General features: G+C 43.3%; 2 protein-coding genes and 1 pseudogene across 2 annotated transcripts; 1 reads left to right on the plus strand and 2 right to left on the minus strand.

Annotated features, from left to right (window-relative positions):
* Positions 1-30,843: 30,843 nt before the first annotated feature.
* On the minus strand, positions 30,844-75,034 carry LOC138080758 (putative serine protease 47). The gene is made up of 7 exons (XM_068973620.1): positions 74,918-75,034; positions 57,574-57,751; positions 46,200-46,484; positions 45,019-45,202; positions 43,300-43,577; positions 40,846-41,006; positions 30,844-31,253 (listed from the first exon to the last, which is right to left on the minus strand). Exons 1-7 carry the CDS (start codon positions 75,032-75,034, stop codon positions 30,906-30,908), a joined length of 1,551 nt encoding a protein of 516 aa, XP_068829721.1. The 3' UTR covers positions 30,844-30,905.
* An 11,778-nt stretch (positions 75,035-86,812) lies between these two features.
* LOC138080759 (serine protease 40-like) lies at positions 86,813-106,844 on the plus strand (annotated as a pseudogene).
* Positions 106,845-106,934: 90 nt separating this feature from the next.
* Positions 106,935-115,251, minus strand: LOC138080760 (putative spermatogenesis-associated protein 31C2). The gene is made up of 5 exons (XM_068973622.1): positions 115,235-115,251; positions 114,696-114,703; positions 113,974-114,031; positions 108,461-112,767; positions 106,935-106,999 (listed from the first exon to the last, which is right to left on the minus strand). Exons 1-5 carry the CDS (start codon positions 115,249-115,251, stop codon positions 106,935-106,937), a joined length of 4,455 nt encoding a protein of 1,484 aa, XP_068829723.1.
* Positions 115,252-144,179: the final 28,928 nt, after the last annotated feature.

A 144,179-nucleotide genomic window follows, 5' to 3' on the forward strand; every position in this document is an offset into this window, starting at 1 on the left:
CTGTATTGTTCTGCCTTGAGTGAGCCTTTCATGCATGCTGTGATCAGTGCATTTAAAAGAGCAGAGATCTGAACTTTATTGAGATTTACCTTATGCTTTATTATTGTGGGCTTCCCAGGTGGCCCTAGTGGTAAAGAACCCACCTGCCAATGCAGGAGACATAAGAAATACTGATTGGATTCCTGGGTCAGGAAGATCGAGGAGGGCATAGCAACCCACTGCAGTATTCTTGCCTGGAGAATCCTATAAACAGAGGAACCTGGTGGGCTACAGTTCATAGAGTCACAAAGAGTCAGACACAACTGAAGCAACTTAGCACACATGCATGTTTTATTAATAATGAATTTCTGTTTAGTAAATGTTTCATAATTATGTGCCAGACTTGCTTTTCTTATAATCTGGTGGCAAGTTTCAGTTCAGTTCAGTTCATTTCAGTAGCTCAGTCGTGTCCAGCTCTTTGTGACCCCATGAATTGCAGCATGCCAGGCCTCCCTGTCCATCACCATCTCCCGGAGTTCACTCAGAGTCGTGTCCATTGAGTCGGTGATGCCATCCAGCCATCTCATCTTCTGTCGTCCCCTTTTCCTCCCGCCCCCAATCCCTCCCAACATCAGAGTCTTTTCCAATGAGTCAGCTCTTCGCATGAGGTGGCCAAAGTACTGGAGTTTCAGCTTCAGCATCACTGCTTCCAAAGAACACCCAGGGCTGATCTTTAGAATGGACTGGTTGGATCTCCTTGCAGGCCAAGGGACTCTCAAGAGTCTTCTCCAACACCACAGTTCCAAAGCATCAATTCTTCAGTGCTCAGCTTTCTTCACAGTCCAACTCTCACATCCATATATGACATAGCCTTGATTAGACGGACCTTTGTTGGCAAAGTAATGTCTCTGCTTTTCAATATGCTATCTAGGTTAAGGAGGCATAGTTAGTCTTCATCCACTCTAACTAATAAATGCTACATGAATCTACCAAAAAGAACCTTATAACTGTGCTTTAAAAATTGGCTTAGGGCAGCTCTTAATAAGGTGTTTGGGGGAACACTAAACCCCAAGATGCTCATTTGAAGAAAGGCTTGCATGATTAAATAAACATAGGAAATGCTGCATAGTTCAATATTTTATTTTTTCATTTAGTCCACCATTTACCAAAATTATTGATTAAGCATTTTAAAATTTCATGAGAATAATGTTTTGTGGAATACATATTTAGAAAAGAATTCTCCAGTGCTCTGGTGAAAATCTTAGCTGTGAAAGGGAGCACAGGGATAGAGAAGGAAATTAATATGGCATTCCTGACTTCAAACTTACTTTAACCACATATATTTGTACTATTAAATATAAAGCATTTGAATGGATTTACCAACAGTCATCAAGGATAGTCAGAAGGTAACTTTCCTGGTGGTCTGGTGCAGCCAAAAATTTTTACAAAAGGATAGTCAGAAAGTACTCAAGTTCCTTCTTGAAACTGTATCTGCACTTGACAGCTCAGTGAACAATTCTTTACCTAGACTTCTCTTACATAACGCAAACAAAACCTACATTCAAAAGGCTGCATTTTCAAGTAAGCATCAGTTCTCTGGGACATACTGTACTAATGGTGAGACGAAGCTCTGGAGCTAAGCTCTGTAGGTGAGAATCCTGGTCCACCACTTTTTAGCATTATGGGCAGCTTAACCTTTCCAGGTCCTTGGTGTCTCACATGTCAGTAAGGACTGTTGGAAAGACCAAATTTTTGAGACAAATAAAGACAGGGAGCATTATTTTTTTTTTAACTCTTTAAACTTTTTATTTTGTATTGAGATATAGCCGATGAAAAAGCAATGCTGTGACAATTCCAGGTGAACAGTGAAGGTACTCAGCCATACATATCCATTCTCCCAAACTCCTCTCCCATCCAGGCTGCCACATAATATTGAGCAGAGTTCCCTGTACTATACAGTAGGTTCTTATTGGCTATCCAGGTGTGCATGTCCATTGAAAGGGTGTATTAATTTTAAATGTTAATTCATATTATTGCTACTTCTTTCATTTTACCATTTATGGTAAAATAGTAATATTACCATTGCACTTCCACATAACTTCTGACAAATTTACTTTTTATCCAATGAACAGACCTATTGTTTTCACACAGAGTACAATTTATTATAAAAGATTCACATTTTAATATTAGCCATTGGGATACATATAGAATATATTTAAAATAATCTTAAATTTTCTATACAGCAATTGCAAAATAATTTGATTTTGCTATTGCTCATCTGTTTGTTTCAAAACACTTAAATGCTTTTCAAAACCTTACCTCCCAAATAATTGATTTCTCTGTGGAGTTTCCATAGTTCTCACGAGTTTGAATATTTCATCAATTTTATCTTCATCTAATTTTTAAAACCATTTTAGAGATACAGTTTCTTTTTCCATCTTAGAGGTCACTTCATCTGCAGGACAGAAAGATATTTTAAAAGAGCAGAAGAAAATTATTTGAGTTCCTATTATTTTGATTCTGTGAAGTAATAAATGGGAACCTTAAGAGAAAAAGCTTTCCATAAATATCATTGTACTATATTTCAGTGGATTCATGAGATGAGCAACAACTGTGCTGATGTTTTGAAAGGAAACTATGATGCAGAGTTCTTTGGAGGGAAAAATGCAGGTAATTTGTGCCATTACCTTGATAACTTTACTAAGGTGCCTGCAGGGTCTGATTCATCCCCCCTGAATGCTTAAAGGTTAGCTTAGGCAGGCTTAGAGTAAGCTTTCACTAACCACGCTCAAAGGAGCTAATGCCCAAAGACTGAGTGTCAATGTTTGGATTTCTAAAAAAGAAAAACAAAAAAATAGACCTGCTGCAGAGCCCAGAACACTCAAGGCAATAAACCCAGCACAGTCTTATCCAGTTATGGATAAGACTTATCCTGTTATGCCTTATCTTATAGGCATTTTTCCATGGGAAGAAAGAAAAACTATGACCACAAGGCTGAATAGGGGACATGGAGATAAAATAAAAGGAATACATTAACTTGAGCGATTACTGGTAAGTCACTTTCAAAATTAAATCAGATTTTCTCTAGGAAAGTGATTTCCAAAATTTTCCAAGTAAGTTTCTTCCCCTGAGCAGTGTTAAATGAGCAGAACAAATTTTTCTTTAGGAAGTTTCCTTTTCTTTTGTTTAAAAGGCCCATCAATTCCTCTTCTGATTGACACATTCTTTAGCTATAAAATAAATTCAGTTTAGCTTCAGTCTTCCAATCCAGAAGCCTGTCTTTCTTTATAAGTGACACATCCCTAACTCAAAACTCATAGATATTGTGATTGTACTTTAAGTCTAAAAAATGAAACTTTATTTCCTTTATTGATAATTTCTATTTGGGCCTCTTCATCACCACCACCTCCCCCACACATATAAATCTACCCTTTTGATATGATCATCATCATTAATTATACAATTGTACAAAACCAGAATTAGGAATTTAAAAGTCTCCTTTTGAATACTCAAGAAAAAGAAATTAATTTTATTGTGAGACACACGATATGCTTAGAAATGTTGAGACCTTGTAAAAATATCATCTTTTAATTTTGCTATCATTAAATCTAAATTCTAATTTTGATCCTGTTTTCAGTGTGGAACTCAGATAATAGAAAACACAAAGGCTGTTACTTGTCTTTACAGAGTACAGGAAAGGAAAAAGAAAATCTTCAAATAAAATATAAATTTTTAGGTTAAAAAATAGATAAATATATTCATATACTCACAAATTATGCATATTTCAATTTAGAATCAGAAAAATATTTCAAATAAAAAATTTTCCTTTTCTGTACCACTTAGTCTTTTTTTATGAAATATGGTTATAGGGACTAATAATCACAAAATAAGAAAGCTAGCTTGTCTTTAATATCAACCAAAACAAAACAAAATGCAGAAGCCTACAAATAAGAAAAGTTTTTGGCTCAATAGGGAAGGGATATAAATACACAGTTATGCCTGATTCCAGTTGTTGTAAAGCAGAAACCAACACAACATTGTAAAGCAATTATCCTCCAATTAAAAAAAAAAAGGAGAGAGTTTACTTGGGGTCTTAAGAAATGCAGTTTGGAAGACAAAGATTCAGGTAAAATCAAGAATGTTTTAGGGCAGAGAAAGAGTCAGAGGCTTATGTAAGCAAAAGGCATGAGGCTGGACTCTGACACAAGAAAGGATATATTTGTCCTTAGGAGGTGGCTGTCACTAGTCACCAGTCTTCCCACCAGTCATTTTAGGGTAAAGGTCCAGTAAGTAGATAGGCTGTCACAAGTTATTCTAGGGTGAAGTCACCATAAGTGTGCTGAGATTCTGACAGATGTTCTGGATGCCTTTGTTAGGACAGTAAGTAGTCAAAAGGTCATATTCCATCCAGGTTGAAACTTGCATAAGTTACATTATCTCAATGGCTTCCTGATTCCATTTTAGCAAGGTCTCTTAGCAATACCAACTTCATTTAAATTTTTCTCCCACATTAGCAAATGGTTTTATGATCTTTCCTATTTGTACAGCAGTCAGTTTCTTCATAAAGCAGTAAATCAGATGTTTGGAGTTAGAAAAGATCTGGGAGTGTTGTTACTTTACCCTAACACAGCAGCTCTTCTTCAGTTCTTCCTTAATTCACCTGTGCTGTACTTAGTCACTCAGTTGTGTCTGACTGTGTGATCCCATCGACTGTAGCCCACCAGGTTCCTCTGTCCATGGGGATTCTCCAGGCAAGAATACTGGAGTGTGTTGCCATGCCCTCCTCCAAGGGATCTTCCCAACCCAGGGATTGAACCCAGGTCTCCCGCATTGCAGGTGGGTTCTTTACTGTCTGAGCCACCAGGGAAGCCCTTATAAAGCACCTAAGCATCTAAAACTTTGAAAAATTATCAGGAAGTTTAGGAACAGCAAAGGGAACACGTGCCACAGTCACAAGATCATCTCTTGAGGCTTATTCTTTCCATTTGTACATAAGAGTGAAGTACTAGATTCTAAAACTATACATGTGTACACTATGATATAATGTATGGTAAGGACATTAACTATACTTCTCTATATAAGCTATACCTGGAGAAGGCAGTATGTAGTGAGTGAGCCCAGTGCTGCTGGCAGGCTACCAGATAAAATTCGCTGCACCATCATTTGAAAGTTGTACAACTTTGAGCAAGCTGTTTTACGTTTAAGTCCTTTAGTTTCCTCATCCATAAAATGTGGATTATATTAGTACCTATTTTATTACACCATTGTGAGGACAAAATGGGTATATATAGACAGAAAGAGAAAGAAGGAGAATTGGACATAGTCCCTATTGTAAAAGAGGCAGAACCTGACACATCTTAGTTTTCACCTGGGACTCTTAACAAAAAGACAGATTAACAAGATAAAACCAGTTTACTAACACCTACAAGCAGACATCACACATCATGTGTTAGAAATCTAAACAAAAAATAACTCAAAATGACAGCTTACAATTCCTGCTTACAGAGCATCATCAGCAAGGAACAATAAATTTGTGGAGAGATGACAGGATAAAGGAGAGCAGCATAGGCTCCCAAGGTCAGCCAACTGTGGGGAAATATTGTGTACACAGGAGGAAACTAATGGAGCAAGATCTGAGGCTTCCTCTGGGCTGATAGAATGGCTTCTTTCCTCCTGGTACAGGGAGGGACCCTTTCACGCGGGAGTTTGTCTCCTACTTGCACAAAGTAAAAGGAGGGTCAGAGCATCCTACTTGCATCTGCCGTTTCTTCAGTGCCTTTAGTCAACATGACAAAGGAGTGTATTTTGGGGTGACGTATTCCAGTTTCCTTCACTGTTATGTAACATGACAATGCCAAATGGTAGCAGGAAGTAGAGTAACAGAAATTCTCATATTTTGCTGGGAGCTCTATAAAATGGTATACTCACTTTTGAAAACCATTCTTCGTTTTTTAAAAATTGAGCTTAATGTATACTTACTGTGTGATGAAGTAATTTCACTTCTAGGTATTTCCAATTCTAGGTATTTATGCTAGAGAAATGAAAACTTACATTCATGAGAAATTTTGCTCAGGAATGCTCATCACAGCTTTATTCAAAACTGGAAATAACCCAAATGTCCATCAACAAAAGATCAAATAAACAAATTGTGATATGTTCATACTCAGCAATAAAAAGGAACAGGTGAAACACACAATAACATGGATAAATCTCACACATTATTTTGATCAAAAGAAGCTACATACTACAGAGTACATATTGTATATTTCAATTTTTATGAATTTCAACAATGGACAAAACTAATTCATAAACTAGTTTTTAAAGATTGAGTAGTGGCTACCTCTTACAGGGCTAGAAGGAGTGACCTGAAAGATACACAAGGGAACTTCTGAGGTGACAGAAAAGATCTATACTTTGATAGGGATGTGAGTTGCACAGAGATGCACATTTGTCAAAGCTCATCAGACTTTATTCTTAAGATGTGTCCATGTCACTGTGTTAATAGCTAAGAATTCTATCTTTATGGAACAAGCAGCTAATTCACTCTTTTATTTAAAAAATATTTATTTACTTAACATTTATTGATCATTTACTGTATGCTAAACAGTTCTTTGTTATACTATACACTGTATATATACTATACACTATATATATATACATATATACACACACACTATGCTGTCTTGTGCTGTGCTTAGTTGCTCAATTGTGTCCAACTCTTTGTGACCCCATGGGCTGTAGCATGCCAGGCTCCTCTGTCCTTGGGGATTCTCCAGGTAAGAATACTGGAGAGGTTGCCATGCCCTCCTCCAGGGGATTTTCCCAACCCAGGGATCGAACCCAGGTCTCCTGCATTGCAGGCAGATTCTTTACTGACTGAGCCACCAGGGAAGCCCATATATATATATATATATATATATATATATATATATATATATATATGCACCATACACTTTGTATATACATCTCAGATATGCAGATGACACTACCCTTATGGCAGAAAGTGAAGAACTAAAGAGCCTCTTGATGAAAGTAAAAGAGGAGAGTGAAAAAGTTGGCTTAAAACTCAACATTCAGAAAACTAAGATCATGGCAAATAGATAGGGGAACAATGGAAATAGTGACAGACTTTTTTTTGAGGGGGCTCCAAAATCACTGCAGATGGTGACTGCAGCCATGAAATTAAAAGACCCTTGCTCTTTGGAAGGAAAGTTATGACCAACTCAGACAGCATATTAAAAAAAGCAGATACATTACTTTGCCAACAAAGGTCCATATAGTCAAAGCTTTGGTTTTTCCAGTAGTCATGTATGGATGTGAGCATTGGACTATAAACAAAGCTGAGCGCTAAAGAACTGATGCTTTTGAACTGTGGTGTTGGTGAAGACTCTTGAGAGTCCCCTGGACAGCAAGGAGATCCAACCAGTCTATCCTAAAGGAAATTAGTCCTGAATATTCATTGGAAGGACTGATGCTGAAGCTGAAACTCCAACACTTTGGCCACCTGATGCAAAGAACTGACTCATTTGAAAAGACCCTGCTGCTGGGAAAGATTGAGGGCAGGAGGAGAAGGGGATGGCAGAGGACGAGATGGTTGGATGGCATCACCGACTCAATGGACATGGGTTTGAGTAAGCTCTGGGTGTTGGTGATGATGGACAGGGAAGCCTGGCATGCTGCAGCCCATGAGACTGCAAAGAGTCAGACACGACTGGACTGAACTGAACTGATACATTTTGTTATAAGCACTCTCATATAGTTTATAATTAGTCAATGGTTTAGGTGGTCTTATTATCATTATTATATAGCCATGAATAATAATATAAATTAATAAAAATGAATTATTATAATAATATATTGGTTTATAACAAGTTAAATAACCAAGTACACACTACTAGTGAGAGATATTACTGGGGTTAGAACTCTTATTGCTTACAATGCTATCCTGTCTGCCTTACTTCAAACTGAGTTTCTGATGTAATCTTATAACTAGACCAAATCATGTTAACTGTAGTTCAGTTACATGTATTTTTAAAAATTAGAGACACATGAACCGCAATGTTCATCGCAGCACTGTTTACAATAGCTAGGGCATGGAAGCAACCTAGATGTCCATCGGCCGATGAATTGATAAGAAAGTTGTGGTACGTATACACAATGGAATATTACTCAGCTATTAGTAAGAATGCGTTTGAATCAGTGCTAACGAGGTGGATGAAACTGGAGCCTATTATACAGAGTGAAGTAAGTCAGAAAGGAAAATACCAATACAGTATATTAACGCATATATATGGAATTTAGAAAGATGGTAACGATGACCCTATATGTGAGATAGCAAAAGAGACACAGATGTAACTTTTGGACTCTGTGGGAGAAGGCGAGGGTGGGATGATTTGAGAGAATAGCATTGAAACATATATATTACCATATGTGAAATAGATCGCCAGTCTAGGTTCGATGCATGAGACAGGGTGCTCAGGGCCGTTGCACTGGGATGACCCTGAGGGATGGGATGGGGAGGGAGGTGGGAGGAGGGTTCAGGATGGGGGACACATGTACACCCATGGCTGATTCATGTCAATGTATGGCAAAACCCACTACAATATTGTAAGGTAATTAGCTTCCAATTAAAATAAACTAATTTACAAGAAAATTATTGTTTGAACAATAGGTGAGACATGGAAAAAACCTAAGTGTCCACTGACGGATGAATGGATAAAGAAGTTATGGCATATATATTAAACAAAATATTATTCAGCCATAACAAAATGAGGAAAGCCTACTATTTGTGACAGCATGGATAGAACTTGAAGACATTATGCTAAGTGAAATAAATCAGATAGAGAAGGCAAATACTATACAATCTTACCTTTTTGTGACATCTAAAAGAAATATGAACAAAAACACCCAAACTCATAGAAATAGAGATCTGACTTATGGCTAGCAGAGGTGGAGTTTCGAGGGGCAAGGAGCTATAGAAAGGTAGTGAAAAGGTACAAGCTTTCAGTTATAAGGTAAACAAGTACTAGAGATGTAACATACAACATGATGACTATGGCTCACACTGCTATATGATACATAAGAAACTTCTTAAGATGGTAGATCCTAAGAATTCGCACCACAAGGAGAAGCTCTTTTTCCCATTTCTTTTCTTTTATTGTATGTGAGAAAGAAGTCAGTTGAACCAATCGTGGTAATCATTTCACAAGATATGTAAATCAAATCATCATTCTGTATGCTTTAAACATATACAGTGATGTCTGTTAATTATTTTTCAATAAAACAGGAAATTTTAAAAAATTGACATAATTGCAGACTTCTGATTCATAGAACCAAGATTACAAGCGGATATTTTTATAAGCCACTATGCTGAGAAACACTGGACTGGAAGAAACACAAACTGGAATTAAGATTGCCGGGAGAAATATCAATAACCTCAGATATGCAGATGACATCACCCTTATGGGAGAAAGTGAAGAGGAACTAAAAAGCCTCTTGATGAAAGAGAAAGCAGAGAGTGAAAAAGTTGGCTTAAAGCTCAACATTCAGAAAACGAAGATCATGGCATCTGATCCCATCACTTCATGGGAAATAGATGGGGAAACAGTGGAAACAGTGTCAGACTTTATTTTTTTGGGCTCCAAGATCACTGCAGATGGTGATTGCAGCCATGAAATTAAAAGACGCTTACTCTTTGGAGAAAAGTTATGAGCAATCTAGATAGCATATTCAAAAGCAGAGACATTACTTTGCCGACTAAGGTCCGTCAAGGATATGGTTTTCATGTTGTCATGTATGGATGTGAGAGTTGGACTGTAAAGAAGGCTGAGTGCCGAAGAATTGATGCTTTTGAACTGTGGTGTTGGAGAAGACTCTTGCGACTCCCTTGGACTGCAAGGAGATCCAACCAGTCCATTCTGAAGGAGATCAGCCCTGGGTGTTCTTTGGAAGCAGTGATGCGGAAGCTGAAACTCCAGTACTTTGGCCACCTCATGAAAAGAGTTGACTCATTGGAAAAAACTCTGATGCTGGGAGGGATTGGGGGCAGGTGGAAAAGGGGATAACAGAGGATGAGATGGCTGGATGGCATCACTGACTCGATGGATATGAGTCTGAGTGAACTCCGGGAGATGGTGATGGACAGGGAGGCCTGGCGTGCTGCAATTCATGGGGTCGCAAAGAGTCGGACACAACTGAGCAATTGAACTGAACTGAACTGATGCTGTTCTCAAGAAGGCAATGGCAACCACCTCCAGTACTCTTGCCTCGAAAATCCCATGGACAGAGGAGCCTGGTAGGCTGCAGTCCATGGGGTTGTGAAGAGTCAGACACAACTGAGAGACTTCATTTTCACTTTCATGCATTGGAGAAGGAAATGGCAACCCACTCCAGTGTTCTTGGCTGGAGAATCCCAGGGACGGGGGAGCCTGATGCGCTGCTGTCTATAGGGTCACACAGAGTCAGACACAACTGAAGCAACTTAGCAGCAGCAGCAGCAGCATGCTGTTCTCAGTTGCTAAGTTGTGTCAGACTCTTTGCAATCCTATGGACTGTAGCCTACCAGGCTCCTCCATCCATGGGATTTTCCAGGCAAGAATACTGGAGTGGGTTGCCATTTCCTCCTCCAGGGGATCTTCCCAACTCAGGGATCAAACCCACATCTCCTGCACTGGCAGGCAGATTCTTTACCACTGAGCTATCTGGGAAGCCATAAGCCCCTATACATTTGTAATTCGTTTCAACAGCAATAGAAAACTAATACAGAGGTCTTGCTCTTCTTTAGACTGGGCACCAGCCACCGCCAAAGAACTTTCCAAGCAAGATGATATGATAACACTCAGTTTAATACCATGTGATACCCACGTTAGATGTTAAGTATACTTTCAAAAAATAAAAAAAAAAAACAATTTACTGACGGATCTTTTGATGACCATGAGAAGGAAGCTAGTCAAACTACTCAAATGAAAGGGAGTTTGTTGCAACAATATGAGAGGAAATTCCAGACCACCAGCACAGCTAATGAACCTAGTCTTTACACAAAAGAAAAAGAATCCAATAAGTACTCCTGGAGAAGGTTTCCTTCACATCTTCAAGCCAGAGCACAGTCAGAATAAATACAAAAATAGATCATTGTCAACAAATTAGTTAAAATTAAGTGCTTCATTTCCAGGCCCAAGGGGCAACCCAAGACAGGTGGGTCATGGTGGAGAGGTCTGACAGAATGTGGTCCACTGGAGAAGGGAATGGCAAGCCACTTCAGTATCCTTGCCTTGAGAACCCCATGAACAGTGTGAAAAGGCAAAATGATAGGATACTGAAAGAGGTACTCCCCAGGTCAGTAGGTGCCCAATAAGCCACTGGAGGTCAGTGGAGAAATAACTCCAGAAACAATGAAGGGATGGAGCCAAAGCAAAAACAATACCCACCTGTGGATGTGACTGGTGATAGAAGCAAGGTCAGATGCTGCAAAGAGCAATATTGCATAGGAACCTGGAATGTCAGGTCCATGAACCAAGGCAAATTGGAAGTGGTCAAACAGGAGATGGCAAGGGTGAACATTGACATTTTAGGAATTAGCGAAATAAAACGGACTGGAATGGGTGAATTTAACTCAGATGACCATTATATCTACTACTGAGAGAAGGAATCCCTCAGAAGAAATGGAGTAGCCATCATGGTCAACAAAAGAGTCCAAAATGCAGTACTTGGATGCAATCTCAAAAATGACAGAATGATCTCTGTTCGTCTCCAAGGCAAACCATTCAATATCACGGTAATACAAGTCTATGTCCCAACCAGTAACACTGAAGAAGCTGAAGTTGAATGGTTTTTTGAAGACCTACAAGACCTTTTAGAAGTAACACCCAAAAAAGATGTCCTTTTCATTATAGGGGACTGCAATGCAGAAGTAGGAAGTCAAGAAACACCTGGAGTAACAGGCAAATTTGGCCTTGGAATGCAGAATGAAGCAGGGCAAAGACTAATAGAGTGTTGCTAAGAAAATGCACTGGTCATAGCAAACACCCTCTTCCAACAACACAAGAGAAGACTACACATGGACATCACCAAATCGTCAATACCGAAATCAGATTGATTATATTCTCTGCAGCCAAAGATGGAGAAGCTCTATACAGTCAACAAAAACAAGACCAGGAGCTGACTGTGGCTCAGATCATGAACTCCTTATTACCAAATTCAGACTGAAATTGAAGAAAGCAGGGAAAACCACTAGACCATTCAGGTATGACCTAAATCAAATCCCTTATGACTATACAGTAGAAGTGAGAAATAGATTTAAGGGGCTAGATCTGATAGACAGAATGCCTGATGAACTATGGACTGAGGTTCGTGACATTGTACAGGAGACAGGGATCAAGACCATCCCCATGGAAAAGAAATGCAAAAAAGCAAAATGGCTGTCTGAGGAGGCCTTATAAATAGCTGTGAAAAGAAGAGAAGTGAAAAGCCAAAGAGAAAAGGAAAGCTATAAGCATCTGAATGCAGAGTTCCAAAGAATAGCAAGAAGAGATAAGAAAGCCTTCTTCAGCGATCAATGCAAAGAAATAGAGGAAAACAACAGAATGGGAAAGACTAGAGATCTCTTCAAGAAAATTAGAGATACCAAGGGAACATTTCATGCAAAGATGGGCTCGATAAAGGACAGAAATGGTATGGCCCTAACAGAAGCAGAAGATATTAAGAAGAGATGGCAAGAATACACAGAAGAACTGTAGAAAAAGATCTTCATGACCTGGGTAATCACAATGGTGTGATCACTCATCTAGAGCCAGACATCTTGGAATGTGAAGTCAAGTGGGCCTTAGAAAGCATCACTATGAACAAAGCTAGTGGAGGTGACAGAATTCCAGTAGAGCTGTTTCAAATCCTGAGAGATGATGCTGTGAAAGTGCAGCACTCAATATGACAGCAAATTTGGAAAACTCAGCAGTGGCCACAGGACTAGAAAAGGTCAGTTTTCATTCCAATCTCAAAGAAAGGCAATGCCAAAGAATGCTCAGACTACCACACAATTGCATTCATGTCACACGCTAGTAAAGTAATGCTCAAAATTCTCCAAGGCAGGCTTCAGCAATACATGAACCGTGAACTTCCAGATGTTCAAGCTGGATTTAGAAAAGGCAGAGGAACCAGAGATCAAATTGCCAACATCCACTGGATCATCAAAAAAGCAAGAGAGTTCCAGAAAAACATCTATTTCTGCTTTATTGACTATGCCAAAGCCTTTGACTGTGTGGATCACAATAAACTGTGGAAAATTCTGAAAGAGATGGGCATACCAGACCACTTGACCTGCCTCTTGAGAAATCTGTATGCAGGCCAGGAAGCAACGGTTAGAACTAGACATGGGTCAACAGACTGGTTCCAAATAGGAAAAGGAGTACATCAAGGCTGTTTATTGTCACCCTGCTTATTTAACTTATATGCAGAGTACATCATGAGAAACGCTGGACTGGAAGAAACACAAGCTGGAATCAAGATTGGCGGGAGAAATATCAATAACCTCAGATATGCAGATGACACCACCCTTATGGCAGACAGTGAAGAGGAACTAAAAAGCCTCTTGATGAAAGTGAAAGTGGAGAGTGAAAAAGTTGGCTTAAAGCTCAACATTCAGAAAATGAAGATCATTGCATCCGATCCCATCACTCCATGGGAAACAGATGGAGAAACAGTGGAAACAGTGTCAGAATTTATTTTTTGGGCCTCCAAAATCACTGCAGATGGTGACTGCAGCCATGAAAGTAAAAGACGCTTAGTCCTTGGAAGAAAAGTTATGACCAACCTAGATAGCATATTCAAAAGCAGAGACATTACTTGCTGACTAAGGTCCATCTAGTCAAGGCTATGGTTTTTCCAGTAGTCATGTATGGATGTGAGAGTTGGACTGTGAAGAAGGCTGAGTGCCAAAGAATTGATGCTTTTGTACTGTGGTGTTGGAGAAGACTCTTGAGAGTCCCTTGGACTGCAAGGAGATCCAGCCAGTCCATTCTAAAGGAGATCAGCCCTGGGTGTTCTTTGGAAGGAGTGATGCTAAAGCTGAAACTCCAGTACTTTGGCCACCTCATGCGAAGAGTTGACTCATTGGAAAAGACTTTGATGCTGGGAGGGATTGGGGGCAGGAGGAGAAGGGGACGACCAAGGATGAGATGGCTGGATGGCATCACTGACTCGATGGACGTGAGTCTGAGTGAACTCTGGGAGTTGGTGATGGACAGGGAGGCCTGGTGTGCTGCAATTCATAGGGTCGCAAAGAGTCATACACGACTGAGCGACTGAACTGAACTGATAAAGCCCTCTAGGTGTTGTGCTGTGCTAAGATGCTTCAATTGTTTAGCCCACCAGGTTCCTCTGTCCATGGGATTTTCCTGGCAAGAATACTAGAGTGGGTTACTAGGCCCTCCTCCAGGGGGGTCTTCCTAGCCCAGGGATTGAACCCATCTCTCTTATATCTCCTGCATTTACCGGTGAGTTCTTTAGCACTAGGGCCAGCTGGGAGGCCTAAAGCCCTCTATGTACCTGAGTGTATAGGAGCTGTGTAACTTAGGATTTAAACAAGTATCTACAGCAGTGGCAATGGTGGGACACAGAGGAGGTGGGGTGCAGAGAGTTCATGAGTAGCAGAATTCATGGGTCTCCATGATGGATTGGGTATAGAGGGACAGAGAAGGAAGAACTTCATGATTCTCAGGATTTTAGCTGCTCTGTAAACTCCAGGAGGACTGCCAAAGTCCAATTTCCTTTCCTTCCTCAGCCTACAACCAGCCTACATTTCCCAGCCTCTGCTGGGTTTGGTATGGCCATGTGAGGATGTTCTACTCTATCATGTGATTCCACTTATATGAGGTACCTAGAGCAGTCAAATCCATAGAGACAGAAAATAGAGTGGTGGTTGCTGGGGGTAGGGGGTTGTGTGGAGAGAAGGGAGTGAGGAGTTATTTCAGGGGTATAGAGTTTCAGTTTTGCAAGACGAAAATCATTCTGGAGATTGATTACACAACAATGTAAATGTATTTAGCACTACTGAACTGTACACTTTAAAATGATTAAGATGCTTTGCATATTTTACCAAATTTAAAAAATTAATTGAAAATAAACACAAATGCAGGAGTTTGTTAAAGGAGAGCGAGCAGAGGAGAAAATGACTCACAGCTGACATTTCAGGAAATTTTCCTGACCAAGCCAGCTCAGCTGTGATTGTTCCTTTCTGTACCTTATCTATTTATTTTGTATTGAATCACTTTGATCTTTTGGATAAATAACTGATTTTTGTCATGCTTTTGCATGAATTTAGATTATGTGCTATGTGTTCAGGCAGTCCTGTCCAACTCTTTGTGGCCCTGTGGAATGTAGCCTGCCAGGCTACTCTGCCCATGGAATTTTCCAGGCAAGAATGCTGGGGTGGGGTGCCATCTCCTCCTTCAGGGGACTCTTCCCAACCCAGTGATCGAACTCTCGTCTCTTGCATTTCGTGCATTAGCAGATGCTTTACCACTAGCACCACCTGGAAAGCCCCATTAGTTAATAGATTATAAGCCCTTTCAGAATAGACATTCTTTTCCACTTCTCTGTAAACAGTAAATGTTTACCTTAGAACTACACAGATTTAGGAAATTCAACGTTTTCATTGTGAATTACTAGAAAGAAAGATTAAAAACAAAACTAGTGGACGCACCAACTGCAAGTTCTGCATTTTTACAACATCTAGTCCAAGACGTCCTATCAAGGTCTTCTCAGCTGTTATTCAGGATCACGATAAACAGCACAAAAGATATAATCCACACACACAAAATTTTAGCTCTCCCTCACACAATCAACTAGTGTGATTAATAAAATTACTTTAAGATGGTCTTGGAGAACAGGTTTATTTTCTCTGGCTGCAGCACACAGTATGTGGGATCTTAGTTCTCTGACCAGGGATCAAACCTGCACCCCCTGCTTTGAAAGTGCAGAGTCTTAACCACTGGACTGCCAGGGATATCCCAGGAGAGTGGGCTTAAATTCCCCGACTTTTGCCTGCAACTTGCCTGAGGCTTGGTTGAAACAAGTGCCTGCCCTCTATAGTTCACTTCCCCTCCTTTCTCAGACGTCAAATTGTGTTCCCTTCAACTTGGGTCATCGAGGAGTGTTCAAAGACTGGGTAATACTCATATGGGTGCTCAATGCTGGCTGAAATTTTACTTCCTTAAATAAACAAAAAAAATACTATATTTAATAAGAAAAATTCGACACAATATAGAAAAGAAGGGAGGAAGGAAATTGACATTTGCTGAATGTGTACTTTGTGCCAAATTTCATGTAAGAGTCTACTTCAATATCAAGTTATTGTTCTATCACTTTTAACCTTAAGATTAGAATGCCTGTTTTTTTTTTTGTTTGATGTAGGAAATTTTATCTGCTCATTCTATATGTATGAAGGGAAATTAAATTTATTCATAAAATTTGTATGATTAAACTAGCTACTATGACTTCACAGATCCTGGTTTTAATTAACACAATCAATATAAGATGATTTAGACTATCTTTCATTGAGGAAAAAGGCACTTACATTTCTTTTAGAATCAGTTATGGTTCACATAAAAATAAATGATGATTACAAGAGAAATATTTTTAAAACACGTTTTAGAATTAGACTTCTGTGACTGTTTGCTGAACCCCAACCCTCCCTAAGGCAATAAACTTATCTATTAACCCTTATTTGAAATTTGTTTAATTATTTCATCACAGAATTCTTGTAGCAAGTATTTTAATGAAGTAGGAATATTGCCTTTCACTGAAATGTATGTGCCAATTAGGTGTTATGGGGTATGCTAATGCAAATGCAACTTATTTTTTGTTACAATTAAATATTCACCATAAGGGAAATTTAAAATGTAACTTGGAAAAAAAACTCCTAAATGGAAACTATTTGTGCAACAATTTTCTAGAACTTCCCTCCTCAGACTAATAATCAACACAGTAGTACACATCTAGAACAGCAGCATCCCAGGTTCTTTCTGGTGCCTTTTGGGAATCACACAGCTGCATTTTTCACTTAGAAATCCCATTAACCCAACTATACTGAAGGATTTTTACATTGTCCCATTTCAAGTCCCTTGCACATTGTACAAACATTCACACAATGAACAGAGTATATCTGTCTTAAATCTCACACATTTGGTCTTCACAAAGCAATCATGTGGTATATTTACTAATGCCTGATAAGGCATTAAAATTTTTTGTTTTAAATATTTATTGATTTGGCTGCACCAGGTCTTAGTTGCAGCACGCAGAGTCTTTAGTTGGAGCATGTGGGATCTTTTAGTTGTGACATGTGGGCATTTAGTTGTGGCACGTGGCATCTAGTTCCCCATCCAGGGATCGAACTCAGGTACTCTGCACTGGGAGGATGGAGTCTCAGCCACTGGACCACCAGGGAAGTCCCTAAAAAGTATTTTTTTATTATTAGATATTATAGAGAATCACTCATGGAACATATTTATAGACCAGGCTTGCATGAAGTGTACATTAATTCTGAACACCTATGAGTAAATACAAATTTAAAATATTTAAACATTGATTTAATTAAAATTCCCCTTGTGCCTAAAGGGAAAAAGAAATTTTCCCATTTTCCTTCATTTTAGCATTTTGTTTTAGAAAACTTGAAGCTGTAATTGCTTTCTCTGTCTCCTGGAGATGTATGTAAATCTTTTTTAGAACTAAGTGAGCTTCTTGCCAGTTCAGCATCTCAAGAATCTCTTTTTTGGAGCCACCTTTTGGAAACTGAACCTCCAGAAGCACAGTTTCCTAGCTACTTGGACTGACCGGGGATGCTTGGCTACAAGATGGGACTTCTCGCTGTTGAAAAGATATGAGAAAAGAAAAGGAAATTTTCCCCTTCCGTAAAGATAGTTAACGTATGTTTGTAAAAAGGTGAGATTTCTTTTTTATTTTACATCTTTTTAGTCATTAAGTGTGATAGGCATGATGTAATGCTTACTCAATAATAAAACTTTTTTCTTTTTTGAGTACCTTTGTGGAAATGTTTCCTTGGTTGTCAGTGAATATATTTAAAATTATTTCCTCAACACTCATGTTCCATTGACTGGTGTTCAGACAGGGCCACAGCTACAGAGGGAATAGAGAGAAAATAGTTAAACTGTGTTGTCCATGTAAATAAGGGAAGGAAAACTTCATGACTGAGGTCAACTGATCACTGGATGTGGGGCGTGGGCAGGGGGCAGGGGGTGGATAGGTGGGTGGGGAAGCTGCAAATTAATTAACAATAGACAGATTAACAAAGAATAACTTATTATGCTCAAAAGAGTACTCAGTAGTTAGTAATTCCCCGAATCAGTTCAGTTCAGTCGCTCAGTCCTGTCCGACTCTTTGCGACCCCATGAATTGCAGTTCGCCAGGCCTCCCTGTCCATCACCATCTCCCGGAGTTCACTCACACTCATGTCCATTGAGTTGGTGATGCCATCCAGCCGTCTCATCCTCGGTCGTCCCTTTCTCCTCCTGCCCCCTATCCCTCCCAGCATCAGAGTCTTTTCCAATGAGTCAACTCTTTGCATGAGGTGGCCAAAGTATTGGAGTTTCAGCTTTAGCATCATTCCTTCCAAAGAAATCCCAGGGCTGATCTCCTTTAGAATGGACTGGTTGGATCTCCTTGCAGTCCACGGGACTCTCAAGAGTCTTCTCCAACACCACAGTTCAAAAGAATCAATTCTTTGGTGCTCAGCCTTCTTCACAGTCCAACTCTCACATCCATATATGACTACTGGAAAAACCATAGCCTTGACTAGACGGACCTTTGTTGGCAAAGTAATGTCTCTGCTTTTGAATATGCTGTCTAGGTTGGTCATAACTTTCCTTCCAAGGAGCAAGCATCTTTTAATTTCATGGCTGCAATCACCATCTGCAGTGATTTTGGAGCCCAGAAAAATAAAGTCTAACACTGTTTCCCCATCTATTTCCCAAGAAGTGATGGGATCAGATGCCATGATCTTCGTTTTCTGAATTTTGAGCTTTAAGCCAACTTTTTCACTCTCCTCTTTCACTTTTATCAAGAGGCTTTTTAGTTCCTCTTCACGTCCTGCCATAAGGGTGGTGTCATCTGCAATCTGAGGTTATTGATATTTCTCCCAGCAAACTTGATTCCAGCTTGTGCTTCTTCCAGCCCAGCATTTCTCATGATGTACTCTGCATAGAAGTTAAATAAGCAGGGTGACAATATACAGTCTTGACGTACACTTTTTCCTATTTGGAAACAGTCTGTTATTCCATGTCCAGTTCTAACTGTTGCTTCCTGACCTGCATACTGGTTTCTCAAGAGGTAGGTTAGGTGGTCTGGTATTCCCATCTCTTTCTGAATTTTCCCCAGTTTATTGTGATCCACACAGTCAAAGACTTTGGCATAGTCAATAAAGCAGAAATAGATGTTTTTCTGGAACTCTCTTCCTTTTTTGATGATCCAACGGATGTTGGCAATATGATCTCTGGTTCCTCTGCCTTTTCTAAAACCAGTTTGAACATCTGAAAGTTCATGGTTCATGTATTGTTGAAGCCTTGCTTGGAGAATTTTGAGCTTTACTTTACTAGCATATGAGATGAGTGTAATTGTGTGGTAGTTTGAGCATTCTTTGGCAAAATTCCCTGAATAGTCAGAGATAAATGTTTATATACCAGATTAAAAAAAGGAGGACATTTAGGGCTTCAAAGGGAAAGTATGTTTCCCACTGAAAGGAAGATTCTATTGAGTTTTTTTATACTAATGTCAGCTGAGTTTGGACTTCCCTGGTAGCTCAGACTGTAAAGAATCTGCCTGCAATGCAGGAGACCTGGGTTTGATCCCTGGGTCAGTAATATCTGCTGGAGATGGAAATGGCAACCCACCCCAGTATTCTTGCCTGGAGAATCCCATGGACAGAGGAACCTGGTGGGCTACGATCCATGGGGTTGCAAAGAATTGGACGTGACTGAGCAACTAACACACATAAACGCAGCCGAGTTTATACTTTCTCATGCTGAGGGTCAGTCTTCTTTCAAGAAGGAAACTTTCTTGGAGGAGGGTAAATAGCAGATGTATTTCTAGAGGTTCTGCTAAAGTTCAGCTAACAAGTTTTTTTTCTGTGGCTGCTGATTGCTGAGATGTTTCCAGTTTAAAATAATTTCCAGACAGCTTTCATACCACTTTGGTGAGCTGTTAATGCCTTCAGTTTGATAACAACTAGCTAGCTTTTGCTTCTGCAGTAGATCAGATTCATATGTCTTCCCCAACACAGAACACTTTCAACACTTACCCAATGAAGAAATCCTAATGTTCCATGCTGTCAATGCATTCAGGAGAGTGACTTAGTGCATAGCTCCTGTTGAAGATCTTGTCTCCCCTCAGTGACAGAGAAACCAGCGCAGGTGTTGGATTTTTATTTACCCTTCAGTTCAGTTCAGTCACTCAGTCGTGTATGACTCTTTGCGACCCCAGCAATCGCAGCACGCCAGGCCTCCCTGTCCGTCACCATCTCCTGGAGTTCATTCAAACTCATGTCCATTGAGTTGGTGATGCCATCCAGCCATCTCATCCTCCGTTGTCCCCTTTTCCTCCTGCCCCCAATCCCTCCCAGCATCAGAGTCTTTTCCAATGAGTCAACTCTTCGCATGAGGTGGCCAAAGTACTGAAGTTTCAGCTTTAGCATCATTCCTTCCAAAGAACACCCAGGGCTGATCTCCTTTAGAATGGACTGGCTGGATCTCCTTATAGTCCAAGGGACTGTCAAGAGTCTTCTCCAACACCACAGTTCAAAAACATCAATTCTTAGGTGCTCAGCTTTCTTCACAGTCCAACTCTCACATCCATACATGACCATTGGAAAAACCATAGCCTTGACTAAATGGACCTTTGTTGGCAAAGTAATGTCTCTGCTTTTAAATATGCTATCTAGGTTGGTCATAACTTTTCTTCCAAGGAATAAGCATCTTTTATTTTCATGGCTTCAATCACCATCTGCAGTGATTTTGGAGCCCAAAAAGATAAAGTCTGACACTGTTTCCACTGTTTCCCCATCTATTTGGTAAAGTAATGTATGCCTCCTTCAGGCCTGGCCCATAAAAATGTTCCAAGAGTGATTCTCTATATGCTTTCTCCATCTCATATTTTGAGATAGAGAAACTAGATGCTACATTTATATGGCTTTTCCAGTTGTTCATTGCTAACATATAGAACATATCCTGGTTCAAATAGGTTAATATGCAAGTGGACACAATTTTTCCCACACGCGGATATCTCGGATGGAAGTAGTCATTTGAAAAGGGCCATCTGCTGGTCTTGGAGAGCCTCCCATAGATGAGGAAGGCAACTGGGACTCCACTGGGGAGATAGACGCTGGAAGCAGCCATTCTGGTGGGCTCGTTCCACCATGAGGATGCCGATGCTGTCAAAAGCCATTTTGGAATCCTCACTCTAGTTTATTAGTGCTGATGTGGCCCTGCCCATCAGGCAGTTAGCACCAGTGCTGGGATACCCCAGACCAAGCAGCTAGCCAGGCAGGGCTGTAGCATCACCTATCAGCAGACCAGTTGCCACAGGAACCCCTGAGTCCCTAACCAGTTGGGGACAAAACCCACCCACCAGTGGGCCAAAGCCAACTCCAGGAACCCTAGAACTCTGCAGCCAGAGATCCCAGCACACAGCTCCACCCACCCCTGGGGAAATGCCAGCCCTAAGGCTATCACAACCCCTTTAGCCAGCCAAGACCGGACCCACCTGCTAACAAGTCAACACCAGCCTCAGGACACCTTCAGCCCCTCACCTAAATGCCTCAGGGTCTAGCCTCTCCTACCAGTGGACTGACACCAGCTTTTCCCTGGTGGCTCAGATGGTAAAGAATCTCCCTGCAATGCAGGAGACCCTGGTTCCATCCCTGGGTTGGGAAGATCCCTGGAGAAGGGAATAGCTACCCTCTCCAGTATTCTTGCCTGGAGAACTCTATGCACAGAGGAGCCTGGTGGGCTACAACCATGGGACTGCAAAGAGTCCTACACGATGGAGTGATTAACACACACACACTTGGAACACCTCAGAGTCCACAGCCAGCTGTGTCAGGAACCAACCTCACCTACTGGCAAGCCAACACCAGCCCCAGGGACGCCATGGGCCAGGCCTTGCCCACCAGCGGGCTGACACTGGCTCTGAGACACCCTACCTTGCAGCCAGCCATCTGGCTTCACCCACCAGTGGACCAGCAATAGCCCAGAGACCCACCCAAGGGAGGGCTCTGCAGTTGGCTGCTTTGTGACCCAACCACCTCAACCACAGGCTAATATTTTATTAGTCTCAGGTGCCTAACATAGTGCTGGGTGGGGTTGATACTGGTACATAGGTCAATGCAGCAGAATAGAGAGCCCCAAAGTGAACCCACACATACATGGGCAATTAATCTATGACAAAAGAGGCAAGACTATATACAATGGGGAAAAGATAGCCTTTCAATAAATGGTACTGGGGGAACTTCACTTGTGGTCCGGTGGCTAAGACTCCTTGCTACCAATGCAGAGGGCCTGCATTTGATCCCTTCTCAGGGAAGTAGATCCCTCATGCACACTACAATAAAAAGTTTACTGCTGCAACTAAAGATTCCACAGGATGCAATGAAGAGTGAAGATCCCACATGCTGCAGCTAAGACCTGTGCAGCCAAATAAATAAACATTTCAAAAAATAAAAATAAAAATAGATTTTGGGAAAACTGGACAGATACATGCAAAAGAAACAAACTGGACTACTTTCTCACACCATAGACAAAAACAAACTCAACAGGGATTAAAGACCTAAATGTTAAGAACTGACATCATAAAACTCCTAGAAGAAAACATAGGTAGTACACTCTTTGACATGTCTTAGCAACATTATTTTAGATCTGTCTCCTCAGGGAAGGAGAAATAAAGCAAAACAAGCAAATGAAACTACATCAAACTAAAAAGATCTTGTACAGCAAAGAAAACAATCAACAAAATGAAAAGGCTGCTACTCAATGGGAGAGGATATTTGCAAATAATATATCTGGTAAGAGGTTAATATCCAAAATATACAAAGAACTCATACAACTCAACATCAAAAAAATAAAAAAACAATCCAATCAAAAAATGAGTGGAGAAACTGAATAGACATGTTTCCAAAGACATACAAATGGCCAATGGGCACATGAAAAGATGCTCAACATTACTAATCATCAGGGAAATGCAAATCAAAACCACAATGAAATATCACCTCAAGAATACTGGAGTGGGTAGCCATTCCCTTCTCCAGGGGATCTCCCTGACCCAGGGAATGAGCCTGGGTCTCCTGCATTGCAGGCAGACTCTCTTTACTCTCTGAGCCATCAGGGAAGCCCTTTTTAAAAAGAGTAAGCCCTAAATCACAAGGAAAAAATATTTTCTCCTTTTTATTTTGTGTCTGTATGAGATAATGGATGTTCACTAAAATTATTGTGGTAATCATTAAAAAAGAAGAACAAGCAAAGGAAACTAGAACTCAGGAAAAAAAATCTAAGCAAAAGTACAAGACCTATATTGACAAAAGCTGTCAAAGCTGACCAATGGACATAATTTTTTTTCCTTCTAACTAAATGGAAAATCATTGTACATGGACTGGTTTGGAAGACCCAAATATAGTGGTGTTTCTTTTGCCCAAATTAAATCTATAAATTTCAAGGCAAGCCCCACTTAAAATCCCAGTTGGATTAAAAAAAAAGAACTTGACAAGATGATTCTAAAGTTCCTTTGATTCACGGTAGCATTCTTTGTTATAGCAAGGGATTGGGAACTACTTAATGTGCATTGGAAGGGAACAATAGGATGCTAAATTGCTATTAAAAAGAATGAAGCTGAACTATAAATATTGACATTGAAAGCTTTCCAAGATCTATTGTTAATGAAAAAGCAAAGTACAGAACAGAGTGCATTCTACCCTACAACCAGGGCCAAAAAGGAAGGAGCGTATGTATGTGTACATATGCACACATGCTTGTGTATATCTAGAATACTTCTGGAACAACACAGAAAAACCTAATAATGATAGTTTCCTTGGAGAAGGGAATTTCTGGAAGTGGGGGTTACAGATGGGAGGGGAAACTTGCTTTTCACATAGCCTTTCATCATCATGTATGTGCATTAATTAAAAAGAAAAAAAATTTATCAAACAAGTTCACTTGGAAGCATATGCATAAGAATAGGCAGATTCTGACAAAGAAGACCATGTAGGGGATTTATTCAACTGAATTTCCAAATGTACACAAAGTTGTAGTAATTAAAATTCTGTGATAGCAGACCTAGAATAGACAAATAGATTGATGAAGCAAGGAGACCCAGGTATACTGTGTTAATCTAGATCCTCTGAGAACCAAATTGCGAGATACTGCTGCATTGTTGGTGGGAATGTAAATTGGTACAGTCACTGTGAAGAACGGTATGGAAGTTCCTCAAAAAACTAAAAGTAAAACTACCATAGGACCCAGCAATCCCACTACTGGGCATATACCCTGAGAAAACCATAATTCAAAAGGACACATGTACCCCAATGTTCATAGCAGCACTATTTACAATAGCTAGGACATGGAAGCAGCCTAAATGTCCAATAGATGAATGGATAAAGAATACACACATATACAATGGAATGTTACTCAGCCACTAAAAAGAATGAAACAGGGCCATTTTGTAGAGATATGGATGGACCTGGAGTTTGAAGTAAGTCAGAAAGAGAAAAGCAAATACAGTATATTAACCCTTGTATGTGAAATCTAGAAAAACGATACAGGTGAACCTATTTCTAAGGCAGGAATAGAGACACAAGTATAGAGAATGGACGTGCGGATGCAGAGGGGAAGGGGAAGGTAGGGCGGGTGAGGTGTTAGGACTGATGTGTGTACACTGCTGTGTGAAATTGATTGGTAGTGGGAACCTGCTTTGAAGCACAGAAAGCTCAGCTTGGTGCTCTGTGATGACCTAGATGGGTGGGATGTGGGGGAGAAGGGTAGAGGGAGGCTGAAAAGGGAGTAGATATATATGTACACATATAACTGATTCATTTCATTGTACAGCAGAAACTAACACAACATTGTAAAGCACTTATATTCCAACTTAAAACAAAAAAAAAGAGCTCATATGCCACCGCTGAAGATCTTGTATGCCCCAACGAAGATCACAGATCCCAAGCGCTGCTGCAACTAACACCCAGAGCAGCCACATAAATAAAAACAAATATTAAAAAAGGAGAATATGAAAGGAACATCAGAGGATGTAAGTGACTGTGAGTAGATACAATGTATTCCATATAGAGTAAATGGTTGTACTTATGTACAATATATTATGTTTTATGGAATATAGTGAATCCATTAAAAAGAAAAGAATACTATAGCTTTACATAAAACTAGTATGTAGAGATCTCCAAGATCTCTTTCACTATTAAGTGAAAAATCAATGTGTGGAACAATGTTATAGTGATTTCTTTTGTGTTAACTTTTAAAACAAAAGAAAAATCAGTATGGATAGTATATGTTAATAAATGTAATTCTTTCTAGGAAGAATCACATGCTATCATGTTTTTCTTTTCTGAACGGTTTCTATTCTCTAGCCATGAATGATTATTGCTTTTATTATTTAAAAACATCCATAGATGGAGAGTGAGATTATGGTCTCCTCTGTATTTTTTTCTGAATTTGAAAAAATATAGCAAGCATTATTTTAAAAATTTAGGCTGCACTGTAAGGATGTAAAATCTTAGTTCCCTGATCAGGGATCAAACCTACGCCTGCTGCAGTGGAAGCAGGGAGACTTTCCCAGACTGCCAGGGATGTTCCAGGAATATTATTTTTAAATAACATTAAAAAAAAAAAGAAAAACTTTACAATAAAGAAGTTGAATCTGATGCCTATGGTTTATTGTGGCATGAAAAGAGAAAGTTGTACAGCAAATGTATTACAAGAGCCTCTTTATTAATGAAAAGCAAACATATGGAACTATATAATATACTTGGATAAATATGGATAAATAGTATAATAGACATTGATACACGAGGGATATAGGTGCACACCCACACACTAAGCAGTTAATAGGGCTGGTGGGTGGCGAGGGAAGTGATATTGAGGGTATAGATGGAGGAGGACTTCAACTGCACACACGTCTTACTTCTGTATTGTAGCCTTTAAAGTTTTTCTTATTCCTTATACTTTTACAGAGTCACCAGACTGTATCCAAGACTTTCTTCCTGAGAAGTTAGATTTCTTTTAAGTTCTCGGCAATTATCAGTTGCTGTCTCTTCACTAACGTTTCACTAGCATCCTTTCTATTCCCTTCTGGAACTCCTATGTATCTAGATCTAGATCCATCTTTGAATTTATTTTTAGGCACCTTTACCGAGATATAATTCACATAGCACATAATCATTCACCCACTACTAAATATATATTTGAAATGTCTTAAAGTGTCTTCCATGTTTCTCAACTGTTCACATTTTGGAAACAGCCCATTTGACTGTGGGTACTCTGGAAGAACTTATCCATACTATTTCCTAAGTCCATGGGAACATTGCTTCTTTCCTCATCCCTTGTCCTAATCATGTCTACCACCTAGCTGTTTCTAAGTTACATCCTTTTGCAGTAGACCAGTAATATAGTCAGTTCAGTTCAGTTCAGTCACTCAGTCATGTTCGCCTCTTTGTGACCCCATGAACCGCAGCACGCCAGGCCTCCCTGTCCAACACCAACTCCAAGAGTCCACCCAAACTCATATCCATTGAGTCGGTGATTGCCATCCAACCATCTCATCCTCTGTCATCCTCTTCTCCTGCCCTCAATCTTTCCCAGCATCAGGGTCTTTCAAATGACTCAGTTCTTCGCATCAGGTGGCCAAAGTATTGGAGTTTCAGCTTCAACATCAGTCTTTCCAATGAACACCCAGGACTAATCTCCTTTAGGATGGACTGGTTGGATCTCCTTGCAGTCCAAGGGACTCTCAAGAGTCTTCTCCAACACCACAGTTCAAAAGCATCAATTCTTCAGAGCTCAGCATTCATTATAGTCCAACTCTCACATTCATATATGACCACTGGAAAAACCATAGCCTTGACTAGACGGACCTCTGTTGACAAAGTGACGTCTCTGCTTTTTAAAATGCTGTCTAGGTTGGTCATAACTTTTCTTCCAAGGAGTAAGTGTCTTTTAATTTCATGGCTGCAGTCACCATCTGCAGTGATTTTGGAGCCCAGAAAAATAAAGTCAGCCACTGTTTCCATTGTTTCCCCTTCTATTGGCCATGAAGTAATGGACTGGATGGAGAAGGCAATGGCACCCCACTCCAGTACTCTTGCCTGGAGAATGCCTCGGATGGAGGAGCCTGGTTGGCTGCGGTCCACGGGGTTGCAAAGAGTCAGACACGACTGAGTGACTTCACTTTCACTTTTCACTTTCATGCATTGGAGAAGGAAATGGCAACCCACTCCAGTGTTCTTGCCTGGAGAATTCCAGGGGTGGGGGAGCCTGGTGGGCTGACGTCTACGGGGTCGCACAGAACCAGACACGACTGAAGCGACTTAGCAGCAGCAGCAATGGGACCGGATGCCATGCATAAGAAGCAGTAAAACAAAACAAATGTCACTACAGAAGTATCAATGAATGAAATAAATTTTTATCATATATGTCAGGATGAAAAAACTGAAATAATCAGTGAAAGAGAAAATAACTTAGGGAAAAAGAGTCAGTGTAAAACAGGAAAAAAGGGAACTCAAAATTAAAATCTCTATAAAAGAAAGTGGGAGAGAAAGATTTATGGACTCTAAAAACATTGCTTAGTGCCCTGAGTGTCATGTCATTTCCAAACATGTGGACCCTGATCTATACCACCTCAGTCTTCCCTGACAGCTCAGCAGGTAAAGAGTCTGCCTGCAATGCAGGCGACTCAGGAGACTCAGGTTCAATCCCTGGGTTGGAAAGATCCCCTGAAGGAGGAAATGGCAACCCACTCCAGTATTCTTGCCTGGGAAATCCCATGCACAGAGGAGCCTGGTGGGCCACGGTTCATGGGGTCGCAGTCAGACATGACTGGATGCACTAGCACCTACACCATCTCATCGTGCAAACACCTCCTTGCTGGATACTGCCTTCAGCAGGAAGCCTCTGTCCTTGCTACTTTAGCAAGGCTATATATATGGTACCTGGGCTTCCCTGGTGGTGCAGAGGTTAAAGCATCTGCCTGCATTGGGTTGGGAAGATCCTCTGGAGGAGGAAATAGCAATCCACTCCAGTATTCTTGCCTGGAGAATCCCATGGACAGAGGAGCTTGGTGGGCTACAGTCCACGGGTCACAAAGAGTCGGACACAACTGAGCGACTTCACTTTCTTTCACTTTCACTATATGGTACCTAACCTTTAACCAGGCACTCAAGCCTGAGCACACCTTTCAGATCTTTTAATCACGCAATCCCTTGCCTAACTTGTCAGTTCTTTCAGTATGGCAAAGAAGTAAGAAACTAAGACTGAATAATTAACAGGTGACCAGATTTCTTTCCTAGACTCCCCTTTAGTAATCCCGTAAACAAACTGTGTGAACAAGATAAGGACTAGAGGAAGATCACAGGGAGTCCTGCATGCAATGACTCTGACTCAATCTCAAGGATTAACTGAAATTACTTCTCTCCTTTCCCTAGTAGTTCAGCTTGTAGAGAATCTGCCTGCAACGAAGCAGACCCCGGTTCGATTCCTGGGTAGGGAAGATCTGCTGGAGAAGGGAATGGCTACACCCTCCAGTACTCTGGCCTCGAGAATTCCATGGACTGTATAGTCCACGGGGTCACAAAGAGTCGGACACAACTGAGTGACTTTCACTTTTCCTTTAAAATTTTCACTATTGAGTAGAATCTCCAGAAGTAGTTTTCTGAGGGACACGGAGTTTGTCATCTTCCCAGATTGCTGGCACTCTGATAAAAGACAACTTTCCTTTCTATCAGCGTTTGTAAATTTGATTCTGTAAGTGGTAAGCAGTGGGCCTTGATTCAACTATTCTGTAATCCCCCTTCTCTATCTCTCATCCTCACCCTGACATCCACCCCCAACCCAAGATTTTACTCTTTTGTTGTAACTCAGTTCAGTTCATTATGTCCCTTCTGAACCTAAAAGTGAGAACAGGGAATGCAGCTCTTGCATGTTGGGGGCCTGCATATGGTAGACATGAATGCATATTTCTTTTTAAAAAATATTTATTTATTTGTTTGACTGCATTGAATCTTAGTTGCAGCATAGTGAAAGTGAAAGTGAAGTCGCTCAGTCGTGCCTGACTCTTTGCGATTCCATGGACTGTAGTCTACTAGGCTTCTCTGTCCATGGGATTTTCCAGGCAAGAGTACCATTTCTTTTTCCAGGGGATCTTCCTTACCCAGGGATCAAACCCAGGTCTCCTGCATTGCAGGCAGATGCTTTACCCTCTGAGCCATGCAGGATCTTTAATTGCAGCATGGTAACTCTTAGTTGTGGCACATGGGATCTAGTTCCCTGCCCAGGCATCAAACCCAGGAAGCTGGGGCAGTGAGTTTAGGACCAGGGGGTGGGTGAGGGGACATGGGGGTGGGTGAGGGGATGTGAGGGTGGGTGAGGGGACGTGGGTGTGGGTGAGGGGACGTGGGGGTGGATAAGAGGACATGGGGGAGGGGGAGGGGCCATGGAAGTGGTTGAGGGAGCATGGGGATGGCTGAGGGAGATTCTGGGAGTCTACTCTAGGATCAGAGATGTGAGGACTGCCAGACTGGACCTCAGCTCGCGGCCTGACAAGGGCCTCCTCGTCCTGTCTCCAGCTCAGTCTCCTAGATCCCCCACATTCAAGAGCCTTCTGTGCTGCAGGCTGGAACTCCCTTCTTTATGGCCTGGGTCATTATACTCCAGTTCAACTCAATTGTCCTGGACTCTGGGAACTTCCCTCTACCTCCACCAGGAGGAGCTCCTCCCTCCTCCAAACCCGGGGAGTGATGCTTCACTACCTCACTCCCCTGCACTACAGACACCTGACGATATGTCTTACTTCCTATTACGGGCTGAATTGTGTACCCCAAATTCTTATGTTGAGTCCTAACCTCCAGCACCTCAGAATGTGACTTTCTTTTGGCTGTGCAGTCCAGCAAATGGGATCTTGGCTCTCCACCCAGGGACTGAACCCACATCCCACGCAGTGGCAGCCTGGATTAAACCTCTGGACAACCAGAGGTCCCCAGAATGTGACTTTATTTGGAGTAGAGCTTTTAAAGAGATAACTCAGTTAAAATAGGACCCACTAGGTTGGGTCCTAATCTAATATGACTGGTGCCCTTTTAAGAAGGGGAAACGTGGACACAGACACACAGAGGGAAGGCAGTGTGAGGACAGGGAGAAGATGGTGTCTACAAGCCAAGGCGAGAGGCCTCAGGCTGCTGGGCTCCGGAACCGTGAGATGATAAATGCGTGTTGTCTAGAACACATTGCCTGTGATATTTGTTACGGCAACTGGAGCTGACTGATGTTCTTCCTCTGAGGCCTGTGCATTTCCATGGTAGGAAGACACCCTTCTCTCTCCCCAGCTGGACTCCTTCAGAGTCCCCACCCCTGCCTCCTCCTGCTGTAATGTTCCTGCCGGTTCCTGTTTGCTTGTCCAGGGAATCAGACGACAGACCTCAAGAGAAGGGCTGAGTGCTGAGGATCAGGAGGAGCAATAGGGCCCCAAGACAGAATCAGGATGACTCTTTCATTTGTTTTTATTTGGCTTTTCAAGCTTGGATTGTGGGGGTCACAGCTGGTAGACAGGGAAGCCAAGAAGGGACCACTGAGAGTGACGGGGCTGGGGGAGGGGAGAGGGGAAGGTTCCAGTGAGGAGGCTGGAGCCTGAGGCACAGAGCAGGAGCTGAGGGGCTTGGCGCATCACCGCATGGTTTGCCTCGGGGAACCAAGCAGGAACAGCAGCAGGGGCCAGGTCTGTGGAGGCCCAAAGGCTGTGCCCAGCACAGACGAGGCGGCAGCCTGCAGAGACTGGTGTGGAAACTGGGTCTGTGGAGGAGTGGACGTGGGCTCAGGGAGCGGTGTAAGAGCAGACATGGGCTCAGGGTGGGGTGTGAGTCTCTGGATCTCTTCGATCCAGTTGGTGAAGTAGGCGACATTGGTGAAGATGCTGGGGTAGATGGGGTGTCGGCAGTCAAAACCCCAGCTGGCCAGCCCCATCAGAACCCAGGAACCGATGAAGTCACAGACGAGGGGGCCCCCGGAATCGCCCTAGGAAAGAAATGGGAGTTCACGTGGGTGACTGAGCCAGTTCTGAGAAGACCAGGTAGCAGGGTGGGGCTTATGAGTCTCTGCCCTCCAGCCTCATTCTGTGAAATTCCAAGCACCAACTTCCCACTGCAGATCAGCCCAATTAAGCCATGCAGGCAGGCACTGGAATCATGCTTCAGGAAGTCCTGATTGACCCTCAAAACAATCACAGATCTATATCCATCAATATATGGATGCTATGCCCAGGGAGGGTGTGGTGGCCAGGGACAAAGCACTGTCCAAGGCCGAGAAGGGACAGACAGCTGCAGGATATGAGCTCAAGAAGGCTGGTCTGAGAGTGGAACCAGCTGAAGCTGCTGCAGACCTGGATCTTGCAAATTCTGAGCTGCAGCAGCACATGTCCACCCAGGTCCGCCTCCTTTTTCACTCAATTAGTCAGTCCTTTAGTTTTCTCTCAAATTCTTGGTTGAGCATCTTCAGAAAGTGCCCATACCCAGGCCTGGGGGAGGCAGCCTGTATTACTCAGAGAGCAATGAAAGCTGCTAGGGTCCCCTGAAAGCTGCTAGGAGTTACTGGAGTCTTGAAATGCTGTCAGGGCAGGACCACCTGGGTGGAAATCTCTCACTTCATCACCCAAAGGGAAGGTGTCATCCTTGGAGGCAGGGTGAGAGGAGCAGGATAGCTGTGCTTGCTGCCTTCCATACACTTGTCTAACACGCACATCCAGCATCCAGGGAAGCTTCTGCCCTGGGCACAGGGGTGAAATGTCAAGGTTCCTCTTTCATGGAGTTATTGTAAATAAGGCAACCAGCCTGTCATTGTCAGATGTGACATGTGGTAACAACACATGGAAGGGACAGGAGAGGAAGGGAAAGGCATTTCATAGGGTGGAAACATAGAGCTTTCCCAAGCTGAGAGTCCAAATGGGACAACCCAACTTTCTGATGCTGGAGCAGAGGGAGCAGTGAGTGCAGACGAGGAGAGGAGGGATGGCCAGGTGGGTGGGAGGAAGAGCAATGACATGTGGGAAGCGAGGGGGGTAGACGGGACTCGGATTCCCAGGGCCTTATGGTGGGGGTTGGAGTTGACGCCCATGGAGAACTGAGCCTATCTCAGGGAGGTGGTGTGGAGGGGAGGTATAGCCCCGGGGTCTCCAGCATTCAGAGGTGGGCAGGGAGGGGACCAGGTGCAGAGTGGAGTAGCTGGCTGGTCCTGGTGCCCAGGAAATGGCAGTGACACTTGGTCAAGTGCCGAGTGAGAGGAGGATTTGGGGCCACGGGTGTATCTGGCAAGACAGGTCCCCAGGGACATTGGCCATGTGGCTCTGGTGGTACTGGGGACACTCCTGGGTAGAGTGAGTTAGATCCAGGGCTATTAGGAGGAGTCTCTGGGGGAAAGGAGGCAGAGAAACTGGGCAGTAGCGGGAAGGAGAGTGCCACTGCACATTTATACGAGAGCCGTGAAAGCGGAGACAAGACATGGAGCAAGGGAGCCTCTGGACACCCAGAGCTCCAGGAGGGACTGGGTACAATGGGCCAGGAGGCTCAGAAGAGATGGAAGATGTCCACTGGACTGGGAAGATGAATGGCATTTTGTCCAACAGAATGCTTTGAAGTTCTCAGTGAAATAGGAAGCAAGCTCTCCAGCTGAGAGGGAGGGGTGGGGGAAGTGGTGACTTGAAGGAAAGAGAAGGGTACATGGTGTGGCTAGCCAAAAGTAACCCTCAAGGACGGCCATCCTCATCAGCAGAACCTGGGGCTATGTTACCTTACGTGGCAAAAGGGACTCAGCAGCTGTGATGGAGTCGAGGATCAGGAAATAGGAAGATTATCCTGGATGATCTGGTTGGATCCAGCATAAACACAAAGGTACTCATGAGGAAAGAGGGAAGCAGGAGGTCAGAGTCAGAGGAGGAGATGTGATGACAGGAGCAGAGGGAGAGCAACGTGATTTGGTGGCGCAGGAAGGGGCCATGAGCCGAGGAATGCTGGGGACCTCTAAAAAGATAGAAAAAGCAAGAAAACGTTTTCTCCTAGAGCCTCCAGAAGGGAGCAGCCAGGCCAACACCTTGATTTTAGACTCTGACCTCCAGAAATGTAAGATAATACATTCTGTTGTCTGAGCCACCAATTTAAGGTGATGTCACCAAAGCACCAAGAAAGTCACACCAGGGGCTTCTTGGACATTGGGAATGTGCCATCATCAACTCAGTTCTTCCCTTCTGGTGTCCCCACCTGGGTTGCCCTTGGCCTTCCCCACAGTGTACCCTCCCTGAGCTGTTCAAGGCCAGGGGAAGGCCTGGTCCCTGTCTACCACAGGCCTCCAGGATTCGTGCAGATAAGCCTCATGGTTGCTGATATTATGGTGAAATCTAGGCCAGTCTGTGGGAAATGGGAAGGGCTCCAAAAGCCTCCTGCACCCTAGGGAGCTCTCAGCACTAGTGGGAAGCCCCAACACTAGTGTATCCCATGGAAAGTGAGCTGTGGTTTGCACTATTGAAGAGACAGAGCAAACCAAGGCAGTGTGTGTGTGTGTGTGTGTGTGTGTGTTGTGTACTGTGTGTATATGTGTTGGATGGGGCCAGGGCAGTGAATTCTACCTTGGGTGAGAGGACAGGTCCAAGACAGGCCCAGAAGAACAGGTACAATCCTGGTAGAAGGAGACAGAACAGGCCAGGATATTGAAAGCCAAAACTTGCTAGTTCAGCTTCAGTTCAGTCACTCAGTCGTCTCTGACTCTGTGACCCCATGAATTGCAGCACGCCAGGCCTCCCTGTCCATCACCAACTCCCGGAGTTCACTTAGACTTGTGTCCATCGAGTCCATGATGCCATCCAGCCATCTCATCCTCGGTCGTCCCCTTCTTCTCCTGCCCCCAATCCCTCCCAGCATCAAAGTCTTTTCCAATGAGTCAACTCTTCGCATGAGGTGGCCAAAGTACTGGAGTTTCAGCTTTAGCATCATTCCTTCCAAAGAAATCCCAGGGCTGATCTCCTTTAGAATGGACTGGTTGGATTCCCTTGTAGTCCAAGGGACTCTCAAGAGTCTTCTCCAACACCACAGTTCAAAAGCATCAATTCTTCAGTGCTCAGCTTTCTTCACAGTCCAACTCTCACATCCATACATGACCACTGGAAAAACCATAGCCTTGACTAGACAGACCTTAGTCAGCAAAGTAATGTCTCTGCTTTTGAATATGCTATCTAGGTTGGTCATAACTTTTCTTCCAAGGACTAAGAGTCTTTTAATTTCATGGCTGCAGTCACCATCTGCAGTGATTTGGGAGCCCCCCAAAAATAAAGCCTGACACTGTTTCCATTGTTTCCCCATCTATTTCCCAAGAAGTGATGAGACTGGATGCTATGATCTTCGTTTTCTGAATGTTGAGCTTTAAGCCAACTTTTTCACTCTCCTCTTTCACTTTCATCAAGAGGTTTTTTAGTTCCTCTTCAATGTCTGCCATAAGAGTGGTGTCATCTGCATATCTGAGGTTATTGAGATTTCTCCCGCCAATCTTGATTCCAGCTTGTGTTTCTTCCAGTCCAGTGTTTCTCATGATGTACTCTGCATATAAGTTAAATAAGCAGGGTGACAATATACAGCCTTGACGTACTCCTTTTCCTATTTGGAACCAGTCTGTTGTTCCATGTCCAGTTCTAACTGTTGCTTCCTGGCCTGCATACAGATTTCTCAAGAGGCAGGTTAGGTGGTCTGGTATTCCCATCTCTTTCAGAATTTTCCGCAGTTTATTGTGATCCACACAATCAAAGCCTTTGGCATAGTCAATAAAGCAGAAATAGATGTTTTTCTGGAACTCTCTTGCTTTTTTGATGATCCAGTGGATGTTGGCAATTTGATCTCTGGTTCCTCTGCCTTTTCTAAAACCAGCTTGAACATCTGGAAGTTCATGGTTCAAGTATTGCTGAAGCCTGCCTTGGAGAATTTTGAGCATTACTTTACTAGCGTGTGAGATGAGTGCAATTGTGTGGTAGTTTGAGCATTCTTTGGCATTGCCTTTCTTTGGGATTGGAATGAAAACTGACCTTTTCCAGTCCTGTGGCCACTGCTGAGTCTTCTGAATTTGCTGGCATATTGAGTGCTGCACTTTCACAGCATCATCTCTCAGGATTTGATATAGCTCAACTGGAATTCCATCACCTCCACTAGCTTTGTTTGTAGTGATGCTTTCTAAGGCCCACTTGACTTCACATTCTAGGATGTCTGACTCTAGATGAGTGATCACACCATCGTGATTATCCGGGTCATGAAGATCTTTTTTGTATAGTTCTGTGTATTCTTGCCATCTCTTCTTAATATCTTCTGCTTCTGTTAGGTCCCAACCATTTCTGTCCTTTATAGAGCCCATCTTTGCATGAAATATTGCCTTGGTATCTCTAATTTTCTTGAAGAGATCTCTAGTCTTTCCCATTCTGTTGTTTTCCTCTATTTTTTGCATTGATCGCTGAAGAAGGCTTTCTTATCTCTTCTTGCTATTCTTTGGAACTCTGCATTCAGATGCTTATAGCTTTCCTTTTCTCCTTGGCTTTTCACTTCTCTTCTTTTCACAGCTATTTGTAAGGCCTCCCCAGACAGGCATTTTGCTTTTTTGCATTTCTTTTCCATGGGGATGGTCTTGATCCCTGTCTCCTGTACAATGTCAACAACTTCAGTCCATAGTTCATCAGGCACTCTACCTATCAGATCTAGGCCCTTAAATCTATTTCTCACTTCCACTGTATAATCATAAGGGATTTAGGTCATACCTGAATGGTCTAGTGGTTTTCCCTGCTTTCTTCAACTTCAGTCTGAATTTGGTAATAAGGAGTTCATGATCTGAGCCACAGTCAGCTCCTGGTCTTGTTTTTGTTGAGTGTATAGAGCTTCTCCATCTTTGGCTGCAGAGAATATAATCAATCTGATTTCGGTGTTGACCATCTGGTGATGTCCATGTGTAGAGTCTTCTCTTGTGTTGTTGGAAGAGGGTGTTTGCTATGACCAGTGCATTTTCTTGGCAACACTCTATTAGTCTTTGCCCTGCTTCATTCTGCATTCCAAGGCCAAATTTGCCTATTACTCCAGGTGTTTCTTGACTTCCTACTTTTGCATTGCAGTCCCCTATAATGAAAAGGACATCTTTTTTGGGTGTTACTTCTAAAAGGTCTTGTAGGTCTTCATAAAACCGTTCAACTTCAGCTTCTTCAGCGTTACTGGTTGTGGCATAGACTTGTATTACCGTGATATTGAATGGTTTGCCTTGGAGACGAACAGAGATCATTCTGTCATTTTTGAGATTGCATCCAAGTACTGCATTTTGGACTCTTTTGTTGACCATGATGGCTACTCCATTTCTTCTGATGGATTCCTGCCCGCAGTAGTAGATACAATGGTCATCTGAGTTAAATTCACCCATGCCAGTCCATTTTAGTTCACTGATTCCTAGAATGTCAATGTTCACTCCTGCCATCTCGTTTGACCACTTCCAATTTGCCTTGATTCATGGACCTGACATTCCAGGTTCCTATGCAATATTGCTCTTTACAGCATCGGACCTTGCTTCTATCACCATTCACATCCACAGCTGGGTATTGTTTTTGTTTTGGCTCCATCCCTTCATTCTTTCTGGAATTATTTCTCCACTGACCTTCAGTAGCATATTGGGCACCTACTGACCTGGGGAGTACCTCTTTCAGTATCCTATCATTTTGCTTTTTCAAGGAGTGGTGGCTGTGCGGGCACAGGAGGGCCTAGAGGAGCCATCCCACGCTGAAGGTCAGGAAGGGTGGTGGAATGAGATACTCCTCATCCAAGGTAAGGAGCAGCAGCTGTGCTTTCCTGGAGCAGCCGTGAAGAGATACCCCACGCCCAACGTAAGAGAAACCTAAGTAAGATGGTAGGTGTTGCAAGAGGGCATCAGAGGGCAGACACACTGAAACCATACTCACAGAAAACTAGTCAATCTAATCACACTAGGACCCCAGCCTTGTCTAACTCAATGAAACTAAGCCTGCCCTCAGGGCAACCCAAGACAGGTGGGTCATAGTGGAAAGGTCTGGCAGAATGTGGTCCACTGGAGAAGGGAATGGCAAGCCACTTCAGTATCCTTTCCTTGAGAACCCCATGAACCGTATGAAAAACTTGCTAAGTACCTACTGAATGTCAGGCACAGTATTAAACTTTCTACAGGGACCCTATTAAGAGGAGGCTGTTAGCAACCCCATTTCATGGGTGAGGAAACTTAGCTAAGGTCACAATCCCAGTAAATGACAGATCGAATACTGAAACCAGGGCTCTCCTGCCCTGCAGTCTGAGCATTGAATGCCTCTGTGGCCTGTCTCTCCTCAGACCTGTTTCTGAGTGCCCTGCACAGGGGGAGGGGTACTTCCAAGGAGAGGAGAGGGGCCTGGGTTTCAGGGTGGGGGCTGGAGCAGGTGATGCGGCAGCAGATGAGTCTAGATGGAGTGTCTCAGGTAGGCTGTGGTGACTGAAAGGCTAAGAGAGGGAGGAGGGGGGTCATCTAATGCCTTGGCTCTTGGGGGTCCATCTCAGTGCTGTCCTCAGCCTGGGACGAAACGAGAGGAGGAGTGGGCTCAAGGGGCACTATGGATGTCCAGCAGGCAAGGAGACAAAGGGTTCCAGCCCTGAGCTCCGTGGGCATGACCTCTGCAGGCTGGAAGGGAGGTCTCGGGTGACAGCAGATGGGGACTCGGGGTCTGAGCCCTTTGTTTCACCTTCGGGTGCAGCTGACTCTGTGAGAAGGACAGGCCAGGCCAGACAGCCAGACAGTTCATACCACTGGCTGTGGACTGGGAACCAAGAAACCTGGGTCCACCTCCTACAAGGAGGGCAAGGGGCCAAGCTTCTCCCCTCTGGCTCAGCAGCTCACTGGGCCGCCATGAAAACAGCTGTCTGTGAGGCCATCCTGTGGGCCAGGTGCATCTCATCCCTCCTATGTGCATTTCCTGGCATGCCAAAGCATATCACCACAGACTGGCTAACTCCTCTGAAATCAACAGAAATTGATCTCACAGTTCTAGAAGTCAGACGTCTGAAATCAACTATCTGTGTCTCTCCGTCTTTCTATGAGAAAACAAGTCACTGGATTTAGTCAGTTCAGTCAGTTCAGTCGCTCAGTCATGTCCAACTCTTTGCGACCCCATGAACTGCAGCACACCAGGCCTCCCTGTCCATCACCATCTCCCGGAGTTCACTCAGACTCGCGTTCATCGAGTCATTGATGCCATCCAGCCATCTCATCCTCGGTCGTCCCCTTCTCCTCCTGCCCCCAATCCCTCCCAGCATCAGAGTCTTTTCCAATGAGTCAACTCTTCGCATGAGGTGGCCCAAGTACTGGAGTTTCAGTTTTAGCATCATTCCTTCCAAAGAACACCCAGGGCTGATCTCCTTTAGAATGGACTGGTTGGATCTCCTTGCAGTCCACGGGACTCTCAAGAGTCTTCTCCAACACCACAGTTCAAAAGCATCAATTCTTCAGCGCTCAACTTTCTTCTCAGTCCAACTCTCACATCCATACATGACCACTGGAAAAACCATAGCCTTGACTAGACGGATCTTTGTTGGCAAAGTAATGTCTCTGTTTTTCAATATGCTATCTAGGTTGGTCATAAATTTTCTTCCAAGGAGTAAGCATCTTTTAATTTCATGGCTGCAGTCACCATCTGCAGTGATTTGGGAGCCCCCAGAAATAAAGTCTGACACTGTTTCCACTGTTTCCCCATCTATTTCCCATGAAGTGATGGGACCAGATGCCATGATCTCCGTTTTCTGAATGTGAGCTTTAAGCCAACTTTTTCACTCTCTTCTTTCACTCTAAATTCAGCAAGGTCTCATCTTGTGATTCTCAACAATCGTCTCTGCAAAGACCTAATTCTAAATAAGGTCACATTCTGAGATTTAGAAGACACACATTTAGGAGACACTATCCAACCTACTATACTATCCTTGCAACAATCCCATGACGGAGGCCTCAACACCCTACGCTATGAATGAGGACACAGGCTCAGAAGTTGAAAAGACCACCCAAGGTCACATGCTGGTGCAGTGTCTCTAACTCCAGAACCCTAACACTTCCCCTCCACTCTACGACACCATCTATGGAAGAATCAGCACATGATGCCAGCTTGGGAGCCTGGGCCCTGAGGATGATGTGGTAGAGGTCAGGTTAGGCTTGGAATCAGAACAAAGGGGCCCAAGTTGTGGTGTCTTATTTTAGGGTAGCCACTTTCCCTCTCCAGGCTTGTTTTCTCACCTATAAAAAGGCACCACAGAGAGTGGAAAAAAAGCTTCACACTCAAATATCCAACAGTGGGACTTCCTTGGTGGTCCAGTGGTTATGAATCTGCCTTCCAATGCAGAGGATGCAGGTTCAATCCCTGGTGAGAGAACTAAGATCCCACATGCCCCAAGGCAGCTAAGCCCACATACTGCAGCTGCTGAGCCCATACGCTCTGAAGCGCGCATGCTGTAACTAAAGGGAAGCCCACACGCTGCAATGGAAAGCCTGCCTGTCACAACTAACACCCAGCCAACACAGGCAAAACAAACAAACAAAGCAAAACCAAAACCCCCCAAAACAAATATCCAGCAGCAGACTGATATCTGGAATATGTAAAATGCACAAAGAGCCCCTAAAGGAAGAGACAGGCAACCCAACAGAGAAGTGAGAGGGGAGAAAAACCCTGAAAGGAAATGTTACAGAAAAATATGTCCAAAGATAGTAAATATGCAAAAGTACATTTAATTCATCAACCACAATAATTATGAAAATAAGAAAAGATGGAAAGTGCTAAGTATTGGTGAGAATATGAACTCTCATCCACTGCTTGAATGAGTGGAAATGGTGAACCACTTTGGAGAAGGTTGGTAACATCTGCCAAAGTTTAATATACATGTACCTTTTAATCCAATAATTCTACTCAAGGGTTTTGTGAAATAGAAGATAAAACATTTGGAAGTGAAATGAAATGAAAAATTTGGAAAGTACAAAAATATGCATTACAGTGTACCTGATCATAGGATTCAGTGGACAGAGGAGCGTCCGATAGAGTAAGAAGACTGAACACACTACAACTACAGGCAACAGTATGGACGAATCTCACAAATACAACGTTAAGACAAGAAAGGTTGACAACTGGAAATACATTCTATTTACAGAACATTCAGAATCTAATCTAAGGTATTACAGGTGAAGATGGTGGTTTGTGTTGGGTGTTGGTGACAGGAAGGAGGTGTGAGCGGGGCCTCTGGGGTACTGACCACATGTTGCCTCACTATGTGAACATTTATCCAACTTATGAAAAGAGCATGGATATACTCTTTTGTATGTATGTTACACTTCAATAAAAACTTTAATATATGCCTCAAGAATAGATGCTGTCGATGCCCTCATGTGCAAGGGAGTTAGGAAGGGGGGTTGACCTGGGGGACACTGCCAAGGGATGGAGCCCAGGAAGACGCATGGAGGAGGAAACGGGAAGTCCCAGGGGCTCCACAAAGAGAGCAGAGGCAACACAGCCCCTCCCCAGAGAAACCGAGGCCCTGAGACCAGCAGGGGAAACAGAAAGGACCTTACTCACTTGGCAGATGGACTTTCCTGTGGAGAAGTCCCCAGCACACAGCATGTCCTCCTGCACAGAGAGGTTCTTGCCTTTCGCAAATCCATATAACATATTACAGAACTTGTTCTCAGTGAGGCTCACCTTACCCTCCTGGAGATGGAAGGGTTCGAGCAGAGGTGCTGTGAGGATAAGAAGAAAATCAGGGAAGGATGCTGTAGCCGAGCTACAGAGCTCTGCCTTACCAGTCAGCACTGCCCCTCAACATGAGGTTTTCTCTGCACAGCTGAGCTTTCATCCTTGTTTCAGTCTTCTACCTATGCCTAATAAGCCCTCCCGTGTTTCTCAAACGTTTCCAAACTCATCCTATTCCCTCCACCTATTTCATAGCAACAAACTACACTCCTCCTATTCCACAAAGGAAAAAGGCAAATCCCTCCAACACATGCCACTCACTGGTGCTTAGCAACCATTCACCAATCTATCTACCCTGTCACAAACCATCTCATCCACTCACCTTTTGTCTATCATTAACCTTGCTTTCCATTCACTTGTCCCTCCATCCATCTACCTATCTTTCCTCATGTCCCATTCACCCACTCACCCTTCCATAAATTTGCTTATACACTCATCTCTTCATCCATCCCTCCATTCTCGCCTCCAGCAATAGACCACTCACTGCATCTCTCTCCACCACCCTTTCACCCACCCGCCCAACCATCTTCCCTTCCACCCACTCATACTCCCTCCTTCTCCCATCCATTCTCTCATCCAATCACTGATTTATTCATCATTCAATTACTCATTTATTGCTCTATCCTCGTGCTAAGTATCTTTTAACTAATGATACAGGGGAATATTTTAGTTGGGGCAGACAGGGTAAATGAAGTAAATGAATAGCATTACTTTAGATCTAATAAGTGGTATAAAGGAAATATAACAGGAAGATGTGCCATTAGGGGTTGCCTATTTTAGCTCACATGATCAAGTAAACTCCTCAGAGGGGCAGCTGAGTTGCATATGTAAAGAAACAAGTCATGACAAGGTTAGTTGGGAGAGTAAATGCATCCAGGGAGACAGCCAAGGTGGAGACCTGAGGTGGGAATGGCCTTGGCATCGTCAAGGCAGGAAGGAGGCCTGCTGGCTGGGGTGGTGTGGGTGAGGGATGCAGCAGGAGGTGAGAGAGAGTAATGGGGCCTGAGAGCCAAGGCAGGGAGTTGTGACCTTATTTTAAGTAGAAATGAGAAGGCACTGGGGGTGATGAGCAGGGAACTGGCATGACTCCTGCTCTAAAGCAAATACTCAAACGGCTACATGGAGAGTAACATAGAGCACACAGGGTGGGAGCCGAGATCAGTCTGGAGGTCCAGGGAAGAAGCACCCAGCGCAGCAGTGGGATACCTACCAGGTGCCAGGCCCTGCCTGGGGCACGGACTGGGATATTGAAACAAGAAAGACAGGGTCCCTGTCCTCAGGAGGAACCAGTCTGTGTGTGTGTGTGTGTGTGTGTGTGTGTGTGTGTGTGTGTGTGTGAAGTGTGAAGTGTGGTATACATGTGTGTTGTGTGGGTGGTGTGAGAATTCTGGGGACCTAGTTGTTTGTCCTATGATTATTGAGTGTTAACCGACACACTAATAGGCAAGGACCAGGGATGCTGGAACATCCCACCTAATGAAGCAGCATCTGTTCAAAATGCCTGCAGCACCTCTGTAGAGAAACACCATACCAAATTATGACCCTACAAATAATGACAAATAAATATTCTTTCCCTCCCTAATTTGGCATCGTAAGCATTTCACCAAGTCATAGACACTCCTTTCTTTAGTGGAGACTCTTGCTCATAAGTTTTGGTCTCCTTTTCTTCTCTTTCAATCTTAAAAAATACAATTTTTTCATGTTACTCAGTTTGTCTAACAAGTCTACAAATTAGATAGATGACCTGACCTGGGAGAAAACCAAAGTGAGGTCTGGAGAGTGAAACCTTCTCAAGTTGTAATAATTCTAAATTGATCAGGCAGACTCAGAGGTCAGAGGTCATATTTGAGTTTTCTCCACTTTTCCCAAGCACCTCCTATGGCACTGGGAAATCAGAGAGTTTGTCAGTGACCTGGAAGGAGTCAGGCCCCAACCATGACCTTTGAGTTAGATCAAGTCATCTCAGATCTATGGTTGATTTAAACCTTGGAATCAAGAACCAGAAAGACTTCAAGAACTCAGATTCTTGATTCCAAAGTCAAATATTCCCAGACTTCAGAGTTTTACACTTAGGGAACACCAAAGCTTTAGAATCACACACTTTCAGAACTAGAACTAGAATGGTTCAGTCCTCTGGAAATGAAGCATAGTGGGCCAAGGGGACCTTTGCCTGGGGACGCCTCAGGTGGAGACACACCTCTCTTTTTTGCCCCTCTGTCCTTCTCCCCTTCCTTCTCCTCCCCATTCTCATCCCCCCTCCAACTCCCCACATCCCCTTACTTTCCTCGTTGAGCATCCCCCAGCCAGTTATCCAGCAGGATGAGTTACTGGGGAGCTTCATGCCAGGGACTGAGAGGCAGGCAGGGATGACGTAGGAGGTGAAGTTCACAGGAAAGCGCAGCTGCAACATGGCAATGTCACTCCCAAAGGGATGTAACTTCTCGAAGTCTGGGTGTGTGATAATCCGGCTCACAGACACCTCCCGGGTCTGAGGGGTGTGCTGGTACAGCTGGGTGCTTCCTAGCAGAACCCGGTAATTCTCTGGGGCTTTGGATTTCCTGGAGGAGGAAAAGCGCACTGCCACCATCATCTCCAAGTGGGGACTAGCTCTTTCCCTGCATCCTCATCTAACTGCCCACACGCCTCTGGACCCCTCCACCCGACATGACACCAGACAGCCTTTGTCTCCCCATTTCTAATGTTCAGGAGCCCTTCTTTCCTGAGGCTAATTGATACCCTACTTACAGTTTCAGACATATGGCTGGCTTCTCCATCACACACTAGAATTGAGGAAGCACTGAATCCTTGTTCTGGAAAGGTCCTTGGTGAGGTCATTAAATGAAGGCCTTCTGATTGTACACAGCAGGCATTCTGGCTCAGTTCAGGCTCTAACTTTACCCTTCCCGAGATGCCATACAACCCACCTTCTGGCCCCACACTCCTGTTAACCATCCCCTTTCTCTAAAGACATCCATGCCCAAGGCCTGCTTCTCCACTTAGTTCCAAGGACAAAAGATTTGTTAAATAAATGAGCAAATGGGTGCAGGAAATGGAACTTTGCCTTGTTCCCCCAACACAGGTGCTGAAACTTCCCACCTCCCTGACTGTCTTCACAGCTCATCTACTTGCAGACCCTCTCTCATGTTCCCCTCACCCAACCCTTCCCCTCCAGCAAGGCCTCCCTCTCCACACATCTTCTCCCGAACCCCCACCCTATCTGCTCTGCCCTTCTCATCCATGCTGGGCTTTCTCTTCTGACAGGATGGAGACACGGTGAGGTGGGATTTGCCACCCCTGAAGCCACCAAGGGGCTTGCACGGAGCATGGCACAGAGTGGGTGCCCGTAAACTCTGAGCCCTCAAAGCTCCAGTGCCCAGACCTGGGCTGTGATGCCTGAACTCCCTGGTGACCCCTCCTCATCCGTCCAGAAGCCAGTCACTGAGCCAGCCCCACCTGGCTAGGTGAATTAGACTCTGAGCAGCCCTGTCACTCTCCCAGGGAGCCCACCTCCCCCTTATGCAGCCTGGCACCACGGCTCCCTGCATGCACGCCAGTGACTGTGACTCCTCCTGGGCACAGTTTCGCAGGACTAATAAGAATCTCCCGGCTGCTGGCCACACATGTAGTCCCAGGCCCCCACCAAGAGTCTGACACCTGGAAATATGGGGACACTGAGAAGAAGCTGTGGTCTGAGATGGGTCCACACCACATGGCAGTGAGGACTGACACTGCCGCTTTCCTGAGGCACACCTGTGTTGGGGAACGGACACAGGGGCCAAGGGCAGAGCATGAGGAGGATCTGGGCAGGTGAGCAGGGAGGACAGTCCAGGTGGAGGGTACACAGCCCAAAGGCAGGAATGACATGCCTCTGAAGGCCACAGACTGCCCAGAGGAAAGCCCAGAGGAGCTGACATGGGACACCATCCCCCTTTTCTCATCTTCCCCTGCATCCTCCTCCCCTGCCAGAGCCTGCGCTGGCAGCCTAGGAGGGAGACTCACTTGAGAAAGCAGTGGGCAGTGGAAAGAAGCCAGCTGGAGTTAATGAGGACAGCTCCACAGATGTGCGAGCCCTGGGACCGCAGGCTGGCCTGCCACGGCCACTGGCCAGCCTCCACGTCCCGGCCACCATAGATCCTCCCCATCACCTTGGATTTCCCGCACACCATGGAAACTCTGCTGCCACCTACAATAGAGACACTGTTGGTGCCCCAAATGTCACAACCAGGAAGCTCTCCCCACTTCACAGATGGGAAAACCAAGGCCAGGCGTCTAGCAGTCTAGCCAAAAGGCCAGGTGTCTAGTGGTGTAGCCAAAATGACAGGACTCTGCCTTCACTGGCTGCCACTGAGGACTGGACAGCAGAGCACAACACATCAAGCCCTGTGGGGAAGAGGACCCAGGGGTCTGGGGGGTGGGACAAGGAGGGACCAGCTCACAGGAGCGTCTCCAGGCAGGTGGACATCCTTGAGCAAGGCTGCCGAGCGCTGGGCATGGCACAGACCTCACTTCCCTCACCTCGCTCGCCTCAATGCCTTGTCTGGTAGATCAAAGAACTAAAGGTCTCAGAAGTTACCAACATTACTTTCTCAAGATCACGGCTTCTAAGGGCCTGTGCTCCCTCCACTCTACCCCATGTCTTAGGGAGGAGACTTGCAGGCAGAAGTTGTGGTGCTGTGTGATCTGGGGCAATTCACTCCCCTCTCTGACTCTGCAGGAGTCTCCATGTCTAAAAGAAGAAGGAGTGGGCTAATGGGGACAGCCTGGTTCTAGGACTCACACTCGGGAGGGCAGGAGTGTGCCCAGGCCTCCTGAGACCGGCATCCAGTCTAGGGCCTGGGCTCCCAGGGCCTCAGTGAGGGGAATGACACCCCTGGTCCCTGGACTCAGGCCTGTTCACTCAGTAGTCCTAGAACTTTCTTCCACCCAGCCTCCAACCTCCAGGGCAGACCCTACTAGTCCCCACTCCCACAGCCCCACAAAGGAATTGGGTCTCTTCCCTCCCAGAGGCCTCACGGTGGAGGGCCTGACCCACCTGTGTGGAGGGGATCTCTGGGCTGCCTGGTTGGAGGGAAGGCCAGAGAAAAGATGATACTTAGTGACTCACCAGGCCCTGGTCACAGCCGGCCGCCCACAGGCCCTGTAGGCTAGGAGATCTTGGCCTGAATGGAGGCCCAACTCACCTGTAGCTCCCGGAGCCAACCGCTGTGCTCGCCAAGTCGGAGCGCCGCCCCTCAACGCTCCCCCATCGCCTGCAGTCGGGCCGGGGGCGGCCGTGGCTGGGGACCCTCGCAGCTCCCGGGTGGCCACGTTCAGCAGCAGCAGCCAGAGAAGAGCCGCGGGCTGGCCTAGGCGTGGGGGGATCCCCGCCTCCCCGCCCATTGCCAGGGTTACTGACCCCAGCCTGACCCCACCCTGCTCTGGCCCCGCCCCAGACCAACCCCAATCCACCCCTATCTTCTTGAAAACTTTATAAACAGCGCTACTTTTAATTTTTAAACCATCAAGTTCATTTATACAAAGGACAAGTCAATGATTTTCAGTAAATGTTTTAAAAATTTATTGATTTATACTTAAGTAAACCTTTTGTTTTAGAACAGTGTTAGATGTGCGGAAAAACGGCAAAGATGATAAAAAGAGTTCAAATATTCCTCCTCACCCCGTTTCCCGCAATGATCAGATCTTGCATTACTCTGCACGTTTGTCACAAGTAGTGAGCCGGTACTGATACATTAATATTAACCTAAGTCCATTCTTTTTTTCTTTCTTTTTTCAATCTTTTAAGTTTAAGGTGCGTAGCATAGTGATTTGGAGAAGGAAATGGCGACCCACTCCAGGATTCCTGCTTGGAGAATCCCAGGGACAGAGAAGCCTGGTGAGCTGCCGTCTATGGGGTCGCACAGAGTGGGACACGACTGAAGCGACTTGGCAGCAGCAGCAGCAGCATAGTGATGTGCCTTGGGTGCATCATGAAATGGTCATCCTGATAAATTTAGTGAACCCACATGGGTACAGAATTAAAAAAATAGGAAAAAAAATGTGTTTCCAGTGATGAGAACTCAGGATTCACTCTAATAAGTTTCCTGTATAATATAGGGCAGTGTTAATTATATTTATCATGTTGTATATTACATTCCTAGTACTTAACTTATAACTGGAAGCTTGTTTCTTTGACTATAGCTATCTAATCCCTACCTCCCCATTCCTGGCTTCTTGTAACCACAAATTTGATATCTCTTTTTCTGTGGATTTGTTTTTGAAGTATAATTGACCTACAATGCTGTTAGTTGCTATTACACAACATAGGATTGGATATTTCTGCACATTTCAAAATAATAGGAATAGTTATGATATGTCACCATACAAAGACATGACATAGTTATTCACTATATTCTCTGCAGTGTTATTTCTTACCCATTTCATACTCATTTATTTGGCAATTAGAACTTAAAATATATATATATATATATATATTTTTTTTTTTTTAAATTTATTTTGGCTCCACTGGGTCTTTGTTGCTCCACGAGGGATTTGTCTAGTTGCAGAGAGCAGGGAGTAGGACTCTTCGTTCTGGTGTGGAGGCTTCTCATTGCTGTGGCTTCTCTTGTGGAGCACATTTTCTAGGGCATGGAGGCTTCAGTAATTGAGGTGCACTGGCTTAGTTGCCCCATAGCACATGTTGTCTTCCTGGATCAGGAATCGAACACATGTCCCCTGCATTGGCAGGTGGATTCTTAATCACTATACCACCACGGAACTCTAGCCATGGGAACTTTATACCTCAATCTCCCTCAGCTTTTGCTTTCTTCCCCCCAATCCTCTCCCTTCTGGTAAACACCTGTTTGTTCTCTTTGTCTATAACTCTGTTTATGTTTTGTTATGCTTGTTCATTTATCTTTTAGATTCCAAAAGAAGTGTAATCATACAATACTTGTCTGTGTCTGACTTATATCACTTAGCATGACAGTTTCTGGGCTTCCCAGGTGATGCTAGTGGTAAAGAACCCACCTGCCAATGCAGGAGACATAAAATAAGCAAGTTCTAACTCTGGGTAGGGATGATCCCCTGGAGGAGGGCATGGCAATTCTCCCCCAACTGCCCCAGCACAGTATTCTTGCCTTGAGAATCCCATGGACAGAGGTGTCTGGTGTGCTTCAGTGCTCAGCTTTCTTTATAGTCCAACTCTCACATCCATACATGACCACTGGAAAAACCATAGCTTTGACTAGACAGACTTCTGTTGACAAAACATTGTGTCTGCTTTTTAATGTGCTGTCTAGGTTGCTCATAGCTTTTCTTCCAAGGAGCAAGCGGCTTTCAATTTCATGGCTGCAGTCACTATCTGCAGTGATTTTGGAGCCCCAAATAATTAAAGTTTCTCACTGTTTCCATTGTTTCCCCATCTATTTGCTATGAAGTAATGGGACCAGATGCCATGGTTTTAGTTCTCTGAACATTGAATTTTAGCCAACTCTTTCACTCTCCTCTTTCACTTTCATCAAGAGGCTCTTTAGTTCTTCTTTGCTTTCTACCATAAGGTGGTGTCATCTGCATATCTGAGGTTATTGATATTTCTCCTGGCTATCTTGATTCAGGCTTGTGCTTCATCCAGCCTGGCATTTCACATGATATACTCTGCATAGAAGTTAAATAAGCAATATGTGTGAATGGACCCTCATCTTTCTGAATCATTGCATTGTTCCTATCAGGTGGGTCAAAGAATTCCCATCACTGTTGGGGAGTCCCAGCAGAAATCATGCAGATGGATAGAGGGATGTCTGTACCTTAGGCTGCTGGGCACTCCTTCACCATTTGTGTGGTCCTAGCATCTGGGCCCCTAGAAAGGTGGGTCTGGTGGACAGATGGCATGCAGAGGAGAACCTTCAGAGGTGTGTTGTTGGTGTAACAGGCAGCAGTCAAAAGTCATGGTGCTTCCTGGATAAGAGGTCAGATAACCAAGTGCTCTCTCAGGAAAAGGCCCTGAGAGTCAGTTGGACAGCTCCAGGTATTGCTGGCTATTCTGTGGCACAGCTGATGGGCAAGGACAACTCCACATTGGGTCCAGGTGGTGAAAGTCTAAAAGTCTTGTGTCCCTGAACCCAACTTCCCCAGGAGCTGTGGGGACTTGAGTATCAATCTGGTCAGCTGTATCACTAGGTCTCAACCAACCTGTGTGTGTGTGCTCAGTCATGTCTGACTCTTTGCGACCTCATGGACTGCAGCCTGCCAGGCTCCTCAGTCCATGGGATTTCCCAGGCAAGAATACTGCAGTGTGCTTCCATTTCCTCCTTCAGGGGATCTTCCTCACCCAGGGATTGAACTCAGGGATCCAGGGATCAATCTGCACTGCAGGTGGATTCTTTCTTTTAAGGCACCAGGGAAGGCCTTCAACCAGTCTAGATCCATGGAAACCTAATTTCTCAGGGATACACAGGACCTCTGGGGATCAGTGAACTGACAAGGATGAATGTGGGTGTTTTGCAGAAAGTTTTCACTTTCGTCTCAGGTTCAAAGAATTTCTTAACAAAATAAGCCACTTGTTATACACAAATAAATAATACAAAAATTTATTAGAGAATTATCTAGCTTTCTTTCAATATACTAATGTTAAAAGAGAAGAGAAATAGAAACAGCAGAGGATACATCACCGAATTGGGTTTTGACCAACATCCAGAATTAACCGCACTGGGAAGTCCCCTGACACAGCATATCTGGAGTCTTAGTTGGGAAAAGTTCCCAGGCAATGCATCTGCTTCATGAGTGAGACTTCAAATATTGCAGTTTGGGATTCCAGTTTATAATCTCAGGATGCAAACTGATACCATCATCAATCTGTGAGCAATTTCAGCTAGGTTTCACGCTAATGCTATTTGTTTGTCATGTAAAACTGGGAATATTGTTAAGCCTGGGGCTTGGTTGGCCAGTGTCCCTCCGGGGGCTCAACAATTTCAAGACTTGTCTCCTGTCTTGCCTATGGTTCTGCACAGCTTGCACTTACAATAGGCAATCAAGCCACTCAAGTCAGTGCTGTGTCCAAGCAAGTTAGAAGCAAGGTCAGAAGCCTGATCTGCTTTGTCTCTGAAGCCTGATCAAGACTATTTAATTTCCCTAGTAGTAGGGAGGCTTTGTTCCTGAGAGAGAGCATTGCTGCTGCTGCTGCTAATTCGCTTCAGTCGTGTCCGACTCTGTGCGACCCCATAGACGACAGCCCATCAAGTTCCTCCGTCCCTGGGATTCTCCAGGCAAGAACACTGGAGTGGGTTGCCATGTCCTTCTCCAGTGCATGAAAGTGAAGAGTGAAAGTGAAGTCGCTCAGTTGTGTCTGACTCTTAGCGACCCCATGGACTGCAGCCTACCAGGCTCCTCTGTCCATGGGATTTTCGAGGCAAGAGTACTGGAGTGGGTCGCCATTGCCTTCTCCAGAGAGAGCATTAAGGACTGAGATTTGGAGAGCCTGGGGAGTCCCACTCTGAGGAAATACAGCTCTGACGTTCTCAAATCCTTTAGACATGTTCTCCATTCTTTTCTGAAGGCTTAGGATTCTTCTAGCAGTGGAAGCTCATCTCAGTTTCATGTTTCCTTTATAGGATGAAGTGACTCATTTTTTTTAAAACTATTCAACAGGAATTCGGCAATAAGGATCTCATGATCTGAGCCACAGTCAACTCCCAGTTTTGTTTCTGCTGACTGTATAGAGCTTCTCCATCTTTGGCTGCAAATAATATAGTCAATCTGATTTCGGTATTGACTATCAGGTGATGGCCATGTGTAGAGTCTTAAATTCAGACTTAAATTGAAAGCAGGGAAAACCACTAGACCATTCAGGTATGACCTAAATCAAATCCCTTATGATTATACAGTGGACGTGAGAAATAGATTTAAGGGATTAGATCTGATAGATAGAGTGCCTGATGAAGTACGGATGGAGGTTTGTGACATTGTATAGGAGACAGAGATCAAGATTATCGAAAGAAAAAGAAATGCAAAAAATCAAAATGCCTATCTGAGGAGGCCTTACAAATAGCTGTGAAAAGAAGAGAAGAGAAAAGCAAAGGAGAAAAGGAAAGATATAGCCATTTGAATGCAGAGTTCCAAAGAATAGGAAGGAGAGATAAGAAAGCCTTCCTCAGTGATCAATGCAAAGAAATAGAGGAAAACAACAGAATGGGAAAGACTAGAGATCTCTTCAAGAAAATTAGAGATACCAAGGGAACATTTCATACAAAGATGGGCTCAATAAAGAACAGAAATGGTGGGGACCTAACAGAAGCAGAAGATACTAAGAAGAGGTGGCAAGAATACACAGCAGAACTGTATACAAAAAAGATTTTCACGACCCAGATAATCACGATGGCGTGATCACTCATCTGGAGCCAGACATCCTGGAATGTGAAGTCAAGTGGGCCTTAGGAAGCATCACTACGAACAAAGCTAGTGGAGGTGATGGAATTCCAGTTGAGCTATTTCAAGTCCTAAAGATGATGCTGTGAAAGTGCTATACTAAATATGCCAGCAAATTTGGAAAACTCAGCAGTGGCCATAGGACTGGAAAAGTTCAGTTTTCATTCCAATCCCAAAGAAAGGCAGTACCAAAGAATGTTCAAACTACTGCACTATTGCACTCATCTCACATGCTAGCAAAGTAATGCTCAAAATTCTCCAAGCCAGGCTTCAACAGCATGTGAACTGTGAACTTCCAGATGTTCAAGCTGGTTTTAGAAAAGGCAGAGAAACCAGAGATCAAATTGCAAACATCCGTTGGATTATCAAAAAAGCAAGAGAGTTCCAGAAAAACATCTATTTCTGTTTATTGACTGTGTGGATCACCACAAACTGTGGAAAATTTTTAAAGAGATGGGAACACCAGACCACCTGACCACTTGAGAAATCTGTATGCAGGTCAGGAAGCAACAGTTCGAACTGGACATGGAACAACAGACTGGTTCCAAATCGGGAAAGGAGTATGTCAAGGGTGTATATTGTCACCCTGCTTATTTAACTTACATACAGAGTACATTATGCGAAATGCTGGGCTGGAAGAAACACAAGCTGGAATCAAGATTGCTGGGAGAAATATCAATAACCTCATATATGCAGATGACACCACCCTTATGGCAGTAAGCAAGGAAGAACTAAAGTGATGAAAGTGAAAGAGGAGAGTGAAAAAGTTGGCTTAAATCTCAACCTTCAGAAAACTAAGATCATGGCATCTGATCCCATCACTTTATGGCAAATAGACGGGGAAACAGTGAAAACAGTGGCAGACTGTACTTTTTTTGCACTCCAAAGTCACTGCAGATGGTGACTGCAGCCATGGAATTAAAAGACGCTTGCTTCTTGGAAGAAAAGTTATGACCAACATAGACAAAATATTAAAAAGCAGAGACGTTACTTTGCCCACAAAGGTCTGTCTAGTCAAGGCTATATTTTTTCCAGTGGTCATGTATGGATGTGAGAATCGGACTATATAGAAAGTTGAATGCCGACTAATTGATGCTTTTGAACTGTGGTGTTGGAGAAGACTCTTGAGAGTCCCTTGGACTGCAAGGAGATCCAACCAGTCCATCCTAAAGGAAATCAGTCCCGAGTGTTCTTTGGAAGGATTGATATTGTAGGTCAAACTCCAATACTTTGGCCACCTGATTCGAAGAACTGACTCATCTAAAAAGACCCTGATGCTTGGAGAGATTGAAGGCAAGAGGAGAAGGGGATGACAGAGGATGAGAAGGTTGGATGGCATCACTGACTCAATGGACATGAGTTTGAGTAAACTCCTGGATTTGCTGATGGACAGGGAGGCCTGGCGTGCTTCATTCCATGGGTTCTAAAAGAGTTGGACATGATTGAGTGACTGAACTGAACTGAACTGAACTGTTTCAACAGGAAGCTGCAACGCCATCAGATGGAGCCATGTGATCAGTGTGGAAATCAGCTGACCCCACAGCCACCTCCTGCCTCCCATGGATTCACCCAAGAATTTCTGAACCCTCTTAACGGTGAGTCTTCTGGCCTTTTCTCCCTTATTGTGAATCCTCCTGCTAACAAAACATTCTGTGGAAAATTAAGAAAAGCAAACCGTAACTATAGTTGGAGTCTGGAAGGTCTGTAGAGGGAGCTCTCATGCCGTGTCATTCATCCTCAGTTACCCAACAGGAAGAAATAAACCTTGCATTCCCAAACAAGAAGTGCAGCCACATCACCACTCCAGCTGGAGGAGGAAGACTTCCCTTTTGGCCAGCCACAAACCCAGCTAATAGAAAATTCTGCAGTTTAGCTAAAGAGAAGCCATTGTCCCCTGAATGTTTTCTTTCTTCCGCTGAAGTTACACTTTTTCCCATGCTGATGACTTATTCCGTTGTCCTGCGCTCCTTACCTTAAAAGCCTTCCATGATGTGTAACTCCTTGGAGCATCTCCCTATCTTCCAAATGAAGTGCTGCCTGGTTTCATGAATCACTTACTAGAGTCCATTTATTTTAAATTTGAAGTAAATCTTCAAATTTACTTTTTACTTCAAATTTACAAATTTTTCTTTCTTAATGTGCTGGTGACAGCGATGGGATCTCAAGGGAATTTCTGATGACATTTAGAGACAAGGAGAAACAACTGTGGTGCCCACACATCCTCTGAGTTCACTGTTTTTCTTGCCATTCACAGAGATTGTTAGTAAGCTCCTCTTGGTTTGCACTCCATTCTCTTTGCATTTGTGCCCCTAATCTAATTGGCTTTCCTTTCAGGGAGGTTTGGGTTGGCTGGCAGATCATTCTGCCTGAGGCCAAACCCATAACCTATTAGATCAAATTTCCAGTGCACAGTAACATTTCTTGGTTGTTGCCAATCTATTTTTGAGTGGTAAACCCTAGCCCCTAATTTTGTTTGCTAGATCCCAATTTGGGAACCGCTGACGATGTAGTTTCTACTTCCCCATGTGTTTGGAATCAGTATCAGCCCAGCTTCTGTGCTCAGAACTGTCGGTGGCAGCTATAGGTCTCCATTTTGCATGGAATCAGTTTGTAGTCCCCATTTCTAGGGATTTGCTGGTTTTATCATTTTACCCAATACAAGGTTCTCTGAGAATTAGTGATTGTGCACGCCAGCCTTATTTTGGCCAGGCCATAGTAGCATCTCTCGGGTAGTGTTGATGTATTATGGCATAGGTTTGTTTGTCTTGTTTGGGGATGACAAAGGCTAGCTAAAGAAATGGTAGCCTAATCCTACTGAGCATGTCACCTTCTGGCACAGCTGCTTATTTTATATTTTATATGGAAGAGCTATAGACCTTGAGGCTATAGATATTTAGAAAGATGGCAAATTTTTACTAATATTGATCTAGAATTATAGTAGTCATTGTGGGGAGTGTTCCAGGTAGACAAGATTGTTCATTTAAGGAAAATCCTAGAGAGCACAGGATCCCAAATTGGACAAAGTGAAGGAGATGCCTACTTTAATTGACATGTAAAAGCTTACAGAAGGTTTCAAGATTCCAAAATAGCTTCATTTAAGTACTCAGTACAAAAAGCTAAGGAATGCATTGAAACATGTGCATTACCATATGTAAAATAGTTAGCTAGTGAGAAGTTGGTATATAACACAGGAAGTTCAACCTGGTGCTCCTTGACAACCTAGAGAAGTGGATGAGTTGGGGTGGGAGGGAGGTTCAAGAAGAGGTGGATAAATATATATATTCTCATGGCTGGTTCACTGCCACGGCCAGCACAAGCAAGAGTTGCACCTGCACAGGGAGAGAACGGAGCGTCCCCGCTAAGAAAAATAAGAGAGAGACAAAAGATGGGGTTGAGAGGATCAGACCACAATTGGCTGATGCCTTTCTTTATTAGGCTATAGTATTTATAGGATAATGTACGTGGCTTAAGACATGTACAAGATTATTTTTTAACCTCAGGATACAATCACTAGACCCTTACCATTGTGTACAGAGTATACTAAGTAATCTATCTTCTATGACATGTTGCAGGACACCCTGACCTTAAGGGCTGTAAAAACTCTTCAAGGGTGGCGGGACAGGGAGCTTAGGAACAATGCCTAAGGCTCTGCATACCTGCCGAGCAGCTCCCAAGACTTAACCCTTTACGGGCGGTCCCCCGCAGCTCCCCTCTCTTTATTTTTTTTTTTTAAAAGCTCCATAAGGTGTCGGTGTTGCAACATGTTTTTATGTATCAGAATTTTCATGTGTAAGAATTTTTTAACAATACTACAAATAAAACAAGGAGCCAAACAAATCACAATAAGCACAACAATCAAAACCGCGCCCACAGCAATTATGCTTCGCCACAGTGAATGCAAGCTAGGGAAGTTAGAAAATAAATTTTGTAAAAAATTGTCAACAGTATCAGCTATGTTTAGAGTAGCTTTAGGAGAATTTTTAATATTAAGAATTTCATTATGTAATTGCAATAGGTCTAGAGAAACATTAGTATTAAACCAAATTCCTTGTAGATGTTTTTTCACCTTATCCCATGGAAAGTCAGATGCATTATAAGCCTTTTTTGTAACACAAATCCATTTATAATTAGCATGACATTGAATTTTCATGCGAAAGCTAATGCTCTGAACTTGTTCTCCTAGAACTCTAACCACATCATATAAAGCTGATAATCTATCTTCTATTTTTCTATCTATATCTTCTTGTGTTCTCATTACTTTAGTAACGTTATATGACAAGGAATCTACAGTATGAGCAGCTTGAATGGATTGTGCCAGAGATACAGAAGCAGTAACAGCAGTTGCTATAAGGGTGATTAAAGATACTATACCCAGAACAATCAGGCTCACACTTTTTTTAGTGCGGTTAAGAGCCGTGTTAATGCGTTGTAGCAATTTTAAAGCAGTCTCGTCATACCAAGCTTCAGTTATTTCAACTGGTAACATTACAAAAGCAGGTTGTTTTACTATTATAACTTGTTCTCCTTTTGCAACACCTCTTATGCAATTGGTAAGTATGCAATTAGAACAATTTAAATGATAAATATTCAATGACAATGTTATTTCCACATGGCTTTGTATCAACATAAATGGGTAAGGGACACAAGCTCGGGGATATAAAAACCCCGTAACTCCTACATTACCATATTTACTCCCACTGATATTGGGTTGTAAATATAGACTATTGCCATGACAAAAAGCAGCCAAAAGTTTCCACAGTTCTGTTTGATATGTGTGAGCAGCGTTTACAGAGAGAATGGGTGGATGCTGTCCTCGATATTCAGGAAAATCAGGTTTTCTTCCAGGTGCCCAATCTCATAAAAAGGTGGTATTGGCATTGTTGATGTTGTACACCGACGCAACCCGGGCTCGACATAAAGTCCAAGGAGTGTCTATTCCTATGCGGATGCTTAGATGTTTGCTACAAAACGGAATGTCGAGAGGTCCAGTTCCGTCACGGTGCGATCTTTTTCCGGTTTTTTCATCAATGCCAGAAATAGTCACTCGAGGATAGGATATATCAGCTGACACCTGTATACAGTGAGGATGCTGTAATTGATAAGAAAAGCACATAGGATATTGCGTAGTAAGACCATAAAAGGAGATATTGGCTTGTTGCTGAAAAAGTACCTCTTTAATGTTTTTTCCTTGTAATGTCGCTGCCATAGCAATGCCTTGCATATAGGAGGGTCCAATGTCAGCACAAATACGAATATAATCAGACAGATCTGCCTTCTTTCTATAAGGTCGTAAAGCAGCTTGACAGGCAGAGTTAAGTTTTCAAAAGCCAATTGTTTTGCTAATACCATCCCAGCCTTTTCATCTGACATTATCTTACCTATAGTATCTAAGAGTCGTGCCACGAAGTCCTGATAAGGCTCATCAGGTCCCTGTAGGACCTTTGAAAGATCTTTTGTCTTAGTACTGGAGCTAGGGAGTTTTTTCCATGCCTGTCGGGCTGCATTTGATATTTGTGCATATGCACCAGGTAAGAAATTAAGTTGAGTATTAGTAGCCTGGAAAGCGCCTTCACCAATCAACATTTCATAGGAGGTTTGTATACCTTGCTGCCGATTAACATCGGCTATACGAGCACACTGTTCAACATATTCAGATTTCCATAATAAATAATCTCCCCCCGAAAGACAAGCTCTAGCTATTTGTTTCCAATCATTTGGGGGTAGATTCTGAGTACCCAAACTTTCTATCATAGCAACAGTGAATGGAGCGGTAGGACCGTATTGTGAGCAAGCAATCTTTAACTCTTTCAATTGCTTGAAAGGCAGCGCTTCATAGAAACGCTGGTTATTATGTTCAAAGACAGGAAAAGCAAGAGAAAAATCGGAGACAACCTCACCAAGTCGTTGTGCTTGTCTCAATGCCTTTTGTAGCGGAGACACATTTTCAGATGGCGGAGGAGGAGGCCCCGGAGGGGGATCGAGACCAGCAACTACGGAAGGAGCATAGGCAGGGGGAAGAGGCGGAGCAGAAGGAGATTTGGAGTTGTTACTAGGAAGCTTGATTCCTGAGTTTTGTAAAGCAACAGTGAGATTTTTTAAACATTCAACCAAATCATCTTTAGATGTTGACGCCCCCTTTTCGTTGTGCCAAAAAACCCCAATCTTCTTGATGGTATTTAGCAGCCTCTTCGTCTAATTCCGCCTCATCTGTGGAGGAAAGTGAATCATCATTATCCGGCGGACGCGATAAGTTACAAAACGGAGGGTCACCTTCAATTCCCTTGGGAACAGCATACTTGGGCTCCGAATCAGGAACATGAAGAGGATTTTCTTCCTGTTTTAATAAATTTCCTAAACGTTTTAATTCATCATTATCAAAGTCCAGGCAATCACGAATTAGTGTCCAAAAGGATAAAGTTTCTACAGGAACCTTTTCAGGGCCATGTAAAGTATAATGAGTCCGAATTTGTTCCTCTACCTTTTTCCACGTCTCTAAACTTACTGTGCCTTCTCTGGGGAAACAAGGGCAAACTTCCTCAATAAATGAAAGAAAATTGATTAATTTAGGTTTGGAAATAGTAATTCCCAGGTGTTTTAACATTACAGATAACATATGTGCAAACAATTGACGACTATGCGTCTGTCCCATATTTATACTCTCAACTATATACCTTACTACTCCTCCTTAATTTAAATCACTTGTATACTTATATACTCACTCTTTTCAGCTTAATAAGAGTAGTGGCGAGGAAAACTGTCGAACTGCCCCACGTTGGGCGCCACCTGCTGCGGCCAGCACAAGCAAGAGTTGCACCTGCACAGGGAGAGAACGGAGCGTCCCCGCTAAGAAAAATAAGAGAGAGACAAAAGATGGGGTTGAGAGGATCAGACCACAATTGGCTGATGCCTTTCTTTATTAGGCTATAGTATTTATAGGATAATGTACGTGACTTAAGACATGTACAAGATTATTTTTTAACCTCAGGATACAATCACTAGACCCTTACCATTGTGTACAGAGTATACTAAGTAATCTATCTTCTATGACATGTTGCAGGACACCCTGACCTTAAGGGCTGTAAAAACTCTTCAAGGGTGGCGGGACAGGGAGCTTAGGAACAATGCCTAAGGCTCTGCATACCTGCCGAGCAGCTCCCAAGACTTAACCCTTTACGGGCGGTCCCCCGCAGTTCACGTTGTTAAACTGCAGAAACCAACACAACATTGTAAAGCATTTATCATCCAATTAAAAATAAGTTTATAAAAAATTAAAGGATAAAATGTACCTAAATCAAAAGACTGTAAAGACTTAAATCCTACTGCCCACCCTATCTTGTCTTTTTTCACCTGAGTACTCATGTTTTACTAATTCTCTGTCTGAACTACTTTTCTAATCTAAAGAGCATATTTAACAATTATCATTTAAAATAACTGTACCTGAGGTTGCAGGCAAACCCCCTCAGGTGTTCTTTACTCCTTTGCCAAACTGAACAAAGAGCTCCAGTCAAGGAGTTCTTTAAACCTAAGAAAGTGAAAAGTGAAAGTGAAGTCACTCAGTCTTGTCCGACTCTTTGTGACCCCATTGATTGTAGCCTACCAGGCTTCTCTGTCCATGGGACTTTCCAGGCAAGAGTACTGGAGTGGGTTGCCATTTCCTTCTTCAGGGGATCCTCCCAACCCAGGGATCGAATCCGGGTCTCCTGCATTGCAGGCAGACACTTTACCATCTAAGCCACCAGGGAAGTCTAAGAAGGAGCCTGCAATATTTTTTGAAGAGCTAAGGGTCATTGTGATGGCCTTGACTCCAAACTGCTAGATCTTTCTCAGCTTGTACACATGTTGGCAGGACCAGGGAAGGTCACCAAATGGATATAGCAAGCAAAATAGGAAAATCCTAGGATAATATTTAGGGGTTGGGAAGAACCCCTGGAGGAGGGCATGGCAACCCACTCCAGGATTCTTGCCTGAAGAATCCCAGGAGACACAGGAGAACTGTACTACAAAGGTGGTGAGCTGCAGTCCATGAGGGCAGAGTCAGGCATGACTGAGCGACTAAGCACAGCACAGCAACCTTAATAAAAGGCTTCCGAAACAACAACTGACTTACAAGCCATTTCTAAAGCCATCCTTGCTCACACTGATTGATCTGTTATTCTATCATACAAATGAAAGAGGGAAGAATCTGCGGCCATTGACAGCTAGTTTAGAAGCTCTCTTTTTACAGCATCTGGGATTCCATGTAATAAAAAGGACACTCAGCAAACTTTAGCTGCCCTCTTTGTAAACACATTATCTTCTGAGATTGTTGTTGTTCAGTCACTAAATCCTGTCTAATTCTTTGTGACTTCATGGACTGCAGCATGCCAGGCCTCCCTGTCCTTCACTGTCTCCCTGAGTTTGCTCAAACTCATGTCCATTGAGTCAGTGATGCCATCCAACCATCTCATCCTCTGTCACCCCCTTCTCCTCTTTCCCTCAATCTTTCTTAGCATCAGGGTTTCCCATAGGGTTGGCTCTTCAAAGTAGGTGGCCAAAGTATTAGAACTTCAGCAGCAATCCTTCAAATGAATATTCAGGGTTGATTTCTTTTAGGATTGACTGGTTTGATCTCCTTGCATTCCAAGGGACTCTCAAGAGTCTTTTCCAGCACCACAGTTCAAAGCATTAATTCTTCAGCATTCAGCCTTCTTTATGGACTAACTCTCACATCTATATGTGACTACTGGAAGAACTATAGCTTTGACTATAAGGGCCTTTGTCAGCAAAGTGATGTCTCTGCTTTGTAATACACTCTCTAGATTTGTCATAACTTTTCTTCCAAGGAGCAAGCAACTTTTAATTTCATGGCTTCAGTCACCATCTGCATTGATTTTGGGCCCAAGTAATGAAATCTGAACTGTCTTCACTTCTCCCCCACCTATTTGTCATGAAGTGATAGGACTGGATGACATGATCTTTGTTTTTGAATGTTGAGTTTTAAGCCAGCTTTTCACTCTCCTCTTTCACTTTCATCATGAGGCTCTTTAGTTCCTCTTTACTTTCTGCCATAAAGTGGTGTCATCTGCATATCTGAGGTTATTGGTATTTTCCAAGCAATCTTGATTCCAGCTTTGAGTCATCCAGGCCAACATTTCTTTTGAGGTACTCTGCATATATGTTAAATAAGGAAGGTGACAATATACAGCCTTGACATACACCTTTCCCAATTTGGACCCGTCTGTTGTTCCATGTCCAGTTCTAACTCTTTCTTCTTATCCTGCATGCAGGTTACTCAGGAGGCAAGTAAGGTGGTCTGGTATTCCCATATCTTTACAAATTTTCCTCAGTTTGTTGTGATCCACACAGTCAAAGGCTTTAGTGTAGTCAATGAAGCAAAAGTAGATATTTTTGTGGAATTCTCTTGCATTTTGTTGATTCAATGGATACTGGCAATTTGGTATCTGGTTCCTCTGCTTTTTCTAATTCCAGCTTGTACATCTGGAAGTTCTCAGTTCATGTACTGCTGAAGCCTAGCTTGCAGGATTTTGAACATATTTTGCTGGCATGTGAAATAGTGCAATTGTACAGTAATTTGAACATTCTTTGGCATTGCCTTTCTTTGGGATTGGAATGAAAACTGACATTTCCAGTCCTGTGGCCACTGCTGTGTTTTCCAAATTTGCTGGCATACTGGGTGCAGCACATTAGCAGCATCATCTTTTAGGATTTTAAATTACTCAGCTGAAAATCCATCACCACCACCTGTTTTGTTCATAGTAATGAATCTAAGGCCCAATTGACTTCACACTGCAGGATGTCTGAATCTAGGTGAGTGACCACACCATTGTGCTTATCTGGGCCACTAAGAACTTTTGTGTAAATTCTCCTCTGTTCATGGGTTTCTCAAGGCAAGAATACTGGAGTGGGTTGCCATACCTTCCTCCAGGGGATCTTCCCAACCCCGGGATGGAACCCATGTCTCTTATGTCTCCTGCATTGGCAGGTGGGTTCTTTACGACTAGTGCCACCTGAAGGAAATAAATAGGTCGTAAGAGCCCTCATATCAACCCTGCTTCTTTTAGAGGAAAGATTGTCATCATGCAGATAATCTGACTTAACAATGATAAGTGCATGGCAGCTATCATTAAGTCGATTTTAACAAAGCAGGGAAACTAGTTACATATGAGCAATGACAACTATGTCTGTGATATCACAGAAGTCCCCCTTTGGGAAGGGCTGGATTTACAGTGTGAGGATTTTGATGATTGCTGTACACCTTGTGTATGTCAATGCACACTTTGATTATTTATGTAAACATTCTTTGATTCAGATGTGAAGTCCCTTCTGGTCATTTTATTAGACCATGTGTATATATCAAGCAAGATTAAATGATGTCTTTTGTAAGATTCCACAGTATTTGAGGCAATGTATCCTTTTCTAGCCCTATAATGGACATAAAATTGAGCCCATTTGAGTCTTGGAAATTGTACATTTTAAAAGAATTATTTAAATACTGAATCTTCTTAAATGGTTAATAAGTTTAAGCTATGTTACATGGACATTAAGATTATATCATATTTTGGAAATATGCATAATATCATTTGAGGGCATTACCACATTTTGAGAAAAAAATAAGTATTTTTTTGCAGGGGACCAAAAAGCAATTGCCAGTTACATGATTCATTTGAAAACCTACACATAATTTTAGGCTGTTGCCTTTGAACTTAAAACCCAAGCCTGACACAAGCCGTTATGTACAAAATGCTGTGTTAGTTGCATGGCCCCCTGGGAGGTGAGTGAAACTCCACACACCTTGTTGCTGGTTAATTTTATTCCTAGAGCCCATTTGCTGCCGTGCTTTACCTTGTTTCCAAAGTAAAGAAACCTGCATCATGAGTTCAGATCTTATCCTCCAGAAAAGAAAAAATATATGATATTGGCACCATCTGACAGGAAGATGAATAAATGGGACAAATAAGATGCTTTCATTGGAGGTTGGCAGCATTTAACTCATGTTTAAAATTTGTGATTCTCTAAGCAATGTGAAGTCGAGTGCATCACTACGAACAAAGCTAGTGGAGGTGATGGAATTCCAGTTGAGCTATTTCAAATCCTGAAAGATGATGCTGTGAAAGTGCTGTGCTCAATATGCCAGCAAATTTGGAAAACTCAGCAGTGGCCACAGGACTGGAAAAGTCAGTTTTCATTCCAATCCCAAAGAAAGGCAATGCCAAAGAATGCTCAAACTACCGCACAATTGCACTCATCTCACACACTAGTAAAGTAATACTTGAAATTCTCCAAGCCAGGCTTTAGCAATACATGAACCGTGAACTTCCAGATGATCAAGCTGGTTTTAGGAAAGGCAGAGGAACCAGAGATCAAATTGCCAACATCCGCTGGATCATCGAAAAAGTAAGAGAGTTCTAGAAAAACATCTATTTCTGATTTATTGACTATGCCAAAGTCTTTGATTGTGTTGATCACAATAAACTGTGGAAAATTCTGAAAGAGATGGGAATAGCAGACCACCTGACCTGCCTCTTGAGAAACCTATATGCAGATCAGGAAGCAACAGTTCAAACTGAACATGGAACAACAGACTGGTTCCACATCAGGAAAGGAGTACATCAAGGCTGTATACTGTCACCCTGCTTATTTAACTTATATACAAAGTACATCATGAGAAACGCTGGGTTGGAGGAAGCACAAGCTGGAATCAAGATTGCCTGGAGAAATATCAATAAACTCAGATATGCAGATGACACCACCCTTATGGCAGAAAGTGAAGAAGAACTAAAGAGCCTCTTGATGAAAGTGAAAGAGGAGAGTGAAAAAGTTGGCTTAAAGCTCAACCATTGGAAAACTAAGATCATGGCATCCAGTCCCATCACTTCATGGCAAATAGATGGGAAAACAGTGGAAACAATGGCTGACTTTATTTTGGGGGGCTCCAAAACCACTGCAGATGGTGACTGCCGCCATGAAGTTCAAAGAGACTTACTCCTTGGAAGGAAAGTTATGACCATCCTAGATAGAGTATTAAAAAGCAGAGACATTACTTTGCCAAGAAAGGTCCGTCTAGTCAAGGCTGTGATTTTTCCAGTGGTCATGTATGGATGTGAGAGTTGGACTATAAAGAAAGCTGAGTGCCGAAGAATTGATGCTTTTGAATTGTGATGTTAGAGAAGACTCTTGAGAGTCCCTTGGACTGCAAGGAGATCCAATCAGTCCATCCTAAAGGAGATCAGTCCTGGGTGTTCTTTGGAAGGACTGATGTTGAAGCTGAAACTCCAATACTTTGGCCACCTGATGCGAACAGCTGACTCATTTGAAAAGACCCTGATGTTGGGAATGATTGAGGGCAGGAGGAGAAGGGGATGACAGAAGATGAGATGGTTGGATGGCATCACTGACTCGATGGACCTGGGTTTGGGTGGACTCCGGGAGTTGGTGATGGACAGGGAGGCCTGGTGTGCTGCGGTTCATCGGGTCATAATGAGTCAGACACGACTGAGTGACTGAACTGGACTGAAGCCATGGGATAGAGCTCAAGCTAAGGAAGATCTGTGGAGGAAAGACTTTTGCAGGTCTGCATGTGGAACACCATGACTCTTCTGTTCAGAGGCAATGGTTACAAAGGACAGAAGGCATGAGCATTTCCTCAAGCAGAGAATGCCATTTAGGGCAATGCTGACAGTATCTGGATATCTTGGAGTTCTGGGACTTGGGGTAGGTGCTGGGCACCATCTCTGGTCCTTCTTCTGTGCTGCCAGTTTCTTAACTGACATCTGACCCACCATGAAGGACCTGTCAAGTGGGTGGATACTCAGATCCTAAAGAACACCTGTGAGGTGTGTGCATGGGAGGTCTCACAGTGAGGTCTCTGTGGGATGCTTGAGTGAGATTTCTCAGAGTGGATGTGTGGGAGGTCCCCATGTGGGGACAGTGTGGGTCTCTGTGTGGAGTCTCTTAGTGAGGGGACCTCCATTGCTGGCTGTTCTGCCTCTTTCAGCAAGAGAAGGGCACAGGGATTTTCCCCTTCTGGTTTCTTGCTCTTTGTTGGTGTCCCTCTGCGTCACATTTCCTCACAGGTATCTTCAGGGTCAGCGCCCCCCACCCTCAGCACTCACCCCTCAATGCCTCTGAGAGGACCAGGCAGCACCCAGGCTCAGAGTCTCTGTTTTGTGCCCTCCTCTATCCTGAGCTCTGGAGGCCACTCTGTGCCCTGGGTTCTAGCTGCTCCCTTAGACCCTGTCTGAGCACCCACTGCTGTGCCCACCCTGGGGGATGGGGCTCAGAGGCAAGACCTGGCTCCAGGTAAAGACCTCAGCACATGCAGGCCTGTGCACACCGCCATGCAGACCTGGACCTGGTTCCAAATGTGAGGGTTGTAACAGGCATGGGGCAGGGCCATTCCAGCTGTCACTGGGATCAGAGGCCCCTCCTGGAGCTGGTCTCTCCACCGCTGTAGTGAGTATGATACAGAGCCCCAAATTGCCCTAGAGAATTGCTCTTGTCTCCCTGCTTTTCAGGGCACCCTGGTGGCTCAGATGGTAAAGAATCTGCCTGCAATTCAGGAGACCTGGGTTCGATACCTGGGTCAGTAAGATCCCTTGGAGAAGGGCATGGCTACCCACTGCAATATTCTTATCTGGAAAATTACATGGACAGAGGAGCCTGCAGGCTACAGTCCATGGGATCTCAAAGAGGTGGACATAACTGAGTGACTAACACTTTCCTGTGCAGATGGGTCCTGGGGAAGAAAGCTGACAGCACCCTTCTCCACAGGTTGCTTCCAGCTTGCTGGGTGACACATTCTGTCTGCTGGCTTCCTCACTGTCTGGGCTCTGGGCTGAGCAAGGCTGATGACAGGTGAGACTTGCAATGACTGTAGCAGAGCCCTTGGGCCTGTTGAGTTCACCTGTCCTCTGGGAGCCTCCTTGGGCCACGTGCATAGGTAGAGGTCACAGACCACGAGTCTATCCCGAGCTCCCAGTCCTATCGTAGCTGACTAACTACACTGTGGAGCGGTGAAGATTGCCTGCTTGGAGGCTCTGCTGCTTCTGAGAGCCTGGCCCTCTGTCAGGGAGTCCAGGTGGCCTCCCTCTGTCTGCGTTCTGGAGGCTAGAGTAGAGGGGAGACTCTGGGGTGGGGCCACCAGGAGCCAATGGCCCCGTAACCTCTTTCCTCTGGGCCTGTAGATGCTGGTGGGACACCAGGGGCTCCTTGGTCCTTGCACCATCTATGGGCACCTCTGCCCCCTCCCTCCTTTCCCTGTATCTGACACTAGGGGCACAGTGTCCCACTCTCAGACACTGAGGTGACTGCACACAAAAACACACCCCTACCCATTTCCTGGCAGAGGTGGGTACTATGAGCTGTCCTCTTCTCCAGGGCAGGGGTGGGCCAGCCCTCAGGGGCCTCCATGCTCCACACCACAACCCTCAGAGCTGAGTGTGTGTGGATCTCATTCTCACCCTTGCTCCAGAGCATGAGAAAAACAGAAAGGGTGACAGGCCTGGCGCACCTCATTACAGCTCCATCTGGAAGAAGAGGGGCTTCCAGGACTGCATCATCTAATCCCACCATGACACAGGAATGAGGTTTCTCCCACCCTGTACTCGGGGCCAGCACTGCCCCAAATTCCCCTCCTTATTCTGATGAGTGAACTTGTTTCTGACACTTTCTGAGCCTGAGGGGGGTGGAATTTCAGCTTCTGCAAACTCTTCCCCTACAGCCTCACAAGTTCAAAGTAGAGAGAGAGATGGGGAGGACTGAGCTGTCCTCTCCCCTGAGAAGGGAGAGGTCTTTAGGTTTAGTTCACCGTGACATATCCTGAATGCTGTTGCTTGTTTCTGTAATACTGTGCTGGTATTATGGACACTGAGGTGCAGGGAGGGAATTGAGGTATGGGTTGAGTATCCATTCTTGGGTTCACTTTCCTTCCATGACCCCGTCCCATATGGAAGTCAAAGCACACACCTGGGAAGAAGGGACGCTTATCCATTTCCTTTCTTCAAGCAGACAGAGCCCCATTTCTCATGAGAAATAACATTTATTTCAGGAAACTAATTTTGTGGTAGGAAGAAGGTTTTAGCACACAGAGGATGTTCTAACATGAGAAAAAACGTTTTCATGTGCATGGTATGGATTTTTTTTTGAGAAGTGTTTTCCTTTCAGGAAAGCTGTGACAAGCATGTTCTGATTGGCCAGAAGAGGTGTATTTCTGAAGACAGTGCCTTGGGCTGTGGAGGGGATGGTATGGGATACTTGTCACTCTTGATCCATGCTGGCAGGCTCTGCCCAGAAGGGGACCTGACTCCCTGGGTGGGAAGGTCCATGTGCTGTTCCTGGGACTGGTCCACTTACTCTTGGTAGGATACCTGTGGCCTACGGGGGTAGCTCGCTGATGGTGGGCTGTTTGTTTCATCACTCTCCTTTGCTCTTGATTTCTGAGAAAGCCATGGTAGCAGTAAGCTGGACCTAACGGGGCCTGCAGTTCTGCTTTGTACCAGTGAAACTACCCTGGTGAAGCTCCATCTTCTTCTATTAGATCTGTCCAACAGATGTCATGAGATCCTGAGCCTCAACAGCCTTGCTCTCTGTAATCAGACTTCTTTTGACAGTTCCTTGGCTCTGAGCAGTGTCTGCTGCAGGCTTGCTGTTGCAGGGCTTGTTATAGTCTTTTGCCTTCATAGGGGCAAATCCACTGCAGAAAGTGCTTAATCCTTTCTCTAAAGTGGTTTTCTGAAGAAACCTGTCCCTTCTTCAGGATTAACGGTTTTGTAGGGAATCTGCTGATTCCTTTTTCTGGCCAGGGTGGCTCATCCTGTGGGCCTGGTGGAACTTCTGTGCCACCAACCCCTTTTTATGCTGTTGTAATTTGGGCCTCCTATTAGTCTGTCTCGCATCAGTGGAGATGAACTTCCTGTGCTGACTCTTAGGCTGGGGCTGCCTTTTCAGGGCATCCTGCTGTCCCTGGCTGCTCCCTCCACTCGATGTAACATCACATGTGCGGGAATTGGCCGTGTCTCCACTGGACAAGGTCTCAAAACAACACAGAGATTCCTGAGAAACCAAGGTGTTTGTGGCAATGAATATATCTAAATGAGTCTTTGAGAAGCCTCTCAGTGGCACAGTCTTGAAGGAGCAGGCAAGTGGCCTGGCCTTGAGCCTGTTTCTGCCAGTCTATGAACCCTTGGAACTTAAGCTTATGAAACTGTTCATCAAAGTATACATCTTCTGGATTTCTGGCAACAGACTTTGTGTTCAAGGAGGGATTTTTATGGGACCTTGGTGACCATGATCTCCTGTCAAAATTAATTATTTGGGATTTGATTAGTAGACCAGGTTCAAAGTACCCTTCTAAGCAGGGTCTCCCTCCACAGTCTCTTGTTCTCTGGAAGATTGGGAACATTCATCAAGGTCCATGACGGTCACACTAGAGCAAGTTTCTGGGGAGGCCCGATCCCCAGATTCCTCCTGTGGCTCATTTCTGGCCATTGCTGGATGTGGACTGGGCTCCAAGCTGCCTTTGTCAGCCTCCACAACAGATTCACTGTGCCAAATTCTGCCCACAAAGTTGTATGTGGGGGCCTGAGAAGGTGGCTTATCCTCCTTTCCAGTAAGAGGGGCTTCTGAGGGCTTCTGGACATTTCCAGTTGAGGTTCCTCCCAGAGCCCCCTGGGTTTTCTGAGTTGCCGGGTAGGGGGCAGGACAGGTACTCTCCAGGGTGGGCACTGCCTGGATTGTTATCACTTTCTCTCCTGGATGGGGATGAGAATGATTTCCTGAGCCCTCTGTAACTTGGTATTTGGGTGGTCCCCAGAGTCACTGGTGGTCTTCAAGGTGGATCTTCGAAGGTGTATGTGATGAAAAGTTTTCAACTTCAAGCTATATATGAACCTGAGGAGAAGGATCCATCTGTGCCTCACCTGAAACTTTATTATATGAGCTTCCAGCTCCTGTTAAATATGAGGACTGAGGACAAGAGACTCATAGGAAGTCTACATGGAAGCTTCCCAATCCTGAGAACAACCTGCATTTTCTGTTCCCATAGGAGCAGTTGACAGTCCAGGAAGGTCTATGAAATGGTTGGCAGAAAGCCTTGAACAACAGACATTAACAGGGGTCTAACACTCATGGATCTGCTATGCCTTCCTGTTTATAAGGACCCCCAGGATTTCTTCTGGATGCTTCCTGCCTGGGCTCAACTCTCTTTCTAACTCATGCTTTGCACTTGGAACCTTCACTGGAGGGTTGGCTGAGGTCATGTACAGAACTTTTAGGATCCTCCCCATGCTCTGCCTTACATCCTGGCTCAGGAGTTTTCCTGCTGGGATCCTTGCTAGGTACCAGGACGTCATTTTCTGTGTTTCCTGGCTGCTTTTGCCTAGACCTGCAGAAGGTCTTGAGGGTTTCTTCATGCCCAGTGTCTGCCAAGGCCTTGGGGATTCGCCCTGAGGCTGCATCAATTTCTGAGACTGTGGATTCTGCAGGGCATGCCACTCTCTTGTTGCATGAACCTTTTGGAAAGAGGGTACTCCAGTTTCTCCTGAACCTCAGGGCTGATCAAATCCCCAGGAATAATGGAAACACATCTGCTTGCCTGGGAAGACCTGTTTTCCTGGGGAAGATTGGGGGTGATCTGGCTAAAGACTTGCTGAGATTTTTCTAACTGAAGAGGGTTAAGTTCACCCACTTTCTAGTTGCTTTTTTAAAAAACAGACATTGTAGGCTTGAATTGCATTGAGGATCAAAGATTGTGCCTTGTTTTGGAATATAAGGCAAGACACTTCATTGTACCTAGTCTTCAGTTGAGAGGAAGATAGTTCCATTGGGAAAGAGTGTGAGATGGGCAGTGGGTCCCCATGTAAATCCGAGGTTGTGGTTGTGACTGAGGTTTGCTTGGAGTCAAGGATTGGGTTCGGGCCTGGGTCCCCATGTGAATCTGAGTTGGTGGTGTTTGAAAGTGAGCTGTGGTTGGAGTCAAGGGTTGGGGTGAGTATGGGTGTCCACATGAGCTGGAGGTGGTGGTTGAAAGTGAGTTACAGTTGGAGTCATAACTCCATAGTGTTTTGATTGGAACTGGGTCTCTACTTGAGCCTGAATTGGTGGTTGACACTGGGGCATGGATGGAGTCAAGAATTGGAGTCAAGAGTCCAGCCTGAGTCTCCATGTGAGCTTGTGGTGGTGGTTGAATCTGGGGCATGTTTGGAATTAAGGGTAGGGGTCTGGCCTGGGTCTAAATGTGACTCAGAGGTGATGGCTGCAACTGGGACATGATTGCAGTCAAGGACTGAGGCTAAGCCTGGGGTACAGAGTGGATCAAGGACTGGACCAATGGCAGTTGTGAAATTAATTTAGTTTGAATTTGGAATTGTTCAGCCTTAGAGCATTCATTGAATAAGATAGGGTGTAACTCTAGAGGGGACCCAGGTACTGTGTCAGTAGCCACCAGAGACACACTCTGCAGAAAGGGGAGACCCAGAAGTGCTACCTGCATGTCTTCTGTAAATGGTCCCTCAAAGTGTTAGGATATCGGAGCTTTCTGGGACCAAGCTGCTGTTCTGGTTTGCCTTTTATGCTCCAGAAATGTTGGTGACCCAAGGTATGCTGCTTGTCACGCAGCGACTTAATTCTCTTCCCCAGTGAAGTCAGATGGTGGCCTGCCTCCTCCTCCTTTTCTTACTCCTTCCAAATCTTGAGTTCCACTCTCTTGGTGATTCGTATCTCCAGCAGCTTCTGGACATCTGCATTGACAAAAGAGGGTACCTGCCTCTACCTGTCTGTTTCTGGGGTCTCACCAAAATAATGCCTCTGGTGAGCGTGTGGAAAGCTATTCTTTTGTGGACCCCAAGTGTGTCAGGGTGGAGAAGCTCAATTCTTTGGCAGCCCCCTGCCACCAAGACAGGGTTGAAAGGGGATAACTTGAATGGACAAGCCCTAAGATGGCTGGTCTCCAAGGGGAGCACGGGGATGAACTTTGTGGGATAGTGCCCAGTGTTAGTGCCATGGAGTCGCCCTGAGTGAGACTCAGCAGGGAGCCTAATGGTGCTGAGGTGGAAGGCAGGTACCTTCATCAAGATGACGAGGGGAAGGAGAGAGAGCAAGTGGGTGGAAGACTGTCCAGCAGAAGGACAGGCTCTGGTGTTGGAGAGGCACTCAGGGATGAATCTGAGTGAACGGAAACTAAGGAGGGGACTAAGCCTGGAGAAGAGCTGGAGGCTCGAGGTAGAGGCCGTTTGGGCAGAGGAGGCATGGAGGACATAGTGGGAGCAGGCTTTTCCCTCCACAGCTGTTGGGCTGCAGTAGGTGTTTCTTTGTACATCTCCCCTGGGATATCTTGAGAGACCTGATGAAAGCTGCCTTTGTCAGGGAACCTCCCCAAGTGTCTGCAGGAGACATGAGGAACAAGCTTCAACCAGGAGTTTCTGGGCCTGGAAACCTGGGCAGGCTGGGAAGGGGTGCACATCTGCAACCAACTACCCTGCACAGCCCCATACTGACTTCACAGTGTCCTTGCTGTCTCTCACCCCAGGATTTTAAACCTAACCACCCCCAGGAGTCTCCCTTCCAGTTCAAACCCAGGCTACCTGCAGCCCTGGGGTCACACCATAGGCTCTGGGAAGAAGAACCACCAAGGAGAGAAAGGGATGATTCTCTACCTTTGCAGAGGTGATGTCAGGTCCCAGACCTCCTTCAGTGCTTTAAGGCAACTTCTGCAAGCTGGAAAGCAGCAGACTGGCTCATGGTGAGGAAGCCAGGGCATAGGGATATTACAGGAGGCTGATTGCAGTGTCCCTTTAAGGGAACACAACTGGGAGGTTGGGATCCAAGAACCAGAGTCCAGGGCCACATGATCGCTGACAGTGATGGTGAAGCTTGTGATAGGGTTTATCATTAAGAAAGTGCTTTCATATCCATTACCCCTTGATGCCTTCACCAGTCCCTTTGTGGGGAAGAATGGGCAGCATTCACTGCATAGATAAATCTGGGAGAAGTTAGTTCAGTTCAGTTCAGTCGCTCAGTCGTGTCTGACTCTTTGCACCCCATGGACTGCAGAATGCCAGGCCTCCCTGTCCATCACCAACTCCCGGAGATTACTCAAACTCATGTTCATTGCGTTGGTGATGCCATCCAACCATCTCATCCTCTGTCGTCCCATTCTCCTCCTGACTTCAATCTTTTCCAGTATCAGGGTCTTTTCAAATGAGTCAGCTCTTTCATCAGGTGGCCAAAAGTATCGGAGTTTCAGCTTCAACATCAGTCCTTCCAATGAACACCCAGGACTGATCTCCATTAGGATGGACTGGTTGGATCGCCTCATAGTCCAAGGGACTCTCAAGAGTCTTCTCCAACATCGCAGTTCAAAAGCATCAATTCTTTAGCACTCAGCTTTCTTTATAGTCCAACTGTCACATACATATATGACTATTGGAAAAACCATAACCTTGACTAGATGGACCTTTGTGGACAAAGTAATGTCTCTACTTTTTAATATGCTGTCGAGATTGGTCACAACTTTCCTATCAAGGAGTAAGCATCCTTTTATTTCATGGTGGCAGTCACCACCATCTGCAGTGATTTTAAAGCCCCCAAGAATAATATCTGCCACTGTTTCCACTGTTTCCTCATCTATTTGCCATGAAGTGATGGGACCAGAGGCCATGATCTTAGTTTTCTGATGGTTGAGCTTTCAGGCAACTTTTTCACTCTCCTCTTCCACTTTCATCAAGAGGCTCTTTAGTTCTTCTTCACTTTCTGCCATAAGGGTGGTGTCATCTGCATATCTGAGGTTATTGATATTTCTCCCAGCAATCTTGATTCCAGCTTGTGCTTCCTCCAACCCAGCCATTCTCATGATGTACTCTGTATATAAGTTAAATAAGCAGGGTGACAATATACAGCCTTGACGTACTGCTTTTTCTATTTGGAACCAGTCTGTTGTTCCATGTCCAGTTCTAACTGTTGCTTCCTGACCTGCATACAGGTTTTTCAAGAGGCAGGTCAAGTGGTCTGGTATTCCCATCTCTTTCAGAATTTTCCACAGTTTATTGTGATCCACACAGTCAAAGGCTTTGGCATAGTCAATAAAGCAGAAGCAGATGTTTTTCTGGAACTCTCTTGCTTTTTTGATGATGCAGCGGATGTTGGCAATTTGATCTCTGGTTCCTCTGCCTTTTCTAAAACCAGCTTGAATATCTGGAAGTTTGTGGTTCATGTATTGCTGAAGCCTGGCTTGGATAATTTAAAGCATTAATTTACTAGCATGTGAGATGAGTGCAACTGTGCGGTAGGTAGTTTGAGCATTCTTTGGCATTGCCTTTCTTAGGGATTGGAAAGAAAACTGAACTTTTCCAGTCCTGTGGCCACTGCTGACTTTTCCAAATTTGCTGGCATATTGAGTGCAGCACTTTCACAGCATCATCTTTTAGGATTTGATATAGCTCAACTGAAATTCCATCACCTCCACTAGCTTTGTTCGCAGTGATGCTTCCTAAGGCCCACTTGACTTCACATTCCAGGATGTCTGGCTCTAGATGAGTGATCACACCATCGTGATTATCCGGGTCATGAAGATCTTTTTTGTACAGTTCTTCTGTGTATTCTTGCCACCTCCTCTTAATATCTTCTGCTTCTGTTACGTCCCTACCATTTCTGTCCTTTATTGAGCCCATCTTTATATGAAATGTTCCCTTGGTATCTCCAATTTTCTTGAAGAGATCTCTAGTCTTTCCCATTTTATTGTTTTCCTCTATTTCTTTGCACTGATCACCGAGGAAGTCTTTCTTATCTCTCCTTACTGTTCTTTGGAACTCTGCATTCAAATGGCTATATCTTTCCTTTTCTCCTTTGCTTTTTGCTTCTCTTCTTTTCACAGCTATTTGTAAGGCCTTCTTAGACAGCCATTTTGGTGTTTTGCATTTCTTTTCCATGGGGATGGTCTTGATCCCTGTCTCCTGTACAATGTCACAAACCTCAGTCCATAGTTCATTAGGCACTCTATCTATCAGATCTAGTCCCTTAAATCTGTTTCTCACCTCCACTATAAGTGATTTTATTTAGGTCATACCTGAATGGTCTAGTGGTTTTCGCTACTTTCTTCAATGTAAGTCTGAATTTCACAATAAGGACCTCATGATCTGAGCCACAGTCAGCTCCTGGTCTTGTATTTGTTGACTGTATAGAGCTTCTCCATCTCTGGCTGCAAAGAATATAATCACATTTCGGTGTTGACCATCTGGTGATGTCCATGTGTGGAGTCTTCTCTTGTGTTGTTGGAAGAGGGTGTTCGCTATGACCAATGCATTCTCTTGGCAAAATTCTATTAGCCTTTGCCCTGCTTCATTCTGTATTCCAAGGCCAAATTTGCCTGTTACTCCAGGTGTTTCTTGGCTTCCTACTTTTGTATTCCAGTCCCCTATAATGAAAAGGACATCTTTTTTGGGTGTTACTTCTAATAGGTCTTGTAGGTCTACATAGAACTGTTCAACTTCAGCTTCTTCAGCGTTACTGGTTGGGGCATAGACTTGGATTACTGTGATATTGAATAGTTTGCCTTGGAAATGAACAGAGATCATTCTGTCATTTTTGAGATTGCATCCAAGTACTGCAGTTCGGACTCTCTTGTTAACCATGATGGCTACTCCATTTCTTCTGAGGGATTCCTGCCCGCAGTAGTAGATATAATGGTCATCCGAGTTAAACTCACCCATTCCAGTCCATTTTAGCTTGCTGATTCCTAGAATGTTGACGTTCACTCTTGCCATGTCCTGTTTGACCACTCCCAATTTGCCTTGATTCATGGACCTGACATTCCAGGTTCCTATGCAATATTGCTCTTTACAGCTTCGGATCTTGCTTCCATCACCAGTCACATCCACAACAGGCTGTTGTTTTTGCTTTGGCTCCATCCCTTCACTCTTTCTGAAGTTATTTCTCCACTGATCTCCAGTAGCATATTGGGCACCTACTGACCTGGGGAGTTCCTCTTTCAGTATCCTATCATTTTGCCTTTTCATACTGTTCATGGGGTTCTCAAGGCAAGACTTCTGAAGTGGTTTGCCATTCCCTTCTCCAGTGGACCACATTCTGTCAGACCTCTCCACCATGACCTCCCCGTCTTGAGTGGCCCTACAGGGCATGTCTTGGTTTCATTGAGTTAGCCAAGGCTGTGGTCCTAGTGTGATTAGATTGACTAATTTTCTGTGATTATGGTTTCAGTGTGCCTGCCCTTGGATGCCCTCTTGCAACACCTACCGTCTTACTTGGGTTTCTCTTACCTTGGACGTGGGGTATCTCTTCACAGCTGCTCCAGCAAAGCGCAGCTGCTGCTCCTTACCTTGGCTGAGGGGTGTCTCCTCACCACCGCCCCTCCCGACCTTGAACGTGGTGTAGCTCCTCTAGGCCCTCCTGCACCCATGCAGCCACTGCTTCTTGGACGTGGGGTTGCTCCTCTCGGCCGCCGCCCCTGGCCTTGGGCGTTGGGTAGCTCCTCCTGGCTGCTGTCCCTGACCTTGGACGTGGGGTAACACCTGTCAGCTGCCCCTGTGCTGTTGCAGCCTGGCACTCTCAGCCGCTGCCCCTGACCTCGGACGTGGGGTAGCTCCTCTCGGCCGTGCTTGTGCACCATCGCAGCCGCCCGCACTTTCATCAAGAGGCTCTTAAGTTCTTCTTCACTTTCACAAACATGGTATGTCTTTGTTTCCTTAAAGGTTCATAGTGGAGTGGAAGACAAACTGTCTTCTGATGCTTGTGATCCTTGTCCAGAGATGTTTTGTCTCTGTGGTCAATCAATACCTGTGCCCAGCCTCTCTGCAGGAATAGTCAGAGGTAATGATCTGAAGGAATTTAGATACTCCCTTCCATGACTGGTCTTCCCAATTTATATTTGGGCTGATTTGAATATATCTGTCTCTGGGGTGTAGTATTTTGTTAGTACAAAAATGATTACAGAATTATGACAGGATAGTTATTCCACAATGCAATTTCTATATAAATGGCACTGAGAAGATGCACTCAATATTGTATTCCAGTTATGAGTAAGAATCTTGTAAGTAACTAATAGAATGACTTAACAAGAGGACAAAGCAACAAGGAAGCTTTCTTTTCTTGAGTGCCTGTGTGCAATATTTTGCTTCACCATCCCTCTAGCATGAAGTTATTGGTTGAAAATCTTTTAAGTTTTCCTTCACAATAAAAGCTCAAGTACTGAGTGATATTTCCAAGTTATTTTTTCAGTCCCCAAAAGGAGTTTCTTCATACAAATTTCACCATGATATTGCTTGAAATACTCTCACCTCATCTTCTTGTCTTCTTTTGAAACTGTTTTCCCTTGCAAGGGGCAAGGAGCTTCTTAAGCAGCAACAGGAGTCTTTTTCACAGTGTGAAATTGTCCTTCTAAACCTCTCTTTCTTTCCCCAACACCCCATAATCAGTACTGCTGCTATAGCAGGGAGTGGCTCTTGTTTCTCAAGATATTAGTTTACAGTCCTCTGAGGTTTTCGCCCTTCATCTCCCTTGACAAGATTCTTAACAGTTCTTCTCACAACACAAATGTGAATACTCTTTCATATCATTGTGATAGTGATAAACTGACTGATTCACAAATGAAAATAAGAATCAGGCAAATTTTTTTTTAGAAGAGATGTCCCCATGATTTCTGTGCAGATGGGACCATATGCAGTGACGAGCCCAGGTTCTAAAGAGCAAGGGAATGTGATGCAAACAGGAAATTCACAAGCTTATAAGCTGGGCTTGCAGGTTAGGATTTAGATGGAAGTAGGTTTGTGTGAATGGAGAATGGCTTTTGGTAGATAAACTCTTGACATTGTTGGAAGGCACACATCCATTTCACGGTTAGTGGATTTTTAAAACCTAGAAAAACCAGGACTCTAGGATATTTAGTCCCTATCACAAGGAAAGAGAAGATTTTTGTCTTCTTGTTCCTTACGTCTGCCTTAGCCTTACTAAAAGTCTAAACATTGAATGCTATATGATGGCTCTTCCAAATCAATTTCCTCTAAAAAGTCTGAAGGGTTTGTACATGTTTGCAATTGTGTTTTGTATTGGACACAAAATACACACTTCTGTCTATTGACTGCCGGTTCTCTTTCTCAAAAGATGAGTAACTTTTAATGACTTAGCATGTTACACTTTCCTTGGAAGTGTTGCCAGATAGAAAGCATATCTTGAGGTAACTGTAAATCTCACTCATATAATCAGAGAAAGAAATTGCAGTAAAACTATTTCCAAATATTGCATAGGACACAGTTATACTAAAAATTGTCACTTCTGTGAAATTCAAAAATCAAGTTCAGTTAAGCATCTGTTATTTTTATTTGCTAGTTCTGCCGACTCTATCCTTTCAGTTACTTTAAAATTTAAGAGACGGTAGAAAATTTTTGTTCTAGGACTCTAGTCCAGGAACAGTGGAGCCAGGATATCAGTACAAAGACAATCATTGGAAATACACTCAGATATATTGAAACATGTATGCTACCCACGCCAGTATTCTTGGGCTTCTCTTGTGGCTCAGCTGGTAAAGAATCCATCCACCTGCAATGCTGGAGATTTGGGCTTGATCCCTGTATTGGGAAGATTCCCCCAGAGAAGGGAAAGTCTACTCACTCCAGTATTCTGGCTTAGAGAATTCCATGGACTATGTTCTTTCACTTTCACATGAATATTCAACCAGGAGAAAAACTGAAGGCAGTTGTAGATTGCACTCATTTTTAGTTGCAAATCACATCTATGGAAGGACTTTAATAAAACAGATAACCCTGGTTTCCTCTGGGAAGAGGATAGGGTTGACAGCATAAAGATGTGGGAGGTGGGCTTGTCACTGAAAGGCTGCTGCTGCTAGCCGTGTGTTACACCGGATTTGTGACCTCCGGAGGAGAGGATTTTGATCCAGGGTCAGAGATGAAGCTTGACTGCTTGGAGCTTTTTGTGTAGCAAAGTTTTATTAAAGTATAATAGAGATAGGGAAAGGCTCTGACAGAAGGGTACAGAAAGAGTGCCCCCTTGCTAGTTTTTAGCAAGGTGTTTTATGTCTGTTAGAAAGCTGTTTAATTAGATAAGAGAGACACCTCAAGGCTGAGGGAGTTTCACCAGGCACCTCTCCCACAATATGCACTTTTGAGATAGGATGGCATGAGATGTGTCATCCCCCGTCATAACACAATTGACAGGAATACTGGTTTGTCGAGCCATTATCAGCCCAAGGTTTAAGAAAAGAAAAAAGTTAGTCTTAGTTTGAACCATTTTAAAGAAAGGCAAATTCCAAAGCAAATATATAGTTTCATTACATAAGAAAAACTCATTGGTTAGCTCAAGGTAGAACCAGGTCTCCTCAACACAGAATAAAAAAATTAAAATCTTTTTAAATTTTGTGTATAGAAGGAAAAAGCATCTGCCACTTGCAGTTTCTTTCCTCCTGCCGCTGGGAGACCTCTGGCCTTCCTGCCCATTACACTCTCATCATTGCCTAGTTCTATTTTGCACAGTGTAAAATATTGCACTAAAATAATTTAAAAAGTTAAAAAAAACTAGTTAACAATAATTAATACTATGAGAAACACATTTGGTGAATTCTGGTCTTGGACATGTGGGCTGCATGATGTTTTATTTTTTATAGACGGGGCGTTCCAGCAAAAAAGACCATCAGTAAGGAAAGTCCTGCTGCATGTTGGTTGGGGCACAAGAAATGCTTCCTTAGGAATAATGTACATACAACAATCATACACCCTGCATCTGCAGAGACAACCCTAATTTCAAACACTTGGTTCTATGTGGCCATAAATGCCCAAGTGTTTATCAGAGAAAGTTCTGAACTAAGTTGAGAAAGTCTAGTCTCTGTTGAAGTAAGCCAAGAGCCAGGCAGGAAGCAGAGAGGGTTGAGGGACACAAAACTATGGTTAATAGGTAAAGAAGTGAAATAAAGGGAACATCAAGATGCTACCATCAAGAACAACCTTGATGCTGTGAATCTGAAAACCAATTGATAAATTGCCTAAAAAGGCAGACACCAATTTTGTTGCTACTACGTAATGTGGAAGGAATGTCTGGTTCTTGCTTTCCTACCAGAGCCCTTCATGGCTCTTCACCCCACAGGCCCACCTGCCCTCTGCCCCTCCACCACTGCAGAATGTTTCAGTTCCACATTCTACAGTTTGAATTCAAACTTTTCCCTTCTTTACTTGGATGCTGAGTATCTGCTGAAGCAGGTCACTCTCTGGGTCCTGGTCCTGACTATTCTCACTGAGGTTACCAGGCAACAGTGGTCAGTGTCCAAGCCTGCGGGAATAGCTTTAGAAGTAGGTAATCCTGGGGTTGTGTTCTCAGAGACTCTGCCATTTCTCAGATCCCTGAGTCCACATGTGACATTTCACTGTGGGCACATGGTTGAACTGAAGTTGAGTGACGAGAGAGCATCAAACCCAGAAGGACTTCTGGGGAGCCTGAAGAGCCAGAAGAAACCTGAGACTGCATGGGGGAGGAGGTTCTTTGGAGTGGATCAAGGGAAATTGCCCTGGGTATGGAGAAAGATGGCACCAGAAGTCTTGGTTATTTCTAGAAGGAAGATAAGCCACTTTGAAATGTGTGTGTATGGAGTGTGAGTGATGTCCTGGTAGTGACAGAGGGAGGGTCATAAGAAGAGCCTAGCCCTGTATTGTGTTCTTTAGGCACTGGAAGCTTGTCCCCACTGCATATCTTTCTGAGTGGTTTTAACTGTATCTAATGGGTCTTCCCTGGTGGCTCAGATGGTAAAGTGTCCGCCTACAATGCAGGAGACCTGGGTTCAATCCCTGGGTCAAGAAGATCTCCTGGAGAAGGAAATGGCAACCCACTCCAGTATTCTTGCCTGGAGAATCCCATGGATGGAGGAACCTGGTTAGGCTACAGTCCATGGGGTCGCAAAGAGTCGGACATGACTTAGCGACTTCACTCACTCACTCACTCACTCACTCAATGGGGCCATGGGGAGAGATGGTCTTAGTCATGAAACTATTCAGTGGGGTTCTGTGTGGCCACACCTGTAGTAAAGCATCTGCTCTGAGAACTAGGCAGGAAGTTACCCTAACTGCCACAGTCCAGATCTATTCTACTTCCAGCGCATAGCTCACTTCTCTCTTCAGGTAACTGTTGCCTTGGCTTCAATAGGATGGACAGCCATGTAACTTCAACCAAGACAGGGCTCAGGTTCCTTGGCAAAGGGATGTGTTAATATCCTCTTGCAGCCATTCACAGGTGGACGATGTCAGGATGTTTCCCTGAACAAAGCACTTTGGTATAACATTCAGGCAGAAGGGCAGGGTTCCCTGAGGCCGGTCATTATGTATAGACAGAATCCATTTAGCGAACAAAACCAAGAAGAAGCAAAAGTTACAGAAATAGATTCAACATTTAGTCAGATTCTGTTCTTCCCTGTAATATCCCCTCACTGTCCATGTCCATTTCACACTCTTGCGGGGAAAATGGCCATGACCATTATAATCGCTTCTTGTTGCATTTCATCAGATGGATCTCTGGGAATGTCTACCATCAGGGCCAGTGTTCCAAATGTCACTTCTTTTTGTTTCTCTACTTTATATCTGTAGACTTAGAAATATTTGCAACCTAAAAGTTGAGAGTTATGTTTTATTCAGTAGGAATTTTGAGGACTTCATGCCTGGGAGGCAGCAACTCAAATTAACGAATTTACCTCTTTTCCATGAATGGGAAGATGCAAAGTCAGGGCTCATTGAAATCATTCCCTTGATACATACCTCAACTATCTGGGATCTATATCCTGTATTCTCATATCCTGAGTTTCCTCAGGACTCATCGTGGGTGGGGAGTGGCCGCAGTCTGATGCCTGTTGGATGACAGATATTTTCCTCCTTCCTGAGTTACCTCAAGGTTCACAGGTTCACATTGGAAGGCTGTAATCACTGATGAATGACACGGCAGGAAATATTTCATTTCGCAGATCCTTTCGTCTTGGTCAGGAATTTGACCAATATTTTGGAGATATTTGTTAAAATGCTTGATATGCCAATCCAGGTGCTAATTTTTGGATTAGAACCTATTGGTAATTGAAGATTCTCTGGATTTTCTGTCTAATTATGGTCCAGTAGACATTTTCCCTTGTTTCTTCCCATACCTAGAATCATGCTCTTACAATTATTTTTTGCTATATACGTAATCTATTTCCTCAAGATGTTTAGCCATAGAAGTTTTACTGGAAGCCTGGATACTCACTGGGTACTGTAAGAGAAAACAATCTTATAAAATAGAACATAAGTAATGTAGTTAGTAAAACTGACAATGGTATAGTACAGCAGGGGGATACAAAGCAGAAGCAATTTGAATACAAGGAACAAATCAAAACAATGATTACTAAAATGAGTTGTAATCCAGTTGCAATAATGAGTAACCAAAGGAACTGTAACTGATTTGATGAGCTAAATGCAGTTTCACTGTACCAGGCAGGCATACACGCATGGCTTAATCTTTGAGACAAGCATAGGCTACTGGCAGGATTGACCAGGTAGTGAGAAAATGATACACATTTCAGTTCTCCTTACAAAGGTAAAATTTACCAAATTACTGTAAGTCATAATTAGTTTAAGGGGAAGTTTTCCTTTACACCTTAAAAACACAGATTTAAACCAGTAATTTTTCAGAAAGAAATCATAAAAATCATAATGATATTCACCAGTACATTCAGTCCTATATTACTGATTCTTTCTGTTAACAGCTTTGAGAAGCCATCAGGTTTATCATTTCTTACCCAAATTCAGCATTATGATTTGAAAGCCAGAGACTTGTATTGACCTAAAAGTCTTTTCTATAAATATTCTTGAAGAGGAAGCATTTCTGAAAAGGTATCAGAAAGAAGCCATAACTGTCCATAATGACAAAGACTTAAGAAAACACATTTAAGTATTACAATGCAGTTGACAAAGTAAACTGGTGACTATTGTGACATATAATGCTTTCAAATAATAACTAAAATTATAACTGGTAACATAGATGGGAATAGCAGACCACTTGACCTCCCTCTTGAGAAAACTGTATGCAGGTTAGGAAGCAACAGTTAGAACTGGACATGGAACAACAGACTGGTTCCAAATAGGAAAGGAGTATGTCAAGGCTGTATATTGTCACCCTGCTCATTTAACTTATACACAGAGTACATCATGAGAAATGCTGGGCTGGAGGAAGCACAAGCTGGAATCAAGATTGCCGGGACAAATATCAATAACCTCAGATATGCAGATGACACCACCCTTATGGCAGACAGTGAAGAAGAAGTAAAGAGCCTCTTGATGAAAATGGAAGAGAGTGAAAAAGTTGGCTTAAAGCTCAACATTCAGAAAACTAAGATCATGGCATCTGGTCCCATCAATTCATGGCAAATAGATGGGGCAACAGTGGAAACCATTGCTGACTCTATTTTTCTGGGCTGCCAAATCACTGCAGATGGTGATTGCCGCCATGAAATTAAGATGCTTACTTCTTGGAAGGAAAGTTATGACCAACCTAGACAGCATATTAAAAAGCAGAGACATTACTTTGTCAACAAAGGTCCATCTAGTCAAGGCTATTGTTTTTCCAGTGGTCATGTATGGATGTGAGAGTTGGACTATAAAGAAAGTTGAGCACTAAAGAATTGATGCTTTTGAACTGTGGTGTTGGAGAAGACTCTTGAGAGTCCCTTAGACTGCAAGAAGTTCCAACCAGACCATCCTGGAGGAGATCAGTCCTGGGTATTCATTGGTAGGACTGATTTTGAAGCTGAAACTCCAATACTTTGGCCACCTGATGTGAAGAGCTGACTCATTTGAAAAGACCCTGATGCTGGGAAAGATTGAGGGCAGGAGGAGAAGGGGACGGCAGAGCATGAGATGGTTGGATGGCATCACCGACTCAATGGATATGGGTTTGGGTGGACTCTGAGAGTTGGTGATGCACAGGGAGGCCTGGCGTGCTGCAGTTCATGGGGTCACAAAGAGCTGGACACCACTGAGCGACTGAACTGAACTGAACTGAACATTTTATCAGGACATATTAGATATTTAGGAACTCTATAAAAATTTCTAGGATATCTGCATCATTTACCATACAATGTAACCTAAGAAGATTTATTATTCATTTAATAACAATTCCCATGTAATTTAACATTCAAAGTGAACCTATTGGTTTCATATCTCTCTTTAGGGTGTTTCAGGGACCCTTTGAAACATCTCAAAGCTAGTTCAAGGTCAAAGGAACTTCATTATAATTTGATTTTGGAAGTTATATTGAAAAATATCAAAAAAGTTTTAAAATACCATAGGATCATAAGTCACTGTGAAACAATAATTTTTCATTTAACCAAAGTCACAAAACGATTAAAAGAAAACAAGTACAGATCACTTAAGGACACAGAAACGCTTGCAATCTGTTATCAAAATGGTGTACTTCTAACAGAGAGAGAGAGAGGTCAAATTCCAGTCTTATATTCTTACTTAACATAATCCATTTACTTAGTTAATTTCCACCTAAATTTAGTTAATCCCGATCATGTATAAAACTTTCACAGTAAAAGGCGATTACATTCTTCATACCTTAACTGAAAACATACATTCTACCATATTGAAATGTTTTATTATTTTCAGTGGCTTTATTTATATGCTGAAGCTAGAATCCCTGACTTCTTGAAACCTTAATTTCTAGTGAAAACCAAGGGAGGCAAGTAATAGTTACCAAAATCTGGAGATACTATTTTAGGTGATTTTTAGAACATAATTATTCTCATAGAGTTTACCTAAAAGCTCTTATGTAGTTTACATTTACTTTAAAGTCTCATCATATCAAGTTATATTTCTTGCTGACAAATTTGCAACAGGTATAACAAGATTTTATTTACCTTCTATTAAACCTATGTGTAGTGAAAACATTATACTTAATGTTGATTATTCTAAAGAGCTGTCTATGTTAATTAATTAGATCAACAAATTTGACATAAATACTAGGCATTAATTTAATACTGAATACTTCCCAGTTCACATGAACCTGAAATTCAGTTAGATAATTTCTCTTACATTTATAATTTTTTGGCTTGTAATTGCTAATTTTTCTTTAAGCCAATTAAACAGAACTCATCCACAAATCAACCACAGACATATTATTCAAAGACAAAGACACAAACAAACAGAGACCTTATAGTTCTCAAATCAGATTTTAGCCCTGGGTAATGTGCAGCAATGTAAAACCCATCAATTTACAAAAGTGGTTGAATTAATGTTGGATTTCTGGCAAATAGAGAAAATTAAGCTCACTTGTCAGATGGCTATATATTTAGAGAAAACACGCTTATGATTTCTATTTACACTTGGCAACATAATTTGAAATTACAATCAGTTTCGAAATTACTTTACCCTCTTTTCAAAATCTGCATTTTAAAAAGATAGCAGAGATGAGCATTCCGGAGAAGACCAGATATAACTTTTGCATCTCAAAGGTATAGGAACGTTTTCCTTGGGTGACTTTGTTTCCCCTTTGTGTAATACTTACAAGCCTCCTAAGATAAGCAGGAAAGGTTTGGGGAGTGGTATCTATTAGAAAGTCAATCAACTTCTTCCCTACTGTTAAAGTTACCCAGGACTCTTGCAGGGAAATTCAAACAGGATGCCTCAAGCCCAAGGGAGTCCTCTGGTCTCTTTTTGTCCTAGAACTGAAATAAGCAGCTCCAGGACAAAATCACTTTTTCCTTTTATTAGTAACAAACTGTATTTCCAGTCTTCATACCTTCTTTTCTGAAAACATACTATTTTTCTTAAGCCACCATGAACTGCCTTTAACATTAGCAGTCCCTGATTGGAAAATCCTAACACTTCTAGAAACATGTGACGTTCCAAAGCACAATTTCTTTCGTTAAGATGCTGCAAGACATGTGTCTAATGAACCCAAACGCCTCTCTCACAAAAAAAACAGAATAGGTAAATTTAGACCTGTTTAGCAATTAATGTTTCATCACAGTTAAAATGACATGGGGACTCAATAGATTACTATATTTTAACTTAATTTAGTTTCAAGTTACCAAAATTTGAAGGGACTATTCTAAATGGACTTTTCCAAAATACAGTTATTCCCATGAAAGTGTGAAAGTGTTAGTCACTCAGTCATGTCCAATTCTTTGGGACCCCATGAACTGTAGCCTGCCAGACTCCTCTCTGTCCATGGGATTCCACAGGCAAGAACACTGAAATGGGTAGCCATTTCCTTCTCCAGGGCATCTTTCTGACCCAGGGATGGAAACCGGGTCTCCTGCATTGCAGGAGTATTCTTTTTCATCTGAGCGACCAGGGAAGCCCAATTATTCCCATCAGTTCAGTTCAGTTCAGTTCAGTCGCTCAGTCATGTCCGACTCTTTGCACCAGGCCTTGCTGTCCATCACCAACTCCTGGAGTCTACTCACACTCATGTCCATCGAGTTGGTGATGCCATCCAGCCATCTCATCCTCTGTCATCTCCTTCCTTCTTCTCCTGCCCCCATCCCTCCCAGCATCAGGGTCTTTTCTGAAGAGTCAACTCTTCGCATGAGGTGGCCAAACTACTGGAGTTTCAGCTTTATCATCAGTCCTTCCAATGAATACCCAGGACTGACCTCCTTTAGGATGGACTGGTTGGACTTCCTTGCAGTCCAAGGGACTCTCAAGAGTCTTCTCCAACACCACAGTTCAAAAGCATCAACTCTTTGGCGCTCGGCTTTCTTCACAGTTCAACTCTCACATCCATACACGACCACTGGAAAAACCATAGCCTTGACTAGACGGACCTTAGTCGGCAAAGTAATGTCTCTGCTTTTGAATATGCTATCTAGGTTGGTCATAACTTTTCTTCCAAGGACTAAGCGTCTTTTAATTTCATGGCTGCAGTCACCATCTGCAATGATTTTGGAGCCCCAAAAAATAAAGTCTGACACTGTTTCCACTGTTTCCCCATCTATTTCCCATGAAGTGATGGGACCAGGTGCCATGATCTTCGTTTTCTGAATGTTGAGCTTTAAGACAACTTTTTCACTCTCCTCTTTCACTTTCATCAAGAGGCTTTTTAGTTCCCCTTCACTGTCTGCCATAAGGGTGGTGTCATCTGCATATCTGAGGTTATTGATATTTCTCCAGGCAATCTTGATTCCAGCTTGTGCTTCTTCCAGCCCAGCGTTTCTCATGATGCACTCTGCATATAAGTTAAATAAGCAGGGTGACAATATACAGCCTTGACGTACTGCTTTTTCTATTTGGAACCAGTCTGTTGTTCCATGTCCAGTTCTAACTGTAGCTTCCTGATCTGCCTATAGGTTTCTCAAGAGGCAGATCAAAGTTTACTTAAAACTCCTATCTCAGTCATGTTTACTTAAAAGTTTAATCATATCAGGTTATTTTTCTCAGTGACAGATTTTACAATAAAAACAGTATGCACTTATTGATTTCCAGTAATGCTAGGTACAAGAAAAGTATATTTCTTAACTTTGATAATACAGAGAAGTCTGTATTTACTAAACCCACAAACTTAAGCCAGGCAAGTTAATTTTTACAGCACCAGAGACCTGATCATTTTCCTGCTTGAACTTTAAAAGGTCTTCCTCCACCCCTCATTTTGGGGGATCACAGATGGATCAGGTATTTCCTGAGAGTCCTGGCAGAATAGGCTTCCCAGGTGGTGCTAGTGGTAAAGATTCCACCTTCCATGAGGGAGACATGAGAGATACAGGTTCAATCCCTGGGTCTGGAAGATCCCCTGGAGTAGGAAATGGTAACCCACTGCAGTATTCTTGCCTGAAGAATCCCATGGACAAAGGAGCCTGGCAGCAGAATAGTTACACTGCAAAGGCAGAGAAGAGAGATGAAGGTTCCTCATTTCTTTTTTGTTCTTTAAACTCCCACTAAGTTGGCTCAGTGGGTAAAGAATCTGCGGCAATGCAGGAGACACAGAAGATCCGAGTTTGATCCCTGTGTTGGGAAGATGCTCTGGAAAAGGAAAAGCAACCCACTCCAGTATTCTTGTGTGGAAAACCGCATACACAGAGGAGCCTGGTGGGCTACAGTCCAAACGGTCACAAGAAGGCAGACATGACTAAGCTCACAGGCAAGCGACCCAAGGCTGGAGTGTCAAACAATGTGGGTTGCATTTGTATTTCAAGGCATAGGTGCTCCACCACGCCCACAATGTCAGCAGAGACTTGCAGGAGCAGTTGGACAGACAAACCTAAATAAGACAAAGATACCAATGACAGAAACTTGAAGACACAAAGAAGTATTCAGGATTAAGGGGATGGGTGTGCAGGTGTAGGACTAAGGGTGGGGTAAGGGAAGGAGGGACAGAAAAGACTGAAAAAAGAGAAAGTGACAGAAAGAGACTGCAGTTTCAATTCACGCCCATGTGGGTGTCTATTCAGGCACCAACCTGTGAGCTTCCAGAAAGGCCCAGTTAAGGAGGGAGCACCCTGTGCACTGCCCACTCGGGTGATCAAGCCTGGAAACCAGCCAGTTGTATGTTGCTGTGGGACTCTAACCCACAGGTGGGACTCACCCATGTGTACACCAGTGTATGGGAATCCACTGCAGCACTTCAGCAAAGGGTCCCACATCACACTCTGTCTCAAATTGGGGGGAAATATAAGAGATATACAGAAAACAAATTGCAAACTGGAAAATGTAATTCCAACTGTATTAATAATTACATTACTGTGAATAAACACTCAAAATTAAAGACAAAAATTGATAGATTGTATTTACGAGAACAAAGTCCTTATCAATGTCAACTCTGTGATGTGGAAGAAAGAAAGAAAGGGAGAGAGAGAGAAAGAGAGGAAAGAAGGGAGGAATGGAAAAAGAGAGAGAAGAAGATAGGAGAGAAATAAGTAAAGGAATCCAACTTTAAATGGAAAAATTAGAACCTTTAGTGCAGAAGAGATGAACCTATATGTTAGAAACACCCAGTGAACCCACCAAAGCAATGTAAAACAAGCCAAAACAGACTAGGATGAATAAACAAGTGTAGGAAGTTCATAGGAAGCAATATTTCTTATAAAATAAATTGCATTTATGTATTCTAGGTACAAAAATATGAAAAGAGAATTAACAAAATAATTTCATTCATAATAGCATGGAAAAGAATAAAATCCTAGCAATAAACATAATAAAGAAGTGCAAGATCTGTACACTGAAAACTATAAAATATTGCTGATAGAAATTAAAGGTCTATACAAAGCAACTGTTCTTGTTCATGGATCAGGACATTTCATATTATGAAGAAAGCAACTCCTCAAATTGGTCTATAAATTCAATGGAGTCCCAGTGAAAATTCTAGCAGGCTTTTTTTGGGTAGAATTTGACAGCTGATCCTAAAATTCATAGGGAAATTCAAAGGATGTAAAATAGCCTAAACAATTTGGCAATAGAATAAAGCTGGAGAACTTTTATTACCTGATTTCAGATTTTACCATAATACATACTAATCGAGACAGTGGAATTCTGGCACAGGAAAGCAATACAGTTCATTGGCACAGGATTGAGAGTCCAGGAGTAGAACCTTACTTTTTGTTATGAATTGATTTTCAACAGATGTTCTAAAACAATTCAATATGAGAAAGAGTAAATTTTCTTTTTTAACCAAGAAAAGGTGCTGGTACAAATGGATATACACAAGAAAGATGAAAAACTAAGAAACGGAAACCTATTATATCTGGTAGGTAAAAATGAACTAAAACATGATCATGGTTTCAAATGTAGGAAACAACCTTTACAGTTTCTCAGAGAAAACACAGAGAAAACATAGGAGAAACTCTTCATGATCTCTTAGATATAACATGCAAAGCATGAGTTATACAAGAAAGAATAGTAAATTAGACTTCATTAAGTATCAGTGAAGGCGGAGTCCAGGTAGCCCTGTCATTTTGACTAGGCCGCTGGACGCCTGGCCTTGGCCTGGCCTCTGTGAAGTGATGTGACCCTCCTGGTTGCGACACCTGGGGTCTCTACTATAGGTGGCAGGGGAGTCTCCACAGTGTGTGGGAAACCCAAGGTGATGGGAGGATCTACGGTGGCTGGGACACGGAGGCCAGTGGCCGCGGCAGGCCAGTCTGCAATCCCAGGGCTTGCACGTCTGTGGAGCTGTCCTCATTAACTCCACCTAGCTCCTTTCCACTGCCCACTGCTTTCTCAAGTGAGTCTATAGCCTAGGCAAGGGAGGGGGATAGTGTCCCACGTTAGCTCCTCTGGGCAGTCTGTGGCCTTCAGAGGCATGTCGTTCCTGCTTTGGCCTGTGTACCCTCCACCTGGACTGTCCTCCCGCTCACCTGCCCGGATCCTCCTCATGCTCTGCCCTCAGCCCCTGTATCTGTTCCCCAACACAGGTGTGCCTCAGGAGAGCGGCAGTGTCTGTCCTCGCTGCCATTTGGTATGGGCCCATCTCAGATCAAAACTTCTTCTCAATGCCCCCTATTTCCAGGTGTCAGACTCTAGGCAGGGGCCTGGGACCGCGTGTATGACCAACAGCTGGGCAATTCTTACTACTCCTGCAAAACTGTGTGCCCAGGAGGAGTCACGGTCACTGGCGTGCATGCAGATAGCCGTGGTGCCAGGCTGCATAAGTGGGGGTGGGCTCCCTGGGAGAGTGACAGGGCTGCTCAGGAGTCTAATTCACCTAGCCTTTTGGGGCTGGCTTAGTTACAGACTTCTGAACAGAGGAGGAGGAGTCACCAGGGAGTTCAGGCATCACAGTCCAGGTCTGGGCACAAGAGCTTTGAGGGCTCAGAGTCTGTCAGCAACCACTCTGTGCCATGCTCCATGCAAGCCGCTCTGTGACATCAGGGTGAAGTGACAAATCCCACTTCACCATACCTCCATCCTGTCAGAAGAGAAAGCCCAGCATGGGTGAGAAGGGCAGAGCACATGGAGTGGGGGTGGGAGGGTCAGGAGAAGGGCTATGGAGAATGAGTGCCTGCTGGAGGGCAAGGATCGGATGAGGGGAACATGAGAGAGGGTCTCCAAGTAGATGAGGTGTGAAGATTGAAGGCTGGAGGAGAAGGGGATGACAGAGGATGAGTTGGTTGGATGGCATCACCGACTCAATGGATATGAGTTTGAGTAAACTCTGGGAGTTGGTGATGGAGAGGGAGGCCTGGCGTGCTGTAGCCCATGGGGTTGCAGAGTCGGACATGACTGAGCATGTGAACTGAACTGAACTGGTTTCAGCACCTGTGCTGGGGAAACAAGGCGAGGTTCCATTTCCTGCACCCAGTTGCTCATTTATTTAACAAATATTTTGTAAATCTTTGTAACTAAGTGGAGAAGCAGGACTTGGGCAGGGAGGTGTTTAAAGAAAAGGGATGGTCAGGAAGAGTGGGCCAGAAGGTGGGTTGTATGGGGTCTCCAGAAGGGTAAAGTGAGAGAGAGAACTGCCCCAGAATGCCTGCTGTGTACAATCAAAAAGCCTTCATTTGATGATCCCACTGAGGACATTTCCAGAGCAAGGATTCAGTGCTTCTGCCATTCTAGTTTCTAATGGAGAAAGCAGCCATATGTCTGAAACTGTAAATAGGATATCAATTAGCCTCAAGAAAGAAGGCCTCTTGAACATTCAAAATGGATGGACAGAAGCTGTCTGGCGTCACAAGGAGTGGATGGGTCCAGAGGGGTGTGGGCAGTTAGATGAGGATGCAGGGAAAGAGCTAGTCCCCACTTGGAGATGATGGTGACAGCACGCCTTTCTTCCTCCAGGAAATCCTAAGCCCTTGGGAACTATCAGGTTCTGTTAGGAAGCACCCAGCTGTACCAGCATACCCAGCACACCCAGGAGGTGTCTGTGACTCGGATTATCACACACCCAGACTTCAAGAAGTTATATCCCTTCGGGATTGACATTGCCATATTGCAGCTGCTCTTTCCTGTGAACTTCACCTCCTACATCATCCCTGCCTGCCTCCCAGTCCCTGGCATGAAGCTCCCCAGTAACTCATCCTGCTGGATAACTGGCTGGGGGATGTGCAATGAAGAAAGTGAGAGGTTACTGGGGAGTTGGGGGGGGGGGATGAGAGGAGGAGGAGGAAGGGGAGAAGGACAGGAGCAAAGAAGGGAGGTATGTCTCTACCTGAGGGGTCTCCAGGCAAAGGTCCCCTTGGCCCACTATGCTTCATTTCCAGAGGACTGGACCATTCTAGTTCTAGTTCTGAAAGTGTGTGATTCTAAGGCTTTGGTGTCCCCTAAAGTGTAAAGCTCTGAAGTCTGGGAATCTGACTTTGGAATCAAGAATCTGAGTTCTTGAAGTCTTTCTGGTTCTTGATTCCAAGGTTTAAATCAACCATAGATCTGAGATGACTTGATCCAACTCAAAGGTCATGGTTGGGGCCTGACTCCTTCCAGGTCACTAACAAACTCTCTGATTTCCCAGTGCCATAGGAGGTGCTTGGGAAAAGTAGAAAGAAAACTGAAGTATTACCTCTGACCTCTGAACCTGCCTGATCAGTTTAAAATGATTATGACTTAGAGGGTTTCACTCTCTGAAACTCGCTTTGCTCTTCTCCCAGCTCAGGTCAGTTATCTACTTTGTAGGGTTATTAGGCAAACTGAGTAACAGGAAAAAAATTGTATTTTTTAAGATTGAAAGAGGAGAAATCTAGGCCAAAAGTTATGAATAACTTATAAGCAAGAGTCTTCATTAAGGAAAGGAGTGTTTACAACTTGGTGAAATGATTATGATGCAAAATTATGGAGGGAAAGAATATTTATTTGTAATTGTTTGTAGGGTCATAATTTGGTATGATGTTCTACAGAGGTGTTATAAGCATTTTGAATAGATTCTGTCTTCATTGGGTGGGATGTTCCAGCATCCATGGTCCTTGCTTATTAGTGTGTCAGTAACACTCAGTAATTATAGGACAAACAACCAGGTCTCCATAATTCTTACAGCACACACACACAACACACCCAAACACACACAACACATGTATACACACTTCACACACACACACAGGCTAGTTCCTCCTTGAGGACAGGGACCCTGTCTTTGTTGTTTCAATATCCCAGTCTGTGCCCCAGGCAGGGCCTAGCACCTGGTAGGTATCCCACTGCTGCCCCCGGGTCCTTCTTCCCTGGACCTCCAGACTGATCTCGGCTCCCACCCTGTGTGCTCTTCGTTAGTCTCCACATAGCTGTCTAAATATTTGCTTTAGAGCAGGAGTCATGCCAGTTCCCTCCTCATCACCCCCAGTGCCTTCTCATTTCTACTTAAAATAAGGTCACAACTCCCTGCCTTTGCTCTCAGGCCCCATTCCTCTCTCTCACCTCCTACTGCACCCCTCACTCACACCACCCCAGCCAGCAGGCCTCCTTCCTGCCTTGATGATGCCAAGGCGGTTCCCACCTTAGGTCTGCATCTTGACTATCTCCCTGGACTCATTTGCTTTTCCAACTAAGCTCATCATGCCTTGTTTCATAACATATGCAGCTTGGCTACTCTTCTGAGCAGTTTTACTTGATCACATGAGCTAAAACAGGCAACCCCTAATAGTACATCTTCTTGTTTTATTTCCTTTACACCACTTATTAGATCTAAAATAATATACTTATTTCATTTAACCTCTCTGCGCCAACTAAAAATGTTAGTATCATTAGCTAAAAGATACTTAACATGAGGATGGAGGAATAAATGAGTAAACTGGATGAAGAATAAATGAGTGATAGGGCGAGAGGATGGATGGCGGGAAGGTGGGAGGATGAATGGGTGGAAGGGAAGATGGCTGGGCCAATGGTTGAAAGGATGGTGGGCAGAGAGATGGAGTGAGTGGGTCTATTGATGGAGGGGAGAATGGAGAGATGGGTGAAAAGATGAGTGTATAGGCAAATGGATGGAAGGCTGAGTGGGCGAATGGGACATGAGGGAAGATGGGTAGTAGGATGGAGGAACAAGTGGATGGAAAGCAAGGTTAGTGACAGACAAAAGGTGACTGGATGGGATGGTTTGTGAAAGGGTAGATAGGTTGGTGAACGATTGCTAAGCACCAGTGAGTGGCAGGTGTTGGAGGGATTTGCCATTTTCCTTTGTGAAATAGTGTGTCTGTTATTATAAAAGAGGTAGAGGGAATAGGATGATTTTGGAAAAGTTTGAGAAACAGGGGAGGGCTTATTAGGCATAGGTAGAAGTCTGAAACAAGGATGAAAGCTCAGGTGTTTGGAGAAAACCCCACATTGAAGTGTAGTGCTGACTGATAAGGCAGAGCTCTGTAGCTTGGGTACAGCCTCCTTCCCTGATTTCCTACTTATCCTCAGAGCACCTCTGCTTGAACCCTTCCATCTCCAGGAGAGAATGTGAGCTTCGTTGAGAACAAGTTCTATAAACTTATACTGAGATGGAAAAGGCAAGAACTGCTCTGTACATGTGGACATGCTGTGGGCTGGGGACTTCTCCACAGAAAGTCCATCTGCCAAATGAGTAAGGCGCTTTCTCTTTTTCCCTCGCCTGTTCTCAGGGCCTCAGTTTCCCTGGGGAGGGGCTGTGTTGCCTCTGCTCTCTTTGTGGAGCCCCTGGGACTTCCCGTTTCCTCCTCCATGCGTCTTCCTGGGCTCCATCCCTTGGCAGTGTCCCCCAGGCCAACCCCCCTTCCTAACTCCCTTGCACATAAGGACACCTACAGCATCTGTTCTTGAAGTATATTTTAAAGGTTTTATTGAAGTGTAACATACATACAAAAGAATATATCCATGCTCTTTTCATAAGTTGGATAAAATTTCACATAGTGAAGCAACATGTGATCAATACCCTAGAGGCCCCGCTCACACCTCCTTCCTGTCACCAACACCCAACGCAAACCACCATCTTCATCTTCAGTACTTTAGATTAGATTCCGAATGTTGCATAAGTAGAGTTTATTTCCAGTTGTCAGCCTTTCTTGTCTTCACGTTGTATCTGTGAGATTCGTCCACGCTGTTGCCTGTAGTTGTAGTGTGTTCAGTCTCCTTGCTCTACAGGACGCTCCTGTGCGCATTGAATCCTATGATTAGTTACTCTTAGTGGGTATTTTAGTGCTCCAAGTGTTTCATTTCATTTCACTCCAAATGTTTCGTCTTCTGTTTCACAGAATCCCGTGAGTAGTACTGTTGGAGGAAAAGGTATGCATGTATTCACCTTTGGCAGACATTACCAAACGTCTTCAAAGTGGTTCACCATTTCCACTCATTGAAGCAGTGGATGAGAGTTTATATTCTCACCAATACTTAGCACTTTCCATCTTTTTTCATTTTAATAGCTTACTGTAGTTTGATTTCCTTGATGACCAATTAAATATACTTTCACATATTTATTATCATTGGATATCTTTTTCTGTAAAGTTTCTTTTCAAGATTTTTTCCCCTCTTATTTTTCTGTTGGGTGCTCTGTCTCTTCGTTTAGGGGCTCTTTATGTCTTTTATATATTCCAGATATCAGTCTACCGTAGGATATTTGTGTGTGTGTGTATTTTTTTGCATTTGTTTCTTTGTTTTCTTTTGGCTGTGTTGGGTGGGCACTAGTTATGGCACTCGGGCTCTTCGTTTCTGCGCGCAGGCCTCTCTCAGTTGTAGCACGTGAGCTCCAGAGCACGTGAGCACAGTAGTGGCGGCATGTGGACTTAGTTGGCCTGTGGCACGTGGGATATCAGTTCCCTGACTAGGGATTCAACCAGTGTCCTCTGCATGGGAAGGCAGATTTGTAACCACTGGATCACCAAGGAAGTCCCACTGTTGGATATTCGAATTTTGATGCTTTCTTCACACTTTCTGTTTTCCCCTGTTTTATAGGTGAGCAAACAGGTCCCAAAGAGGGTAAGTGGCTACCCTAAAATGTGGCAGCACAGCCTGAGCCCCTGTGTCCACTCTTACACCCCACCCTGAGCCCACGTCTGCTCTTATACCGCTCCCTGAGCCCACGTCCACTCCTCCACAGACCCAGTTTCCACACCAGTCTCTGCAGGCTGCCGGCTCGTCCATGCCAGGCAAGGCCTTTGTGCCTCCACAGACCTGGCCCCTGGTGTTGTTCATGCTTGGGGCCCTGAGAAATGCCCTGTGGTGATCCGCCAAGCCCCTCAGCTCCAGCTGTGTGCCTCAGGACCCGGCCTGCTCGCTGGAACCTTCCCCCCTCCCCTCCTCCAGCCCCATCAGGTCTCGATGGTCTCTTCTTGGCTTCCCTGTCCACCAGCTGTGACCCCCACAATCCAAGCTTGAAAAGCCAAATAAAAACAAGTGAGAGTCATCCTGATTCTGTCTTGGGGCCCTATGGCTCCTCCTGATCCTCAGCACTCAGCCCTTCTCTTGAGGTCTATCGTCTGATTCCCTGGACAAGCAAACAGGAAGCAGCAGGGCCATTACAGCAGGAGGAGGGCAGGGGTGGGGACTCTGAAGGAGTCCAGCTGGGGAGAGAGAAGGGCGTCTTTCTACTGTGGGAATGCACAGGCCTCAGAGGAAGAACATCAGTCAGCTCCAGCTGCTGTAACAAATATTACAGGCAGTGTGGCTTAGACAACAGGAACTGTTTATCACAGTTCCGGAGCCCAGAAGCCTGAGGCCTCTTGCCTTGGCTTATAGACACCACCTCTGCCCTGTGTCCTCACAGGGTCTTCCCCCTGCGTGTTTGTGTCCACATTTCCCCTTCTTATAAGGGCACCATTTGCAACCCAAGGGCACCCCACTCCAGTACTCTTGCCTGGAAAATCCCATGGGCAGGGGAGCCTGGTAGGCTGCATCCATGGGGTCGCTAAGAGTGGGACATGACTAAGCGACTTCACTTTCACTTTTCACTTACATGAATTGAAGAAGGAAATGGCAACCCACTCCAGTGTTCTTGCCTGGAGAATCCCGGGGAGGGGGGAGCCTGGTGGGCTGCCGTCTATGGGGTCACACAGAGTTGGACATGACTGAAGTGACTTAGCAGTACCCGGATCCATCCTCGTGGCCTCATTTTAACTTGATTATCTCTTTAAAAGCTCTACTCCAAATAAAGTCACATTTGGGGACTGCTCTGGTTGTACAGTGGTTAAGACACCAGGCTTCCTCTGCAGGGGGCATGGGTTTAGTCTCTTGTTGAAGAGCCAAGAACCCACATGCTGGACTGCGCAGACAAAAGAAAGTCACATTCTGAAGTTCTGGAGGTTAGGACTCAACATAAGAATTTTCTGTGTGTTAGTTGCTCAATCATGTCTGACTCTGTGACCCCATGGAGTATATAGCCTGCCAGCCTCCTCTGTCCATGGAATTCTCCAGGCAAGAATACTGGAGTAGGTTGCCCATTCCCTTCTCCAGGGGATCTTCCCAACCCCAGGATCAAACCTGGGTCTCCCGCATTGCAGGCAGATTCTTTACCACCTCAGCCAATGAACTGGGGTTGGGGGTTGTCAGAATTCAGCCCGTAATAGGAAGTAAGACATAGTGTCAGGTGTCTGTACTGCAGGGGAGTAAGAATCTTTCTCAAAGTAAAGAAGCATCACTCCCCAGGTTTGGAGAAGGGACGACCTACTCCCTGTGGAGGTAAGGGGATGTTCCCCGCATCAGGACAATTGAGCTGGACTGAGGTACATGACCCAGGCCATGAGGAAGGGGGTTCCTGCCTACAGTACAGAAGGCTCTTGCACGTGGGGGATCTGGCGACTGAGTGGGAGACAGAGCGAGGAGACCCTTGCCAGGCTGCGAGCTGAGGTCCAGTCTGGCAGACCTCACACCTCTGCTCCTAGAATTGACTCCCAGTAACTCCTCACCCACTCCCATGTCCTCTCAGACACCCCCATGATCCCTCACCCACTCTATGATCCCTCTCGGACCCCACGGATCCCTCACCCACCCCATGTTCCCTCACGGACCCCATCATCCCTCACCTACCTCCATGGTTCCAAACTCACTGCCCACCTTCCTGGCCCTGAACCCCACATGAAATGGCTCCCTTCTGGCCAGGGCCTCAGGCCAGCCTGTTCCAAGTGTCCACACACCTTCAGCAGTAGGAGCCTAGTGTCTTCTTTCTGCTTAGCTGACTCAGGACTTAGTTGCCTGGCAATAAGCCTGGAAGCAGTGTTCTCATCATCCTTCCTGCCAAGTACCTGACACAGAGTCATTGTGTAACCAGCAGCACCCCAGGAGGCCTCAGAATGTACCCACCCCAGACTTCGCATGATAATATGGTAGATGTCCCCTTTAGCACATATCCAATACGGACTAGACGCTATTCAAAAGATTCAGGCCAAGTTCTTTCCAATCCTGGCATTGCCGATATATCCTGGACTCCCACAGACAGATAACCACAAATGGACTCACATGCACTCTCACATGGATCCCATGTCTGGAGCCAGGAACTCGCACTCGAGTTGAAAAGGTCTCAAAAAAGTGTCTTCCCAGCATCCACACATTTCCACAGTCCCTGCGTTTGGCCATTCCTCTGGCTAGAGTTCTACCACTGAGGTACCACCATCAGCTTCAGCCCTTAACAGCCCAGCAGTCTCTGGAAGGTGAAGACTAACTTTCCCTGCCTTGGTGGGGAACTCTGGTATGGGTCCTTAGGCAAGATTGCTCAGGGCCCTGGAGTCAGGGAGCTACTGAGACACCATGTGGTCCACACACATTCTCCAGAAGACCAGGGGAGCTCAGGCAGTTCAGCTGCACTAGTAGCCACTCCACTGGTCCTAAGGTCTTATTTTCTTCCCAACCCCAGCAGCCTCAGGCTGGCTGTGCCCTGGGGCCAGGCCTTCCTATATCTTATTTCTGGAGGTAGGTGTTTTTCTGCCCCCCACCCCCACCCCGCCACCGCCCACCCGGTTTTCCTTAGACCTCTAACCAGGGGATTCCAACACATATCATATCCACATAACAGATGGACTGAATGTCTGCTCCAGGGCAGCCAGTTCCCCATTGCCTGAAACTGACTTAGTGCTCAGCATTCTTATCTTGGTTTAGCTGCTTTTAAAAGATAAACTGAAGCCTAGCAGGGTTAAGTAGTTTTTCAGAGGTCACATAAGTAGGAATTAGTGGGAACAGGGATTCAAATCTTGATCTTTCTTACAGAACTTGAATATCTTTGTACTCCTGCAGACTATACTCAGATCCTGTTACCCTGTGTTCATTTTCCTGGAGTAAACAGCCAGGGATGCAATTGCTGGACCATATGGTAAGTATATATTTAGTTTTTTAAAGAAATAGCCAAACTGCTTTTAGGTTTGACTGTATCATTTTACAGTTCCATTAACAGCACTATGAGATAACTTATTCTTGGCACACTCACTAATAATGAAGTTAGTTTTCATTTTAGCTGTTCTAAATCAACATGTGATTTATTCTCATTGTGTTCCTAATTTGAGTTACATTAAAGACCAGGAGTTTTGAACGTCTTTTCATGAATTACTTGTCAAACAGATGTCCTCTTTTGGTGAAATGTATCTTCATATCTTTTCCTCATTTTCTAATTGAATTGTTCCTATTTTTATTGTTTTGATAGTTTTTTATACACTCTAAGACTTTTGTCAGATGTGTGACTTGCGAATAATTTCTCCAAACTTGTAGCTTCTTCTCATCCTTAACAGAGTCTTTCATGTAGGAAAATATTGAATTTTCATAAAATCCAATTTTCTCTTTTTTTTAATCAATAATGTTTTTCCTCTCAATGTGTAAAAAGCCTTCACCAAGCCCTAGGATCCAAAGATTTTCTCCTATTTTCTTAAAAATGTTTCAAATTTTGAAATTTTACATTTAAATCTATGTTCCATTTTGAGTTAATTTTAATATTTTTTAAAATCTCTATTCCTTTTCCATTATATTGCTTTTTAATGTTTGTAAAGATTTAGAAGAGCAATTGAGTCCTTTGGGACACAAATTTTTCTTTCTGCTTAAAAAGTTTTTTGCTCCTGGTGAAAAAAAAAAAACAATTAACTAAAGAAAAAAAATGCCTCAAAGGGCAAAGCTGTATGAAAACTTAACAGTGGCCATATTGAAAAAGAAAAATAGGGAATTGGGAATTCAGAACTCAGGTTCTTTACTCTTCTTTGTTACAATTGTGTAGGAAATTGTTCTTAACTCATGCCCAGTTCCTCATGATTTCTACCTTTTTTCCCAATTCTAAATCTGAAAGATTTCAATGATACATATATTGGATACTTTCAGAGGGTTTGACCAGTCACTGGAAGGGAATGGCTTGTCCATCTGCATATTTTCCAGGCCTTTAGCGCTTTCAGTACAAAAATATCTTCTTACACGCACCTAACTTTTTCTTTTTTATTCTCTGGGTTAGCTACTCTGTGCACTCTCCCTCGACCTTAGTTGAGAAGATGAGGTGAGAGCAATTTAAGGAAAATCGCAGTAAATTTTATTTAACAAACAAAAAACATCAATCAAACTGTTAAGGGTTGAAGAAATTAACAACTTGGAGACATTTCTCACTATTTGAGCTTTTCTCATGGGAAAAGATGAAATTATTTTAACCAGTAACTTCACACTAGAGGAATGGGGAGGTAAAATATTGTACCCTGGCACTCCAGAAAGGTGGGCTTTCTTGTTGATTCTTCCCCTTGTCCTGTCAAAAAATTGTTAAAAAATTCTTATTCATGGCTCTGAGTAGAGTTTGAATGAACCTTCCCAGGGCCACTGATATAAAAATTGAATTTTGGAAAAAATTATCCCATCTCATGTCTACAGTCATTTTTTACTCCATCAAAATCTTAGACCACGGAGGCAGATACAATTAAATGAGTCCAGAAGTAATCTGGGGAGACAGGCAACAGAAGGGAGTAGCAGAAGTCCTTTGGACCATGATCTCTGACTATCATGCAGAAAGGAGGGAGGCAGGTATTGCTTGCTGAGAAAAAAATCTATGGTTATGGACCACAGACCTTAGATGACCTATCGTATTCTGCTGAAGCATGGAACATTAGAAGTGCAGTGGGATTCCATGCTTATGTCTTGTAGAGTTTTCAATCTGTGTGCTTGGAGGCTCTCAGTATTGTTAGATACCAGGGGTTTTAAGAGGTATCCTGTGAAGTAGAAATGGTACTAATTTTGGAATTGATCACTAAGAGAATCTGATGATTGAATCTTCTTTGTAAAGTATTACTAACCCAAATCAGTAAGTTGATTCTGCTACTATCTCTTAAAAAAAAAATTAGGGAGCTTAAATTCTCCAATATATAATAAAAACGGAAGGGAGCATAAAACTATTCCCATGCTACTGCTATGTCAACTGAAACTGACCCAGATTTTCAAGTCTTGATCAAAGTTATTGATATAACAAAAACCTTGCAAGGAAACATCTGAGAATCAACATTTACTGAAGACCCTCCATGAAGTAAATAAATAATAAGAAAAAATACTCTAGTCGAGTGAGTGCATTTGGAGAGTGTAGGAATGGAGTCAGCACACAGTATCTCAGAGCGTTTTCCAGATCTGAAATTCTTTGCTAGAATTGTTCTTTAATGGAAACTTTTGGCCTACTAGGGAAAAGGACCTACTGGTTTTTGACAGACATAAACAAGAATCAAGGAACTGCAGTCCAAGGGCATGAAAAGGCATGAAAGGGCATGAAAACACTTTCCCAATTTAAGGATGGAGTTCTCCAAAACTCTTGTATTTAAGTGCATGGATTTCAGGTGTGAAACGTAAAAATCACCGGTGCGCAGCTCACAAGAGCTGATTTTAAGAGAGTGCTATGAAGCTTCCCGGTGAGAGGCCATGGACATAGAAGCTCCTCAGCGTGTTCGAACCCTAACTTCTCTGCCCTCCTGCAGCGACCTCCTCGGACAGTTGTCTGTGTGCCCAGTGTCTGCACGCATGCGCACGCCCACTGTGGACAGGCTGACGGCCATTATTCAAGAGCTGCTCCCAGCTTCTGTTAAAGTTGTCTGCTCAGGAAGACAGGAACTCTAACTGAAATACAGAGGGCGGAGCCCCAACCGCCAACCCTGCGTGGACAGAGGTGCCACTCAGGGCAGTCTCTAGCATCAGTTACAGGAACTTTGAGGTAAGGGAGACACAGACTTTTCAACCCTCAGGTGTCGCACTCTGCGCTGTTTTTCACCCTGGGGGTTACTTGTGCCCTTGTCAGTATAGGGAGACTCCCCTACAGCGCTCAGTTCCCTTGCAGTGTTTACACCAGGGTTACTGGCACCTCTGGGGAGCAGGTTGCAAGAATGCTTCCCGGACTGCAGGGCCTGTAGTGGAGGGTCAATCGTGAGAGCAGTTAAACAGGTGCCATTCTAGTCCGTGCCTTCTGAGGAGTATAAAAGCTAAAGGGAATTTCTTCCACTTGAAAGCGCTCATCGCAAGAAGTAGCGCAGGTCATTGGAAAATGAGTGGACAGTGAGTGAAGATCTAACATACATTCTCATGGTTTCACAGGTGAACATATTTAACGTGAAAATATCAGTCGACACATATGTTCAAAGGGCAGTCTTGTCCATGATGAAGTAGCAGACATCTATTTGTAGTCTGATGTCAAATCATGATTGATTTGCAAGCATAGATGGGGTTTGTACGTAACTAATTGGTTAGTGGGAGTCTGATAGGTTGTCCAATGTGCAGGTTGGTTTTGTCTGTGGATATTTGTGATTAAGGGGAGTTCATGCCTCTATTTTTGTGAGTGTGTAAGGGTGAGTGTTGGATTTGGAGGGTGTTGAGATTGTAACACAGACATCAAGTAGTTGGTGATTAGGTGTTTGATATTTGAGGACTATTTTTACATGTGCTTTTTTCACCCATGAATTTGGGGATTTGTATGTGTTTAATGGTAGGTTTTTCATATGTGTAAGGGCAGTGTTAGGAAAAGTACTGGTGTATATTAGTTTGGGTGTACAGTCTATTTTGTGTCTATTTTTCCTTTGATTTTATCTTTGACCCAATGTTTTTTTTTAAATGTTTTATACAGCATAATAAATGTAATTAAAATTGGTGTATTTTATATATGACAGTTAAGAAAGTAAATCCTAAGAGTTCTCATCACAAAAGAAACATTTTTTCTTTTATTTTTATTTTGTATCCATAAGAGATGATGTTCATCAACCTTCTTGTGATAATCATTTCATGATATATGTAAGTCGAATCATTATGCTGTATGTCTTAAAATTATGCAGCGGTCAATATCAGTTATACCTCAGAAAAACCAGAAGTGGGGGGAAAGAGTGTATTGTTTAGCTTCCACATGTTTCTCAATTTTCCTGTTTTCTTGCTCTTAAGGGATTTCTTATTTCATCCTATTGTGGTCAGAAAAGATACCTGAAATTATTTCAGTCTTTTTAAATTTGTTAAAACTTGATTGTGACCTATTATGTATCCTGGTGGATGTTGCTTGTGTACTTGAATGTATATGTGCTGCTGTCTGGTGGTATGTTTAAATATGTCTGTAAGGACCATACGATCCTTACATGTTTTCATCAAGGCATGTTTGTTTATTGATTTTCTATCCATTTTTACAAGTGGATTATTGAAGTCCCTTACTGCCCTTATATGCAATCAATTTTTTTCTTTAATTCCAGTATTTGCTTTATACCTTTATGTGCTCTGATGCTGTATGCATATATAATTTTTATATCTTCCTGTTGAAGTGACTCTTATTAAAATATAGAGACCTTTTTCTATGGAAACAATTTTGGACTTAACATCACTCTTTTATATGAGTAGCCACCCCTGCTTTCTTTTGCTTACTATCTACATGCATGGAGTATCTTTTTCCATCCCTTCATTTCGAGCCTGTATGTGTCTTTAAATCTAAAATGAGTCTCTTGTAGATAGCTTCGAGTTGGGTCTTTTTTTTTTTTAAACCATTCAACCACTGTTTAATCCATTTATATTATTTCTCGATCAGCAGAGATTACTGTTACTGTTTAGTTAATGGTCTTATTTATGTTTTGTAGGTGTTTTGTCCTCTTCCTGTCTGGAGAGTTATAGTTCCTCTTAGTTGTGCAATCTGCCCTCCATCGTGGGGCTGGACTAGTGTGAAGGTTTCCTGATGGGGGGACTTGTGCTTGTGTTCTGTTGGATGAAGCTGGATCATGTCTCTCTGAAGCACAGTTCAGTGGTGAGTTTCGGGGTGTCTATGGGTTTGGTATGACTTTGGGCAGCCTATGTGCTAATATGCTGGATTGTGTTCCTGTTTTGCTGGAGGATTGGCATGGGGCATCCTGCACTGGAGCTTGCTGACACTTATTAAACAAAATTAATAACAAAAGATTGAATGGTGGACTTCCCATGGGAGTTGATCCTGGTTTGTTGGACCCTTGGCAGAGCCAAGCCAACTGGGCTCCCAGCTGGGTCCTGTGGAGGTTGCCACAGTCTTAGGTGAGTTGTGTGTTTCCCCAGGGGAGTTGTCCTTGGGTTATGACCCTGCTGGCTGGCAGATCTGAGCCACTCAGGGTTCTGGGAAGATGTGGGTAGTGATCCTCGGCCACTCACAGCTTAGCTGTAGATGTGATCCATGGGTCCATGGGGCCAAGATTGTAGTGGTCCTTTGCCTTTTGCCTCTGGCAGTTGTGCGCCTGCTTTTCTGCCTCTGGGGCTACAAACTGCAGCCTGCTCTCCCCTCCTAGGTATTCTCTATGGTTCTGTTCTTTGTTCTGTGGGTGCACGCAGAATTAGAATGCTGCCTGAGAGCCTTCCCACAGAAGTGAACTTTCTCTAGTGGTCCCAGAGTTTCCCCTGTCCTGCTGTGCTGTGTCACATTAACCCTCTTGGAGTATCTTCACAGCATTCAGCCCCAGTCCTTTCCCTGAGGACCAAGCCCCACAGCCAGAGCCTCCGCACCCAGCCCCCACCTGCTGCAGGCTGATGAGAGTGTGTGAGCTTCTTTTTGGCTGGAAATTGCAATTTGGCACAACCTCTGTGCAGAATTTTCTCTGTTTTGCATTATTGTGCTTCCATCTGAGGTTCCTAAGCTCCCCTATAACCCCACTTGTGAGGGGGTTTCTTGTTGCCTGGAAACTTCTCCTTCAGGACCCCCTCCTCAGGATGGATTCTCAAGATCCTTTCTCTCCCTTTTTGTCTTTGTCTTTTGCCCTACCTCATTCCAAGTAGATTGGCTTGCCTTTCTGGACTCCTGGGGTCCTCTCCCAGGGTTCAGAAGATGTGCTATGGGAATTGTTCCACATACAGGTTATCTTTTGATATATTTGTAGGGGAGAAGGTAGTTTCCCTGTCCAATTCCTCCATCATCTTGAAACCACCCCCCTTCTATAGCAAGTTTTGAAATCAAGAAATTTGAAACTTCAAACTTTATTTTGCTTACACATTATTTTGCCTGTTCAGGCTGTTAGAATTCCATGTGAATTTCAGGATGAAGTTTTTTATTTTCTAAAAAAAGAAGACCTCATTATAATTAGAGACTGTCATCTGTGCATCACTTTTAGTATTGACAGCATTACGTCTTCTAGCCTGTGGACACAGGATGCCTTTACATTTGTTGGCATCTTTATTAATTTCTTTCAGCAATATTTTCTAGTTTTCCATATACATCTCTTTTTTCCCCTTGTAAAGTTGTTTCTAGTATTTTACTCTATAGTTCATGATATGATAAATGGTGTTGCTTTCTTAATTTCTTTCTCATGTTTTCCATTGTTAATATAGAGAGACAGAATTGATTTTTAAATGTTGATTTTATATCTGGCACTTTTCTAAATTCATTTATTAATGCTAAGGGTGTTTTTTGGTGTGTTTGTGTGTAATCATAAGGTTTTCTGCATATGATATTGTATTGCCTGAAAACAAGTATAGTTTCATTTTTCCTTTTTGATTTAGATATCTTTTAGTTTTTATCTTGTCTTATTTATTCGTCTAGGAATTCTAGTAGTGTACTGAATAGAAGTGGTGAAACAGGCAACCTTTCTATGTCCCTGATTTTCACGGGAAAGTTTCACCACTTAATAGCTATGACTTTTCCCATATGTGACCTTCATTATGTTGAAGTCATCAACTTTTTTTTTAATCACAAAAAGGCATTGAATTTTGTGAAATGTTTTATTTTCTGCATCAGTTAAGATGATCACATGATGTTTATTTCCATCTTTTTAAGTGATAAGCCATATTGATTTTTCTCATTTATTGAACCAATCTTACATTGCAAGATCAGTCCCATTTGGTCATGGTGTATAAGCCCTTTCTTCTGTTGTTCTGTCTTATTGTTTTTTAAAGGGCTTCTGCGCCAGTTTGCATGAGGGATGTTGGTCTGTGGTGTACTTTTGTCATGTCTTTGGCTTTATATTCAGTGTAATGGTGACCTCATAGAATGACTGAGGAAACTGTCTCCTATTTAATTGTTTGGAAGAACTTGAGAAGACTTGGTGTTAATTCTTTCCACTTGGTAGAATTCACCATGAAGATACTTGATGCTGGGTGTTCCGTCACTGGAGGTTTTTTGATAGTTATTCAATATCTTCACTTCTAGAGCTGTTTAGATTTTGTATTTCTTCATAATTCAGACTTGGTAGGATGTTTCTAGACATAAAATTTTCTTTTTATGTCTATAAAGCTGGTAGTAATATCCCTTCACTTCTGATTTTATACATTTTTTCCTTATCTCTTTATGTAATGGTAAATTTAAGTAGTTTTGTTCATTTTTTTGATTTTTTTTCTCTTTTTTGAGGGCTACCTGACAAAACCATGGTGTAGCTAAAGTACATAAAGTGGTTATTTGACATACATATGTGTTGTGAAAGGATTCTAACAATCAAGTTAATTAACATACCCATTACTTCTCACATATTTACATTTGTATATGGGGACATGTAAATTCTACTCTCAGAAATTTTCAAGACTTTATTCTTTCATTTATTTTTCATGTTATAACAGAAAATTTGTATCTGTTTACCAATCTGTTTGCAGATACCCCATGACCAGCTATGACTGTCCTTTTTTTGATTCCACATGTAAGTGATACCATGCAGTGTTCTTTTCCGGAAGGCTTATATTATGTAGCATAATGATCTCCAGGTTCATTCATGTTCTTGTAAATGTCATGATTTACTTTTTTTGAGGCTGAATAATATCCCATTGTATATGTTATGTATGTATATTTGTGTGTGTATTCTTTATGGACTCATCCACAACAAACTGGAAGGTTCTCTGCATGCCATTACTATGAATGAAGTTTCAAAGGACATAGAGAAGTACTGATATCTCTTGAGAATAAAAGCATTTTAATTCCTTTTGCTCTATGACTGGAAGTGGAATTGCTGGATCACATGGTATTCTAATTTTATTTTTTTGAAGAATCTCCACACTGTTGTAAATATTGGTTGTACACATTTGCATTGCAAAGCACAATGCACATGGTTTGTTCAGTGATATCAGACTCACTATGAAGGAACTATCACAGTGTGTATACTCAGATTCTAAAGAATGCCTGTGAGGTCTGTGTGGGGGTCTCAAAGAGAGGTCTCGTGTGAGATTGCTCAGTGTAGGTCTGTGGAAGTTTCCTGTGTGGGGTAAATGTGCGTCTATCAGAGGTCTCTGTGTGGGGTCAGTGTGGGTGTTTGAGAGATCTGTAAGCAGGATCAGTGTGAATCTGTGGTTGACTGCTATACAGGATCAGGGTGGATTTGTGGAAGATTCCCATGTGAGGGTAGTGGAGTCCCTGTGTGGGTCAGTGTGGGTCTGTCAGAGGTCTCTGTGTTGGGTCTGAGGGTTCCTGTGCAGGGTTGCTGTGAGTCTGTGGGAGATCCCTATGCAGAGTTAGTGTGGGTCAGTGGGAGGCCCTGTCTGGGGTTAGTGTGGGTCTGTCAGAGTTCTCTGTGTGGGCTCAGTGTGGGTCTGTGTGAGGGTTCCTGTGTAGGGTCGCCGTGAGTCTGTGGGAGATCCCTGTGTGGAGTTAGTGTGGGTCAGTGGGAGGCCCTGTCTGGGGTGTGGGTCTCTGGGAGGGCCCTGTGCTGGATCAGTGTGGGTATATGGGAGGTCCCTGTCTGGGGTCAGTGTGGGTAGTCTTCATGGGGACCCTCCATTGCTGTCCTTTCTGCACCTCATGGCAGGAGAAGGGCAAGTGACTCTCCCCGTCTGCTTTCTTGTTGTTCTGTCAGGGTCCCTCCTGTGTCATTTCTCCAGATCGGCGCCTTAGTTCCAGCTCACCCGACTCAGTGCTCACCTCTTGGCACCTCTGAGAGGACCTCGCAGGCGGGCTCAGAATCCACGCTCTCTGCTCCCCTCTGTGAGCTCTGGAGGCCACTCAACGACGTAGGTCACAGCCCATCCCCTCAGACCCTGGCTGAGCCCCCACCGCTATGCCCCCTATGGAGGACACAGTGCAGAGGCAGGACTAGTCTCCAGAGAGAAAACAGCAGAAGCAGGCCTGTGTCCTCTACCCCCACAGCCCCGGGCCTGGTCCTATATGTGGGGGTCCTGACAGGCATGGAGGCGGGGCCATTCCAGCTGGCTCCTGGATCGGGGACCCCTCCAGGAGCAGATCTCTCCACAATGGGAGTGTCTGTGACATAGAGCCCCAAATCTCTCTAGGGAAATGCTCTTGTCTCCCCACTTTCCCATGTGGACGGGCCCAAGGAGGAAAGCTGGTGGTCTGTTCATTTTCTACAGGTCACTTTCATGCATGCTGGGTGATGCATCCCGTCTGCTGGCATCTTCCACCCTGGCCTCTGGAGTGAGTAAGATGAGAGCAGATGAGACTTGCTATGACCCCTGAACAGTCTGTGGGCCTGTTGAGTCCTACCTGTACCCTGGGAGCCTCCTTGGGCCACAGGTGTAGGTAGAGGTCACCGACTGTGAGTCTGTCCTGAGTACCCAGTCCTGTGAAAGCTGATTGCTTCAATGGGGAGAAGTGAAGCTTCTCTGCTTGAGTCTCTGCTGCCTCTGGGAGCTTGGCCCTCTGTTGAGGGGCTCCAGGTGGCTTCCCTCTGTCTGGGCCCAGGGAACTAGAGTAGAGGGGAGACTCTGGAGTGAGGCCACCATGAGCCATCAGGCCCCTAACGTCTTTCCTCTGGTCCTGTGGACGGTGGTGGGACACAAATGCTCCTTGGTAAATGCACCGTTGTGGGCGCCTCTTCCACTAACATCCTTCCCCTGCATTCCATCCTAGGGGCACAGCGTCCCACTCTCGGACCATGAGGTGCCTACACACAGAGTCACAACCGTGCTCATTCACTGGGGGAGGTGGGCTCTGTAAGCATGGCTGTCCTCTCCTCCAGGGCAGGGTGGGACCAGCCCTCAGAGGCTTCCATGCTCCACACTGCACACTCTCAGGGCTGGGAGTATGTGGTCCTCATTCTTGCTGCTGCTTCAGAGCACGAGAAAGGCAAAGGGAGGGTGACAAACTTAGCCTATCTTGTTCTAGCTGCATCTGGGAGAGAAAGGGGCTTTCAGGGTGGCGTCATCTATCCACTGTGACATAAGGACTCCCCTCCTTATTCTGACTGTGAGTTTCTCCCTAACTCTTCCTGAGCCTGAGGGGAATTTCAGCTTCTGAACACACCTCCCTTACCAGCTGCACAATATCCAGGTGGAGAGAGAGTAGGATAGAAGTGAGCAAGATCCTGAGAAGGGGGAGGTCCTTAGGTTTAGCTCACTGTGACATGTCCTAATGGTGTTGCTTGTTTCTGTAATGCTGGTATTATGGAAACCGAAGGTGCAGTTGGGAATTGGGGCACGGGTGAGTATCGATGCTGGGGTCAACCTCCCTCCATGGCCCCACTCCATGTGGAAGTCAAAGCAGGCACCTGGGAAGAGTGGACCCTGATGCCTTCCATTCCCCTCAGTAAGGCACAGACAGCCTACTACCCCTGCTCCTGAGAAAAAGCCATTTATTTCTGGTAAGAAGAAGCCTTTAGCACACAGAGGATGTGCTAACATGAGAGAAAATATTTATCTGCATGGTATGGATTTTTCTCTTGAGGAAGAGTTTTCCTACCTGTAATGCTGTGAAAAGCAGGTTCTGATTTACCAGAAGACATATTTCTGAAGGAGACCATGCCTTGGACAGTGGAGGGGATGGCCTGGGATGCTTGTCACTCTTGATCCAAGTTGGCAGGCTCTGCCTGGAGGGGGACCTGGATCCCTGGGTGAGAAGGCCCACTTGCTGTCCCTGGAACTGGTCCACTTACCCTTATTTGAAAAGCTATGGCACATCGGGGTAGCTTGGTGATAACGGGGTGTATCTCTCCTCATTCTCCTTTGTTCTTGGTAGGAGAGAATTCTGTGGTGGCAGTAATGTGGACCTATTGGGTCTTGGAATTCTGCTTGGTACCAATTTAACTCCGTGGCATGAGGTCCATGGTGAAACACCATCTTCTCTTTTAGGATCTGTCCAACAGCTGTTATGACAGTCTGAGCCTCAACAGCCCTGCTGTCCATGGTGGATTTGCTTTTGATTGATTCTTGGCTCTTGACACTGACTGTTTCAGGCTTGCCTTTTTGCAGGGGCTCTTCTGGTTCTTTGCATTTATTGGGGAAAATCCACTGCAGAAGGAGCTTAATCCTTTCTTTGAAGTGGCTTTCTGACAGAACCTGTCTCTTCTGTCGAAACTTACTTTTTAGGGACTCTGTTGATTCTTTTTTCTGGCCAGGATGGCTCATCCCTTGGGGTTGGTAAGCCCTCCGTTCTGCCAGTCCTTTTTGAATCTGTCTTAATTTGGGCCTTGTGTATTTCTCTCTCCCATCCTTGGGGACAGACTTCTTGCCTTGGCTCTTATATTTGAGCTGTTGTTTCATGTCCACCTGCTGCCCCTGGCTGCTCCCTTCACTTGATGTAGCATCATAGAGTTCTGAGGAATTGGATTTGTCTCCACTGGATAAGATCTGATAGGGCAGAGATTGCTGAGAAGCCAAGATGTTTGCAGCAAGAAACATATTTGAGTGACAGTCTTTGAGAAGTGTATCAGTGGCACAGTCTTGAAGAAGCACACCAGTTTCACAGTCTTGAAGGAGCACACTGGTGGCTTGGCCTTGAGCGTGATCCTGCTGGTCAGTGAACCCTTGAGACTCAAGCTTAAGAAACTGTCTCTCAAAGAGTAGATCTTCTGTATTTGAGGCAACAGATTTTGTATTCAATGAGGGGCTTTTATTGTACCTTGGAGACCGTAATCTCCTGAAATCCATATTAATGTCTAGGGATTTGACCTGCACACTAGGTTCCCTGGTGCCCTTCCCAGCTGAGTCTCCTTCCACAACCTCTTGGGCCCTGGAAGATGGGGAACATTCATCGAGGTCCACAACTATCACATTAGAGCAAGATTCTGGGGAGGCCTGCCCCCTAGTTTTCTTCTGTGGCTCACTGCTGGCCATTGCTGAACTTGGACTTGGCTCCAGGCCACCTTTCTCAGTTTCCACAACAGACTCACTGTGCCACATTCTGCTCACAAAGTTGTATTTGGGGGCCGGAGAAGATGGTTTGTTTTCCTGTCCAGTCAGATGGACATCTGAGGGCTTATGGGTGTCACCAGGTGTGGGTCCTCCCAGGTACCCGCAGGTTTTCTTAGTCGCCCATGAGGGGACAGGGAGGGGACTCTCCAGTGGGGCAACTGCCTCTGTTGTTATCAGTTTCTCTGCTGCGTGGGGCTGAGGAGGTTTTCCCAAGCCCTTGGTTAATGGGGCTGAGTGGTCTCCAGATTCACAGGTGGCCTTCAATGTGGGCCTTTGAACCTTTTTCAGCTTCAAGCAAAATATGAACTTAAGGACTTTGAAGAGTAGGCTCCACCTGTGCCTCACCCGAAACCTCATTGTATGTGCTTCCAGCTCCTGCTCGGTATACGGACTGAGGGCAAGAGACTCATGGGAGGGGATCATGGAGGCTTTCCCATCCTGAGAGGACTGTGTACTTTCTGTTTTCATGGGACCATTTGTCTCTCCCAGAATGTCTAAAACAAGGTTGCCAGCAAGCCTCGAATGATAGACTTTCACAGGGATCTCTCTCTCACAGATTTGCTCTCCCTTCCTCTCTGTAAGGACGCTTGAGACTGCTGGATGCTTCTTGTCTGGGCTCAACACTCTTTCTGACTCAGATTTTGCTCTCGGATCCTCCACTGGAGGGTTGGCTGAGAACATGTACAGATGTTTAGTGATCTTCCCCACACTCTGCCCTACATCATGGCGCAGGTCTCTCCCTGGTACGATTTGTGCTGGGCACTTGGACCTCATCTTTTGTGCATCCTGTCTCCTTTTGCCTAGACCTGCAGAGCATCTTGAGGGCCCCTCCCTGCCCTGTGCCTGACAAGGCCTTGGGTATCGATCCTGAGGCTGCATCAGTTTCTGAGATGCTTGGATTCTGTTCAACAGGCCACTCTGTTGCTGCGTGAACCTTTGGGAAATGTGGTGCTCCAGTTTCTCCTGCACCTCAGGGCTGATCAAATACCCAGGAAGGACGGAGACAGAGCTGTTAGCCTGGGAAGACCTGGTCTCCTGGGGTAGGTTGGGACTGACCTGGCTAAAGACTTGCTGAGAGTTTTTAACTGAAGAGGGTAGAGTTCTCTCTCTTTCTAGTTGTTTTTTCCGAAAGTGACTTTCCAGGTTTTCAATTGCATTTGAACTGAAAGACGATGCCTTATTTTGGACTGTAGGGCAAGATGTTTCAATGGACCCAGTCTGGTGTTGAGATGATGATGACTGGACTGAGCGAGAGGCTGATGGATGGACAGTTGTTTCGAACTGAGCCTGAGGTCGTGGATGATATAGGGGTATGACTGGAGTCAAGGATTGGGGTCTGGCCTGGATCTCCATATGAGCCCGAGAAGATGGCTGACAGAGAGGGATGTTTAGATTCAAGGGTATCGGTTGGGCTTGGATCTCCATGTGAGCCCGAGGAGGTGGTTGAAACTGGGGCATGGTTGGAGTTGAGGGTTGTTGGTGGTCCTGGACCTCCATGGAAATCTTAGATGTTGGTGGACATTGAGGCATGGTTGCCTGACCTCTACCTCCCCAAGGAAGGGGTTGGGCCTGGGTCTTCATGTGAGCCCAAACAGGTGGTTGAAACTGGGGCATGTTTGGAGTCCAGCGTAGGTGTTGGACCTGGGTCTCCATGTGAGCCTGAGGTTGTGGTGGTTGACACTGGGACATGGATGGAGTCCAGAGTAGGGGTGGAACCTGGGTCTCCATGTGAGCCCGAAGTGGTGCTTGAAATTGAGGCATGGTTTGAGCCAGGAGTTGGGATTGGACCCAGGTCTCCATGTGAGTTCGAGGTTGTGGCGGTTGATACTGGGACATGGATGGAGTCTGGAGTAGGGGTGGAACCTGGGTCTCCACGTGGGCCTGAAGTGGTACTTGAATGTGAGGCATGGTTTGAGCCAAGAGTTGGGATTCGACCTGGGTCTCCATGTGAGTTCGAGGTGGTGGTTGAAACTGGGGTATGTTTGGAGTCCAAGGAAGGGACTGGTCCTGAATCTCCACGTGAGCTTGAGGTTGTGGTGGTTGACACTGGGACATGGATGGAGTCTGGAGTAGGGGTAGAACCTGGGTCTTCATGTGAGCCCAAGTTGGTGGTTGAGAGTGAGGCATGGTTGAAGCCAAGATTTGGGCACTGGACTGGGTCTCCATGGAAACTTCAGATGATGGTTGACATTGTGGCATGATTGGAGTCAAGGGTAGGGGTTGGGCCTGGGTCTCCATGTGACCCAGATGTGATGGCTGCAACTGGGGCATGGTTGGAGTCAAGGATTGAGGTTGAGCCTGGGTGACAGGGTGGGTCAAGTGCTTGGCCAATGACAGTTTTGAAGTTACTTTAGCTGGAAGATGGAATGGTCTGGCTTTAGAGTGTTCATTAAATAAGACAGGGCATAACTCTTGAGCTGACCCAGGTAGTGTGACAGCAGCTACAAGAGACTCACTGTGCAGAAAGGGGAGACCCCAGAAGAGCTGGCTGCATGTCTTCTGTAGACAGTCCCCCAAAGTGTCAGGATATCGGGGCTTCTCAGGACCAAGCAGCTGTTCATGTTTGCCTTTTATGTTCCGGAAGTGTTGGTGACCCAAGGTGTCCTGTTTGTGACCCAGTGACTCGATCCTCTTCCCTGAAGAATTCAGGTGGTAGCCTGCCTCCTCCTCCTCTTTCTCTTTCCAAAACTTAAGTTCCACTCTCTTGGTGATTAGTATTTCCAGCAGCTCCTGGACATCAGGGTTGATAAAAGCGAGGCTACCAGCCTCTATCTGCCTGTTTCTGGGATCTCCCAAGAATGAAGCCTCTGGTGGGGAGAGGGGAAGGCTTTCTTTCTGGGACTCTAAGTGTGTCAAGGTGGAGAAGCTCCAAGCTTTGGCTGCTTCCTGCCACCAGGCCAGGCCAGGGGAGTGTGGAGATGACCTGTGTTGGATGGTGCCCAGTGCGAGTGCCGTAGAGTCACCCTGAGTGAGACTCATCATGGAGCCTGATGGTTTTGGGGCAGAGCAGGGTGCTGGAGGTGGAGAGCAGGCTCTCCCATGAGGGGGCCTTGGTGGGGAAGGGGAAAGAGCCAGTGGCCAGGGTGAAAGGCTGTCCAGGGGAAATAAATGCTCTGGTGTTGGAGAGGCACTCAGGTATGACTCTGAGTAAGTGGAAACTGAGCCTGGAGAAATGGTAGAAGCCCATGGTAGAGGCTGCTTGGTCAGAGGAGCTGGGGAAATGGTGGGAGCTGCCTCTTCCCTGCATGGTTGGTGGGCTCCAGCAGAAACTGCTTTGCAAACCTTACCAGGTGAATCTTGACATGAGACCTGATGAAAGCTGCCCTTGTCAGGGAACTTCCCTAGATGTCTGCAGGAGACATGAAGAACCAAGCTTCAGCCAGGAGCTGCCAGGCCAGGAGGACCAGACAGGCCAGGCAGGGGTGGGCAGCTGCACCCCACAGCCCTGCATGGCCCCAGTACTGACTTCACAATGCTCCTGCTGTTCCTCACCTCAGGGTGATAGCCATACCACCCCCCCGGGAATCCTCCTCCCAGCTCAGCCCCAGGCTGCCAGTATCCCTGGGCTCACACCATAGGCTCTAGAAGAACCCCCTAGAAAGAAAGGGTAGATTCTCTACCTTTGCAGAAGTGAAGTCAGGTCCCAGACCTCTTCCAGTGCTTCCAGGCAATCTCTGCAAGCTGGAAATCAGCAGACTGGGTCATGGTGGTGAAGATAGGAGCCTAGGGGTCTTACAGGAAGCTGAGTGCACCGTCTCTTTCAGGGGCACCATTGGGAGACTGGAGCCCAAGCACCAGTGTCCAATACCACATGACCCCTGACAGTGATGGTGAAGCTCGTGAAAGGGTTTATCACTCAAATTTTCCATATCCTTTACTCCTTGCTGCCCTCACAACCTACCTGTAGGGGAAATGGGCAGGCATCAGTCTGCAGTTGAATCTGAGCAAAGTTAAACCATGTGTGCTATGTGTACTGGAGGGCTCACCCCTCCCAGTCCAGGTGCTATTAGTCCAATACAGCCCACACGCCCCTTTGGTACAGAGTCTTTTTCAGGCCCCTCACAGCTACATTCTACACACAGAATCTGGGAAGTATCTGGATTCTGTTGTCCTTCTCAGAAGCCTCCCTGGGGGCTCTGTTTCTCACGGAAGAAGTCCAGCCACTGGCCCCCTCCGAGTCCGTGGAGCTGGGCCTCATGGCCAGAGAGGTGGGGACCAACTCTGGGGGCACTCATGGCTGGATGTCAGAACTCACCTTTCAAAGCTCCATTTCTCTTGCTGCTCCTGCTTCTTCCCCTTCTTTCCATTTGATGCTGAGAGAGAGAGAAAAAAGGGCAGCTTAAGACCCAAATCTCAGTCTCCCCTGTCTAGACAAGCATCAGGCACTAGTGTCCATACATAATATGACTTTCTACATTTCACGGACAGAGCTCTGTGATGTTTCTTTCCTTTCACTCATTTTTAAAGTGGATAAAATATTTTCTGTTTTCCTTCTTTGAAGAACTGCCGGTGACAGAATGAAACACCAATACTGCAGAGTGGTTTGAATCTTTATATTTTAACACTTGCTTCTTACAGCTGCTTTATTTTATATCCCTTGCACAACAACCTACAGGGCAAGCTGCCAAGCACTATGATTCAGAGACTATACAGTGCGCAGGCGCAGGTCGAGATAACCTTTACCTTGACTTATTTACTGCAGCTAAGACTTTGTTTTGGGGAACTTCCTTATCAACTTAGAATCCGTTTTGTCCCAGGGTCTGTTCCTTTTGAGGAATCAGAGAAACATCCTTGTGTGCAAGAAATGTTCTTTTCCCACGGGAACAAACAGGATTCTTAGCTGAACATCTTGTTTGCAAGAATGTTCAGCTCAGGTTGAGAGTCTCGTTTGCAAGCACTTCTCAACCTTCCTTAAACCTAGTTCCCTACACTGGGCAGAACATCTCGTTTGCAAGCACTTCTCAACCTTCTTTATACCTTGTTCCCTACAAAGAACAAAAGATGATTTTCAATGTGAGAGGTACTTCTTTTGTCACTGTTCCTCTGCTCAAGAAACACACGCATTCTCAGACTGTGGGTGAATCTTAGCTCCATCAGGTAGATCTCTGCTTCTTGATACCAGCCCCTGCTCTGAGGTTCTTGGGGCTTCAGCATTGCCAGAAGATCAGCCCTGAGACACTGTTCACAGCTGCTGAACTAGTGCTTAGAGAGTCCTGTCCTCTCCTGAGATTGAACTAAGTATCCAATCCTCAACCCCTGGTCACTTTGTTTGGGATATGCCCTGGAGCCCCTGCCACACCTGGACGCCTGATCTGAGATCTTTGGGTAGAAATCCTAGTGTTCACTATATCTCCTGCCCAGCCTGGTTTGTCCCTAGAGGCATGATATTCTATTTTTCCCTGAAAATAGATGTCCTGTTCTTTCCCACCGCAAGAATCTCTGGTTGATTCAGAAAAGTAGAAATCATAATAAAAAAGATTTCATATGCTTGTGAGTCTGGACCAAGGGTTCCTTACCTTTCTGATGTTTCCATGTTTCCTAAGGGGAGGAAAGGATGGGTTATTCTCCAGGTAGGGAAGGATCAGGAAAAAGAGCCCCAGTCCACACAGAAAGGCGAGGATGGTATCGATCGCCCAAAAAGGGGAGCTGGAGTTCAGCCAAATATCAAAAGTACTTTTCAGATAAAGGAGAGGATTTTCCTTCATCTGTATCACACTGCTGCCCTCAGGCAACTGAGTACAGGGTGTGCACTTGGGGACTAAAGTACTAGGCTCACATCACAGAGCTGTGGTCTGGTCACAAAGGGCCTTTGGGAGTAAGAGGGAGTAGCAGAGGAGGAGGCTGGACTGTAGCCCCTCCCTAACCATCCAGCCCTGCAGCCTCATGCATCTCCCTTCTCTGAGCCTTCCCATCCTACCTTCTCATCCTGTTAAGAGACATTAGTCAAGTGTTGCCTCTTTCTCCCTAGGACTCAGAGAATTCCAGGTTCCTTTGATATCACTGCTTGAGTCCCCATCAATACTTTAAAAAATCTGGAGTTCTCCCTGTAACTTTGATTAATCCCAGGTATTTTAAATTTTATGATATTTTTTTAAAAATTTCAGTTAATTTTGACTATATTCAACTACCAGGAATTAAAAGTTAGTAAAAAATTTTTGAAATTTCCAAGGCTGTGAAATATAAAGCAAATTAAACCTTCAGAGTAAATTTTTCATAAGTTTCCAGCATCCTTGTTTTCTGAACTCAGTACACTGAACAAAAAGTTTTGGAACACTGTACAGATACACAAACATCCTTTAAACAAATCAGCCCAGTGTTTTCAAATCTAAGAACCAAGTTTTGTTTTGTTTTGTTTTGTTTTGTTTTCAGTTCAAATGTTATCTTTCAGTATTTTTTATATGTTGGACTGCTAGCAGTCAGTTCTCCCAGCCTCTGTTTATCTGGGAATATTTTTATTTTGCCATCTTTTCTGATTTAATAGACATGGAATCCTTGGGTGACAATTTTTTCCTTCAGATCTTTTAATGTGGCATCTCACAGCCTTCCCTCTGCCGTTTCTGACTGGAAGTCAGTGATTAATCTTATTGTGGTCTCTTCATATATGGAGAGGAGAAGGAAATGGCAGTCCACTCCAGTGTTCCTGCCTGGAGAGTCCCATGGACAGAGGAGCTTGGTAGGCTGCCCCCTATGGGGTCACACAGAGCCACGACTGAAGTGACTTAGCAGCAGCAGCAGCAGCATATATGGAGAACAGTTTTTCTCCGGCTACTTTTTTTCCTTTGTTTTTCCACAGCTTGACCAAGATGTGTCTTAGAGTGGATCTGTTTCCTTTCATTTTTCTAGAGGTAAACTCTGAATCTGGAGAGTGGTTTTCATCAAAATTTTATAAACTTTCAGCCATATGTCTACAAGTAATTTTATTCTGTCCCCTTTCCTCTCCCTTCTTTCTCAGAGTCTCTTTCCTTCCACATTTGATGGTGTGCTGAATGGATGCCGTAGATCGTTTCCCCTCAACATTTTTTCTCTTTGTTTTTTACATTGATTTCCTGAATTCATCTTCAAGGTTATGGATTCTTTCTGCTTCCATCTCAAGTGTGATATTGAACCTATTTTTCATTTTAATAATTATAGTTTTCAATTCTAGGATTTATATTAGTTTCCTTTTTAAAAATAATTTGTAGCTATTCATTGAGTGTCTCTTTTAACTTAGATGAATAAATGAAAATCATATTTTCATCTAATTCTTCGAGCATGTCTCCTTTAGTCCATCTTGCAGTTATCATTATTTTGATATTTTAATGTTTTGACCTTCATCTGAATTTATAAGTGATATGTGAGTCATATGTGATATATTATATAAATGCGTTACTCACCACCGTTTCAACATTAGAGTTTTCTGATTTTAACTGTGTACTTATCTGTCCCAGGGAGTTTTATACTTGGATATATTTTCCTTTTCCTAATTAGCATCTTTTCATTTCAGCTTGTAGAACTCCTTTTAACATTTCCTATTAGACTGATCTAATGGTGATGAACATTTGCTTGTTTGGAAAATTCAATGTCTCCTTCAATTCTGAATGACAGTTTTGCTGGGTATTGTTTCTCTGAATTAACTTTCTGCCCCTTGCTCTGCCTCTTGTCCTTTCTCCCTTATAATTCATATCGTAGGTCCACTTGATGGTGCCCCTTAATTTCGTGTGCTTAACTCCACTCTTTTAATTTTTCTTCTTTCTCTCTGAGGAGGTGAATTCCACAGTTTTGTCCTCAAGTTTTCTGATTCTCCCTTCCACTAGTCCATTGTCGAATCTCTCGGTTGATTTTTCAGTCCAGGTGCTGTACGGTTCAGATTTATGGCTTCTGTTTGGTGCTTAAAAATAATTTTTTTCCTATCTCTTCATTGAAATTCCTGTTTTGTATATGTATTGTTCTCCTGATCTTGGTGAACATGTTTTTAACAATTATTTCAAACTCTGTATCATGTAAATCACTTCTGTTCATAAGAATAAGGACTGTTTCTAATCTTTTGTTTGTTTGTTTGTTTGGAACACTGTCCTCTGTTTATTTAATTTCCCTCACTCTCTCTGTTGGTTTTGCACAATAGATAAGATAGCCACCTCTCCCAGTCTTGACAGAGTCATTTCACATTGAAGGTGAGACTCACTAATCAGCTCAGCCTGGGTTCTTGATTGTTTCTCAAATTTTGTGGGTTTTTTTCAACCACACTCTTTGTTCTTGGTACTTCCCGGTAGCTGAGGATGTTCACGGGCCCATCAGTGTCCCAAAGGGGAGAATCACGGTCAGCACATGGAGGTAAGATGACTGGAAGCTGGGAAAGTATGTAGTCCAACCCCTTTCATGGACAAGCTTCTTATTGGGAGACCTAGCAACTTGGTGTAGGACTGAGGAAGAAGGTAGAGGGACACAGGCTTCTTGGGCTTCTGGTGAGACTCTCAGTCAGCTCACGTGCTCGGTGTGCTCAGTCGCTAGGTCATGTCCAACTCTGAGACCCCATAGATTTAACTCTCCAGGCTCCTCTGTCTATGGAATTCTCCAAGCAAGAATACTGGAGCGGATAGCCTTTCCCTTCTGTAGGGCATCTTTCCAACCCAGGGATCGAACCCAGATCTGCATTGTGGGCAGATTCTTTACCATCTGAGCCACCAGAGAAGTAGTGTTCAGTATAGTTATCATATTGTACATTACATCCAGAGTTTGTATTTATCTTGAAACTGAAAATTTGCTCCTTTTGACTGCCTATGTCTAATTTCCCCCTCCACTTACTCCCCACCTCTGGCAAGTACAAATCTGTTCTCTTTTTCTATGAGATTTTGTTTGTTTTTGAAGTATAATTGAGCTGAACACTATATTAGTACCTGTTATGCAAAACAGTGATTTGGTATATCTAGACATTTCAAAATTATCCCAAAGTTAAGTTCATTACAATCAGTAATACAGAGATATTACCTAATTATTGACTATATTCCTCACGTTGTACAATTTCATACCTGTGACTCCAACCAGAATAAATGTCCATATGTATGACATCTATTTTCCAAGCAGAAATTTGTACCCTCACCATTTCTCTTCTTTGAACCTCTTCTTCTGTCAGTCACTTATTTGTTCTTTGTAAATATAAATGTGTTTCTGTTCTGTTCTATTTGTCTATATTTTTGTTTTTGGATTCCTCACGTAAATGAACTAATAAAATATTTATCTTTCTCTGACTTTTGTCAGTTAGCATCCCTCTGGTCCATCTAGGTTATCACAAATGGCAAGATTTCATTTTTTTTTTATGACTGAGTAATACACACACACACACCATATCTTTCTCCAGTCATCTATTGGTGGGAACTTAGGTTGCTTACATACATCAGCTACTGTAAATAATACTGTAAATATCAGCTACAGTGAACGTAGCAGTGCATATATTTTTTAATTAGTGTTTTCATTTTCTTCAGATAAATGCCCAGAAATGAAATTGCTGAATAATATGATAGTTCTATTTTAAATTTCTTGAGGAATTTCCATACTATTTTCCATGGTGACTTCACCAGTTTACATCACTATTTACCTTGTATGGTACAGTGTACATTGTTTGGTTGAACTCCCCTTTGAAGCTGTCTGTCCTAGACTTTGATTTGCTGGGACGGTGTTGTTTACTGTTTCAGTTACACTCTACCACTAGCGATCAGTCTGCTCAGACTGTCTGCTCCTTCCTGATTCGGTGTTGGATGAAGCTGTCAGTCCTGGACTTTGATTTGCTGGGATGGTGTTGTTTACTGTTTCAGTTACACTCTACCACTAGCGATCAGTCTGCTCAGACTGTCTGTTTCTTACTGATTCAGTGTTGGATGATCAATTTCTATAAATTGATTCATTTCTTCTCTCCGTTCAATTTGTTTACACATAACTGTTTGTGGTATTCTCTATGATTTTTTAAGCTCTATGATATCAGTTATAATTTCTCCTCTTTCATTTTTTATTTTGTTGTTGTGTTCTTTCTTTTTTCTTTCTTAAACTGGTTTTGAATTATGTTTATTTTTTCAAAAACTTAGCTCTTGGTTTCATTAATATTTTCTGTGAAGATTTTGGTATTTCTCTTATTATTTCCTCTTTGATCTTTATTATTTTCTTCTTCCCTCCCAATTCCTGTAGATAGTAGGTTAGGTTGTTCATTAAGATTCCTCTCGTTTCCTAAGGTAGGCCTGTATTGCTCGACTCTAAAAACTTCTTTTGTTGCATGCCATAGACTTAGGGAGGTTGTACCTTTATTTTCACTTGCTTCAAGTTAGTTTCTGTTTTCCTCTTTGATTTCTTCATTGACCCTATGTTTTCTCAGTAGCATATTGTTTACTCTCCATATGTTTTTTTTCTAATATTTCTTCTTAAAATTAATTTCTAGTTTTATACTGTTGGTATAAAAAAATTTGACATCATTTCTATCCTCCTAAATTTGTTGACACGAGTTTTGCAGCCTAGCACTTGCTCTGTTCCATGTGCACTAGAAAAGAATGTATATACTGCTGTTTTTGCAGTCAATGTCCAACATCTATTAAGTCCAACTTGTGTGTGCATGCATGCATGCTAAGTCGCTTCAGTCATGTTCAACTCTTTGAGACGCTATGGACTGTAGCCTGCCAGATTCCTCAGACCATGGGATTCGCCAGGCAAGAAAGTTTGATAAGGGCAGGTATGACCTCTGGACTTCTGTTGCTTAGAGGGTTTTTTTAAAATTACAAATTCAGTACCATTACTAGTGATTGATCTGTTCAAGATGTGTGTTTTATTTTGATCAAGTCTTGGCAGGTTGTATGTTCTAGAAATTCACACTTTCTTCTTCTGCTGCTGCTGCTAATATGTTGGCATATAGCTGTTCATATTGTACTTTTATGACAAATTGTATCTCTGTGCAATTTGGTTTTCATTTACCTTCTTTCATTTCTTAATTTTGTTTATGTGACTTACCTCTTTTCTTCTTGGTGAGCCTGGCTATAGGCTTATCAACTTTATTATCTTTAAAAAATCTTGATTTCATTGATCTTTTCTATTATTTCTGTCCTTTATTTCCTGCCTTCTGCTAACTTTGGGCTTTTATATTTCTTATTTTTATAGCTACTTTAGGAGGGAGGTTATTTATTTGAGAGTTTTCTTGTTTTTTGAGGAAGTTTTTATCACTATGAACTTTTCAAACTGATTTTGCTGCATCCCATATAGTTTAGAGTAATGCATTTCCATTTTCATTAGTCTCAAGGTATTTTCCAATTTTCTCTCTGAGATCTTCACTGACCAATTTTTTTTTTTGGTAGCATATTTAGTCCCTCATGCTGTTTCCCATTTTCTTTCTGCAATTTACTTTTAGTTTCATACTGTTGTGATAAGAGAAAAAGCTTTCTATATTTTCTGGCTTCTCAAATTCATAGGGATTTGTTTGTGGCCTAGCATGCTGAGTGCTGAAGAATTGCTGCTTTTGAACTGTGGTGTTGGAGAAGACTCTTGAGAGTCCCTTGGACTGCAAGGAGATCCAACCAGTCCATTCTAAAGGAGATCAGTCCTGGGTGTTCTTTGGAAGGACTGATGCTAAAGCTGAAACGCCAATACTTTGGCCACCTCATGCGAAGAGTTGACTCACTGGAAAAGACTCTGATGTTGGGAGGGATTAGGGGCAGGAGGAGAAGGGGATGACAGAGGATGAGATGGCTGGATGGCATCACCGACTCAATGGACGTGAGTTTGGGTGAACTCCAGGAATTGGTGATGGACTGGGAGGCCTGGCATGCTGCAATTCATGGGGTCGCAAAGAGTTGGACACGACTTAGCGACTGAACTGACATGAACTGAACTGATACTTAAAAAGAGTGTATATTCTGCTACTTTGGGATGCATTGTACTATAGATATATATGGAGCAGAGTTAGTCTACTGAACCAATGAAGACCATTGATGTAATTGAGGTGTTAAAGCCCCATACTCTTATTGTATTGGGTTGGGGCCAATTGGCTCTATTTCCTCTGAGTGTGTTTTCTTCTCTCCCTTTACCAGATCCCTTGCCCCAGAGTGGGTAAAGTGCTGAAGCAAGTTGGGGCGTTTGGGGGCTCTTCACTTGCATCGTCTGCAGACAGGTCTGCAGGTGCTCTGCATGGGCAGGCACCCATATTTACTTCTTTCACTCTGCACAGACTCAGCCTGTTCCAGGCCCTCTTTGATCTTCACAGCTGATCACTGCCCCTAGTTTCTGCCATTCCTGCACAGTTGTGGAGCCACAGGGCCTTTGTGATCTCTTAGCGTGTACTGAGGGACAAGATGTCATGGAGTGGCTGCTACCAGAGATCTGGGCTGCTTCTGATGCCTGCTGAGTAAGCACCAAGCATAGCTGCTCTTTCTGCCCCACCCAAGTTCTACCCCAAGACCAGGTTACTTCTGCCTTCCACAGTCAGGTCTTATCTCTGGCTGTCATTGCTCCAGGTTCAATGCCACACCTTGGCATGGAGTGAACAGTACCAGAATATTTGCTAGGAATGGGGCATGTTCTAAGGTGATCATGAGAACATCAGCAGCTGGTAGAATAGGATTCTCTACCCTCTGCCTCAGGAACAGGCCAGCACATACTGTTCTCATGAGCAAAGTCCAACCTTCCCACTGCTTATCTGTTTGTCCCAGTAGTCCATCCACCAGCCAAGAGCTTTGTCTCCCCTGGATCAGACCCTAGGAGTAGGAATTCAATCTGTGGGTCTTAGGAATCCCTCCCCAGAGTGGGTGTCCAGCTGTGTATTTTCCCTTTTCTTCTGAGTGTCTTCCAAAGCACTAATGTAAACAAGAGTGTTTTTCTTCCCTTCCTGCTTGGTTACCTATGTTTCTTCCTGATTGTCTTGGTTGTATTGGAAACTTTCATCCAATTTCCTGTTATGTTTCATCGAGAATTATTCTCCATGTAGATGTATTTTTGATGTTTTTATGGTGAGTTCCACATTTTCTTACCATCATCTTGATTGATCCTTCCTTAGAGTATTTGATAAATAATATTCCATCATCTGAAAATAGTGACAGTTTTGCTTCTTCATTTTTAATGGGATGATTTTAATTTTTCTTTTTCTTTCCTAATTTCTCTGGCTAGGACGTCCAACACTGTATTGAATAAACTGGCAGAAGTGGGCATTTTTGTCTTGTTCATGATTAGAGGAAAAGCTTTAGTTATTCACTATAACTGTGAGCTTGTCATAAATGGCTTTATTTCATCTTGTTATTTTCCCTCTGAAAGGTTGCTGTTGAATCACGACGCTGGGATTCTTGGACCCCGGAGGAGAAAAATTCAATCCTGGGCCAGAGACGAGGCTTGATCGCTCAGAGCTTTTGTGTAATAAAGTTTTATTAAAGTATAAAGGAGATAGAGAAAGCTTCTGACATAGGCATCAGATGGGGGCAAAGCGTACCCCCTTGCTAGTGTTAGCAATGGAGTTATATACTCTCTAGTAAATCCAAAGAATGTCTGGAGGTGTAAAGACCTCATCAGACCTCAGTTCAGTTCAGTTCAGTTCAGTCGCTCAGTTGTGTCTGACTCTTTGCGACCCCATGAATCGCAGCACGCCAGGCCTCCCTGTCCATCACCATCTCCCGGAGTTCACTCAGACTCACATCCATCGAGTCAGTGATGCCATCCAGCCATCTCATCCTGGGTCTTCCTCTTCTCCTCCTGCCCCCAATCTGTCCCAGCATTAGAGTCTTTTCCAATGAGTCAACTCTTCACATGAGGTGGCCAAAGTAGAGGAGCTTCAGCTTTAGCATCATTCCTTCCAAAGAAATCCAGGGTTGATCTCCTTCGGAATGGACTGGTTGGATTTACTTGCAGTCCCAGGGACTCTCAAGAGTCTTCTGCAGCACCACAGTTCAAAAGCATCAATTCTTCGGTGCTCAGCCTTCTTCACAGTCCAACTTTCACATCCATACATGACCACAGGAGAAACCATAGCCTTGACTAGACAGACCTTTGTCGGCAAAGTAATGTCTCTGCTTTTGAATATACTATGTAGGTTGGTCATAACGTTTCTTCCAAGGAGTAAACGTCTTTTAATTTCATGTTTGCAGTCACCATCTGCAGTGATTTTGGAGCCCAGAAAATAAAGTCTGACACTGTTTCCACTGTTTCCCCATCTATTTGCCATGAAGTGATGGGACCAGATGCCATGATTTTCGTTTTCTGAATGTTGAGATTTAAGCCAACTTTTTCACTCTCCTCTTTCACTTTCATCAAGAGGCTTTTTAGCTCCTCTTCATTTTCTGCCATAAGTGTGGTGTCATTTGCATATCTGAGGTTATTGATATTTCTCCTGGCAATCTTGATTCCAGCTTGTGTTTCTTCCAGTCCAGCGTTTCTCATGATATACTCTGCATATAAGTTAAATAAGCAGGGTGACAATATACAGCCTTGTCGTACTCCTTTGCCTATTTGGAACCAGTCTGTTGTTCCATGTCCAGTTCTAACTATTGCTTTCTGACCTGCATACAGATTTCTTAAGAGGCAGGTCAGGTGGTCTGGTATTCCCATCTCTTTCAGAATTTTCCACAGTTTATTGTGATCCACACAAAGGCTTTGGCATAGTCAATAAAGCAGAAATAGATGTTTTTATGGAACTCTCTTGCTTTTTCCATGATCCAGTGGATGTTGGCAATCTGATCTCTACTTCCTCTGCCTTTTTTTAAAACCAGCTTGAACATCAGGGAGTTCACGGTTCACGTATTGCTGAAGTCTGGCTTGGAGAATTTTGAGCATTACTTTACTAGCATGTGAGATGAGTGCAATTGTGGGGTAGTTTGAGCATTCTTTTGCATTGCCTTTCTTTGGAATTGGGATGAAAACTGACCTTTTCCAGTCCTGTGGCCACTGCTGAGTTTTCCAAACTTGCTGGCATATTGAGTGCAGCACTTACCCAGCATCATCTTTCAGGATTGAAACAGCTCAACTGGAATTCCATCACCTCTACTAGCTTTGTTTGTAGTGATGCTTTCTAAGGCCCACTTGACTTCACATTCCGAGATATCTGGCTCTAGATTAGTGATCACATCATCATGATTATCTGGGTCATGAAGATCTCTTTTGTACAGTTCTTCCATGTATTCTTGCCACCTCTTCTTAATATCTTCTGCTTCTGTTAGGTCCAGACCATTTCTGTCCTTTATTGAGCCCATCTTTGCATGAAATGTTCCCTTGGTATCTCTAATTTTCTTGAAGAGATCTCTAGTCTTTCCCATTCTGTTGTTTTCCTCTATTTCTTTGCACTGATGGCTGAAGAAGGCTTTCTTGTCTCTTCAAGCTTTTCTTTGGAACTCTGCATTCAGATGCTTATATCTTTCCTTTTCTCCTTTGCGTTTCGCCTCTCTTCTTTTCACAGCTATTTGTAAGGCCTCCCCAGACAGCCATTTTGCTTGTTTGCATTTCTTTTCCATGGGGATGGTCTTGATCCCCATCTCCTGTACAATGTCAGGAACCTCATTCCATAGTTCATCAGGCACTCTATCTATCAGATCTAGACAGAATTAGCCAGAGGGTTTAATCCAGAGACTGTCCTCAGGCAGAATATATTGTTGTTATATAATCCTAAGGAATGTAGAGAAAAAAAGTTTGTCCTTTCTTCCTCCTTGAGAATTCCAGACCCCTCTCTCCTTGGGGACCCCTAGACTTCTTATTAACCTGCCTAGGAAATGACTCTCTCACCTCTATGCTCACTTTATTGGATTTTTAAGTCATAAATGGATACTGAATTTTGTCAAATGTTTTTTCTACATTTGTTCAGATGATCATGTTTTACCCTACATTTACAGTGTATGTAAGTCACATACACTGATTTACTGATGTTGTACCATCCTTGCATTCCTGAAATAAATCTCAACTGATCATGGTGTATGAGCCTTTAATTGTACTGTGAATTTCTTTTGTGACTATCTTGTTGAGAAGTTTTACTGCTGTGTTTATCAGTGATACTGGTTTGTATTTTTTCTTCTCATGTCCTCATTTTTTGGTAACAGGGTGATGCTAGCCTCATAATATAATATAAGTTTGGAAGTTATCCCTTTTCTGTTTTTTAATAAGTTTAAGAAAAATTGGTATTAATTCTTTTGTGAAAATTTGATAGAATTCATCAGGTAAACTTTCTTAGTTTGTTTTTAGATTCCTGTTTGTTTTTAGATTCCTGATTCAGTTTCATTAGTATTAATGAGTCTGTTTAGGTTTTCTTTTTCTTTATGATTTAATATTGGTAAAATGTATGTTTCTAGGAATTTATTCAGTTATTCTAGGTTGTCAAACTTGTGGACATATTCAGTTCAGTTCAGTTAGGTCGCTCAGTCGTGTCCAGCTCTTTGCGACTCCATGAATTGCAGCATGCCAGGCCTCCCGGTCCATCACCAACTCCCGGAGTTCACTAAAACTCACATCCATTGAGTCGGTGTTGCCATCCAGCCATCTCATCCTCTGTTGTCACCTTCTCCTCCTGCCCCTAATCCCTCCCAGCATCACAGTCTTTTCCAATGAGTCAACTCTTCGCATGAGGTGGCCAAAGTATTGGAGTTTCAGCTTTAGCATCATTCTTCCCAAAGAACACCCAGGACTGGTCTTTAGAATGGACTGGTTGGATCTCCTTGCACTCCAAGGGACTCTCAAGAGTCTTCTCCAACACCACCATTCAAAAGCATCAATTCTTCAGCGCTCAGGTTTCTTCACAGTCCAACTTTCACATCCATACATGACTACTGGAAAAACCATAGCCTTGACTAGACGGACCTTTGTTGGCAAAATAATGTTGCTGCTTTTTAATATGCTATCTAGATTGACATATTAATCAATCATAAAAGTTTCATGATCCTTTGTCTTTCAGTAGCATTAGGTATTATATTTCTTTTTTAATTTCTGATTTTGTCTATTACTGTCCTTTTTAAATGAGTCTAACTAAAGATTTGTCGATTTTGTTCATTTTTTCAGTTCTTAATTCCACTGATGTTTTTACTGTACTCTTATCTCTTTTATTTCTGTTCTGATTTTTCTTATTTCCCTCTTTCTACTAATCTTGGATTTTCTTTATTATTCTTTTTCTATGTAATGTTAAGCAGTTGATTTGAGCTATGTATTATTTTTAGAAGTAGGCCGTTTTTGCTAGGAACTTTCTCCCTATATCCTTGTTTTTTTTTCTAAACAACTAGCATTTATTGAATAGTTATTGTGTATCAGGAACATTGTGTATTGCATACATCATGTATAATCCCATTTACTTTTTGGAGCAAAGAGGGAGCTATTAATATGCTCATTTTGTGATAAGAAAACTTAGAGATGGAAAGTTAGTCACTTGGCCAATTTACAAAAACAGTAAGGCACAGGGTAGTTATTTAAACTCTAGAATTTGAACTTTTATGCTGTAGTTTATTTGTGGCTATACAGAGGTGTCTGTATTATGGTTGACCAAAATAAGAGACTCCAAATCGCCAAAGCAATCTTGAGAAAGAAGAACAAAGCTGGAGACATCACATTCACTGATTTCAAATTATACTATGAAGCTACAGTAATCAAAACAGCATGGTCCTGGAACAAAAACAGAGATGTAGATCAGTGGAACAGAATAAAGAGCCCAGAAGTGAATCCACCCTTCTATGATCAATTAATTATGACAAAGGAGGGAAGAACATACAAATGGGAAAAGATTCCCACCTCCATGAACAATGTTGAGAAAACTGGACAATTACATCTATAAGAAAAGAACTGTAAAACTTTCTCACACTAAGTAGAAAAATAAACTCAAATTGGATTAAAGACTGTAATAAAAGACCTGAAACCACAGTGACCTTTACACAGTAAAGAAAACTATGAGCAAAATGAAAAGTCCAACTATTGACTGGGGGAAGATATGCACACATACTGTATCTGATAAGGGATTAACATCCAAAGTATGCAGAAAACTTCTACAACTTAAGATCAGAAAGCAAACAACCTGAATAAAAAGTGTACAGAGAACCTGAATAGACATTTTCCCAAAGAAGAAATATAGATGGATAAAAGGCATATGAAAGGATGTTCAACATCACTATATCAAAAAGTCAAAGAGATGTCACTTTACACTTGTCAAAATGGATTTATCAAAAAGACAACATATAGCATGTTGGCAAAGATATAGAGACGAGGGAACACTTGGGCACTGTTGGTAGGAATGGAAATTCATGGGGCCACTGTGGAAAACAGCATGGAGATTCCTCAAAAAATTAAGAATAGAACTATCATATAATTTGGCTGTGTATTAAAATGCAGAGACATCACTTTGTCAATGAATGTCCATATAGTCAAAGCTATGGTTTTTCCAGTAGTAATGTATGGATGTGAGAGTTGGACTATGAAAAAGGCTGAGCACTGAAGAATTGATGCTTTCAAAGTGTTGTGCTTGATAAGACTCTTGAGAGCCCCTTGGACCTCAAGGAGATCATTCCAATCAATCCATAGGGTATCAACCTTTTATATTCATTGGAAAGACTGATGCCGAAGCTGAAGCTCCACCTAATGTGATGAGCCAGCTCATTGAAAAGGTCATGATGTTGGGAAACACAGAGGGCAAGAGGAGAAAGGGCAACAGAGGATGAGATGGTTGGATGGCATCACTGACTCAATGGACATGAACAAACTCAGGACCATAGTGAAGGACAGGCAAGCCTGGCGTGCTGCAGTTCATGCTGTCACAAAGAGTTGGACACGGATTAGTAACTGAACAACAACAATAACAACAACATATAATCCAGGGACTCCACATCTGTGTATTTTTCCAAAGGAAACAAAACACAATTTAAAAAATATATGTACCCTTATTCATTGCAGAGTTATTTACAAAAGCCAAGATATGGAAGTGGTCTGTGTGTCCATTGATATATGAATGGATGAGTAGTACATAGAGAGAATGGAACATTACTCAGTCATAAAAAAATGAAATCATGCCATTTACAACAACAGGGATGGGCCAAGGGGGTGTTAGGCTCAGTGAAATAAGTCATACAGAAAAACACACACATCGAAGATTTTACTGATGTTTGGAGTCTAAAAAGCAACACAGAAGAACACACATAACAAAACAAGAAACAACAGTTACTATCAGAAAATAAGTAGATAGCTGCCAGAGGGTAGAAGGGAAGAGTGAAATTGTTGAGGGAGATTAAAAGGTACAAACTTTCAGTTAAAAAATAAAAGAGTCTTGGGGGTGAAATGTATAGCATGGGGAATGTAGATGATAATATTGTAATATCTTTGCGTGGTGGCAGATGGTAACTAGACTTATTGTGCTGATCATTTTGTAATGTGTAGAAATATCAAATCACTGTGTCTTCAATCTGAAATTGACATTATGTTACAGATCAGTTACACTTCAATTAAAAAAAAAACTCTCCAACACCTAGAGATTTAGTACATAATCCTATATTAATGAGATGTGTACAGAAATATTATAGACTAGTTTTTAAACTCATAGAATCACTGTCACCATTTGTCTATGGAAACAGGGTTCAATATCTGTGTATTTCTATAGAGTATCTTTGTTGTATGTTGTGTAGATGAACACAGTCCATACTGAAGTAGGTATATGCACATATACGTGCAATCACAGATTTTGATTTGTCATGGCTGTCCCCAGGAATCACAATGCTAGGTTAGCATCAAAAACTCTCTGACATTTTGCCTTAAAGTTATAAAAGGTAATTTCATAGATATTACTTGGTTTCACCTGATCAAAAACACTCTTCATTCACTGCCTGAGTTTCAAATACATGTTTAATTATACAAGTAGCATATAAAGGTATTTTCTTTGTAAAAATGCCAGGTGTTGATATTAGAACCTCCGCTTAGACTATCCTTGATCCCAATTCCCTGCCCAGGGAGTGATCACTGTTTTCAATTTGATGTGTAAAATACTAAAACAGTGCTGCTGGTTGTATTGTCCCATTAATTGGTGAGGAAATGGGGAATCAGCAGTGTCATTTGTTTAACACAATTTGCAACCAATTAAATGTGGAGAATCCTTGTCTTGGTCCCACGCCTCCAAATTGCAAATATGTAGTTCTTTCTCCTTCTCCCTGATCTTCTCTAGGGAGGTAACACAGTCCACCCAGATCAGCCCTTCAAATGTGGGGAAGCTGCTTGCTTTCTCCACGTTCCTCACATGGTGCCATTCCCAAATCCCACTACTGCAGGCGAAGTGCTCTGGTGTGTGGCTGGCTGTCTGTGCACACTGACCAGATCTACATACAGTTCTCCAGCTGGTTTCCTTAAGGTGCAGAGGCACCCTTGCTTCATTAGCTAGTACCCCACACCACTGTCAGTACAGCCGAAGTCAGCATTAGGGTAATCCTCCCTCTCTTACTGTTCAGCACTTGAGATACACAAAACTTTGAGATTTCTTTATTTACCATCCTGTCTTCATTCAAGTCCCTGATAAAACATGTACTCCAGGGCCAGCTGGAAGCTCTGGTTTTGGTGAGTGTCCTGAATCAAGAGGATCCCTTGTTCAGCACTCCTGCTTAGGCTGTTCTAAGTCAGTCACCCCACCAGCACTTACCCAACAGTCTTTCATCTTTTCAGACAGTTATAAAATACCTAACGAATGCCTTGATGACAGGAAGATGTATTTTTCCATCATTTCTCTAGATATCTAGTCTGGTAAACCAGAAAAAAAAAAAAAGGAAATAAATGTAGATTGGAAAACATTGTTCTTATGAATCATGTGAATCTCGGGGCTACTTCTTAACTCTCTGTAGCCCTGTTAAGAGCCAGTTGGTGCCCATCCTCCCCCATCCCACCCCCATCCATATGTTGAAGCCCAGCTCCCAACATAACTGTATTTGGAGACAGGGCCTTTAAAGGGGTAATGGCACCCCACTCCTGTAGTCTTTCCTGGAAAATCCCATGGACGGAGGAGTCTGGTAGGCTGCAGTCCATGGGGTCGCGAAGAATTGGACACGACTGAGTGACTTCACTTTCATGCATTGGATAAGGAAATGGCAATCCACTCTACTGTTTTTGCCTGGAGAATCCCAGGGTCAGGGGAGCCTGGTGGGCTGGTGTCAATGGGGTCGCACAGAGTCAGACATGACTGAAGCGACTTAGCAGCAGTAGCAGCAAGGTTAAATGAAGTCCTAAGAGTAGAGTCCTCACTGGTATGATTTGTGTTCAAGGGGAAGAGACGTCAGGGATGCAAACCCAGAGGAGAGATCATTATAACCCCAGGAGAGAGGACTCAGAACCAACCCTGCAACACCCTGATCTTGGGCTTTAGTCTTCTGAACTGTGAGGAAATGAATGTCTATTGTTTAAGGCCCCAGAATGTGCTATTTTGTTATGCTAGCCTAGAAAATTAATATAGGCCTAAAAGTTTATACCGTATGCTTAACGTCACCCCAGTCATCTTGAAGCCAAGTGAGACACTTTGGAGCTCCTGGGCATGGAAGCATCTGTGTCCCCCATGTCTTGTTTGTAGGAAATGGACCACAGCCTCCATGACCTTCCCTGAGTCCTGAAGGGCAGATTCAGACAGTTTCTAATCAGGGAAGGGAGGAGAGGCAGAGACAAGGGAGGAGCATCCAAGAAACAAAAGTGCAGCCTTGGAGCGGGGTCCTGGTTCCACCTCAAGGGGTACACATAACAGTATTTTTGAGCTCTTCTACAAAACTGAAACCCCTAAGCAAGGGAAGATGTTAGCATTCTTCATTCCAGAGAAGGCAACCTAAGGCCAGATTAAAGAAACCAGAGCAACTCAGCAAGTTTAGGAAACCACCTGAGGTCAGATTAAAGGAGTGAAGGTGCTGCACACACCCTAGTCCTTGTCACAATCCTGCCCTTGAACCATTGCTCTAAAACTCCTCACTAAATCCTCCCAGGTTGGGCCACACAGTTTTGAGGGGAAGAAGGCCACTGTGTCCTCCTTTGCCTGGCAAAGCAATAAAACTCTTCTTTGCTACTTCACCCAATACTCTTATCTTCAAGATTCAATTTGGCACCAGTGCAGAGATGCTGAAGTTTTGGGCATCCATCTTGTATTTAATTTTCATTAGCTATATTATTCTTAAACCTTGGTCTGTTCTATCAGTGATCACTTTCCTTGGGGTGACCTTTGATTTCTTCACAGGCTGGCAGGAACCACAGTGTCATGGCTTCATTTCACATCTGGGTTAATGCATATGGTGCAGCTCACGATGGCAGGTACCAGCAAAGGACTATTAGGTTGTTTCCTCCAAATGTGTGGAAGAATAGCATCTGGCAAGGAGACCTTGAGCACTTTCCCTGTGCTCTCATTAACTCACTGAGTACATTCACCTACTGGTAATGAGATTTTGATGAAGGTCTAGAGTGACAACTGGGCTTCCCAGATGGGACAGAGGTAATGAATCTGTCAGTGCAGGAGACCCAGGAGATGTGGGTTCGATCCCCAGGCCAGGAAGATGATCTGGATGAGGGCATGGCAACCCACTCAAGTATTCTTACCTGGAGAATCTCATGGACAGAGGAGCCTGGCATGCTTCAGTCCATAGGGTCGCACAGAGTTGGACATGACTGAATCCACTTACCATGCATGCATGCGCTGCAGTGATAACTGTGCTCATGGCTGTCAGGCCCGAGATTCTCGGGTTGGCCCATCCCACCATCCCTCTTCCTTGGAAGGACAGCTAACTCCTCAGAGGGCTGTCTTGGAAATGGGCACGGATATCTTGGGAAGTGATTCAGTGTTCTCAAGACTTGAACCTCAGCTAAGGGAAGTGTACAGGCTCATTTAATTATAGTATAAAAGTCCTGTAGAAAACATTGGCCATAACCACATAGCCATACTAGTAATAATAATCACACAGTAATCAGATAACAATCCATAGTGATGTGTTTCTCTCTGTAATTTTCATATGCACGTGCATATGCACACCCATCCATATGCAACAAACTTAAAAAAAAATCATTCTACTCAGCAAGATGTAGAAAATAAAAGTCGCTTGAAATCTGAATGATTTCATGTTAATGTATGGCAGAAGCCAACACAATATTGTAAAGTGATTATTCTCCAATTAAAAATTTTAAAAAATAAAAGAAATCGTGAACAAATTGAAAAAAAATCAGACTTGATTAAAAATATGCTTGTTTTCAAAGTATGTTTCAGAGGATATGCCACTGCGGTCTCTCCTATTTAAGTTGCTTTATAATGAAGACTTAGAAAAGCACTTTTATTAAAATCCCCTCGATCCACCCTAAACTGGTGACAATATACTGTTCTCTGGCGAATTGTTAAAGTAGACATCTCATCTTGAAAAATTAAAAATCCAAGACAGACTTGTGTATACAGAGATGATGACAGGAAGGAAGTGATGAACTTTTACAAAATGGGATACGATGCTATCCAGAAATTAATTTGGATTAATATTTACATTTAACTGACGATTTGGGCAGGATGACATGGCACTAAACATGTGATGTTGTGTTTAGTTTTCCTTATCATAGTTATCTTTCCATTTTAAAAAGTCTCTTATCTTCTTTGTGCAGGTCCTGGGTTTGTATTTAGGGATGTGTACATTGAAAAACACAATAAAGAGATAAGTATGCCTCTGGTTGGGACACATTTCCACCACTGAGTCTGCTCTTTCCCTTAAGTTGAATGAGGTAAATATAGAATATATTAGTTTTTTTTAAACCTCAATAAAATGCAAGTTTTTTCTGCTGATACTGTATATCCAACGTGGGTGAGGTGGAGGTTCCCTTTGGGCAGAAGCTTCCACAGTCATGGTGGTAGAGAGAGAGAGAAAACTGGCAATTCGTACCTGGGCTCTTTTTAAATATTAATAGTTTACCTTTATTGGAATAGCTGAACCATAAAGAAAGCAGAAGACTCTTGAGAGTCCCTTGGACTGCAAGGAGATCCCACCAGTCCATTCTGAAGGAGATCAGCCCTGGGATTTCTTTGGATGGAATGATGCTGAAGCTGAAACTCCAGTACTTTGGCCACCTCATGTGAAGAGTTGACTCACTGGAAAAGACTCTGATGCTGGGAGGGATTGGGTGCAGGAGGAGAAGGGGACGACAGAGGATGAGATGGCTGGATGGCATCACTGATTTGATGGACGTGAAACTGAGTGAACTCCGGGAGATGGTGATGGACAGGGAGGCCTGGCGTGCTGCGATTCATGGGGTCGCAAAGAGTTGGACACGACTGAGTGACTAAACTGAACTGAATTGAAAGAAGGCAGATTGCCAAGGAATTGATGCCTTTGAAATGTGGTGCTGGAGAAGACTCCTGAAAATTCCTTGGACAGCAAGGAGATCAAACCAATCTTAAGGGAGATCAAACCTGAATATTCACTGGAAGGACTGATGCTGAAGTGGAAGCTCCAGTATTTTGGTCATCTGATGCAAACAGACAACTCATTGCAAAAGTCCCTGATGCTGGGAAGGATTGAGGGCAGAAGGAGAAGAGGGCATCAGAGGATGAGACGGCTGGCTGGCTTCACTGATGCGATGAACGTGAACTTGGCCAAACTCCGGGAGATGGTGAGGACAGTGAGGCCTGGAGTGCTGCAGTCCATGGGGTCACAGAGTCGGACATGACTGGGTAACTGAACAACAATAATTGATTTATTAATATGGTGCCATGTTGGTTTCAGGCATACAGCAATGATTCAGTAATGCATATACATATGTTCAGAATATCTTAGAATTGAAGTGTTTGAGCTGTACTTCAGTAACAGTTTGGGGATGTTAGGAAAATGAGTGTCAGTGAGAAACACTTCAGTTCATTCTATTGCTGATTGCCTTCAACTCGGTGCTGTCAACTACAAATTGGCACTGACTGAGAGCATTGCCAACAACTGAGCAATGAAGGCATTTGTCAACTGCCTCTAGGGAGATCAAACCCCATGCTGCTATAGTTGTTGACCTTCAACAATCCCTGAGGGAGTTCAGGGTGGAGTGAGGCACTCTGTGCTCCAGGGAGTCTGGTGGGATAGGTCTTTAGATAGTTGGATGTTTTTAGGAACAGATTTTATGATCTCAATCCTTGCATCTCCTCCTGTCTAGAAAAGCACTAAATCCCTTACCATCTGAGCCACCAGGGAAGGGTACATTAATGTAAAATTTAATTGAATAAAGGAAATGGCAACCCACTTCAGTACTCTTGCCTGGAAAATCCCATGGACGGAGAAGCCTGGTAAGCTATAGTCCATGGGGTCTCAACGAGTCGGACACGACTGAGCGACTTCACTTTCAAAGGACACTCTAGGTTTGTTTCTGCAGTTTATCTCAGTAATTTGTCTTAGGATGAAGATCAGATGCCTCACACATGGCCTTCAATAAGACTAGAAGAAGACATAATTTAAGGAACTGTCTCCAACCTTTCTATTGGTACTCTTAACTAGCTCATGCCTGGTGAAATTGAAGGGAAATTGACTCTTGGGTTAACTCCCACTTCCAAATGCCCCTAAGCTGGACTGGTCTATAGAGAGGCCTACTGGATCATGGAAAAAGGAAGAGAGTTCCAGAAAAATATCTTATTTCTGCTTTATTGAGTATGCCAAAGCCTTTGACTGTGTGGATCACAATAAACTGTGGAAAATTCTGAGAGAGATGGGAATACCAGACCACCTGACCTGCCTCTTGAGAAATCTATATGCAGGTCAGGAAGCACGTAGGAGATCTGGGTTCAATCCCTGGGTCAGGAAGATCTCCTGGAGAAGGAAATGGCAACCCACTCCAGTATTCTTGCCTGGAAAATCCCATGGACGGGGAGGCCTGGTAGGCTATGGCCCATGGGGTCGCAAAGAGCCAGACACGACTGAGCAACTTCACTTTCACCTTCAGGTATCAGTTCAGTTCAGTTCAGTTCAGTCACTCAGTCGTGTCCGACTCTTTGCAACCCCATGAACCACAGCACGGTTCATCACCAACTGCTGGAGTTTACCCAAACTCACGTCCATTGAGTCGGTGATGCCATCTAACCATCTTATCCTCTGGCATCCCCTTCTCCTCCTGCCTTCAATCTTTCCCACATCAGGACCTTTTCAAATGAGTCACCTCTTTGCATCAGGTGGCCAAAATATTGGAGTTTCAGCTTTAGCATCAGTCCTTCCAATGAACACCCAGGAGTGATTTCTTTAGGATGGACCAGTTGGATCTCCTTGCAGTCCAAGGGACTCTCAAGAGTCTTCTTCAACACCACAGTTCAAAAGCATCAATTCTTCTGTGCTCAGCTTTCTTTAAAGCAATAAAATCAATAAAGCAGAAATAGATGAACTCTCTTGCTTTTTCAGTGATCCAGTGGATGTTGGCAATTTGATCTCTGGTTTATCTGCCTTTTCTAAATCCAGCTTGAACATCTGGAAGTTCATGGTTCATGTATTGGTGAAGCCTGGCTTGGAGAATTTTGAGCATTACTTTACTAGTGTGTGAGATGAGTGCAACTGTGCCACAGTTTGAGCACTCTTTGGCATTGCCTTTCTTTGGGGTTGGAATTAAAACTGACCTTTTCCAGTCCTGTGGCCCCTCCTGAATTTTCCAAATTTGCTGACCTATTGAGTGCAGCACTTTCACAGCATCATCTTTTAGGATCTGAAATAGCTCAACTGGAATTCCATCACCTCTGCTAGCTTTGTTCATAGTGATACTTCCTAAGGCCCACTTGCCTTCACATTCCAGGATGTCAGGCTCTAGGTGAGTGATCACACCATCATGATTATCTGGGTAGTGAAGATCTTTTTGTATAGTTCTTCTTTGTATTCTTGCCACCTCTTCTTAATATCTTCTGCTTCTGTTAGGTCCCTACCATTTCTGTCCTTTATTGAGCCCATCTTTGCATGAAATGTCCCCTTGGTATCTCTGATTTTCTTGAAGAGATCTCTAGTCTTTCCCTTCTATTGTTTTCCTCTATTTCTTTGCATTGATCACTGAGAATGGCTTTCTTATCTCTCTTTGCTATTCTTTGGAATTCTGCATTCAAATGGGTATATCATTCCTTTTCTCCTTTGCTTTTCACCTCTCTTCTTTTCACAGCTATATGTAAGGCTTCCTCAGACAGCCATTTTGCTTTATTGCATTTATTTTTCTTGGGGATGGTCTTGATCCCTGTCTTCTGTATAATGTCACGAACCTCCATCCATAGTTCTTCAGGTATTCTATCAGATCTAGTCCCTTAAATCTATTTCTCACTTCCACTGTATAATCATCAGGGATTTGATTTAGATCATACCTGAATGGTCTAGTAGTTTTCCCCACTTTCTTCAATTTAAGTCTGAATTTGGCAATAAGAAGTTCATGATCTGAGCCACAGTCAGCTTCTGGTCTTGTTTTTGCCGACTGTTTAGAGCTTCTCTATCTTTGGCTGCAAAGAATATAATCAGTCTGATTTTGATGTTGACCATCTGGTGATGTCCATGTGTAGAGTCTTGTGTTCTTGGAAGAGGGTGTTTTCTATGACCAGTGCATTCTCTTGGCAAAACACTATTAGCCTTTGCCCTGCTTCATTCTGTACTCCACGGCAAAATTTGTCTGTTACTCTAGCCATTTCTTGACTTCCTACTTTTGCATTCCAGTGCCCTATAATGAAAAGGACATCTTTTTGGGGTGTTAGTTCTAAAAGGTCTTGTAGGCCTTCATAGAACTGTTGAACTTCAGCTTCTTCAGCGTTACTGGTCGGGGCATAGACTTGGATTACTGAGATATTGAATGGTTTGCCATACTTTCAGGTATTAAAAGATGCAATGAGATCCCACACGGCCCAAAACATCAGAGAAGGGCCAGATATATTTTTACTATTTTTAAAATCATTCCTTTTTTTTTCTTTTTTCTTTTTTTTTCTAACCTTTTTTTTTAATTGTTAAGTCATTTCTCCTCTAATTTTTATTACTATAACCTACTATTACTATTTAAAAAAAAAAAAAAAAGAATTTTTTTTTTTTTTTTAAGGCAAACACAATATATAGCCTTTGGATGGTTCTCGGTGGTTTTTTGTTTTTTGGGTTTTTTGTTTTGTTTTGTTTTGTTTGTTTGTTTGTTTTTTAATAATTCTTGTTTTTTTTTTTCCTATCTTTCTTTCCTCCTTTTTCCTTCTGCTTCTTTTCTTTAATATTGTATTTTTGAAAGTCCAACCTCTACTCTAGATTTTTAATCTTTGCTCTTAGGGTTTTTGTTGTCAATTTCGTACATTTAAAAACCCAAACTTCACTACCCAAGTTTACCTGAGAGCGAGATTACTGGCTTGACCACTCTCTTCTCCTTTGGACTCTCCTTTTTCTCCACCAGGTGGCCTCTGTCTCTTTTCTCCCCCATCTCTTCTCTATCCAACTCTGTGAATCTCTGTGTGTTCCAGACGGTGGAGAACACCTAAGGAACTGGTTACTGGCAGGATTTGTCTCTCTCCTTCTCATTCCTCTCTCTTATCCTCCTGGCCACCTCTGTCTACTTCCTCCCTCTCCTCTTCCCTGTATAACTCCGTAAATACCTCTGAGCGGTCCAGACTATGGAACGCACATGAGGAAGTGACTACTGGCTAGCTTGCTCTCTCCTCTTTTGATCTCACCACATCTCATTCCAGTTACCTCTAACTACCCGCTCCATCTTCTCTTCTCCTTGTAACTCAGTGAACCTCTATGAGCGTCCCTCAATGCGGAGAAACTTTTCGTCTTTAACCTAGATGTTTTATCATCGGTGCTGTATAGATGGAGAAGTCTAGAGGCTACTGTAAAAATAAAACTGAAGACCAGAAGCAGGAGGCTTAAATCCAAAGCCTGAAAACATTAGAGAACTCTTGAATTCACGGAACATTAAGCAATAGGAGCTCATCAAATGCCTTCATACCTACACTGAAACCAAGCTCCACCCAAGGGCCAACAAGTTCCAAAACAAGACATACCGCTCAAATTCTCCAGCAACACAGGAACACTCCCCTGAGCTTCAATATATAGGCAGCTCAAAATTATTCCAAAACCTTTGATGTCTCATAACCCATTACTGGTCACTCCACTGCACTCCAGAGAGAAGAAACCCAGCTACACCCACCAGAACTCCAACACAAGCCTCCCTAACCAGGAAACCTTGACAAGCCACTGATAGAACCCCACCCACAGTGCGGAAGCTCCATAATAAAGGGAACTCCACAAATTACCAGAATATAAAAAGGCCACCCCAAATGCAGCAATATAACCAAGATGAAGAGACAGAGGAATACTCAGCAGGTAAAGGAACAGGAGAGTTGCCCACCAAACCAAACCAAAGAGGAAGAAGTAGGGAATCTACCTGAGAAGGAATTCCGAATATTGATAGTGAAAATGATCCAAAATCTTGAAATCAAAATGGAATCACAGATAAATAGCCTAGAGACAAGGATTGAGAAGATGCAAGAAAGGTTTAACAAGGACCTAGAAGAAATAAAAAAGAGTCAAAATATAATGAATAACGCAATAAATGAGATCAGAAACACTCTGGAGGCAACAAATAGTAGAATAACGGAGGCAGAAGATAGGATTAGTGAAATAGAAGATAGAATGGTAGAAATAAATGATTCAGAGAGGAAACAAGAAAAACGAATTAAAAGAAATGAGGACAATCTCAGAGACCTCCAGGACAATATGAAACGCTCCAACATTCGAATTATAGGAGTCCCAGAAGAAGAAGACAGAAAGAAAGATCATGAGAAAATCCTTGAGGAGATAATAGTTGAAAACTTCCCTAAAATGGGGAAGGAAATAATCTCCCAAGTCCAAGAAACACAGAGAGTTCCAAACAGGATAAACCCAAGGCGAAACACCCCAAGACACATATTAATCAAATTAACAAAGATCAAACACAAAGAACAAATATTAAAAGCAGCAAGGGAAAAACAACATATAACACACAAGGGGATTCCCATAAGGATAACAGCTGATCTTTCAATAGAAACTCTTCAGGCCAGGAGGGAATGGCAAGACATACTTAAAGTGATGAAAGACAATAACCTACAGCCCAGATTACTGTACCCAGCAAGGATCTCATTCAAATATGAAGGAGAAATCAAAAGCTTTACAGACAAGCAAAAGCTGAGAGAATTCAGCAACACCAAACCAGCTCTCCAACAAATTCTAAAGGATATTCTCTAGACAGGAAACACGAAAAGGGTGTATAAACCCGAACCCAAAACAATAAAGTAAATGGTAACTGGATCATACTTATCAATAATTACCTTAAACGTAAATGGGTTGAACGCCCCAACCAAAAGGCAAAGACTGGCCGAATGGATACAAAAACAAGACCCCTCTATATGCTGCTTACAAGAGACCCACCTCAAAACAAGGGACACATACAGACTGAAAGTGAAGGGCTGGAAAAAGATATACCACGCAAATAGAGACCAAAAGAAAGCAGGAGTGGCAATACTCATATCCGATAAAATAGACTTTAAAACAAAGGCTGTGAAAAGAGACAAAGAAGGCCACTACATAATGATCAAAGGATCAATCCAAGAAGAAGATATAACAATTATAAATATATATGCACCCAATATAGCAGCACCGCAATATGTAAGACAAATGCTAACAAGTATGAAAGGGGAAATCAACAATAACACAATAATAGTGGGAGACTTTAATACCCCACTCACACCTATGGACAGATCAACTAAACAGAAAATTAACAAAGAAACGCAAACTTTAAATGATACATTAGATCAGTTAGACCTAATTGATATCTATAGGACATTTCACCCCAAAACAACGAATTTCACCTTTTTTTCAAGTGCTCATGGAACCTTCTCCAGGATAGATCACATCCTGGGCCACAAATCTAAACTTGATAAATTCAAAAAAATCGAAATCATTCCAAGCATCTTTTCTGACCATAATGCATTAAGATTAGATCTCAATTACAGGAGAAAAACTACTAAAAATTCCAACATATGGAGGTTGAACAACACACTTCTGAATAACCAACAAATCACAGAAGAAATCAAAAAAGAAATCAAAATATGCATAGAAACTAATGAAAATGAAAACACAACAACCCAAAACCTGTGGGACACTATAAAAGCAGTGCTAAGAGGAAAGTTCATAGCAATACAGGCATACCTCAAGAAACAAGAAAAAAGTCAAATAAATAACCTAACTCTACAACTAAAGCAACTAGAAAAGGAAGAATTGGAGAACCCCAGAGTTAGTAGAAGGAAAGAAATCTTAAAAATTAGGGCAGAAATAAATGCTAAAGAAACAAAAGAGACCATAGCAAAAATCAACAAAGCCAAAAGCTGGTTCTTTGAAAGGATAAATAAAATTGACAAACCACTAGCCAGACTCATCAAGAAGCAAAGAGAGAAAAATCAAATCAATAAAATTAGAAATGAAAATGGAGAGATCACAACAGACAACACAGAAATACAAAGGATCATAAGAGACTACTATCAGCAGTTGTATGCCAATAAAATGGACAACGTGGAAGAAATGGACAAATTCTTAGAAAAGTACAATTTTCCAAAACTGAACCAGGAAGAAATAGAAAATCTTAACAGACCCATCACAAGCACGGAAATTGAAACTGTAATCAGAAATCTTCCAGCAAACAAAAGCCCAGGTCCAGACGGCTTCACAGCTGAATTCTACCAAAAATTTCGAGAAGAGCTAACACCTATCCTACTCAAACTCTTCCAGAAAATTGCAGAGGAAGGTAAACTTCCAAACTCATTCTATGAGGCCACCATCACCCTAATACCAAAACCTGACAAAGATGTCACAAAAAAAGAAAACTACAGGCCAATATCACTGATGAACATAGATGCAAAAATCCTCAACAAAATTCTAGCAATCAGAATCCAACAACACATTAAAAAGATCATACACCATGACCAAGTGGGCTTTATCCCAGGGATGCAAGGATTCTTCAATATCCGCAAATCAATCAATGTAATTCACCACATTAACAAATTGAAAAATAAAAACCATATGATTATCTCAATAGATGCAGAGAAGGCCTTTGACAAAATTCAACATCCATTTATGATAAAAACTCTCCAGAAAGCAGGAATAGAAGGAACATACCTCAACATAATAAAAGCTATATATGACAAACCCACAGCAAACATTATCCTCAATGGTGAAAAATTGAAAGCATTTCCCCTAAAGTCAGGAACAAGACAAGGGTGTCCACTTTCACCGCTACTATTCAACATAGTTCTGGAAGTTTTGGCCACAGCAATCAGAGCAGAAAAAGAAATCAAAGGAATCCAAATTGGAAAAGAAGAAGTAAAACTCTCACTGTTTGCAGACGACATGATCCTCTACATGGAAAACCCTAAAGACTCCACCAGAAAATTACTAGAGCTCATCAATGAATATAGTAAAGTTGCAGGATATAAAATCAACACACAGAAATCCCTTGCATTCCTATACACTAATAATGAGAAAGTAGAAAAAGAAATTAAGGAAACAATTCCATTCACCATTGCAATGAAAAGAATAAAATACTTAGGAATATATCTACCCAAAGAAACTAAAGACCTATATATAGAAAACTATAAAACACTGATGAAAGAAATCAAAGAGGACACTAATAGATGGAGAAATATACCATGCTCATGGATTGGAAGAATCAATATAGTGAAAATGAGTATACTACCCAAAGCAATTTACAAATTCAATGCAATCCCTATCAAGCTACCAGCCATATTTTTCACAGAACTAGAACAAATAATTTCAAGATTTGTATGGAAATACAAAAAACCTCGAATTGCCAAAGCAATCTTGAGAAAGAAGAATGGAACTGGAGGAATCAACTTGCCTGACTTCAGGCTATACTACAAAGCCACAGTCATCAAAACAGTATGGTACTGGCATAAAGACAGACACATAGATCAATGGAACAAAATAGAAAGCCCAGAGATAAATCCACACACATATGGACACCTTATCTTTGACAAAGGAGGCAAGAATATACAATGGAGTAAAGACAATCTCTTTAACAAGTGGTGCTGGGAAAACTGGTCAACCACTTGTAAAAGAATGAAACTAGATCACTTTCTAACACCGCACACAAAAATAAACTCAAAATGGATTAAAGATCTAAATGTAAGACCAGAAACTATAAAACTCCTAGAGGAGAACATAGGCAAAACACTCTCAGACATACATCACAGCAGGATCCTCTATGATCCACCTCCCAGAATTCTGGAAATAAAAGCAAAAATAAACAAATGGGATCTAATTAAAATTAAAAGCTTCTGCACAACAAAGGAAACTATAAGCAAGGTGAAAAGACAGCCTTCTGAATGGGAGAAAATAATAGCAAATGAAGCAACTGACAAACAACTAATCTCAAAAATATACAAGCAACTTATGCAGCTCAATTCCAGAAAAATAAACGACCCAATCAAAAAATGGGCCAAAGAACTAAATAGACATTTCTCCAAAGAAGACATACAGATGGCTAACAAACACATGAAAAGATGCTCAACATCACTCATTATCAGAGAAATGCAAATCAAAACCACAATGAGGTACCACTTCACACCAGTCAGAATGGCTGCGATCCAAAAATCTGCAAGCAATAAATGCTGGAGAGGGTGTGGAGAAAAGGGAACCCTCCTACACTGTTGGTGGGAATGCAAACTAGTACAGCCACTATGGAGAACAGTGTGGAGATTCCTTAAAAAATTGCAAATAGAACTACCTTATGACCCAGCAATCCCACTGCTGGGCATACACACCGAGGAAACCAGAATTGAAAGAGACACATGTACCCCAATGTTCATCGCAGCACTGTTTATAATAGCCAGGACATGGAAACAACCTAGATGTCCATCAGCAGATGAATGGATAAGAAAGCTGTGGTACATATACACAATGGAGTATTACTCAGCCATTAAAAAGAATACATTTGAATCAGTTCTGTTGAGATGGATGAAACTGGAGCCGATTATACAGAGTGAAGTAAGCCAGAAAGAAAAACACCAATACAGTATACTAACACATATATATGGAATTTAGAAAGATGGCAATGACGACCCTGTATGCAAGACAGGAAAAAAGACACAGCTGTGTATAACGGACTTTTGGACTCAGAGGGAGAGGGAGAGGGTGGGATGATTTTGGAGAATGGCATTCTATCATGTAAGAATTGAATTGCCAGTCTATGTCTGACGCAGGATACAGCATGCTTGGGGTTGGTGCATGGGGATGACTCACTGAGATGTTATGGGGAGGGAGGTGGGAGGGGGGTTCATGTTTGGGAACACATGCAAAAATTAAAGATTTTAAAATTAAAAAAAAAAAAAAAGAAGAACACACACACACACAAAAATAAATAAATCAGATAAGCAATTCATTAAAAAAAAAAAAAAAAAAAGATGCAATGAGAGGGAATACTCTCCTGGACCATAACTAGAATACAGGTGTCCAGAGATCTTTGACTATTAAGACCTAGTCCAGTAATAGCACATTGAGTGTCTTATCAACAAAAACCTTCCTCAGAACT

Source organism: Capricornis sumatraensis, chromosome 6, assembly GCF_032405125.1.
Source record: "Capricornis sumatraensis isolate serow.1 chromosome 6, serow.2, whole genome shotgun sequence".
NCBI classification, from domain to species: Eukaryota; Metazoa; Chordata; class Mammalia; order Artiodactyla; family Bovidae; genus Capricornis; species Capricornis sumatraensis.

Coding starts and splice junctions, on each gene's coding strand:
- LOC138080758 (XM_068973620.1), bottom strand. CDS start 75,034: ATGGTGCACAAGCACGGCCGAGAGGAGCTACCCCACGTCCGAGGTCAG. Junction 57,752..74,917: donor GGTGTTACCCCACGTCCAAG/GTCAGGGACAGC, acceptor TTATTAAAACAG/GAAGAAAATCCTCTTCATGT. Junction 45,203..46,199: donor GTTGGCTCCGGGAGCTACAG/GTGAGTTGGGCC, acceptor TCTCTATTGTAG/GTGGCAGCAGAGTTTCCATG.
- LOC138080760 (XM_068973622.1), bottom strand. Junction 112,768..113,973: donor GAGAAATGGAGCTTTGAAAG/GTGAGTTCTGAC, acceptor TTCCCCACCAAG/GCCCCCTCATGGGAGAGCCT. Junction 107,000..108,460: donor CCATAGCTTTTCAAATAAGG/GTAAGTGGACCA, acceptor TACTCACTCCAG/AGGCCAGGGTGGAAGATGCC.